The 144,179-nt window shown below is 36.3% G+C and overlaps 13 protein-coding genes and 1 long non-coding RNA gene across 16 annotated transcripts in view; 4 read left to right on the top strand and 10 right to left on the bottom strand.

Annotated features, from left to right (window-relative positions):
* LOC141901966 (sulfotransferase 1A1-like) overlaps positions 1–774 on the bottom strand; it is a 1,737-nt gene extending 963 nt beyond the window's left edge. Inside the window, 2 exon segments of the mRNA XM_074789576.1 lie at positions 1–289; positions 393–774. The exon segment at positions 1–289 is cut by the window's left edge and continues 8 nt beyond it. Coding sequence (XP_074645677.1) covers positions 1–289; positions 393–714 — 611 coding nt within the window. The 5' untranslated portion in view covers positions 715–774.
* A 4,016-nt stretch (positions 775–4,790) lies between these two features.
* Positions 4,791–5,909, bottom strand: LOC141902168 (sulfotransferase 1C4-like). The gene is made up of 3 exons (XM_074789808.1): positions 5,762–5,909; positions 5,366–5,659; positions 4,791–5,212 (listed from the first exon to the last, which is right to left on the bottom strand). The coding sequence occupies exons 1-3, from the start codon at positions 5,907–5,909 to the stop codon at positions 4,791–4,793; spliced, it is 864 nt and encodes a 287-aa protein (XP_074645909.1).
* Positions 5,910–6,875: 966 nt separating this feature from the next.
* On the top strand, positions 6,876–11,138 carry LOC141902167 (sulfotransferase 1A3-like). The gene is made up of 4 exons (XM_074789807.1): positions 6,876–7,028; positions 7,416–7,465; positions 8,114–8,150; positions 11,121–11,138. The coding sequence occupies exons 1-4, from the start codon at positions 6,876–6,878 to the stop codon at positions 11,136–11,138; spliced, it is 258 nt and encodes an 85-aa protein (XP_074645908.1).
* A 3,546-nt stretch (positions 11,139–14,684) lies between these two features.
* On the bottom strand, positions 14,685–17,504 carry LOC141901705 (sulfotransferase 1C4-like). Its single transcript, XM_074789126.1, has 3 exons — positions 17,233–17,504; positions 16,838–17,134; positions 14,685–15,460 (listed from the first exon to the last, which is right to left on the bottom strand). The coding sequence occupies exons 1-3, from the start codon at positions 17,420–17,422 to the stop codon at positions 15,039–15,041; spliced, it is 909 nt and encodes a 302-aa protein (XP_074645227.1). The 5' UTR covers positions 17,423–17,504; the 3' UTR covers positions 14,685–15,038.
* Positions 17,505–21,333: 3,829 nt separating this feature from the next.
* LOC141901625 (uncharacterized) lies at positions 21,334–31,114 on the bottom strand. Of its 2 annotated transcripts, none has more exons than XM_074788983.1 (12): positions 31,057–31,114; positions 30,438–30,615; positions 28,622–28,777; positions 28,316–28,452; positions 27,679–27,830; positions 26,692–26,877; positions 25,172–25,261; positions 24,937–25,026; positions 23,980–24,105; positions 22,617–22,742; positions 22,252–22,368; positions 21,334–22,157 (listed from the first exon to the last, which is right to left on the bottom strand). In XM_074788983.1, the coding sequence occupies exons 1-12, from the start codon at positions 31,064–31,066 to the stop codon at positions 22,044–22,046; spliced, it is 1,482 nt and encodes a 493-aa protein (XP_074645084.1). In that variant the 5' UTR covers positions 31,067–31,114; the 3' UTR covers positions 21,334–22,043. The 2 variants fall into 2 exon arrangements, with proteins under 2 accessions (XP_074645084.1, XP_074645085.1); XM_074788984.1 differs by having other exon boundaries at positions 23,980–24,102.
* Positions 31,115–33,883: 2,769 nt separating this feature from the next.
* On the bottom strand, positions 33,884–37,157 carry LOC141901468 (uncharacterized). Of its 2 annotated transcripts, none has more exons than XM_074788719.1 (2): positions 37,064–37,157; positions 33,884–36,976 (listed from the first exon to the last, which is right to left on the bottom strand). In XM_074788719.1, the coding sequence occupies exon 2, from the start codon at positions 36,929–36,931 to the stop codon at positions 36,344–36,346; it is 588 nt and encodes a 195-aa protein (XP_074644820.1). In that variant the 5' UTR covers positions 36,932–36,976; positions 37,064–37,157; the 3' UTR covers positions 33,884–36,343. The 2 variants fall into 2 exon arrangements, with proteins under 2 accessions (XP_074644820.1, XP_074644821.1); XM_074788720.1 differs by having other exon boundaries at positions 37,125–37,151.
* Positions 37,158–40,196: 3,039 nt separating this feature from the next.
* Positions 40,197–43,541, top strand: LOC141902478 (snake venom 5'-nucleotidase-like). Its single transcript, XM_074790221.1, has 9 exons — positions 40,197–40,560; positions 41,418–41,631; positions 41,724–41,912; positions 41,995–42,192; positions 42,298–42,429; positions 42,528–42,644; positions 42,737–42,892; positions 43,074–43,277; positions 43,370–43,541. The coding sequence occupies exons 1-9, from the start codon at positions 40,225–40,227 to the stop codon at positions 43,459–43,461; spliced, it is 1,638 nt and encodes a 545-aa protein (XP_074646322.1). The 5' UTR covers positions 40,197–40,224; the 3' UTR covers positions 43,462–43,541.
* A 1,061-nt stretch (positions 43,542–44,602) lies between these two features.
* Positions 44,603–45,813, bottom strand: LOC141902755 (uncharacterized). The gene is made up of 4 exons (XR_012618938.1): positions 45,685–45,813; positions 45,319–45,408; positions 45,115–45,228; positions 44,603–44,683 (listed from the first exon to the last, which is right to left on the bottom strand). It is a non-coding gene; the product is annotated as an uncharacterized LOC141902755 (long non-coding RNA).
* A 23,073-nt stretch (positions 45,814–68,886) lies between these two features.
* On the bottom strand, positions 68,887–73,904 carry LOC141902166 (kelch-like protein 10). The gene is made up of 4 exons (XM_074789806.1): positions 72,551–73,904; positions 71,434–71,625; positions 70,268–70,387; positions 68,887–69,086 (listed from the first exon to the last, which is right to left on the bottom strand). The coding sequence occupies exons 1-4, from the start codon at positions 73,902–73,904 to the stop codon at positions 68,887–68,889; spliced, it is 1,866 nt and encodes a 621-aa protein (XP_074645907.1).
* A 719-nt stretch (positions 73,905–74,623) lies between these two features.
* LOC141902638 (uncharacterized) lies at positions 74,624–77,014 on the top strand. Its single transcript, XM_074790460.1, has 2 exons — positions 74,624–74,743; positions 76,536–77,014. The coding sequence occupies exons 1-2, from the start codon at positions 74,737–74,739 to the stop codon at positions 76,889–76,891; spliced, it is 363 nt and encodes a 120-aa protein (XP_074646561.1). The 5' UTR covers positions 74,624–74,736; the 3' UTR covers positions 76,892–77,014.
* Positions 77,015–89,449: 12,435 nt separating this feature from the next.
* Positions 89,450–93,289, bottom strand: LOC141902165 (uncharacterized). The gene has a single exon (XM_074789805.1). The coding sequence runs from the start codon at positions 93,287–93,289 to the stop codon at positions 89,450–89,452; it is 3,840 nt and encodes a 1,279-aa protein (XP_074645906.1).
* Positions 93,290–97,609: 4,320 nt separating this feature from the next.
* On the top strand, positions 97,610–99,890 carry LOC141902164 (S-methylmethionine--homocysteine S-methyltransferase BHMT2-like). Its single transcript, XM_074789804.1, has 7 exons — positions 97,610–97,615; positions 98,556–98,747; positions 98,819–98,966; positions 99,089–99,277; positions 99,356–99,486; positions 99,588–99,685; positions 99,777–99,890. Exons 1-7 carry the CDS (start codon positions 97,610–97,612, stop codon positions 99,868–99,870), a joined length of 858 nt encoding a protein of 285 aa, XP_074645905.1. The 3' UTR covers positions 99,871–99,890.
* A 9,377-nt stretch (positions 99,891–109,267) lies between these two features.
* LOC141902163 (uncharacterized) lies at positions 109,268–110,660 on the bottom strand. The gene is made up of 5 exons (XM_074789802.1): positions 110,381–110,660; positions 110,027–110,158; positions 109,740–109,946; positions 109,469–109,639; positions 109,268–109,389 (listed from the first exon to the last, which is right to left on the bottom strand). Exons 1-5 carry the CDS (start codon positions 110,658–110,660, stop codon positions 109,316–109,318), a joined length of 864 nt encoding a protein of 287 aa, XP_074645903.1. The 3' UTR covers positions 109,268–109,315.
* Positions 110,661–130,457: 19,797 nt separating this feature from the next.
* On the bottom strand, positions 130,458–141,752 carry LOC141902162 (HMG box-containing protein 1-like). Its single transcript, XM_074789801.1, has 11 exons — positions 141,740–141,752; positions 140,004–140,218; positions 138,900–139,102; positions 136,813–137,155; positions 135,957–136,181; positions 134,744–134,886; positions 133,899–134,037; positions 133,312–133,369; positions 132,078–132,226; positions 131,843–131,966; positions 130,458–131,276 (listed from the first exon to the last, which is right to left on the bottom strand). Exons 2-11 carry the CDS (start codon positions 140,216–140,218, stop codon positions 131,268–131,270), a joined length of 1,608 nt encoding a protein of 535 aa, XP_074645902.1. The 5' UTR covers positions 141,740–141,752; the 3' UTR covers positions 130,458–131,267.
* Between the last annotated feature and the right edge of the window lie 2,427 nt (positions 141,753–144,179).

The following is a 144,179-nucleotide window of genomic DNA, read 5'->3' as shown; positions in this document are numbered from 1 at the left end:
TTACCAAGACTTTTATACGACTGATAAAAATGATAAAATGAGACCAAAGTATCTTTAGGATTTCTCAGGACGTAGATAACTTTGGCCTTTTTCTCTATTGCCTGTATCGGGAACATTTCAAATAGAAAGTGAGTTTGCATGAGGCGCGGACGAGACTGCAATTCCAATTGCGCGAAAGAATCCTCCGCATCCAAATGCAATACCCTCTCCCAGATCGGCTTTCGTCTAACTGGTTCTCGAGCTGCATCGTCACAAACCAAAAACAAAGTTTCGCTTACCAAAGTTGTCCCTGTAAAAACAGAAAATCAATTTTTCGATAACCAATCGTTAGTTCATCACATATTCTATAAAATATCAAGATATGAGATATTTGGTAGATGTTAAATCCATACCAGTTTTCGGATAAGACACAAGGAAAATGTCGTCTTCAAAAACTTCAATGTTTCTGAGTTTCGCAACGAGTTCAGGTGTCGTTTCTTGTCTACAATAGAATCCATTTCCATTCGCGTCAAACTGTCCAGGCGTCTGATATAGTGCCATAGGAGCCTGCTGTTCGGCAACACCAACTGCTTCGTCCATAGCTTCAAACTGTCCAGGAGTCTTCTGCTGGGCCACACCCACAGTCTCCCGGTCCATTGCTTCATACTGACAAGGAAATTGCCCCAGCCCCGTATAAGCCTGACGACGTATATCAGCCGTTTTCTGTCCATCCATTGCGCCCGAAGACAGTCAATAGCAGTACCTAAATCAATCCTCGCTTGTTGACTTGCTTTAAACCCTTTATCAAGTTACGTAGGTATGCCAATCTACAAGTAACACTTATCTGTTTTTTTCTTTTATCTTAATATATTTCGATAAGTAAAACTTTATCATTTAAGTCAACACGAGAGATAGTCAATTCAAACATTCATTAGATAACACCGGACACACATTCGAAAAAAGCAAATGCACTGCAAAGTCAACCTTACAATTAATTTTCTATAATCGTTTCCCTTCGTATATCCTTAGTATATAGTACTAACCTTTATCGCCAGTTAATAAAAGAAAATAATTTGATTTACAAATAACATAAACATTGATACACTAATTAAGATGGAAGAAACACTTTACAGTTCGTAAATCCGGAACAGCACACACAATATCATGCAGCTAGTCATCGTATCTTAATGTTTTCCATAACTATTAAAAATCTAGAAATGTTCGGGGGGCATAAGTGAGGCATACTTGTAACGTATATTAACACTTTTCGTGTTTGTTTATGTTTTTATTTGTTATTCCGTTTTGTTTGACGAAGATGAGGTAATCTAATCAGTGATAGTGGCACAGCCTGGAATTCTGGTTTTGTCCTGGAATTACCTGTCTAAGAAGACCAAAACACATACAGTAATGGATTGTTGATATTCTTTGCAAAACCAGAATAACTAAAAGTTCAGAGTTCAAACCAGACTCACCCAAACACGACCGACACAACCGTAATACCCCCACCCAAAAATTTGTTGACGCGCGGCTACAAATGACCATGTAGTTATGCACTTAAGCACAGCAATTATATTCACGTATACGACCAATCTTTCAACGCATACTAAACGCACCTATAAATATCGCTCAAGACATTGTCTACACAGGAATTACTAAAACAATAGAAAGAGATTTCTTCAAACGCACATTCACAAACTATCTTTTATTTCTCGCACAATCCATTTTGTACAAAAATCATTACAATCTAGAACAAGGCTCTGGCCGCATCAACACTATAATTTATTTCAAAAACTCGCTAATAGATCGCCTAAACCAAGAAATCATGCTTCAACAAAACCTTCATATTTGGAGTCTTGACAATATACTTATACATCCAGACACAAGCGGACTGAATTCAGTAAACAGATTCACAATCGACACCATTAGCGTAGTCTATTAATTAAACCCAACGCCAAACACCTACATACCCGACTTTGACACTTGAGGTATGTTCTGATTTAGATTGAACCGGGATGACGGTCTATCAGTACGCATAGAACTGTCTGACCACTTTTGTTTTATATCACCACATACGCATTAGTTTACTGTTTCTGATGTTTTGACTGTAAACTCAGTCTCATTGCCGCGATAGCTGGAAAGCTGCCTCCTCTCTTGGCTTCAGGATAGCAAGCTCAGCCTATATGCGCGCAATGATGACTGGAAAGTTGCCTCGACGTCGATCTCATTAAAAACTACCAAAAACATATTTGTGACTCTAAATAACACCCGATCAAGACTGTATATACGTTAGTGTACAAATATGTATTCAATATTCACATGCGTGTGCCGCTTTCTTACTGACTGTCTATCAATGCGCATAGTACTGTCCCTTCGATTGCGACGCACCCGCAAACCTAACCATGCACTGTATATTAGAAACACAAAACTGCTCTCCGTGTAAAAACTTTTACTTTTTAGGCAAACTCACCACCAGATGTGAAGTACCGATCGCGCACCCCTTGACGGAGAAACCCATCCTCATCGGAGATGCACCGTCGATGTCATAAACTACACTTCGGATACCCAAGGACCGGTCCCAAGGACCTTACTCTCATCTGGAAAATTTGCGTTTTGAAATGTGCTTCCTTTCTATCTAGTCAACACGCGGGAGAATCAACTAAGAGGACTTTCTACATCAACATCTACCAGAAAAAAAACTAAATTACCGGACTATTTACACGCAGAAAACGACCAAAAATATAAAAATGGACAAATGATCTTCAATCTTGTAATATAACTATTTCCAAAATTTCGATGTATTGAATAAGGCAGCAAAAAAATTCACCCCAATCAGTTGCTTGCCGGTTCAGGCTGGTTGGAAGATTGTTTGAATGAACCAGAACCGAATTTACCAATCATGTACTTCGATTTAAACAACAACAAAAAAATATTTAAACTCGACCGCCGATCACACAACTATATCTGTATTTCGATTTCCAATTTCAAAATCAAACCCCCTGTTTCGCTCCCGGCAGGTGTGGTGGGTCTGTAAGGGACACTCAATCAGAAAATCAAACGGAATTTACCAACCAAATAAATAACAGGGACAATCCCTATTTTAAGATCAAAAAACCTCCACCCAAAATCCCACACTCAGAAACCCTCCACCCAGACACCCTCATATGTGTCCAAAATACCTTCGATGCTGGACTTACGTGGTTTTGGCTCCGCCTTCTTGGACCAGGCAACCGATTCAATAATTTACTCCATTAATGGACCAGATTCTGGTACGAATTTTTCTACTCTCATCACAACACGCTCTTAAGGGCATATGTCACGTTATTTTAATCGTGTAGTTTAAATAAACAAAGACGTGTCACCACTGATTGCATATGGATGTAATGACTTACTAAAACAATCAACATTTTAAATGTCATGATATGTTAAATTTAACGTGATACAGAGAAAGGTTATTTCATACTGGTAAAAATGATCTTCAATTTGGTCATCATTACAGATGGGGTAGGTTCGATTCTAAAGGCCATCTGCCTGTTTCTACATATAGGCAATTATTCGAGCATTTATACCCAGGAAGAAAGACACTCTAAATATTTGGATGGATATATGAAAGCTGTGGGTACTGGAGTGTGTAATGGGTAGTGTAATGTGATCTGTGTGCATTTGTGGCCAGCACACAGATCACATTGTTCAATGGGGTTTGGTCCAGGACTCGCGAGATTTTCAACAACACGGAAGTAACGTGTAATAAATGATGACTTGAATTGCATGACTACCTACCACCCCTCATTGTTGTTGGAAAACTAAACGTTCGGCACTGACTAAAAATTAGTAATAACATTTTAGAAATGGCCAGAATTTTAACTTAGGTTCTATCTCATTTTTATTTTACAATTGTGATTGGTATAATTTTTTTTAAACGGCCGTTAAGGCTTCATGTTTCGTCTGCAATTCACTGCAAATAGTTACGCAACTACGCACATTTCAGTGTTATTGGCAGCTGTACACTCAATCGGCACCGTTCGTGACTAGCTTCACTGCGGAATTATCATTAATTAACATCGCCATATCACATCATCAACTTATATTGTGCCTTAAAACCTTAACAGCCGAAATAATTGAAATGCACACACGATTTCTATCATTGAAAATTGAGAGAGTGGCCATGTTTGTGTTTGCTGCTTCGCGTAAATCCCGCGCGGTGGCGCAACCGCGCGGAGTGGGGCCGATACGTCCAGTAAATGGTATTCCGATCCACTTCGGTAATTCGAAATTTTTTCATATACAATGTCGGGCCAAATAATCGTGTAGTCACGATAATACAAAAAAGGCCCTACTTGATCTCTGGTGAACGTTCTGCTTGCATCGAGTATACTGAACCTTTTAACGTTGTTCTGTTTATTCAAGAAATCATGATTCCTTCTCTACACCTTGACGAATCCACAACTCCCCAAAGCCTAATCCGATTCAATAGATTCCTCACACTAAAGGTCTAGTTAGATGCACATTCGTTTCTTTCAATATTTCTATAAATATATCTTGCAGTTTTTTTCTCATCCGCTCATCCGGTTTTGATTTGAACACTTTTAACGACAACCTAATCATCTGGATACGGTGTTGAATATTGAAGGGAAATATACCCAATTCTCCGTATATAAACAGCATCACTTGATTGATCATAAAACTAACAAATAAACTTCAGGTAAAAGTATGATACATACATCTTTATTCACTCTTCATTTGTGAATGAATTGAGATTTCATTTATGATTGTAATAATCTAAACTGTAGGTTTTTGGCCTACAAGCGTTTTAGTTATTCGAACTGAAAACTGAGGCCAGTTCCTGCCAAACGATCTGCGTGAATCTTATCAATGATTTCACATTGCTCGACCGTGAAGAATTTTTTCCAGCCTCCGATTTTGCCTTCACGGATAAATGGAAATATTCTATTATCCTGATATTGTGATTGACTGTAATTAGTCATCGGGTTGTCCCTCATACTTTCAAAACTCGTTTGCTCTATGATATTATCGATTTTATCGTCGGACAAAGTTTTACCGAGGAAGGCGCAGATTTTCAGGATGTTTGATTTCGGGTCGGTGACCATATCTTCATATTTCAGGAACAGGATGTTATCGCGATGTCGCTGATTCCACCAACTGAGGATGTGGTCGTAGAAATCTCCGTAGATTAGATTTTTGTTCAAGAAAAGTTGGAAGAAATCGTCCCACGAGCCTGAAATATCAACACAACATAAATATCGGTTTTGTAGTACGGCGTAGAGAATAAATACTGTGTATACCTGAGAACATTTCATTGAAATCGATTTTCTCCAACGTGATAGAATCACTATTAAGTTTCAAAAATACTCGCATACTTTCAATTTACCTTGGAAATTACCACGACTTTTACACGACTTATAATAATGATAATACGAGACCAAAGTATCCTTCGGGTTTCTCATGACGTAAATGGTTTTAGCATTTTTCTCTAGTGCTTGTATCGGGAACATTTCAAATAGGAAGTGAGTTTGCATCAGGCGCGGGCGAGACATACATTCTATCTTCGTGAAAGGTCCATCACCCAAGTACGGTACTCTTTCCCAGATCGGCTTTCGTCTGGCAACTTCACGATCCCCCTCATTGAAAATCAAAAACAAGGTCCATCCAGTATAAGTCGTCCCTTTAAACGGAAAATTATTTCCATGAAAAGTATTCGTTGTTTCGCCAAGATTATAGAAATATCATAATCAAAAGATCTATTTGGCAGAAGTTAAATCCCTACCAGTTTTAGGATAAGACACTACGAAACAGTCATCTTCAAATATGTCCATGTTTTTGACTTTAACAACAAGTTCAAATGTTGTTGTACATCTACAATAGAATCCATTTCCATTTGCGTCAAATTGTCCAGGCGCCTTGTACAGTGCCATACTTAGGTGCATCAGTAACACTGTAAGTTCGCCCAAAGTGCCAACGTTGTCATTCGATTGTACATTATACGTATATGGACCGGTTAGCATTTTAAGAAGTATTCAAGTCTTAGAATAATACGTTCGTCTATTTTCTAAATACAATATAAAATGTTTATTGTCCATGCCATAGAAATTGTAAACGAAACTTGTAAACGAAAGAAAATATCGTGCCCCATTTAAATGTTCATTTTCTCTGTGACCTCAGCGATACTATTGTAATAATCTGACACTACACATTTTACCTGAAGACTTCAACCCAATCAGTCGACTTCTGGTCAGTGTTCCATTTATCTGCATAATTTTGCTAACTAGCGAGGTTGGACACTGAAGATATTGCACCAACAAGGTGAGGTTTGGCCATGAAGATTTTGCACCGACTTTTGAGGTTGAGCAGTGAAGAATTGCAGGGCTGGGGCAATTTCTTGGTCGGTTTAAAGTTATGGATCGAGGGACAATGGGTATGGCCCAGCAGAAGACTCCTGGACAGTTTGAAGCTACGAACAGCGAAGCAGTCGGTGTTGCCTAACAGCAGGTTCCTTTAACAGACGCCTGGAAAGTTTGATGCGAATGGAAATGGATTCCATTGATGACAATTTAGCAAAAAACGACACCTGAACTGATTGCTTCACTCAGAAAGAAACATTGAGGTTTTTGAAGACGACATTTTCCTTGCATCTTATCCTAAAACTGGTATATATTTAACTTCTGCAAAATATCTGATGCAAAATATTTATTTCATAAGATATACGAAGAACTAACGATTCGTTCTTGGAAAATTAATTTTCTGTTTTACAGTGACAACCTGAGCAAGCGAAACATTTCTTTCAGACGATGAAGATCTATTAGATTTAGCTAGACGGAAGCCGACCTGGAAGAGGGTATTGCACTTGGATGCGGAGGATCCTTTCATCTCGTCCACGCCTCATGCAAACTCACTTTCCATTTGGAATGTTCCCGATACAAGCAAGAGAGAAAAAGACCAAAGTTATCTACGTCCTGAGAAATCCTAACGATACTTTGGTCTCGTTTTATCATTTTCATCAGTTGACGTATCAAAGTCTTGGTAAAATTTGCCAGGTAAGTCGAAGATATATGCGTCTAAAATATGGATGAGAATCGCTGTTAATGAATAACCTCAAATAAGCAATTTTTTTTCTTTGTGCAAGATATGTTCAAAATTGTGTTAATATTTCAGGTTCGTGGGATGATTTCTTCCAATATTTCTTGAACAGGAAATTAATTTATGGAGATTTCTAAACGCACGTTTGCAGTTGGTGGAAACAACGCCATCGCGATAACATTCTATTACTGAAATAGAAGATGTTGCAATGACTCAAAAGCATACAATCTTAAATTCTTCGCCTTCCACGGTAAAACTCTGTCCGGCGATAAAATCGATAATATACGAGTTTCAAAACTACGAAGGAAACCCCTATGATTAATCACTGCCAATCAAAATTTCAGGATAATACTATATTTCCTTTTATTCGTGAAGGCAACATCGGAGGCTGGAAAAATTGCTTGTAGGGTTGGACAATCCTGATATGAATGTTAGTATGCGCAGTTTTTCATCGTTGCTTTAGCCGTACAGAAACATTTTTAATATGGCCCGAATCAGCCACATAGATTTCGGCTGTTATGAGAAAACGCCTAACTTAGGCGTCATATGTGCGCTGTTCCATCTATAACTTTGCGCACGGTGTTAGTGTACATTTTGGTATCCGTATTTTCAATGTACTTATTGTCTATCGTTTGGTGAAAGGCCGCAATTTCGGACATGTTACGTCGAAAAATGCGAAGACCAACCGCACCACTCTAAGCGGAAGTCTGATATAAAAGTAAGAACCTGATGAATATTTTATGTCCTATTATGTACATACTTGATTTTACTGTATAAATGTATCCGTTGCAAACAATGTTTTCATGTTTATGCTGAATAATGTTTGAATTTGAATTTGACTTATTTCATGTATTAAAGTTAGTTTCACAGCCACTTACGCGTAGGTTCTCAATTTATCTCTTTTACAAAATACAAATACGAGCATACGTGTTCACCAACTAATATTTTGCAGAAACTAGAAATATATTGTCGAGTTATCAACGAGAAGCAATCTCGACACCGAAAACCTCTTTACGCCTTACGCGTCTTTTTATTCTTTAATAAACCATTTTACAGTTGCTAGCCGCCATTTTGTTAGGGTACATTTGTCCTGTATTGTTGGGTCATTAGTTTCTCCTTTTAAAAAAATTATTTGTGATGCGTGTTTTATCATATCTCATCTGTCCCTCGATAGATTTTGACAGTTTTTGCAACATTTAAACCGTGTGAATCTCTAGTTTTTATTTATGCAACGATCATTTCTCAAATTTGCAACAATGCGACATGAGAGCGATATAGAAATCGGTGATCAGTTTTTGCCGCGCGCATAAAAATCTGCAATATAGATATCGAAGACATGAGAGATTTTTGGGTTTTAAAGATTTTTCCGACCATTCAGCAGCAGAGACTGAGCGGCATTTTGATCACGCGCCCATTCGAAGTTACGCGCGGGAAGAGAATATATAGGCCTATATTGAGATGGAAGAAGAAAACAAATATAACACTCAAAATCGAGTATGATGACCATTTAAATCAGTAGTCCATTAATCAATTTACACTTTCTACTGAAATTAGATGGATGGAGAAGTGGTCAAAAAGCTGGACATATGGGGGGGATATTCAGCTTCTTTCTATGAATACTTTCTATAAAGTACACACAAGATTGATTAGATCGGGGAAAAAATATAAGAAAGCGTTTACTTGTTTTGGTGGTGAAATATCAAGTATCAAGTCTGAATGTCAGACAAAGGTGATAAAAAGTGAAAAGTGACATCTACCATCACCAAAAACGCAAGAAGTGTGTGGATTGCATTTACAACAAAATAGTGATATTTGGGGTTTTCTTGGGTGCATGTACGTAAGCCTCGGCCTGCAGTAAAAGCGGCTACCATTACAGGCATTACGAACTAGCGCCGTTAAAAGAGAACAGAATGGAGTATTAATGACGTAATATTTAAAACTGAAACTCTACCAACAATTAAAACCATACACGCGCTGCAGTTAAAGAGCCATAGAATAAAAACTAGGCAAGATATCTTAAAATTTTTAAGTTCACTTGAAACGGGGCGTTTATGCGCACAGTTCTTGAAATGTTTGGATTTTTTAGAAAGTTATTTCTGAAAATAATGAACTTCAAAGTTCAGTACCCTGGATTTTTATGCGCGCGGCAAAAACTGACCACCGATTTTTATATCGCTCTCATGTCGCATTGTTGCAAATTTGAAAAATGATCTTTGCATAAAACACGCATCACAAATAGTTTCTAAAAAGGAGAAAATAATGACCCAACAATACAGGGCAAAAGTACCCTAACAAAATGGCGGCTAGCAACTGTAAAATAGTTTGAATTGAAGCATCCTATGAACTTTTCATTCGTTTGTATTCGATTATCTATATCTCGCGTCGAGATTTGTTTTCTTGCGATCAAGCTTGTTTTTAGATTTGTCGTGATCGAAAAATTTCGGTGTGGTCCGAATCAGAAACCATAACTTCAATATAATATTCAGTTTAAATACATTCTATACATTATTCTTCTGTAGCTTACAATCATTAGTAACAATTTAACCATCAACAACAAGATTAGTACAATGTATTTTACATTTTAGGAATTCACAGAGATTTTACATACATCAGATGAGGGACACAGTGCAAGTCTAGGGCGGCTGTACTTATACGGCACTGTGCCCACGTGCATTATGGGCGAGGTGCAATATAGATAGATAGTCATATGTTGCTTCATGTAATGATACATATCAATGATAATTCAAATAATAGAAATAGTAATAGGAAATAATAGATTATAATCCTATGGACGATTCTAAATTTACGTAAAATGTACGCATGTGCATCATCATAGAATACATGCCATCACATTTTTTGTTGTTGTGAATTCATGAATTTTGTTGAGAGATGCGTATCGTGAAATATTCAACCATCAGTAAACATTGGAGGAAAAATGCTAATAACAAAATAGCTTCATCACATATGTAATGTACAGATTTGATGTTGCGAAATAAAAAATCCATTACTCAATTTCCGCATGAATCAAATTAAGATATCAGATAAAGTTTAAAATGAAATATAGCTGCAAATATTCGTCGCATGTTGTGGGAATGGTTCGATAAAATGTTCATACAGTTGATATGATTCAATGAAATAATTAGATGGGTAAAGTTTTTTAAGGTATGTGATAGGACTAAATTTTGTTGAATGAAACCTACGTCATGAAAGGAAAGCTACAAAAACTGATTGAATTTCAAATCACTGACAGTTTTAGCAAATAGAAGCTCGATAGAACAACCTACGGAGGTAGTGGCTGCTAGCATATGAGATGTTTGATAACAACACTACCAGTACAACTACTGCATCGCAACTCAACCTGTGTCAGGAGATTCAAACTCATCCTGTCCAATGGATTAACAAATTCTGTGTTCTAACATATTTATGCTGGTATCTACCGGCGTCCGTACTGGGTATAATGTTCAACGCATTCACGTTATTAGTTCTGAAACAATTCAAATCTGAAAATTATTTTCTCATCAAAATTCTCGCTTTAAACGATCTTTTATTTATGATCGCTGCATTCGTTCTTTATCCGCTGAGAACTGCGTACGTTTACGCCGTTTTGGGGGACATCGTGTTTCGTTGGAATGACTGGCATTTTGGTTGGATTTTTACCACGGTAGCCCTGCCGATTTTCTACATGTTTCAGATGACGCGTAACTGGTGCACTGTACTGCTCAGTCTAGAGCGGTTAATCGTTGTATTGTTTCCGATAAAATCTCGAAAATTTCCCAAGAAGTATATATCAGTATGGGCGATGGCGTTTATTTTACTTGTTAGTTTTTTGGGTCATCTCATTCAATTCCTACCCGAATATCATCTTCGATTTATGAATTGTCCTGTTCAATGGCCATATATTACGTTACGTGTTAAAGTTTATCGCTACCCCGAGTGGTTTGACCAAGCAAGATGGCGGTATAATATTTCCGAACTGTATCTATTCCTGTATCTCACTGTCATGATCCCAATCTGTTTCTTAGTTGTTATCAATGTTTTGCTTATTTCAGTTACATTTCACCGTCTAGTTATCCGACGTACAGAGCTCGGTGTGACCGAAGAATCGTCTAGAAGGGAAACAAGAGTTTTAAGGATGGTTTTATCAGTAGTTTTGTTGTTCATCGTTTGCGAAGGTTTTGGTTTTGTCGATCGTTTGATGAGTTTTGGTTATATCCCACATTTGAACGGGATGAGGCAAATGGCGTTGGGATTTTCTATAATTGATTCGTCAGTAAACTTTATCGTGTATTGCGCGACAAATGAAAAATTCAGAAAAGTAGCTATCGATATTCTAAACACCGCCTGCCACAAACAAACGGCTTTTGTAAACCCAGGAAATAATAAAGTACTATGATATAATCATGTTGAATATGGGAAAATGTGATTCCTTTCAGTTTCAGTAAGTTGAATGAAATAACTCACCACAAACCTCACAAAATGAGTTCACCTTTAACATGTATGCTATTTTACATCAAAGATGAAATGAATTCCTACGTGTTATCAATAAAAGTAATCGAGGTAAACGATGAAAAATCGTCACATGTTACGTGTTGAAGCTCTGATTAACAAAAACAAAGTAAACTTTATTAAAAGTCTATTGACTCCTTTTAGAAATAGAGCGCACATATGATATTGCCGTATATAGCATCGATTACGATTGACATACTTTATCTAGGAACAATATTAAGTTATCTCATTGTTTCATTACATTAAATGTATAGACAATTGTATTGAATTGACCGGCAACCTGTCTAACCTGTCTAGCCCCGATATTGATGACAACTTATAGAGCCCGATTCATGCAGTACCTCTTAAATAACGCATAGTACGTAGTTTTCAATGCTGATTGGATTCAACTTTGAATACGCTAAACTTTTAGTTAAACAGGTTCACCATGGAACAATCGACGAGTTTTGTAGAGATTTCGGCTTACAACTTATGAATGTTCGACGACAACATTACAACCATTGCAGTTGCGGCCTCACTACTTAACTGTAGGATGGATTCACAAATTCTGCGTATTGATGTATCTTCTTTTGGCATCCGTACTTTGTTTAGTATTCCACGCATTCACGATGTTAATGTCAAAACAATTTGAATAAAGCTAACACGTACGTAACTGATGCACTCTACTGATCAATTTAGAACGGTCATATTATGAGTCATATTGCGCTAATTACGCTGCGAAAAAAATTCCCGCGCTCGTACTGAGCTAAAACATGGAGCCAGCTCTGCAGTTTTGAATTTTCATTTGAGTAAGGATTAGTTCATTTTGAGGTTTTACATAAAATTAACCAATGGTAATCTTACGTCACCAAACCTCAAACCACATTTCGCTCTATCTTCTGCGATCAACCAGCATAACTACTGCCACTACAACCTAAACCACCACTTCCAATATTGAATGATGAATTATCACCACCACTACCACATTCACAACCAAATACCACCACACTACCACATCTAGCATCCCAACAACCACCACAACCAGTATCAACACTGTAACCATCACCACCTACGCCACCACCACCTACACCACCACAACTAGCATCCCCGCACCACCACAACAACCTAAACAAGCATAACCACTGCCACTACAACCTAAACCACCATTACTACCACCAAACCACTACAACCACCACAACCTACACCACCGCCACACTCAAAGGTTATCACTGTGGTGAGGGAAATCGAGAAACCGAAACGACCAAGAACCCTCCAGAGTTCAGAGTCATCTGGGCATCCCCATAATAACCTCCCAAACCTTGTCCGACATCAACATTGCTAGTTGTTGCAGTAATTTGGTTTTCCCATCGTATCTACGTATTCCCGAAAGTCAGTCAATTCATGAAAAATCATGATATCAATTCACAGTAAAGCCGCATACATCTATTTCAGCTAACGGTGTGGTTAAAGCGTTCGACTCCAGAAAGCCAGGTCATGGGTTCCCGAACCCAGTATCCTGCACATTACACTAAGTGCATCGCGTAAATTCAACTATGTCGACTGCAAGTTAGCTTTAACGTGGCGTAAAAACGAAAGGTTGTTACTAGGCGTTATAACGAATAGCTGGTTTTAATGTAGTGTTTAGACGAAAAGTGGATAATGCAAAACATTTAGTGGAGCGTGAATGCTAGGTGTTTCTTTTGATATGGCCCGAATCATCCATCATATTGAACGAAGTGAGTCATTTGCTACCCTCCTTCAATTTTTCTGTGTTTCTGAAATTTCTCTGACGTATTCACTTACGCATTTACTTTTTCTAATCCAATGATTTACATATTTCTAATGCCTAATTGCCCTCACTCAAAACGTGGAATGTGACAGGGTCCTTTGAGGCGCCCAACCCACTCCTATATTGTCTTAAATCAGCCTCCACGAAAACGCGCAAACAAATTTCAATAGGCAAAAATCTCACCGCGCAAAAACGAAACTAGGGGTCCAGGGACACCGTCCCCACTTGGGAAGTGGTTTCAAATGCTCCACAATCTAACAAATTTCAATATTCAATGCCCCATCCAATGACCTTGAAACTCACCACAATCATAGAACATGTCAGCAGCTACAATTTTGTTATTGGTTGTGGTAGGCATAACAAAGTATGACTAGTTACCAAAATGTTATGGAAATACTAAGTTATTCTACTATTGAACGCCCCGCTGACTATATGCGAAGCCCAATGACCCTGAAACTAACGATAATCATAGAACATATCATCGGCTACAACTTTGCAACTGATCACGGTAACCAACATAACAAGGTAATACTGAGTTATTCTATTATTCAACGTGCCCTAGTGACCATATAGAATAACTAATATCCTTGAAACCACCACAATCAAGGACCATGTCATGAGCTACAACTTTCCAATTGATTGTAGTAATAAAATATGCATAGGTACGAATATTATATAGAATTACTAAGTTATTGCATTGTTCAGCGCCCCCTAGTGGCCATATGCAAAAAAACAATGACCTTGAAACTCACCACGATCATAGACCATGTCATGAACTACAACTTTCCAATTGATTGTGGTAGCAAAATATGCAAAGGTACGAATACCATATAGAAATACTAAGTTATTGTATTGTTCAACGCCCCCTGGTGGCCATATTCAAAAACCAATGACCTTGAAACTCACCACGATCATAGACCATCTCATGTGCTACAATTTTTCAATCGATTGTGGTAACAAAATATGCTTAAATATCAGTATAATGTGGAAAAACTTTTTTCTTCCTACGAATGAGTACTGATGACACCATGATGGTCGCCATAAGGACGCCATGCGTCATAATTACCTGATCAAAAATACCTGTCTCAGCTATAAAAGGTCCCTTTCCAAAGAATACCCGTCATAAATTGCAATGAAAAATGGTAAACCAATAGGAAGCTACAAGACTTAGAATTCAGGCCAAAATTTACATTTTTGGGCACAAAAAAGCTCACAAGAGAGCTAGCTATCTTGAGTCCGATTGACCCACCTTTTCTCATGCTGATGGGCCCTTCGGGGGATACAAATATATACGAACGATCAAGGTAATTGATAAAGGCGTCTTCAACATTTCTCTCGAAATTGTGTAAAAAGTGCTGATTTTGGTGAACAAAAATGGCCGCCAGACGGCCATCTTGAATCTGACAGGGCCAGTTTTTTGGCTGAAGATGTATCTAGGGTAGATCCATGAACAAACCAAATATTAAGTCATTACCTTGAAGCGTCTTCAAAACTTCTCAAAATAACTGGATTCCGTTTACGGACGGACGGACGGACTAAAAGTGAACGCAATAGCCCGCTATAGGCTAAAAATCATATTCTAATCCTTATTTTCCATGCATTCTCGCCGAATAAGGTTCATTTGCGCAACGTCGTGGAGCATGATGAGAAGTATAGATGCAGCCTGACCGATAAGGGAAAACATTAGCAAACATTATTCGAACTGAAAACTGAGGCCAGTTCCGCCCAAACGATCTGCATGAATTTTTTCAATAATTTCACATTGCTCGACTGTAAAGAATTTTTTCCAGCCTCCAATTTTGCCTTCACGAATAAAAGGAAATATTTTATTGTCCTGATATTGTGATTGGTAATGATTAGTCATCGGGTTGTCCCTCATACTTTTAAAACTCGTCTGCTCTGTGATACTATCGATTTTATCGTCGGACAAACTTTTACCGAGGAAGGCACAGATTTTCAGGATGTTTGATTTCGGATCAGTGACCATATCTTCATATTTCAGGTACAGGATGTTATCGCGATATCGCTGGTTCCACCAACTGAGAACGTGGTCGTAGAAATCTCCATAAATTAATCTATTGTTCACGAAAAGTCGGAAGAAATCATCCCACGAACCTGAAACGAAAACGATCTTAGACCAAAAGTATCTCATATTGGAGAAATAAAGATATGCCCAATTCTCATACAGTAAACCTCGCGTAAGTCGGATCTTTCGAGACCAAGAAAAATCCTCTGGCTTCACATATAATGTCATCTAACATTTTTATATGAAATACAAATGGAAACATTGGGACCAGCAATTTTCATCACAAAAGCGATTACCCGACTTACGCCGATCCAACTTATGCGAGGTTTGCTGTAATCTAAAAGTTATTCTCTTTTGGGAAATATCGATGCCATCGGACGTTATTTTCACCTCACCCGGACTATTTCCGCAGCTTTTGCACGACTTATAATGGTGATGATACGAAACTAAAGCATGCTTAGGATATCTCATGGCGTGTATAATCTTAACATTTTTCTCTAATGCTTGTAACGGGAGCATTTCAAATACTGAAAGTGATTTGCATCGAAGCGCGAAAGTTCATGAAAACAATGAATGTTTAGTGAAATGGCGATGCGCAGTGGGAGACCCCTTTGACGCGTAATCTTAAACTCAAGCGGTTATATGGCAATTGGGAAATATAGCGTTGAGATACTTAGAAATTGACAAATCAATCAAAATCGTGATTTTTTGACACGCCGTCTTTGGTTTCACGCCGTCACTGCTGTCAATCGTTTCATCAAGCAACTTCTAGGGACTGTAGAGTTAATTGGTATTCAATCAAAACTTACATGTTTCAAAAAAGTGAGAAGATTATTACGACAATAGGGATTTCGAAAGACCGCCACAAATGGCTCCTAGAAACCGGAAATGTCTTTACAGAATCGATTTCCGTTAGTGTCAAACTGACCAGGAGTCTGTCAAAGGGGGTTTTCCTTGAGCATGCATCCACATGATCAAAATCTCCAGGAGCCTGAACTTGATAACTGAGTTCCGCGTATTGAGATTCAAGCATAAAAATCAAAGTCCATCTTAGTGACCATCGTGTCCATACCAGATCGCGTGACGAGTACTCGGTCTTACGCTGTCAAAACTAATTCATTTTCAATTTACCTTAAATTAGATTTTTAGGCTCCCGGATCTATAAGTTACCACAGGACCTCCCTTTTACATGAACAATGAATTCATTTTTCGGATATCGGTATTGTTTTCAGTTATAATGGATTTGTTTTAGGAAAAAAAACGTAGAAGACGTAGAGAACGTAGAGTTACCACGTACGTAGCGAACAACTCGGTATATATATATATATATATATATATATATATATATATATATATATATATATATATATATATATATATATATATATATATATATATATATATATATATATATATATATATATATATATATATATATACGTATCAGCGAAGTATTTCAACTTTACCTGGATAATTGCCGATACTTATGCTGGACTTATAGAAATGATACAACGAGACCAAAGCATCTTTAGGATTTCTCATGACGCAGATGATTTTAGCGTTTTTTTCTATTGCTTGTATCGGGAACATTTCAAATAGAAAGTGACTTTGCATGAGACGCGGACGTGAGAGACATTTCACGTTGTTGATATATTCTTCTCTATCTAAATGGGGCACCCTTTCTTCAATATCCTTTTGCCTGGCTAATTCTTGATCTCCATCGTTACAAATCAAGAACAAGGTTTCTCGAGTCAAAGTTGTCCCTGTAAAATTTTACAATAGTGTATTTCTTTATTGGTCAACGTTCTATTCAGCCCAATCCGTGATAACATACGAACGTTCCGTAACATAGTATACATACCAGTTCTAGGATAAGACACTACGAAACAGTCGTCTTCAAATATGTCCATGTTTCGGACTTTGATAACATGTTCAGGCGTCGTAAAATATCCACAGTAGAACCCCGGTCCATTAGCGTCGAACTGTCCAGGACACCGCCAATGTGCCGTGGGAGACTTCTGTCGTTGATCAGCCGCTGTCTGCCCGTCCATGGTGCCAAAGTAAAGTATCCAAGATACTCCGAAGCAGTTGGGCGCAGCACTTCGATGCTCGGCCTGCCAAACCCTTGCAACACTCAATGACGTGTTTTGCAATGAATTAACCATTGTATAATCCGAACACTCGATGATTTATGCGTAACTGCAGCTAAAGATTAGTACAGATTAGATTTTGTACAATTTCAAATTTCCAGCTGGTACGTATGAATCATCACTGAAAGCCAGCGACGATCGCGTCTCAACGACCAACCACCCAACGCCGTGTGCGTTGGGCTTAAGACATTCAATCTTTCTATTCATGCTCAAATAATGTAAAATGAGATCACAGAATGAATGCATGTAGTGTTAGCAACAATTTTCAAGGTCAAGCCGGTTAAATTCGGACCAATGATTAATGATCAAGTACTGTTAGTACTAAAGATCAATACCTACCTTATAAACATCACAGACTTTCCAATCAAGCGAAAGAAGTCATTGTTTGGGAACATGGGCCGGTACTAATGACATCGAATTCGGTTCAAAAATAGTTTCGTCTAATCAAAAAACTACGTAATCAAAATGTACAACAATATTCTTGTAACAGTTTCGGTCGCATTTGCGATATTTATACGTCCAAATACTGACATTTACATGCTTCCTCACAACTTAACTTATTTGTTAGCAACGTTTGGCAATTCGGATTTCCCTGATAATGATAAGTCGCAGGCTCCGCACATTATCATACGCTAGCTCATCGTTTTACCGATATTTGTGATAAGTTCACTGATCCGTTTCTCTAAATAACATTTCCATGAATATATACATTAACGTGTTTGATGACTATCGGTTCTTGTTCTACAGTTGTAAGTTAATTTGAAACTTGTCCAATAGACCATATTTCATCAGAGATATTCTGCCGTGTTCGAAAATATATCTAAGTGAGTTACATATTTTATATGTCACACACTATTAATAAACATTCATACATCTGAGTGAATTGTATAGAATTTATACTGTTGGAAATTACTTCCAGTTTCTGTTAACTGTGGACGATAATAATTGAGTGTCAAATGAAAAATAGCTTCTTGAATATCTTTATGAATCTATTTCAAATTCATTTTCCAATACTCACACATAAACAGTTCTTTATCCCAAGAATCATGAATTCATCTCAGATGCAAATCGCTCAAAGTTACCACAGTTACATGATCATCATGTCTGTAGTGCACAGGTCTGGTAGCTACCGTACGCTATCATTGCTAATTCTGCCACTATTGTTCCTGCTCGGCGGAGCCTTTGGAAATTCGGCTACTTTCCTGATAATGATAAGACGCAGATTCAGGAGTTTATCTTACGCGAACTATCTTATCGTTTTATCAGTCAGGGATTTCATTTTCTGTTTCAATCTAACTTTGATGCCTGTTTTACAGTTTGTTCTGTTGCACGTAGCAACTGGTCCAATATTTGTGATGAATTCACTGATCGGTTGTCAAATATACGAATTCATAATGCAACTCGCAGGCTTTATCAGTTCCTGGTTTATAGTAGCTATATCTATAGAACGTGCGGCAGTTGTTCTCTTCCCTTTCGCATCTCGTTTGATATGTACACCGAGATTTGCAAGATGTGCCATATTAATCATAACCGAATCATAGTGAATGTACTGATTCTTTATCTACTACCTACTTTGTCGGTGCATTTTTCCAACAACTTTATTGGATGTTATCATAGCTTAATTGACCGAATAATGCTATACATGACACTAGCCATCGCCCTCTGCCTTCTACCATTATCGTTTATTATTACCTCGAATTCAGTCATAATATTTCAGTTGTTGAGAGGATCAAAAATGGTTTCGTCTGATAAGAAAACTACAAAATCAAAACGTACAACAATAATGCTTGTAACAGTTTCACTAGCATTTGCAATATTTACACTTCCATCCACTGTTACGGTTTACCTGTCAATCTCTACGAAATGGAAATATTTCCTATTTGATATTTTCACACAGTTCCAACAGTGTAACTATGTTGTAAATTTTTACATATATCTTCTATTAGGACGAGAAATTCGTGAATATTTCTGTGCAAAAATCCGTTACAGAAACTCATCCAAATAACCATTGATTTCAATATTTGTACAGACAGTCAGAAAATTACATTGAGAAAATCTTAATAATCGGACAATTAAAATAATATTTCAACCAATCATTGGATTATTAGCTGTCAATCTTTTTACAGGTAGAGAATTGAATTTTCGTCTTTATTGCGATCAAGACTGCATAGATTTTCTGGAAAAGGGTCGGTAGTCCACCCGATAGATTATTTGAAAAGGGTTGGAAGTCCACCCGATGGATCATTTGAAAAGGGTCGGTAGTCCACCCCGATAGATTCCACTCTCTACAGTTCAGGCGTGAAGCACACATTATATACACAACTTTTTCTCCTTCTAGTAGTCATGCCAAACCCGCTAGATTATTTTATAAGGGTCGGTATTCCACCCACTAGATTGGTTTACAAGGGTTGGTAGTCCCCCGATAGATTATTTGAGAAGGCCGACGGATTTTTTAGATAAGGATCGGTTGTCCACCCGATAGATTATTTTGAAAAGGTCGGCAGTCCATCCGATAGACTATTTGGAAAGGGTCGGTAGTCCATCCGATAGATTTTCTGGAAAAGGGTCGGTAGTCCACCCGAAAGATTGATTGAAAAGGGTTGGTACTCCACCCCGATAGATTATTTTAAAAGGGTCGGTAGTCCACCCGGTAGATTATTATAAAAGCGTCGGTAGTCCACTCGATAAATTATTTGAATAGGGTCGGTAGTCCACCCGATAGATTATTGAATAGGGTAGTCCATCCGATAGATTATTTGAAAAGGGTCGGTAGTCCACCCGATAGAATCAACCCTGTACAGTTCAGGCGTGAAGCACACATAGTATACGCAACTTTTTCTCCTTCCATAGTCATGCCAAAACCCAACACGAAAACGTTCTACAGCCCAACCTCGCAAGGCAAGGGCCAAGCGCTCAAAAACGACGTCAGCGCCAGGTCTGGTAGTTCAATTGTCAGTAGGATAGAATAGGCTAGCATCTCGGTGAAGGCATTGCAAAAATGCTACCTGATGGTCCCTCATTTAATTTAACTGGCAAGTACTTCTTTCCGAGTCAAAAAGTCCTTCCTTTTGGGTCCAAAATTGCCGACAAAGTCCTCCAATAATACTTATTTTTGTCCTGGCCTTACCACTGGAAACCCTGTGGTATATTCCGCTATGTTGAAAAATGTCTCGGACCTAAAGCTTATGTACTGTGTGTTTAAGATAAACTATTTCGATAGCTGATATCTATATAATGAATATATTCCGTGACACTCATTACACTGGTAATACCAGCATTTACCAACCAGCCATCTCCCTTGGCGAAGAATTACCCCTAGTCTATATCCAAGAGGCAGTTCGGCCTGCTGCATTGCTAACTTGTCCCTAATTGTGGAACACACAATGACGTATACTGCATTGACCTCACATTAGAAAAATGATCATTGTATACGATATACTCAATAATTAATGTTTAACAGCAAGTGCATATCAGTTGTGCTTATCTCCTTCCACTTGATAATATTACATTTTGCTATATTTGCCTGTTTAGTAACCCTATTATTTCCATATGAAATAAATCAATTGTTCCCGAAATGTATATCTAATTTTTTTCAGATACGATATGATTCATTTTTCATAAATGATACTACAGGATTAATTAGTAAACAATATGCATCAAAGATGAAATAATAACACATCTTGAGATAAGAATTCGTGTAACATGTGGTTTGGCTGGATGTACTTCGAAACTATCAAACGATATAGTAAGTAGGCCTATAAAAGATAAAATCCCACAATACAAAAGGAAATGAGTCCAAGTTTTCTTCAGCAAATGTTTTATTTGACCATAAATTAATATTATGTTGGCTGTTCGGGCCATTGTTGAATATATGGTATATGGAATGGCATAGTAAGGCGAACAAACGCCAAAATTGAAAACTATTGGGAAAACAAGCCGAGATTTACCCAACAATACACACATTTGATGCGCAAAAATAGGATTTCATTCCATTTTAGCGTAACTCTTATCATATGTGATGCAAACGAGAGGGAACCAGTACGCCAAAGCTTTTTAGCGTTTAAGGCCCTTTTCGGACTCCTAAGTAGATCTAGAGTTAGTTTATAGATCTTGTCGATGATGTCTATCAATTGAGAAACTCCCCAGACCTGACACACACACACACACACTAAAGGTATACCGTAGTTTTAATATTTTCGAATTTACCCATTTACACACACACGCGCACAGGCGCACGCGCGCGCGCGCGCTCGCACGCACGCACGCACGCACACACACACAAATATTTATTAAAACGTTATCAATTGCCGGTTCGTTTCTAAACCATTCGAACTCGGTCTGAATGATATTCACATCGGTTAGACACTGTGGCCGAGTCAAGACTCGTGTAGTTTGACTTGTTTCGGGCGTTAGATGCTTCTGGTGGCGATCTACTCTTGTTCGTTTTTCTCACCGACTTTCCATGATACCGATAGAAAGTTTATTATTTACAATAGAAACGATTGAGACGTTTTAACTTAATTCAGATGGGTTTCGTCGCTGTGATGATAACCCAGCCTTGAATTCCATGTTCGCATCTTTCAATTTTCGCTCTCCAGCCATCGGAGATCAGTTGACACTCGGGCTCGCCAAATCTCTGAAATGTGAGAAGAACCAACGAGCCATGATTCGACGATTTCGAGTGGAAATGGAGTCATTGAATAGGTCATGAAAACATTGCATGCAAGTACCTGTTTTAACGTGCCCAATTTATTCTCAAACGCAGTCAGTTCTTGTCGCAGAACTCTGGTAAAATCATTAGTTTCATCTTCGATTTTCACATTTTCAAATCCGACGAATTTCATCCCCTGAAAAACACCTCATCATACTTAAAAACATAATTAATCAAAATATCTAACATATTACGTAGCGCGAAGCTGTTTTCGTTAAAACAAAACATCCATTTCTGGGGAAGATGGATTCCTCTTTGTTAAAAAAGAAGACATTATTGTGGAGACATGCCCGCAGGCCGTAGCCATATTTTTCTGGAAGGGCCTAACTTCATAAGAAATCTTTTGCAAATATTCCATTGAAAGGCTTTTTATACGCGCATTACCTTCTTGTATGATTCTACAGTATAGAGGTAGAAGCCTCTTTGTGCTAGGAATTTCGAAAATGATAATTCTTGCTTTCCACGAGTAATGTCAGTCATAACCAATCTTCCACCCGGTTTTAACCAATTCTACGGTGAAAATCAATAAGAAACATGTATATCATGATCAGTTTCCGAGATTATCAGTACCAAAATGTACGAAAAGCACCGATCTGGAAAAAGCATCGTAACCACCAGTCGACCGGTGCTATAGTTTTTGTACTCCAGATATTTCTAGAGTACAAGTGGCATGTAGTAAACTCCGAATTTAAACCGGAACCCTAAAACTGTAATTTGTATATATGTATGTATGCATGTGACAATAGTGTATTTTCTTTTCTGTGCTCGAAATTTTGTAAAAGAAATGGAGCAATAAAGATAATGATAAAAATTGAAAAAAAAATATGAATAGAATTATAGCCAAGTGACAATTATGATAATTTTTTGAAGCATCAATCAGTCAATATATCTTATTTACATCATAGATAGAATTGTTGCCAATGGAATTCTGCGCAACCTGTATTCGCGGTCAGTCGGCAACTAATAGGTTCGAAAAGTACCCCAAGATTAGAGGCGCATTTGTTTGAAATCGGTTTGCACAAATCAATTCGGTTTGTAGGAAAATCGTCTTCGTTCATTAATCGCTTTTCGTTCATAGAACGCTCTTTGTTTAGGCGTAAACCTAAACGGTTTGCGTGAACCGTTCAACGAGCGTTTTGCAACTTCGAACCGACTTTTCCATTACAAATGGCGCAAATGTCGCCCGGTAGCTGACTCAAATCCACTTTTCGTTCTGTCGCATTTGTTCTCAATACGGCACACCGATATACGATATAAACCGGCTTCTAGAAGCCGATTTCACTAGGGATCATATGTCTCAAACCCATTTCCTTGAGGATATATCGTCCATCTATTTCTATGGCACCATCAAATCAATTGAATTTAACATCGTTGTTATCAGCTTAGTTTTCACAAAAATAGGTACCAAATATATCAAGGATCTAATATAATCATTTTAGGCAAAAATTAATTTCGTAGCGTAGTTGAAATATAAACAAGTCAACCTCTATAGCTGCGGGGATGCAATTATCAATCAGAACAGCTACCGCGAAACGAGGTAAGACAGAATATCTACGACTTGAATAAAGTAAATTGGCGCGTCAAAAATTATGCTATCATTCTGACGGTAAAAATATACAATAGATATACGCATAAATCAAATATTAAGAAAATACATCATTATGCGTGTTGAAATATTACCAAATAATTGTCACGACTAAGGACGGACGAATAAAAGCAAACACAACAGCTCGAGTCTAACACTTACATAAGTCTTTTTTAGCATGCTGATCTTATCGGAGAAATTCATGAAATATTCCCTACTGTAAATTGCATCAAACGTTTCGGATTTCGCATCAAATGCTGTTTCGTTGCACAAAACAAATTCTATCTGCTGGAAATAAAGTACAATATTCCGTCAAATAATGGTGTATATCAATTGAACATGTGTACGTTCTGTGAGAAAGTGCTTCACCGAAAAAATAACGATTGCTGGTGAAAGGCACTCTATAAGTGAGTCGAAGAATACTGCAAAATATACATTTTCCAAAAAGACAGATTACTCGATATTTGTGAAAACGTGTTCACAGGCCTACCAGTACCAAAGTGACAGTATATACGTAACACCTAGTTACCAAGTCTAAGAGCCAAAGGATCATTGTAAGACAAAACGAGTCTCACCGGTGGAACCTTATTTACTTAACGCTTTACGGCGCAAGTTTCTAGGCAGATTCTCCAGTAACTAAAAATTTGCGAAACTCTCCGCATTCACTTCATCCCCGCAAATACACTAACGCTTTACGAAAATCAGCGTTTACTAAGGGACACCCCTAAACTATCGTTTGAATCCACACGAATAACACTCTTGTGGCTTTTTTAAGATAAAGTAATTTAATTTGATGAATATTTTCTAAGACTTGTTTCATAGACCAGTAACGTAGAAAATTAGACTTTCTTTTTCTAAAAAAAAACGCCTCACGAGAGATTATTTGCACAGATAACGAAAGAATAGACTTGTGAATATACGTAGTCACCGAACGATCTTCGTTTCACTAGTGACAGCAACAAGGCGTCGTTTGTGAAATGTTCGGTCTGCGCAAAATCCCTAGGCTGACGGCTGACATCTGAGTTGAGGACTTGGCCGGGTACATCATATTTGTCAGAATTTACCCGTGCCTGTTGTATTTGGTCCCTATATTTACTTATACGTATATCATACAAGTACCTTATTGTCGTGCCAGTTGTCGGCTTTCTTCCTCGCCAAACTGATTATATAAGACGAATTATGTAGACCAAGATATTCAATGCCATAATGCTAGAAAATATGTTGTATGCCACATGTCAATTCACGAAATGAATTGCATTTATTTCTAAATCTTCTTTCGTGTTTTTGATAGTTATAATTAGAAAGAAAATGTGATTCGTAATCAAAGTAAAGAGAACACTGTCCACATTTTTACCTGGCCCAGGTATTGCGCCGTTCCACCAGGACAACAACCAATGTCCAAAACTTTATCCCCCTGCTTTAAGTTCAAGCGACGAGTCAATTCCTGAAAATTCAAACTACAAATATAAACCACCTAGATAAGATAACGACACGACATCTGACATTATTGTGGTTGAACTTAGAACCATGGGTACTAAGAACCACCGTTTGGTTTCAGTTTGTGTTGATAAGTGTTTCGTATCACGCGCGTTTTAAAGTTTGCTTTGAGCTGATTTCAATTCGATAACTGGGTGCCGTGCGTCGGGCAGACGAACTCAATTTCAAGTTGTTTATTCTAGATATATTTTTCAATCAATTCCACGAACCCTTTTTACCTATATGCAAATTTGAGACTTTTATTCATGCCTTACATCGAATCACTGAGGGTTCCTGGGTGATATACAGTCAACCTCATTTAATCCGCCATCGGTTACTTCGTATAACTACCTAATTCGTATAAAAATTAGAAGTCCCGATTTTTTCCTGCGTCAATCTCTTTAATTTCAATCGGATAATTCGTACTCTGTAATTCTTAAATCGTAGCCGTATATTGTCCTTTTTCTTAAAAACAATTGAAAATGCGACGCCTAATTCGTTTTCCGTTGTTCCGCCTGCTGGCAGTGGTTGGCAAGCTTATCAATTACTCGTCAGTCGTATTGACACTGAGCGTGCCGCGACCACACGACGTATATTCCCACCAGATAAGTTTAAACAATGAATGGCTGTGGCACGAGGTGTTCGTTCCAATGCCAGTGAAAACGATTTTCAGCAGGTTTTATTCGTGGTTTATACGAATTGATAGATAAATCGTTAATTCTACGAATTATACATAATTCATAGAAAATACGAAAATTACGTATAATCCGTATAATGTCTAATTTGTTGAAAAAACCACGGTCCCGAGAGATGCGAATTAACCCCTTAGCAATCAGGACCGATTTCACTATGTAGTGTCAATTACTCCTCAAGGGAAATCCAAGTTTATCGCGATACCGAATAGCTCATTTTCTGTTGATTTCCATGCGTTAAAAGTTCGTGTTATCTTGTAGTAAATAGTCAATGCTTTCGTATGATATAAGATTTGATGAGGTGGGCCGCCAAAATTGGGTCCTTTTGGCCCCCCGAAATTCATCGAAACTTACTTGAATTTGAAGTTAGCGCTCAGATCTATCATGTTCTTTACTCCATGTACTCGAAAAATTGAAATCGGAGGATGTTGATTTCTGTAGGGGTATTTTGAGGACTTAGGTGTCAAGTTTTAAGCAAGGTTGACTATATATTCGATTGAACTATTGAGTTTTACACATACACAATGCGTTACTAAAACATATTGATTAGATTCCAGATCAAATTCCGGTTTAGATATCATACCAGTGAATGCATGGTTTTCCAAGACTTAGTCAGAACCATAGTTCAGTTCAGTTGTCACTTGACACAATTAGAATCTGAAGGCATTCCAAATTTATATCTAATAAATCGATAAGTCAACTTTACCCGAGTGACCTGTATGCCGCCAGAGCTGAGAAAACCCGCTCCGTATACGGTCTGATAGCGGGCGATAGCTTCTTCGGAATTCATGTGTTCGTCCAATTTTAAACGTACAAATAGATAGCCATCGAGTGTCGTGTCAAGCGACGTTTTCCTTAACAGCCACACGATTTGGTTTCTGTTGCTCTTCGCCTGAAATACACTTGAAAATCAGTTCCATCCAAAAGATATGACGTAATTCCTATTCCATATTTCAGGGCTATCGTACGCATTCGAATAATCTAATGCTGACCACAGAATACTTTACTCCTAGGCGAACTTCGGTTACCAGAATCATATCAGTCGACTTTTTGGGAACTAAGTGAAAAGGAATGTCAGGTAATCGGAACTATATTGTCCTGAAAGAGTTAACCACGTTCAAAAAAATCAAACTTTTCTCAATCCGCATTCCTGTAATTGTAAATATTATTATGTTATACGTTCTTTTCTATGAAAAAAAATGAACTTGAACATAACCGTTCCCAAAATGGCCGAATGTGAAATGCGTAACATCCTAATTATAGTGCGTTCGCTTATTAGTTATTAGTTATTCGCCTACACAATTCATATGTCATATGAAAACCGACGTTCGCCCTGTCTGCGCCAGGGTCATATAGGTAATGTGCGGAGATCATTCGCATCGTCCACACACGCGTCATATTGGACTTCGCATGGCAAATCAACTGTGACTGTACTTCATTCAACTGTCTCCTATTACATCTGGGCCCAGTTCCATAGTTCAGTGCTTAGACTTAAGACCAATTTAAGACATATCTTAGTTCTATAACCAATCTAACAGCTTAAAACCAGTCTTGGAATTTTAAAACCATTTTTGGACGTCTTAAGTCTCAACTAAGGAACCAGCCACTAGGTGCATTATAGCCATTAACATACCGCTATCTTATCTTTATTATCAATATCATCTTATTCAGTGTTAAGTTAGTTTTTTTATACCTCAATGTATGTTTTTACGGACGTACAATCGATTAGTTCAAAACAGTAGGATGTCTTCGTTTGAGGGTCAAATAGAGATGGTGCGAGCATCAATGAATTGTACTGAGTCGGAGACCTGTATCGTGTTGGGTTTTCCTTTCGAGCCTTCGTTCCTAAAAAAAAGATATTGAAACCTCCCAAGTAATAAAAAACCGGTAGGTAGTGTAATTTGATTAATACAGATAGTAAATCTGATATATATATTGTAGTTTGAAAGCTGACCTATATAGCATAGATAGTAAACATGAAAAATATCAAATTTTACCCGTCAAAACTAATACTTCATCAAAATAACCCATCAATAGTACCGCTCGTCAAAGCAAATTTGACGCATCAAATCTGATGAGGTCTATATTTTGATAGTATATTTGAATTAAATTTTGTCTCCTTGACGGTGAATATCTACGGTCGAATATTGAACGTGCCAAATAAGACGTTTTGGCAAATACGCTATGCTGTTGTATTTGCGGGAAAATTCGTGGATTAAGTTTGAGCGTTGAATAAGATAGTTTGAAGGTTAAACATATGAAGCTTTGACAGTTAATCTATCGTATGGATGTAGATAAAGATGAGATTACGTATAAGATTTGACGTTGACCTGATTGGTGGAAACATGATTCTCTGTAGAAGAAGTAGCCGTCGTCTTTCAACCAGGAAAGCATTTTCGGAACAAGACGGCAGATTTCTGAGTCGGATATATACATGAACAGCCAATTTGAGAATAGCACATCGATACTGTAGCAAAACAAGACAAAATAGTTAATTTCGATAAGAATAAATTATGGTTGAGAGGAAGGAAGTTATTGAGCCGGGTGAGAGATTAATGTTCTAAGATTTAAAGAATTCTATTTTGATTCTACAAATTGTGCATATGTTTTTTTAAAACACTACTTTTTCACCTTACCTTTTTTTAGGGATGTCCATTTGCATAACATCTGCGCACATAAATGAGACATTCTCCAGATGGCCGTTATTTCCTTTATTTGTTTCGATGAATTGTTCCATGAAATCCACGGCAATAACGGATTTCGCTGTTTTTGCAATTTCAGATGTAAAACGGCTGAAAAATTTTGATGTGGTTATATTGGATGGGTAAATATCTAAAAAAAAACCTATGCAAAATGTCCTAAGCACCAAGGACTTGTTTTGAAAGGTCCAGACAGAAATATATAATGAATTTCGAATCCGTTGGCAAACCTGCACGTGGAAATTCTCGCTTTATCAATTTCAATTTCAATTCATTCATCATAAATCCAAAATATAAGATTGTAAATGAAGAAAAACCGCAATAACAAAAGACAGACAAAAAACCAAAAGGATGCACAATAAAAGAAAAACAATAAAAGGAGAGAGAGAAGTAATACAATATATTAAATATACATACTTTAATATATACATACAATAAGTGATATTTACAAGCCCATAATATATAAATTTCGCGATATTTAAGATGATTGGTTAATTGGGATTAGCAAAGGCTGAAAGAAAAGTGTCTAGGTTTAGATGTACAATATCATATTTAATTCTTAAGTTATCCTGCAGTTTACAACAAAAAAGAAGATGGGATTCGTCGCCGACAGCGTTACAGTGAGGGCAAACTTTGCTTTATCACGAATTATGCCGGATACGTATATGTATCTATCCTACAACCAACCAACAATATTGTAATTTAGTAACAAGGGAATCTACGTTATGAGCGATTCGTACCCGATGGCATCGTGACTCTATTGACATCACTACAGGTTCGACACGTCCGACAAATTCCGGACCAGTTATGAAAATCATGGATCTCTCGAAAATTCCACAGTGTTTATAATGTGAAAATCAGTGGATTTTATGGATATAATTTCAAATATAACACATGGTTATATTTTTAGAGTGTTTGTTCAACAAGTTTAACAAGTGGACTGGAAGAAATGGCCCGAAAACTGTTGTAGGCATTTAGTGCTAATCCAGTTTTTTAGAATAGTCCCTACGTTAAAATACATGCGTATCGGAGCTGCACCGTCGATGTCATAACCTACACTTCGGATACCCCAGGAACATACTTGGAAAATTTGTGTTTCGAAATGCGCTTCCTTCTACATCAACATTACCCGAGAAAAAACCACAATAAACTATCGGACTGTTTACACGTAGAAAACGACCAAAAAATATAAAAATTGACAAAATGATCTTCAACCTTGTAATAAAGCTATTTCCAAAATCTCGATTTATCAAATTAGGCAGCCAAGAAAATTCAAGCCAATCAGTCGCTTGCCGGTTCAGACTGAATGGAAGATTGTTTGAATTAACCGGAACCGAATTTCCAATTATGTACTTCAATTTAAACCAAAAAAAAATTCTGCTAACTCGACCGCCGATCACACAACTATATATATCTGTACTTCGATTTCCGATTTCAAAATCAAACCCCCTGTTTCGCTCCCGTCAGGTGTGGTTGGTTTGTAAGGGACACTCAATCAAAAAATCAAACGAAATTTACCAGCCAAATGAATAACGGGGCCAATACCTATTTCAAGATAAAAAAATAGATGCGTATGCCTCTGATTTCTCAAAATTAAGAGACGGGCCCAGACCTCCCCCCCCCCCCCCAAACAAAGAGCCTCGCGCAAACGACGCTGACCTTTGCGGAAACCCAGCGTATGCCCTTTTCCTGAAGGATGCGTCACTGCTCTCCCCATATTGATAATGTAGCTTCATCGGTTTTGAATACGTACCCAATTCCGGCGCCAAGTTCCAGCACGACCTTATTGCCAACATCCGGTAACAAATTCATGATTTCTTTCCGTTCTGTATCGGCAAAATCGTCTGCATCGTTATCGAGCATCATTTCCTTAACGCTTGTTCCCTGAATGGCCTGCTCGCGCCAATACTTTGACATAGTCTGTCTTACCACTGAGAAAAAATTGATAGAATACCTCCAGATTAATTGTCGAAGTTTAAATGAGTACGCTGGTGTATACGTAGATAATACTTTGCCACATAGAAAACTTAAACCTTATTAGATATAGACCCAAAAAACAGGGTCGTGCCTAGCATCATTTAAATTGGGGGGGGGGGGGGTTAGCAGTGAAGCCTGAAGAAGAGCAGTTCTGGATATAATTTTTTTTGCAAAAATGCACTTTTTCAAAATTGCTGGGAGGGGGCAATTGCTAATTCCCCCCGCTAGGTCACTCAATACGAGGGGATTCGAAATTCGAAACCCCAGTCTAGGTTAGACTGTAGCCCTAGCTAACCATAATCATGCTTCTCACATCGGTTTTTACAGAAAAAAAGTATTTGTATAAACTCTTTTTCAAATGATTTTTATTTCCACTTATTTCTAAATTAGTTTACCTGTCGCCATTATATGTAGTCAGTAGAAAAGCCGAAGTTTAACTTGATTGTTCCTCTGCAAATCGATTTATGATATCAATAGCTAGATTCCAAACCTATTTAAACCATGGACTTCGGAAAACTACCATATCTCGTTCATGAGTCTGATCGAAGTCTAGAATTATCACTCTCTCATAAAAACCATTGACGTGTCAACAATAACGTGGTCTTATTAACGCCTTGGACACTGGACTAATTTTTTCTGATTCACGTCTAGAATTCTTATCAACGATCATAGTGCACTGTTTAGTATTACCTTCTTTCTAATAGTCATAATTTTCTTATCGTAAGGGCGTGAATCTTGCCATTTTGTATTGAGGAGAGTTTCATGTCAACGTTTATATAAAATTCATTTGATTTCTGCATGATCCAGCTAATGTATATCGATTCAAGGGTTTTTTTCATTACAAAGAAACTGGACACCCTATACGCTTATACTCATGTATACGTTGTATATATGATAAATTAGGCCCCGATTATCGGACTCCCTCGGATTTCCGCCAAATTTCCAAATTGTCCATTGTCTAATCAGGACCGGCCCGTTAAACCGGTACGTAAATGTTATCATCTATTGCTGCCTACTATCAATATACAAGGGGTAGTGTGTGATAGATATGCACTACGTCGTCCTTATTGGGAAGTTTCAAAATAACTATTAGAATTGCGTGATTGATAGCGACTTTCATAAATGTTCATGTCTGTTTAATGAACCATCCCTTTGGCATTTATCAAGTAAGGCATTCATCCGTATTTGTGGGTACCGGTACGTAATTTCTCAAGGTGTCAATCCATGGTCAATGGAATCTAAGTAAATTCTATATCTGTAAATTCAAACATCATCTACGTCTACGCAGGCCTATACCGCTAAGTCAAAGTGTGGTTAGAACGGCTTCTGATTTAGTCTATCGAATCAAATCGAAATTGTCGATTTTTGATTAACTTTCATCCAGATTTTTAACATATTTCACACGAAATTAAGCGAAATTAAGGCAAATCGTGTCCCTCGATAAACCAGAATGAGGGTCATTTGGGAGTTGCATATAACTTGGTACATGTCTGAGAGTCAGATCAATCAGAAATTTGCATGGTTTCGTGCTTTCATGTGAGTGGTTTACTCGCCATAATCACGGAGATGCAAAATTTTGTTTAGCATATACATATCTTAAATATTAGCACAAAAATACATGCAACGTGTCTGCAGTTTTTTGGTCAATGGACAATTGGTCAATTCTATCGTCTTCAATTCCTAATTTACACACACCACCACACATATACTTTGATTATCTAAACCTAACACCTCATTGGTTAGATGTATATATTTGATCATGTTAATATTCGCAATCTTGGAAGGAAAATCCCTGAAAAGAAAATCTTTACGATGATATAATACTGTAACTATTTGCATTGTGCGTACGCGCGACTGTGTATAAAATCAAATTGAGGAAAGCCTCCGTCCTTTGAAAACATTAATTTGGGAAGATGCAGGATGAATTCCACGCTGACTTCTACATCATATGCCATTACTTGGTATGTCAAAGGATTTATTTTGCCACCTCTAATCACAGTCGGGGTTGGTTTAAACGTGATGGTTGTAATTGTATTTGTCAAACTGAAAACTAAAAATCGCTGCATCTATTTACTGAAATGTCTCGCCGTTGCCGATAACGTATTTTTGATAACGAAATTTATCCAGGATCCTGTGCGCTATTATATCCATTACGCGACGTACGGTGATATGATCGAATGTTTCGTTCCAACTGCAGTTTACCCTCATATATACATATGGATGACTATGTTTAACAACGGATTTCAAATGTTCCGTAACTATTTAACCGTCATTATCCAATGCGAAAGATTAGTTACAATGGTTTTCATTTTTAAGGTTCAACGCAGTATCAATTTCATCGTTTTCTTTGCGTGTATATTGTCAGTGGCATTATGTTCCTACTACCCTATAACCATGCGAGTAAAATATCAACAACGATCAATTCTTGGACCTCATTACAGGGCCACATATTCTCGAGATGGTGCTTTTCGATTCATGAACCGTAACGTTGACCCGATCTTCCGAATTATTATACCGAATATACTAGTTTTCGTAGCGAATATCTCCCTCATTTTTGTTTTACGAGTTAAAGCCAAACAGCGGAAGGTTCTAAGAGTAACTAGCGAACCAAAATCACAAAAACAGGGCATGTCGAAAGCGACGAAAATGGTGCTTACGATGAGTATCATATTCACGATTTCGGAATTTCCAGGTCTACTCGGTAAAATGGGCAAACATTTTGCTTTTCAGGGTACACTAAATGCAATGTACCTTATAACATCGGTCATCAATTCTTGTGTGAATTCAATCATTTATCTGATTGTGAACCAACAATTCAGGAAAATGTTTTTCCAGTTGTTGAAAGGTTGACTACGATCATACGTTTAAGTCCATCGTAATTGCCGAATGTACGGGTCTCTCCCATTCAACTCTAAAGGGGCTATCATGCCATCGTATATCATTGCTGTGTATGTAAGCATGGACGTATAAACTAGATAATCTAGTTTATACGTCTATGATGTAAACAACATAGAATGAGGATTGATTTCAGCGCTTTATATGTTAAAGGGTGTATGGTCCAGGGCGCGGTGCAAACGTAGTCTAGGGGTTTAGATTTTGGACTGCGAAGATTGAATGCTACTTGGAAGATCCTTGCAACCAAGGAGATATTCTAATGATAACGTCCTCTCGCTGTACGCGATCTCAAATAATAGATATACTCGTTAAATATTGTTGATTTATTAGATAAATGAAGCAGTAAGTTTTACAGTCTAAACTAATATGCATGTAGATTATCTTAATACTGACTGATGTTTAGACTTTTATCAAAATGTATGCATTTTCTCGTCACAACTGATATAATCCCAGAGTAATCATTCCATTAATACATCCACAAATGATTATTGGAAGACGATAATAGAATAATTATGCACGATAAAGAATACGTTCATCATTATAAAATGGAAAGATTATTTCACATTGGAATGTCCTACAATTTCATCAGTTATCGGGTATGGACAGATTTGGGTAAACCATCCTCTCCGGCAGGGTTTCGAACCTGATTGCCACGGTAACGGTACGAAACTTCGAAACGTGCACACTAGACCGGGTGCGCAGCTCCATGCACAGCTTGGATGATGTCATTATTAGCCAATCAGCTATCCCGTTTTAATATAGCCAGTTTTGCCATTTATAGTTCTTCCGTGAGATTTACCTCAGCGGTTATACAACGAGCAATTTGATTGGAGCCGCAAGATTTCGTGCGGCAAAGCCTGCGCACCCGCTTTGGCGTGGCAGTTTCGTGTTATAAATGAATGTAGCGATGCCATCAGGTTCGAATCCCGCCGAGGAAGGATAGGTAATTACATGAATAACGAATCTGAACATACCTGTGGTTAAGGCGAAACTTGGGCGGTTAAGGCGAACCGTCAAAAGCCGTCACCAGAAAAGTTACCACCAAAAGGTCTACATTTGAAAAATCAAATCTTCAAAAATCGAATTAAATTTTGTACTTCCAGTCTCACATGGCTACGGTATGTTGGACTTGGCCGGCAATGAAGCAAGTGATGATTTAAATTCAGCAAAAAAGTCAAACACCTTCATTCTGATCGGGCCAATTTCCGGCAGACAAATCTTGGGTATGTAAAGGCCGGGAGCGTTCAAAAAGTACGTAACTCTGTTTAAAACTTTGGTACAAACATTGTAGGTGTAACAGCTGCACAAAAACTAACATCTTTCCACCAGGGGGTGTATTGGTTTATCTGTGAGTACGTAATGAAACAAATTCATCCTGTTTGTGTTATTCCAAAATTTTGTATCAATAACAAATATTTTGCTTATTCTTAATCGGGATCATTGTTTTACACCACACATACAGTATGTGTAAGCTCCAACAAATCCTAGTGATTATTCAGTATAGCTATTTTCAGTACGTACTTGCTGGATGAAGGGGTGTACGTACTGATGAGGGGGCCTAGAAATTTGGTACAAAGGTAGAACGAGGGGTAGGAGTTAGGAAATCTGGAGATTTTGAGGAAAATGTATGTATTTTTAATGCCCCCTATAAAACCAATCAAAAATAGTGGAACCGTGTTAATGCCAATCTTGTGGGCAAAAGTGAAATTGTCAAGGGTTTTATTATCCAAATCTTGATATAGATATCTTAGCCGAGGCATGCTGAAAATCATTGTAGTAAATGGGATTTGTCTAAAGCAGAATCGTGTTAAACAAAGTTCAACTGGACTGCAAATATGAAATATCAAAACATGTTAAGTAGAACTCGGTTAATTCGGATTCTTTAATCCAGATTTCACTTAATTCGGATGAAATATTTTGTCCACTAAACCTGTAAAGTTCACAATTTGGATTTTACTTATTTCGAAGAAATCTGGGTAGTCCTTTGTCATCCAAGTTAAGTTACTTCTATTGTACATTCTTGATTCCCTGCACTAGGCTGAGCTCTCCGGGGCTTTCAGACGCGGATCCAGACTATCGGAGACATGCAGCACGAGTGGTAGTCGCAGTTTTCAAATGCCCTTGAAAAATGTTTGTTTCGGGAAAAAAGTAAATAAAAGGGCACACAACTGTGAGTGTGGTGCGCCATAAGAAATAACTGCCTTTCTGTACTAGGCCTGAAGCAAAATGTGAATGAAAATAAATTGGCCAAAATCAAAAAAGCAGTCTGAGACATTTTTCTTTACTCAAAAGGGCACTATTCTAAAAGAGAGAATTATTGTTGCTCTATAAATCGAAAAAGGGCAAATTTCGCCAAAAATCTAAAAAAGGCACACACAAATTGAATGTGGCGTGATGCCAATAAATGGCACTCAAACTCAAACTCAAACTCACTCGCTGGGCATTAATACTGGCCCTTTTAAAAGTTGGTGCCCTTTTTTCACTGTGCCGTAGTCACTGAATGGCCCTGGATCCGCGCCTGGCTTTGCTTCAACTGGGCTTAAAATAACAATATAAACAGTAACTTATAATAATACTCCAATTGTTCTTAATGCCATTGATAAAACAGTAAAATTATGATTAGTCTTCACATCCTCAATTACAAGTACTTCAAAAATTCAGCACATTAATTACTGATGACAATTTTTTCATACCTAAGACGCAATATCTATTGTTCTTAGTCAAAAGTGTTAATTTCGAAAGAACCCCCAGATCTAACTAGGCATAAATACATTCTCTTCTTAATGTTCAGGACTTTTTATAGAAATAAAGTGTCGGTTGTTTGGAAAGTCCCAGGGCCAGAGCAATATTCGACAGAAATAAAACATAATGGAACAAATCCACGGCAGGTATCCCTCTGTATGTTCCTTGAGTTCCAATAGCTAAACCAGCGATGATATAACCAGCCGATCCTAGAATCCCATGCGAGTTAAAGTCGACAAAACAGGTGATAAGAATCGTCACTACCGCCAAAGAACTTATCACCTCAGATAACACTTCCAAAAGATGCGGGGCGAAAAGTGTTTGCAACGAAATCAACGCGATCGAAAAAGCGATAAAAACGTGTCCGATCCTAGTTTGGTTTATTTTCTGGCAGTACGCAGCCGATAGAAGACTCATTCCGAGAACGGTGGCCAACCATGAGAAAGTTCTGTGAGCGCGCGTTATATGGGGTCCAGGCGCTTCAAGTCCGAATTTCAGCGTGCCGAGACTGGCGGCGCACCCTATTATGAGAAAGGCAACTTGGGCAGTTGAACTCGCTCTGTTGACAGTATACATCGAATGAAACGAAGATAATGCTAAAAATAAATCCGATAATGCCGTGCTTAGGGCCATACTTTTACTTCCTTTCTCGATTCTCGGACGACAGAGAGCCAGAGGCTGCAAAAAAAGATTTCAAAAGCTATTGACATGTTCTGAAACGGTATTTTGATATATCGAGATAAGAAATAAAATGTTAATAATTACTTTATCTTAAAAGGGGACGATTCGGGAATGAATTAACATTTGTTTTGTGTTTTTCACTCACCACAAAGAAATAAACTTTAACTTCATTTGAATTTAATTGGATTGTGAAGAAAATTGTTTTGTCGTTGCTGTAATAAATAATACCTAACTCACTTGCCATGAAGTGGCAAGCCTCGGGCGTTTCCGTCGATTGTAAAAATTCCCGGTAAAAACCCCGCTATACAAAAATCCTCCAAGTAAGAATGTCCTGACATGTCTGCTTCATAATCCTGTTCTGTATCTATTTGTCCTATTCGTGTATCTTTGTTATTGTTTCTTAGCTCCTGGTTCCCTCCCTTAGTACATATAACCACTAAAATTTAGAATGACTGTAATTCATTATTGTATCATTTTAGTTTCTCTGATGATGGGGTTTAGAAGTACTAACCCCGTAGCTGTTGAAAGTAAAATTGATCAAGTTCCTTGTACGGCGACACCGACAGTCATTTGAGATGCAGTGCGTGGAATAAGGCGATATTAGAAAACCCACGGCATAGACTTATTTTTAGTTAAGCGCCATATTGAAAACATTATGTCCATAATGGCCAAACAGCACGAAGATAATACGAGTTGTGAGTTGAACTAAATATCTCTAATGTAACGACAACCAAAATGTTCAACATTATGCCAGATATCATGACAGCGAGGGATTATCGTGTTCCGGAGAGCCATTGGATGATTTAGTTAAGTTTCCATCCACAGGGATGGATGATGCTGCGGTGGACCGATCGACTCTACGCGAGAGAAATAGATTGTATCTGGTGTCGACCAAATCCTAATCATAGCGCCGCAACGATATCAGTATCTGTATCTGTGTACGTCACACGAAATATACGATAAAATGTCCTCCACATATTTTGTAATCTGAATTAAAATTTATATGCCATGAAATTTAAGCTATTTTACATCAATATTTCTGTCCGCTGGTGCACGATATATTCCGCAATTGATTTACCAATAACAGAGTTCAGAGTTTTCTGCACACATTACTTATACATGACCTCGATTATGGAAAAAAGGCAAAACGAAACGTACGAACTTTTTATGGTGGCTGATTCGTATGGTGACTGATTTGTGCCATACTAAAAAATGTTTCTATACGGCTAAAGCAACGATAAAAGGATTTTCATGTTGGCCCGTTTTTGATTTTCTCGCGCGAGAATTCAAAACTTTTGGTTTTCTCGCGCGATAAAACAAAATATTTTTGGTTTTCTCGCGCGAGAAAACAAAACATTTTGATTTTCTCAGGCGAGAATTCAAAAAGTTTGGTTTTCTCGCGCCAGAATTCAAAAAGTTTGGTTTTCTCTCGCGAGAATTCAAAAAGGTTGGTTTTTTGAACCACGTCATTCACATGCATCTTAAACGGTCGATATGAACATGATCCTCAGTGTAAATCTGTGCATTTTAAAGCACGAATACACTTCTAAAACTGGACATCCTCATCCCGAGCCTTGTCACTTTTCAATTTCAGCCACATATAAACAGACCAGTAAGAGTATCACCCTAAACGGAAGGGTAGGTTTTGAACACTAATTTAGCGGATGATTATCGATTTTGCCTTAAAGTTTGGCAAATCGGCAGATGCGGTGGGATCGCGGGCAATCTCGTCCATAAGGAACAAAGCCTATTGGCATGGGAAGGCCTATATTGCCTATGTCAATAGCTTATGATAAACTAGACACCCTAGCCCTCAGAATACCGTAGTCAGATATCAATATCTTCCTATTTGAAATTCTCGATTATTTCGAGTATGAACATGGAAGATCTGAGCGCTCACTTGAAATCCAAGTAAGTCTGGATGAATTTCACGCAGGGGGACAAAATTCTTGTGACTATCCTTGACTATCGACACCTAAATGACAGGAAGTTTAAATACATGAACATAAACCAGGAATGAGTTATTTTGTAGCCCCCCCCCCCCCCCTATCGACTTATCGTGTAATTCTGGATTTTCCGCTGATTTTTTTTAGAAGTATTGGACACATTGTGAAATTCGAGTGCTAATGGGTTAAAATGAACTCGGATCGATTGATCTTAGGCTTCGTGTAGCACGATATATACCAATATATTCATTGAATTTGAGAATACAAGATTTTCTCTAAATTTTCCTGTGGCAGCATCCTGGCGACGTTTTTGCAGCTCTCTGAAATATAATCATCTCATAGAAATTAATGTTCTTCTTTTTATAAAATTATAAACCACCACGTATTTTAAAGGTTGAAAGCAAATTTTATTTATAAAAATGGAATAAGTAAAAACAGGGGATGTATACAAGGGGAGAACAATTTTCGGTTCAACTCCAGAATAGGTCGTCTATATCGCCCTCACAATCACAGTATCTATATCACCCTCACAATCACAGCACTGAATTTTATGAAAGTCATAAAGGGAAACGGTCGACTATCAGGTTTCTGATTGCCGATTGTCGACCCGAGAAATGGTCGACTATCAGGTTTCCGATTACCGATTGCCGATTGTCGACTTCTGAAAATTACTTCACGTGCCTCCTTCTATCGATCTGCGCGTATTAATACTTTTCTAAGTGAAAATGTTGGACCCGAATATCTATTTTTACCTGTTATGCAGTTGAGCTCTATTTTCTATGGAAAAAAAATTCAAAAATGGTTTATATTCTATCTTTGTTTCCCGTTTTCAAGCATAAATGAGAGAATTGGCCAAAAAGAAAGAAAAAAATGACAAGCATACATAGAAAATTAATTTCTATCACAAAGATAATTACCCTTCTGGGGGCCGCGAAAAGGAACAATCGAAAAGCTTGAAAAAGAAACAGAAAAATTGTTAAAACTGTAAGTTCTCCATAAGTTTCCTACAATAAAATCTTGATGCCGTAAATGAACTAGATGATTTTCTAAAATGCGTATCGGTATAGATTCGTTGTTTATGCTGTCCTCTTTTTGGAGCGGGCACGGTTTCTTCTTTTGAAGACAGGTTCGCCGTTTTGAGACATTTTTCGCATCTGGTGAATCCAGGAATTACGGTTAATCGATTAAAAAACCATTCGGCGCGTCAGTTTATTACGTTCGGCTGGATGACGCGACGAACATGGGCCACACGAGCGCAGGATCGACGTTGCTGTCATTCGTGGAATCAACCCCGACATAATGGGTTCCAAGTTATACATCGTTGCGTGTATTTTACTTTTTGCCAATGATATCCACAATATCATGGTCGAATCTTTCAAGCTAACGCTTTTTCACACGAACGACGTACACTCTAGATTTCAGGAAGCAAACAAATATGGAGGTTCTTGCAACCCGGGAAAATCGTGTTTCGGTGGTGCTGCCCGCAGAATGACAAAACTCAAAGAACTAAGACGCAAATATCCCAATAATTTGTTTCTAGACGGTGGAGACCAGTACCAGGGAACGTTTTGGTTTTACGTGTACAAGGGTCGAGCAGCCGTTCATTTCATGAATCTTCTGCAGTATGATGCAATGGTAAGTGAGGGATTTGAATTCATTTCCATATTTTAAGTGACCTGAGAAATATCATATGTCATTGAAGATGCTTTTACGATCGAGCATCACGCTTAACTTGATACATAAACAAGTCTTTTATCAGAATTTCGTTTGGTTAGGGAGGCGAAGAGACATTTCCCTTCGCTTCTGATAATTTCTCCAGATTAAGTTTGATCTCGATCTCCGCTGTCATGTAGTCAGTCATGCAGATTTTGGTTTATGCAAATTCCACGTTCATTTTCAATTCGTCGATACATTCGTTTTATATTTCTGACATGACATTCTCTTTTATATTTATCTTCAACACTAAGTTATCTACATTGATAAAAGTCATGTGGTAGTAAGACAAAACGCGCAATAAATAGAAGTACAATGTATACACACTTATAGAAATGCTTACATATTTTTAAAAAATGTATTGAATCAAAAAGATGAAACGATAACAAAATAAAGCAATGATTTAGGTGTGTATTCATTACATATGTACATACATGTATGTATGCCTACGTATTGAAGGAGGAGAGAAATCTTGAAATCGCCCTCAGTCTCGTGCGCCATATTGTTACAAAACTTTTGAATGAATATTTTCATGCTCACAAACGAGATTCCCGCTGTACGAATAGTACCAAGCAGTCAGTAATCCCTACTAATCATCGATGAACCGGTGGAATGTAGTAAAAGTAAAAAATTACAAATAGATTTGAAAAAGAGAGAAATCATGCAAAGATACAGGATACAAAATCTACCCCCAAAACGGCGGCTTGCAACCGTAAAAGGTTTATTCAAACACGGATTGGTAACACCATCCATTTAAATAATTCGATAATTTTTTCAAGGCATTTGGTAATCACGAATTTGATAATGGTGTTGATGGGCTTTTACCACTTATAAAGAACGCTTCGTTTCCACTGCTCAATTGTAACATCGATGCATCGAATGAACCGAAATTGAAGGGGAAATTTAAGAAATCGACGATATTCGAAGTAGGAGGCGAAAGAATTGGTGTCATTGGTTATACTACACGCGCTACCCCGGATATCACAAATTCAGGTACAAGGACAATTCGTTTACTCGATCATCGTTTTAAGTGATCGAATGAAAGCCTCATCTCTGCAAACATCTATATTACTATTCTCATGTAGGAAAGACGTTGATATTTGGAAATGAAATCGAAGCCATCAAAGGAGAAGTAAGCAAACTGAAAAAAGAAGGTGTAAACAAGATAGTAGCTGTTGGTCATGCCGGGTTTGATTTCGATAAGAAAATTGCTGCGAATGTCAGTGGTGTTGACGTGATCATCGGTGGGCACACAAACACATTTCTATACACAGGTACTGCCATCATCTATATATGAAATTGTAGAAAGATCTTTCTTTCCCAGGAAGAGGCTTCTGTATCTTCGTGTTTCTTTAGGTCCTGTACCGTCAAATGACAAGGCAGTCGACACTTATCCATACGTGGTTCACCAAAGTGATGGAAATAAAGTCCTGATCGTTCAGGACTTTGCTTATGGAAAATATTTGGGCTGCTTACATGTTGAATTCGATAAGATGGGAAAGATAACAAATTGGACAGGAAATCCTTTCTTACTTGACTCGACAGTGCCTAAAGGTAAAGTAAAATCTAATGGCAAAGTGCTCATGAGTTTAACGTATGGCTATATCGACAAAGTTTCAGGAAGTCACCAAGCAAGTCGTTTTGTTGTATTCCTTGTAGACCCCGACGTTTTGAGAGAAATTCAAACTTGGGCAAAACCGATAATTAAATTGGGTAAGGAAGTTGTTGGTAAATCCCACGTGCTTTTGGACGGACAAAGATCTCAGTGCCGGATGGTCGAATGTAACATGGGTAAGTATTGAAAAATATCGTCTCGATTTCACAATTTATTGACCTCTCGGAATTTCGGTGCTATTTTGATGATCTATGACATTGATTCATGATTTTAGGCAATATGATAACGGACGCAATGGTTTATCGGAATCTTCGACCCTCTGACTCTCAGTGGACTATTGCTTCTATAGCTATGTGGAATTCAGGGAGCATCAGGGCTTCAATTCATCCAGGTAGAAAGAAATGTGATAGTGATATTTCAAATAGAAATTATATCATGATTAGGCGTTTCAAAAATACGTATGTACATTGTCATTATTTTCAGGGCCAATAGAAGTTGAAATGATTCGCATGTTGGTACCGTATGCTAATACCATAGACATGGTAGAGTTACAGGGCAAGTATTTACAAGAAGTTTTGGAACGTTCTGTATCGAAGTACAACTACGAAGAGCCTCACGGTAGTTTTTTGCAGTATTCGGGTAAGTTCCTTTGATCGACGACTATAAATTTGCAACATGAATTTTCGAGGTAATTTTGCGCGCGTCAAATCTGTGCATCGTACATTATCGCACTGCGTACCACCTCAATGAAAGCGCGTACGCTTGGCATTTTCTTTGAAGGATGTCTAAAAGTTGCACCTGTCTTAACTCATTTTCACAGGCATTTGGGTTACGTACAATTTGACGGCACCGATCGGTAAAAGGTTTGTGAAGGCGAAAGTAAGATGCTCAAAATGCCTAATACCTAAATTTGAACCGCTGGACCAGGACGAAATGTACTCAATACTGCTTCCTAGCTACATCAGGAAGGGAGGAGACGGTTACACGATGATTCATAAAAAGGCAAAGAAAATCCGTCTACTTGGTAAGAATACATTATCATTATATATTCTATAGATACGTAAGTATTTTCCGGTGATTTCTAAACGATTACCAGCTACAGTGATTTCGTTTTAGGCGATCTTGATTCAGATGTTCTTTTGAAATACATCAAAGACAGGAGTCCTATCTATACTGGTTTGGAGCAACGCATAACTATGATCAAATAGCTTTCGTATTCCGAAACCTTGACCGAAACATCGGTGAAATTCATATGAAACCAATTTCATTTTGAATTGATGAAATACATGTGTCAAGTGATCAGTTTGAATCTGAAATTGATTTTTGTATTTTGGCATGCTTTGTTCTCACTTTCTCTGAATTCATGCACAATGAAGTAGTTAATCCACTAATCATAACGTAATGTGAATTATGACGCTAGTTAGCTAGTTGTTTGTGGTAAGGCTAAAGAATTTATTCTTGACCATCTTCTGACCTTGTTTCTCGTTTCTGCTGTGCCGGCCGACCGCCTACCCTGTGAATTACTTTTTAAACTATGACCAAGCTAAAATAACAGGCCTGAGAGTTGTAGAAGTGAACCGATTGCACATTTCATTGCAGTTCACAAAGTACCCGGTCGCTTAGCAGAGTCAAGAGATATCATTTCATTTTACCCTAATAATCGCATATCATTGAACATACCCATATCAAAACTAAACCGACCGTATTACTGACGGTACATGAGGACGATGATCTTTATTATAGATACACCTGTCGTACGGCAGTCACATACATGAGTCGTGGAAATATATAGATCGTATTGACAGTTTAGGGTTCGAGTCAAAAGTTTCCAATTAGCAACCATTAAAACACAATGCAACGAATTTATGTCACTAATACATAACAAAACTGTTCAATCTGCAAAACACTTTTGATCTTTACGATAAAAATTTCAATCGAGATAATAGATGAACAATTACACGTACATGGAATAGTTATAGAAAATTTATTAAGATTGACGGTAAATGACTGCGTTTACAGGACGTGTTAATTAGGGACTGAAGTCTGTTCAGTGATCTCGATATCCTTCATCGCACCTGCAAATAGATTACATGCTTTTATCTCTTCTAGTTGATATTTTATGTTGAAGTTGATGTTTCCTAACAAATCTAATGATATTCGACAACATTTTCAATCATAATTTGATAATAAAATGGCACGGACTTCATACATAATTCATAAACACTAAACACATTTCAATCATAAAGCAAAAAGATGATACGCATTTTATGAACAGATGTTTCGTTAAAAAAAAAAACATAGATGAAATGCGCTTACTTGCTGTACTGTTCGTTCAGACATCTTTCCGTAGATTGTTCTCAGTATGTGGCACATTTAGGAGGATCAGTAATTAAACTTTCTGACATATCCAAGTTGTAAGTGTCAGCCCACCTTAGTACAAGAAATAAATATCTGCTTATTCAATACGATCAAATGCTACACGTGGCCTGCTGGAGATTGCCATGCATGATACGTATAACTTTGAGCATGTTCTTGTATGTTTTTGATTCGGCTGTTTGAAATATGTTTTAGGCCTACATTGCTTCTTTGCAATCGGGTTCCATTTCCCGTCATCCGCAATTATAATGTTCTGCGGGCAGCACCACCGAAACACGGTTTTTCCGGGACCTAAACACATCAAACAGCGCATAATAAATTTTGATGCCAATAAATTTTGATGGTTTTCATAAAAAAGTATGAATAATATTAAATTCCTATTTCAAGCAAAAATATGATCGATCAAACTGCGACTACATTATTCAAGCTTTATTACATTGTATGAAGTACAGTTTTATTAGTAATAATATAAAACTGCAAATCACCTGTACTAAAAACAGATTTTTTTGCGCAAACTGGTGGTTACATCATCGACAGCTGTTCTAGATATCTCTGTTATTCAACTAACATAATTTATCTTCTGATAAATGAGACCTCAACTGAAAATGAAGAGTAGAAATAAAAGAAGTTTGTTTTATCTAATGGAAATGAAAAAGGTAATATATATCGGTAGACAAACTTTTCTTTACCTTCAATATAGTGTATTTCCTCGCAGAATTTAATTCATATTTTTTTCTGGCAATCATCTGCTTTAAAAGTTGGGGAAATATCAACCCTACCTAGAAACGAAATGAGATATTGTACAGTAGCGGTTAGTGAAATCAAAACTTCTTGTAGTGCCTTTAAACATTCATAGGGTACCGCAATCTTTGTCACTTTATTGCCATCACTCGCCTGGGTCCACCGAACTCAGGTAGTGAAAACTACGAGGAGACTTATGTCTTTCCCAGGGAAAATGATAATTAGAAAGGTGTAACAATGTATTTCTGCAATCTATTAATTCAATGTTAAAAAGGATTATTTCGTGTTATGCTCTCCTCCAAACATTCGCTTACCTACTCCACGTAGCCCTAATCTATGTGGTCAGTGCAGAACCCCCCCCCTCTCCGCCAACCGTAAGTAATCCGCTTTCCGTGTCGACAATAATTCACGCCGTGAATTGAGTTTGCGATATAGATGTTTTAGACGGAGCCTAAAATAGGTAACGACTAGCGTTGAGTATTACGTACGACAAAGAAATTATACGACGGAGCAATCAATGGACAACGACTAACGTCACGTTGGCTGTGATTAAGAAGTTAACGACAGCGCGATGTCCGTGGGAGAATGGAAAAAATCATCGCACTAACCGAGTTTTGTATTACAATTTGAATATTTATCCCATCATTACCTTAACAGACACCCCAGCACAGAGACCCCTGTCACAATTGATAGTGAATGAATAAAACCAGTATCAATGACCAACCCCAGTATTCCTGCATAAAAAGATAAGGGTGACAACGAAACTTCAATCTGAAAATGACTTATCCACTTCAATCTACCGTAATTCCGGAGAGTCTCAACCACATGAAATAAGCTTCATTACAAACTAGAAGACTCTCTGCTTCCAATGAGCCTATAGCCATTACGAAACCAGCGTTTACTTGTGGGAGATAGCTAAAAATGGAGTTGTGTCGGTTCTGGAAAGCGCAAAAATGGCAATTTTTTCACTTCGAACAATGTTCTCTTTGCGAGATCCTCGATATAACCCCAACAAACCATACATTGTTAGAAACTAGACAGCCATACCTTTCTAGTTGTATCATTTATTCATATAATCCTGTCGGTTGCAGATTTAAGTAGCTCAAAATACGAAAATGAGGAAGGAAACAGCAAATTCAAAATTATTGAAAATTTATGTTAGTTAAGACATAATCTGATTGACGACTTGATTAAAAAGATTTAAAAAAACAAATAATTGTTGTTCGCCGAATCGGCACGTGTTAACCTGCTGTAGTATAAATACATGTACAACGGGACGAGTAGTACATGTACATAAAATGTTCAGTCTATTTTATTGGACGCACAATGAGGCGATTGTACATTAGCAGCGAAAGCGCGTACATCAAATAAACTAGTTAAGTCGTGAAAAGCGGATGTGTTCTTGAATTCTCTCAAAATTTTTGCTGCTGTTATCAGTTTCGGCTTGATATCATGAATTCCAGGTAAAAAAAACATCGGATCCAGGTGAAGAAGGTGGGATTGGCTCAGTTGCAGGGCGAGCAACCCGGTCAGCGTAGAACCAAAGGGAAATACCCAACGCGAATTTGGGTGCGACAACTGCAACTTCAAGTTCAAGACCGATCTAGAAACATTGGAAGGCTGGTGTCGAGACGAAAGCAAGGCATTTCTCGGATAAAGCAGCCACGTCAAAGGCCATTTTGCGGCTCGATGTGGTTCCGCCTTCGATTTTAGATATTTTTGAAGAAAGATTTTTTTCGAGAGAATGAGTGAAAAATCACGTTTCAACCATCTCAGACATTTGAAAATAGTTTTAATATAATTTATGTTTAGAATAATAATTATAAAACTATTTATATATCTTGCTCTCTTACATATAAGTAGTTTAGATTATATGATATTTTTAAATTATGATTTTATTTGGTTGCTATCAAAATGGCGGAATAGTTCGAACGTGTGTCGTGAATCGTCCGTTTCTATTTAAAAATCATATGATTTGCGAAGTTACATCTACTTCAAAGCTATCAGGATATCAAGAACTCTGCCATGATGAGTGAATTATCAAGAGAAAGGTCTGTAAAGTATGATTTAAGAGAGCAGAGTCGTGATGGAAAAAAACTTTCGCACCAGCAGGTTATCGAAGCTTTACGACAAAAATTGGATATAGATAAAATCGTATCTATTCAAATAACTACGAGAAACTGTATCATCACAACGATAGACGAGGAAAGTAAAACTTCTTTAAAACTTTCGGGATTAAATGTGGATGGTACTCGACTTGATCTTACAGATGCCGATACAAATTATATGAATGTCAAAGTGGTTGACGTCCCCATAGAAATGAGCGACACTGCTATTTCAAACTTTATCTCGAAATTTGGAGAATATGTTCAAGGGTCGTTAAAGAAAGGCACGATTAAAGACACCAATATTACAGGAACCAGATATCTGAAATAAAAAATATCGAAGCAGTCAAATCAACATATACAAAAATCAATGACATTTTATGTTTAGTATCAACTGATTTTAACCTTGAATTATTTATGACATACCTCAATTCCCTTTATCCTTCCTTGAAGTTCACCTTTGAGTGGGAAGTTGACGGGAAAATGCCCTTTCTGGATGTTCTCATACATAATTTCAATTCGAGATTAGGTTTCTCTGTTTTTCGTAAACCTACTAACTGTGCATCCTACCTACATTTCTTCTCGTTCATTCCAACTTACCTTAAAGTGGCCGTTGTTCAAGGTTTTTTCCTTCAGGCTTATAGGATTTGTGATAAAAACTTTTTAGATCATGAGATTTTACATATTCAATCCAGTTTCAAAAAACTTGCATACCCTGACAAGATGTTAGTGAAAGCCCTTCACAAAGCCAAAAAAGTATTTTTCTCTCCTGCCCAACCCCGTAATCCTATTGATTCGCCTAAACCAAAAAACAAAATTATAGTTCCTTTAGTCCCTTGCCGTGACAAATTCAAACCGGCTCTTCGTCATTTGAATACTGATTTAATTTTCAAGTATAATAACAAAATTTCTAATTTTTGCTCCAATAACAATCTGAACCCTAATGTCCATTGTGGAGTTTATAAAATCAACTGTTCTGATTGTAACCTTTTTTACATTGGGGAAACCGGTAGGAATATTAAGGATCGTATCAAAGAACATAAACGAGATGTATTTAATGGGGTTAAATTAGAAAGTGGGGTAGTCTCCCATTCTATGGTTACCGGACACAATTTTGATTTTTCTGGAGCCAATATTATCTTTCCCAACAGTAGTCGCACTAAACGACATATAGTTGAATCTGCTTTGATTACTACTCATTCCGATCGTTCTGTCAACCTCAATAATGGTTTCAGCCCCCATAATAAACTTCTTTCAAGTTATGTCAGTGCTCTAGTCCCCATAACGTAATGTGCAGCGATTCGTGTCCTATTTCATATTACATGTATTAATACTGTATTTGGCAAGTCATTTTAGACTGAAGAAGGGTGGTAGTAACCACCCGAAATATTTCTTATATGTTTAAATAAACATTTTATCATCTAATTCTTTTATTGTGGGATTTTACTCGTATCGTTTTATCACGGATATTGTGATCTACCATTGATTCATATACAAAAATCAATGGATATAATGCAAGGATATACTGTTCGGGCATATGCTGTCAGCATTGCCTAGGTGATGATCACAATTCATATGATTGTCCGTCAAAATCACCTAAGTGTTTCAAATGTGGCGCGTTAGATCATAAAGCCCGCAATTGTCCGATGAATGACACCGAGAATAACACCGAGAAAACGCCCGGCACTACCGTAAATAGTTCCCAGGAATCGTCCATTCTTTTGATAGGCGACTCAAATCTCCGAAATAGTGAATTTCCTACCGGCTTTGTTATCTGTCAGCCGGGTGCATCCAGCGATAACATCGCTTCGCTTCTCGATACCGCTGACAATACAGTGACCGCGTCATCAGTCAGTGATGTCATCCTTCATCTCGGCACGAATGATGCCACTCAAAACAAAAATGACCCTGATACAGTAAAAATGAACTCATTATTATTAGCCAAGACAGCTGAGCATTATCCAAAATCTCAGATACATCTATCCAGCATCATTCCGAGAAAAGGCGGCAGCAACAATGTAAAAGACTTCAACAACACTGTATCATAAATTAATTGTTACATGGGAAAGTTGTGTTTAAAGAATAACATGTCATTTATCGACAATGACACATTTCTTAAGTCGACCTATGGCAAAGTACTCGATCATTATTATTCAGTGACCGATAGAAGTGGCATCCATCTTAGTGAAACCGGAAAGTTAGCTCTGATAAAGAAATTCTGCGAAGCAGTTGAAGGAATCGGCGAAAGCGATGTCTGTACGACACCACAGACGGGTAACACTGGAAAGAAACGTAAAGACAGATCCCTTACTGAGGCGCCTCCCTCTGCTGAAAAGACCATCAAAAAGCCAAATGTCCAAGAATAAACATGAGCCTATTTATTATATACATTTCTTCTATATGCGACAAGTACAGAGTGATGATCTCTGTCACGAGTAATGTGACCGGATGCCTCAATACCAAAAAATACGGAAGCCGGATTTCAAAAACGAATATGAATTTATTACACTATGTACATCGGATTCATAATTCGTACAACGAAGAATAAGAATACTCGGCACTGGCTACCGACGAACGACGAACGACGATGAATTAGACACTCGGCACTGGCAGCCGACGACGAACAAGATATTCGGCACTGGCAGCTAACGAACAAAACACGCGGCACTGGCAGCCGACGATTACGATATCGGTTGAGTACCCACCATAACGGGTCGATACCGGACCGGCACTTGCAGCCGGAAACTAGTATACCATGGTACACTAAACACTATAAAATATAAGCTGGAAACAATTCCAGAAATTACCAAAAATGCAATAATGTAAATTTAATGCACTTCACTCAGATTAAATAAAAATCTCAAAATTAAGTCTTCAATCTATATGTATATATACATATATATACACACATATATGTGTATATATATATATATATATATATATATATATATATATATATATATATAGTTATATATGAGTTAACAGTCAAATGCCAATACTTTCTGAATCTTATATCTAGATTCTTGCACTAAAAATTAAACAATTATAGAATTAATAGAACTATTCAACTACAACTCCGTCTGAATATCTAATATTTAACTGTTCCATTATTATAGAATGTTAAATACGAGAAAAATACTAGAGGAAAACCCCTCAAACTATCAAGGATATAGTGTAAGAAAAATGTCGAACTTACCCCACGACGCGACCACGACCACGCTCGTCATTGCGTGAGCGTACACACGCAGGCTTATGGCGAAATGCGTTTAACAAATCGAACCAAGCAAATATATAATACCCATTATTGTAACGGATCAAAGAATATGAAAGATATCGGCAGAGTGAAGGATATAAATTACCCTACCGAGTTACACGAAACGCATTCGGTCGTGACAATCTCTGTCTATCATTATAGGATCTAATCCTTTTTTATATAAAATATCAATGTGTATCGGTAATATAAATGTAACAGACCGTATCAAGGTCATTCAGAATAATTCTGATTACTTACTAGATCACGACTTAATCGACTCTTATCCCTTGAATAATGATTGTCCTTATATAGATATGTATAACATAAGTAAGATCAAATTCGATGATTCTAAGTTCAATATTCTTCAACTTAATATACACAGTCTCTGTAGTAAGATAACAGATCTAAGAAATATTATTAGTATCCTTAATCAGCAGTCATGTAAATTACACTTAATTCTATTATGTGAAACGTTACTTAGTGACGACAATGTTTGTAAAGTTCAAATACCTGGTTATAGTCTAGTTGAAAAACACAGAGAAAATAGCCAGGGCGGTGGTGTAGCCATTTATGTACATAATGATTTGCATTTTTCTGAGCGGAACGATCTATGTATTTTTAAATCTGGTCAATTCGAGTCCTGTTTTATAGAGTTAGATGACAATATTGTAGTAGGTGAGATATACCGTGTACCAGGTACAAGTGAGATAAGTTTCATTTATGATTACAGTATCTGTGTAGAGAAAGTTAAGAATGAAAATAAGCGTGTCATGATTGGGACTGACCAAAATCTTGATTTTCTAAAAATTGATAATCATGCTAATACGGCTAGATTTTTAGATTTTAATCTAACTAATGGTCTATATCCGTCTATCATTCGCCCAACTCGTATAACCAAAAATACTGCTACTTTGATAGATAATATATATATGTTGATTCTAATATTAAAGGAAGTATTAACTCTTGTATTTTGCTATCCCACTTGTCAGATCACCTGCCTTGCCTCGTTTCAATTGATAAAACCGCGCATGTAAATGAAAATCCCCGTTTCTTTAAGCGAAGAAAAATTACAGATGTAAATATAAATTTTATCAACCGTGCTATTTTGGCGACCGATTGGTCACCGATAAATCAGCTAGATGTTAATGCTGCATACGTGTACTTTAATGATAATCTAACGCGTATTATTGATTATTATGCACCAGAAGAAATTGTTAAACTCAAACACCATAACATTCGCGAACCATGGATGACACAGACCCTTTTAAATTCTGCTCGAAAATGTAATTCCCTGTACAAGACAATAATAGGTTTAGATAAAAGTCACCCACGCTATAAATTGTATGTGGCTTATAGAAATACTTATAACACCGCTAAAAGGGCAGCAAAACAGCAATTTTATAGTAATAAATTACTAAAGTTCAAAAACAATAGCCGTAAACTCTGGGCTACCATGAAAGATGTGTTGGGAAAATCTCATAATAAAGACTGTGTCCCTGATATTTTTAATGTAGACGGCGTATTATGTAAAAACAAATCAACAATAAGTAATGCATTTTGTAAATATTTCAGTACTGTTGGAAGTGAATTGTCTAAAAAAACTGCCAAAACCAAATTTGAGTCACAAGGATTATATGCCTAAGATGAACAATTGTCATCTTTTTCTTTTTCCTACAAATGTAAATGAAGTGTGTAAATTGATCGTATCTTTAGAACCAAAACAGTCTGCTGGACATGACAAAATAAATAGTGTACTCCTAAAACGCATTGGGGCTGAAATAGCAGAACCCCTAACTAAGATTTTTAATAAATCACTTGTAAACGGAATTTTTCCTGATAATTTTAAACTACAGTATGTAACACCTCTCTATAAAAAAGATAACAAATCCTTGTTCACAAACTACCGACCCATATCATTATTACCATGTATATCCAAAGTACTTGAAAAGATCGTACACAAACGTTTGTATGGTTATCTACGGAAGAATTCTATACTATATAATAGCCAATATGGCTTTAGGACAGGTCATTCGACGACACATGCGAATATGGAACTTATTGGCAATATAATCACAGGCTTCGAAAATAACTCTTTTACACTTGCAGCATTTATTGACCTTAGTAAAGCCTTTCACTGTCTTAATATTAGTTACTTATTAAATAAATTATACGTGTATGGCATTAGAGGTCCAGCATTGTCTTGGTTTAAAAGCTATTTAGAAAATAGAGAAATGTGTGTAAATTTCAAAAATACCAATTCTTGTAAACTACCGGTCAATTATGGAATCCCTCAAGGATCTGTGCTAGGATCTCTACTTTTCTTGATTTATACTAATGATCTTTATCTCTGCCTTAAAAAGTGTAACTCTATTTTGTTTGCAGACGACACCACTGTATACATCACGGGAAAATGTATTCAAGAATTATTTACATCATTGAGTGACGATATGTCTATTTTATATGATTGGTTTCGTTCAAACAATTTGACGTTAAATTTATCTAAGACTAAATTAGTATTATTCAAACCCAATAGAAATATCTTAATCAAAAATGATCAATACACTCTTCGAGTAAACAATGAAACCATTAATCTATCGTCATCGGCATCGTCGCTAGGTCTTGAGATAGATGAACATTTAGATTTCAATTTACATGTTAATAAAATCTGTAAAAAAGTCTCTAGTAACTTATACCTTCTGAATTGTATTAAACACATTGTTCCTTCCCTTTGCCTTAAACAACTGTATGATAGTTACATTCATTTTCACCTCTCATTTTCTCTTATAGCCTGGGCTCCATTGATTTCTAAATCAAATCATAATAGAATAACAAAGTTACAGAAAAAGGGACTTAGAATTATAGGCAAAACAAAATACAACAGCCCATCAAATCCTTTATTCCAAGGCTTCAAAATTCTTAAATTTGATGACCTAATTAAATTTGAATCAATAAAATATGCATACCTTTTCATTAATAACCAACTTCCAACCAAAATAATCTGTCTATTCAGAAGAAATTCATCATATCATTGCTATAATACGCGACAGCGTAATTTTCCACGAATTTCCTATCACCGAAAAAATGTATTTCATAACTCATTTCTACGTTCAATACCTAGTCTTTGGCAAAACCCTCCCAACAGTTTACAAATTTCTAAATCTCTGCATGAACTTGAATATAAATTCTTAAGATACCACAATCTCTAACTATATGATTTAGCTAATTATTCGCCATTTATTACATTATTGATTTTTCTTTTGTATGAATGTGAGTGTGTATGTGATTGTGTGATTGTAACAGTGTGTTGAGGTGACCCTTTTTACAAGCATTTCGCTTCTGGGGCACCTTCATCGATATTATAACTTTTATAACATATTTATATATCTATCTAATTGTGTATAAAACTGAATGTTATATTATGTTATAATTTCAATGTAAATAAAGATTATTATTATTATTATTTCATAATATAATATTCATAGGGAAATTGAAGCCTCAGAAGTCATTTGGAACCTTTATTATTTTTTTAATTTATTCATATATTCATCATGTAATTCAGTAGGTAGAAAGCTAGATCACATTCTCTAACTTTTGAATCATGTAAATTAGCACAATCATCTGTGATAAATTATGTATTTGATCCTTTATAAATATCTAATGCTATTTTTATACAATTATCTAAATTTTCTTTTACTGTTTTAGGATCTAATATAATAAACTTTTTTATCTTAACTATATCCCTATTATATGTTTTATTCATTTCATAAGTAGGGCAAAATAATATTATGTTATCAAAATCATTCTTATAAATAGTTTCTAATAAATCTAATATAAAATGTGTTTTACCACAGTTGGTTACTCCAGTTACTAACACATATTACGTGGTTCAAATATAAATAATTCTTTATTCATTTATTCTTTTAATTTTACTAGATATAATCCATTCATTAAATTTATCATCATACCCTTTATATTTCACCAAAGAATATTTCTTACCACGCAACGATTTTGTTTGTAATACTTTTTTCTATTTTGTATTCTATATCATCTGGGTTTGGTACAAGTGATAATTCTTGTCCAAAAAATAACTTATATTTCTTCATCTTTCAAATCTTCTAATTTATATAAACAAATGGTTTAGTTGATATTATTTTTTTAATTCTAAATATTTCTTCAGTAAAATTTGTAGCATTACCTTTATTAGATGTTTTTCGATATTTAGATATTCTTACATGTTGTCCAATTTTAAGTTTAGGTGCTCCAAAACCATGTGTAACAAACGCACCATATAAGTTATATCAAACTATTTCTGAATTATCTTCTTTTCTAGCTTGTATAGGTTTCATACCAATACTTGAATGTTTAGAATTATTATAACCTTTCACTAAATCATCTAATACATCGATATATTGACATGTTTCATTAGCAGTAAAATATTTCCACGTTCTAGATTTCAATGTTGTATTAAATCTTTCTATGAAAGATGCTTTTTTATCTGAGTGTGTTGGAAAATACTCTACATCGTTATCAAGTAATATTTTTTTAAACGTTTCTTATAAAATTCTTTACCTTCATCAAATTGTATCTTATGTGGAATAGCCTCTTTGAATATTAATTTGAAAGGCATTAGTAACTTCTACACCAGTTTTATTTTTGATTGGCAAACTCCATGCGTATCTACTGAATATATCTATAACATTTAATATCCAGAAATATCCTTTAATGTATTCTTCTAAGTTTTTCATATCTATCAAATCTGCTTGCCATTGTTGATCAACATGTGAAACCATAACTTTTCTTATTAAATAATTGTTATCCATTTTCTTATGGATTTGATATGTTGGTTGATTTTGAAACCATAATTTTAATTCACTTTATATTATATTTTCCTTATCAAATTTTATTTTATCCCATAATTCTGAAACACTAGAATATGATACTTCACTCTCTGGGTTATATAATATATATTTCTTAAATATTGTTCTTTTTTCATCTTATTTTAATCCATTAATGATAATTTAGATTTATTTTCAATGATTTTATCATTTGATTTATTATCTGGTATAATAGGTTTATCATCATCATCATCATTATTATTAAATTTAAATTTACATATTACACCAGAGAATATAATTACTGTGATTAATCCAATTGTAATATACAAGTTATTATTTCTTCCAGTATTAGAAGAATTAGATGGATTATCATTCGAATTAATGTCAGATAATTTCTGTGATTCATTTATATCAATTAATTTCTTTTTCTTGGCTCTTTTTAACTTAGAAGATTTTTACCTAATTCCTTGGCCCATTTAATTTGTTTTTCAGATCTAGGCTTTTTCTTAATATCATCACTCATTTATTTTAGTTAATTTTTGTTCTGATTCAATATCTCTTCGACATTATCTGACTTTTTATCTTTGTATTCTATAGGTTTGATATTAGAAAATGTAATTACTCCGGTAGAAATTAATGTCATTATTCCACCCAATTGAAATGAAGCATATCCAACCTATTTTTGTAATTCGGTCATAACTAAGTAATCATTTTTTAAATCACTATATAATTTATTTTCATCATCAATTGGTATTATCTATGGTGGTTGATTCGGGCCATACTAATAGGTTTTTCTGTACGGCTAGAGCAACGATGAAAAAATTTTCACAGTGGCCCGTTTTTTTATTTTTCTCGCGCGAGAAAAATATTGTTTCATTTTACAATTAAAATCGGTTTTTATATCTTTCTTTTTTATAATTATATTGATGTTCATTATAACATTAACGATTTTTAGCTCGCCAACGTCAATTTTTTTATTACATTTTTCTGGATTATTTGCTTGATATTGTTTAATATATAGTTTACTTCGTAATCCATCTTTAGAATATTGATGATTATAATATTCTGTAAATGGCTTACTTAATTCACATTTTGAACATTTCTTATAGAAAATATTTATAGTTTGTGATTGTTTTGACTTCATTTTATTAAATATATTTTCTATTAAAATTGAATTAAAGTCGATTAACATCAGTTATAATCCTTTTAATAATCTCATTTTCATTTTCTTCATCCCTTTTAAATTTTAAGTATTCATCTAAATTGCAACCATAAGCGGCTATATGAATTCCGTCATCTAAAAAATATATCTTTTATCATCGAAAGGATTCAAACTAACCTTTTCTATCTCTTCTATAAACATTTCAAGATCTTCGGATCTTAAACATTTCATCTCATGTTTTCATTAAATATACAATTGATGTAATGTTTAAAATTAATGTTTTTTTCCAATAAGGCTTTTTGTAATACCTTTCAATTTTTTAGATTCATGAGTTTTGGTTTAATAACAATACATTTTAGATCGAATTCCAATGAACTCTATCATTTCTTCACCACCTAATTCATCCTTAAACTTCCCAGGAACATTTTTATTTTCGTTACTAAACAATTCACGATCTTTTGGATAGTTACTGAAATCAAATGATGTTTTAATGTATTTAAATTATCTGTTATGTTATTTGTCTTGATTTTTAGCATGTAACTGCCAGTATCGAAGTATAATATTTATTTATGTTTTTCTCCAAAATGAGGTTGTTATACGTTATAGTAAAATTCATACATTAATAATTTTGATATTTCTAAAACTGATGCTCCAACATAAATTGGTTTATTAAATTCCATACTTGTTCTCCTCATTTTAACAGCAGCTAAATTGTCATCAAATATTCTGTTACCAATAAATTTAGGATATGTTTGTAAATGTTTAATTCTTTAACCATTACTAACTAACTCAATATCATTTCTATTTCTAATATTTTCACAAGTTTTACCATAGAATGCATTATTCATTAACTTGAAAAAATCTTTCTCAAAATCACTTTTAGATTTAGTTCACTGATTGGTGTTAAAATCTATATATTTTTCTAACCATTTAGATTGACTAAATGAAATATATCTATGTACTTTTTTAGAATCATTCCTTGTTTCAACTAGAATTTTAAAATTATATAATGTACTACATAATTATATTTATCTTCTTGAGTTACCATTAACTTTTCTGTATGAATATGGTTTTCAGGTTTGATTCTTTTTTGATAATTTGATAATTCTTCATTTTGTCACAGTTTTATGTTCAGGACAGTATGCTAGATTTCTAGATTTAAATTAAATAAGTTCAGGATATTCCAAGTCTACAACAAAAAAGTAACCAGTATCTGAATCATCTGCAATATCTGGAATTCTTTCCTTCCAATCAAATTTATCAACATTTTTCGTGCTGTAAAATTTCAGTTATTTAAAATACTCCATAAGGCTGTGGTTCCATCATTGCCCAAACATATAGATTATTTGCATCTATATATAATAACTTATATCCAGGATTATCATTTACATTGAAATATCTATCACATACACCTGAAACACCTCTTTTAGATTTTTCAAATAATAATAATTTATCTATATTTGTAAATAAATCCATTTTTACTCCTGTAAATTTTAAACCACAATCGCAAGTTAAACCTGGACCAGAATAACGGTAGCATGGATCAATATTAAAATATTTTAGATTTACATCTCTAAACCTTTCGAATATATCAATTAATAATACATCTGATTTCACAAACTACCGACCCATATCATTATTACCATGTATATCCAAAGTACTTGAAAAGATCGTACACAAACGTTTGTATGGTTATCTACGGAAGAATTCTATACTATATAATAGCCAATATGGCTTTAGGACAGGTCATTCGACGACACATGCGAATATGGAACTTATTGGCAATATAATCACAGGCTTCGAAAATAACTCTTTTACACTTGCAGCATTTATTGACCTTAGTAAAGCCTTTCACTGTCTTAATATTAGTTACTTATTAAATAAATTATACGTGTATGGCATTAGAGGTCCAGCATTGTCTTGGTTTAAAAGCTATTTAGAAAATAGAGAAATGTGTGTAAATTTCAAAAATACCAATTCTTGTAAACTACCGGTCAATTATGGAATCCCTCAAGGATCTGTGCTAGGATCTCTACTTTTCTTGATTTATACTAATGATCTTTATCTCTGCCTTAAAAAGTGTAACTCTATTTTGTTTGCAGACGACACCACTGTATACATCACGGGAAAATGTATTCAAGAATTATTTACATCATTGAGTGACGATATGTCTATTTTATATGATTGGTTTCGTTCAAACAATTTGACGTTAAATTTATCTAAGACTAAATTAGTATTATTCAAACCCAATAGAAATATCTTAATCAAAAATGATCAATACACTCTTCGAGTAAACAATGAAACCATTAATCTATCGTCATCGGCATCGTCGCTAGGTCTTGAAATAGATGAACATTTAGATTTCAATTTACATGTTAATAAAATCTGTAAAAAAGTCTCTAGTAACTTATACCTTCTGAATTGTATTAAACACATTGTTCCTTCCCTTTGCCTTAAACAACTGTATGATAGTTACATTCATTTTCACCTCTCATTTTCTCTTATAGCCTGGGCTCCATTGATTTCTAAATCAAATCATAATAGAATAACAAAGTTACAGAAAAAGGGACTTAGAATTATAGGCAAAACAAAATACAACAGCCCATCAAATCCTTTATTCCAAGGCTTCAAAATTCTTAAATTTGATGACCTAATTAAATTTGAATCAATAAAATATGCATACCTTTTCATTAATAACCAACTTCCAACCAAAATAATCTGTCTATTCAGAAGAAATTCATCATATCATTGCTATAATACGCGACAGCGTAATTTTCCACGAATTTCCTATCACCGAAAAAATGTATTTCATAACTCATTTCTACGTTCAATACCTAGTCTTTGGCAAAACCCTCCCAACAGTTTACAAATTTCTAAATCTCTGCATGAACTTGAATATAAATTCTTAAGATACCACAATCTCTAACTATATGATTTAGCTAATTATTCGCCATTTATTACATTATTGATTTTTCTTTTGTATGAATGTGAGTGTGTATGTGATTGTGTGATTGTAACAGTGTGTTGAGGTGACCCTTTTTACAAGCATTTCGCTTCTGGGGCACCTTCATCGATATTATAACTTATAGAAAATATTTATAGTTTGTGATTGTTCTGACTTCATTTTATTAAATATATTTTCTATTAAAATTGAATTAAAGTCGATTAACATTAGTTATAATCCTTTTAATAATCTCATTTTCATTTTCTTCATCCCTTTTAAATTTTAAGTATTCATCTAAATTGCAACCATAAGCGGCTATATGAATTCCGTCATCTAAAAAATATCTTTTATCATCGAAAGGATTCAAACTAACCTTTTCTATCTCTTCTATAAACATTTCAAGATCTTCGGATCTTAAACATTTCATCTCATGTTTTCATTAAATATACAATTGATGTAATGTTTAAAATTAATGTTTTTTTCCAATAAGGCTTTTTGTAATACCTTTCAATTTTTTAGATTCATGAGTTTTGGTTTAATAACAATACATTTTAGATCGAATTCCAATGAACTCTATCATTTCTTCACCACCTAATTCATCCTTAAACTTCCCAGGAACATTTTTATTTTCGTTACTAAACAATTCACGATCTTTTGGATAGTTACTGAAATCAAATGATGTTTTAATGTATTTAAATTATCTGTTATGTTATTTGTCTTGATTTTTAGCATGTAACTGCCAGTATCGAAGTATAATATTTATTTATGTTTTTCTCCAAAATGAGGTTGTTATACGTTATAGTAAAATTCATACATTAATAATTTTGATATTTCTAAAACTGATGCTCCAACATAAATTGGTTTATTAAATTCCATACTTGTTCTCCTCATTTTAACAGCAGCTAAATTGTCATCAAATATTCTGTTACCAATAAATTTAGGATATGTTTGTAAATGTTTAATTCTTTAACCATTACTAACTAACTCAATATCATTTCTATTTCTAATATTTTCACAAGTTTTACCATAGAATGCATTATTCATTAACTTGAAAAAATCTTTCTCAAAATCAGTTTTAGATTTAGTTCTCTGATTGGTGTTAAAATCTATATATTTTTCTAACCATCTAGATTGACTAAATGAAATATATCTATGTACTTTTTTAGAATCATTCCTTGTTTCAACTAGAATTTTAAAATTATATAATGTACTACATAATTATATTTATCTTCTTGAGTTACCATTAACTTTTCTGTATGAATATGGTTTTCAGGTTTGATTCTTTTTTGATAATTTGATAATTCTTCATTTTGTCACAGTTTTATGTTCAGGACAGTATGCTAGATTTCTAGATTTAAATTAAATAAGTTCAGGATATTCCAAGTCTACAACAAAAAAGTAACCAGTATCTGAATCATCTGCAATATCTGGAATTCTTTCCTTCCAATCAAATTTATCAACATTTTTCGTGCTGTAAAATTTCAGTTATTTAAAATACTCCATAAGGCTGTGGTTCCATCATTGCCCAAACATATAGATTATTTGCATCTATATATAATAACTTATATCCAGGATTATCATTTACATTGAAATATCTATCACATACACCTGAAACACCTCTTTTAGATTTTTCAAATAATAATAATTTATCTATATTTGTAAATAAATCCATTTTTACTCCTGTAAATTTTAAACCACAATCGCAAGTTAAACCTGGACCAGAATAACGGTAGCATGGATCAATATTAAAATATTTTAGATTTACATCTCTAAACCTTTCGAATATATCAATTAATAATACATCTGATTTTGAATATAAATCTACTAATTGGCCATGACTCTTATTTTGAAATTATTCCAAATATTCAATGTTCTATTATAAACTTCATCTTTAACATATTCGGATCTTAATTCATCATAAAATTGTTCTTTTAATAATTCAGTTATGTTAAAATCATTATGCGATTTATCAAATGAATATGGAATTGCTCCTTTATATCTCATTAATTGAAAATCATCATTATTTGGATAATTTTGTTTTTATATTTTTAATTCATCATCAACTAATGATTTTGATAAATTATCTAATGAACTACTTAAAAATCTATATGAATCTATAAATCTTAGACATCCAAATTGGAAAGATATATAATTTTCAGATGGTTTAGCTAACATATTAAATTTATAAGTTGGTATTTTAGCAACATCTTTTGATCTATTTGAATTTAATCTTTCTATTTCATTATTGATTTCTTCTATTTTATGACAGCTGTTTGATAAATAAATTTGCATCATATCCTGATAAATCATGGTATATAACTGGAACAAAATTGATTTTCTTAGCTTGTAAGTTACAAGCCTCATGTGCTGCACCTCCAAATTTACCATTCAAATGGTCATGATCTCTTACTTTTGTATCTTTTAGATTAATTCGATTTTCACAATAATAACATTTATCTGCAAAATGAAATTCTTCTTTACCTTGTTCTGTCATTATAATTTCTATATTTTTATCTAATAATTCATTGATTTTATTTCATATTCAATTAATAAGTCACAAAAATGATTAATAACATTTTCATTTCTATAATGATAATATTCACTTTTAATTAGATCTGGATAATCAGATATTACATATAATCAAAAGGATGCAGCTGATTGATGAATCTTTTTAATAGTATTTGTTATCAGAGGATCTGAATAATCAATTACATCAGAATTAGAATTTAATTTCTTTCTTTTGTAATATATTTCCTTTCTATCGTGATCAGTTAATTATTTGTTTAATGATTCAAAATCTCCATATATTACAAATTTACTTTATTCTTGTAATCATATTTTTTGAATTCTAATATCTTATCTTTTTCATTTGGTAAAACTAATTCACAATAATCATGATTATCGCATAATTGTTTATGATTTAATAATGCACTTTCATTACTGAATTTAGTTATACATTTTGTACATAGATATATCTAATTATCAAAATCATTTTCTGATTTAGAAAATAAATCAATACGTTTAATCCACATATAATGATTTTCATAATATAATATATCTATAACATCATTTGAATCATAATCTTTTGATAAATACAATGGTTCTAATGTAAAATGTTTAATACTATTACCTTTTGTTTTTTATTTATTTTTAGATTATTATCTATTTCTATTTCTATTTTTGGAATATTTTTAATTCTAACTAGATAATTGTCTATCTTATAATTATTTTCAAATTGTTTATAATTCATTAATCTAAAACTGTGTGTATTTTCTTCTGTTGGATGTAAGGAACTAATTATTGACCATAAAAAACATTTATCATCAAAATTGTGTAAATTTATAACATCATTAGTTTTAAATGGTGGTTTAATATAACTTGATGCATTTATATTATCATCTTTATAATATGATAAATTATTTTCATCAATTGGTTTCGATTTAGTTGATTAATATTTTGTATTGTACACATGTAACGTCATAAATACTATTTCGCCAAAAATTAAACCAGATCCTTCAAAATATTTCTCTTCTATTTTACTTTTTATTTCATCATTACATTTATTTAATCTATCATTTATATGTTGTTTTGAAATAATATGTTGTGAATGAGAATTTATATTATATATTGGTTTATCTTCAGATTTTATAAATTTAACTTTAGCAGATATACTAATTTTAGTATATTATACGTCTGTAATTATTTTTATAATATTTTTCATATTTTCTTATGTTTTTTATTTTCTTCTTATGTTTTACCTTTATGAAATTTAAACCCGATAGCAGCTGGTCCAATATAACTTTTAAATGCTTCGGTTATTTCAATATATTTTTATCATGTAATGAATTGATATATTTTCTAACATCTTCCATGTATGGTCTTTTATTTCTTAATTTATTTTTTATTCTTTTGATTATGCTTTGTTTCTTATTAATATCTTTATCAAAATAATCTTCACCTAAAATACCATAATTAATATTTCTAATTTATTTATTCATTTATTTATTTATTTCAGAAATAAATTGCAACAATGAGTACAATGTTATTGTTAATACATAATGTTGTATTATAAAACTGGGGTTTCAGAAAAAGCAAGGCTTGTATAAACTGAAACCCTGAGTGAAATGTGAATTTTAGATGTTAAATGTTGTTCATAATATCTTGTGTTACTGAATGATTGATTACATGTATCACATTTATATATTTCTTTTTCATTCTTTAATTCATCTAATTTAGTTTATAATATATCATCTTTATATTCTAATTTCAGTTTATTCTCTAAGTGAGATTAGCATCATTATGTCTTGCTTTTATGAGATTTATCTATATTGATTTTACATGTTGGAAGTAGTACTTCTTATTTGCTTACATTTATTATATAAATATTTTATTAAGATTGTTTTTATATTATTCGAAATCTATATCATGACATCCTTTTTCATTCTTACTTTTGTATATGAAATAGAAATCACCAGAACATAATTCTTCAATATCTTCACTAGATAATCTATGAAATCTATCTGGTAAATATGTTCTGAATTAATGTTTATTTCCTTTTAATCCTTCATATTCTAAGTGGATAACTAATTTACTACCATATCTATAGGTAATTGTTTCAATATTTGTAATTAAATATTTCTTATGTAACGTCAATTCATTTAACTTATTAATTTATAAGCTACAGATTTGACATTTGTAGTATCTTTGATTCTATTTAAGAATTCACTGTGTATTTGTTTACTCTCCATTTTAATAACACATTTTTTATTAAAATCTAATTTCATTTATATATTATTCATGAATATAGTTTTCATTTATATATGAATATAATTAGAGTAATAGGGAAAGTCTTGTCTCATATCAGAGGTTGAGGGGGCGAGTGAGTAAAAAATAAAAATAAATTCGAGCATGCGAGAATTTATTTTATTTCTTATGAGCTCGACCTCTCGACCTTCGGTATGAAACAAGACTTTCCCTAATACTGACATCAGCCCACTTTATCGTAAATCTTCGTCTGAAGCCGAGCGCAAACGAGCGATGATTGACCGCCGGTCGCAGCAATTTGCAATCGGGTGCGACTTTCCAAAGCTGGGAAAACCATGACAGCGACTGAGCGACATATCGACTATATGGATACTTATTGCATTACCATGATTCCATAATGAAAGATTCTTTTTGGCGCGCAAAGATTAAACATTTTATGCCCCCATAACGCGTTGTCGGGGGTATAATGTATTCACTTCGTCGTCCGTCCGTCTGTCCGCAGTGATTTCCGTGCCCTAGCAGCTAAACCCTTTGACAGATTTTCTTCAAATTCAACAGTTGTGTTGTACTATATAAGGTTAGTATCTGATTATATATTGGGTCCTGTAGGTCCAAGGTCAAGGTCGGAGGAAGCCATTTTGTAAATTTCATTTCTGGGCTCTAACTCATAAACGGTTTAACATAACTAACTGAAATTATATGGATGGTTTATTCTAGGGACCGTGGGTAACTGTTTAGATTTTGGGTCCAAGGTCAAGGTCGCAGGAAGCCATTTTGTGAATTTCATTTGCGGGCTCTAACTCATAAACGGTCTAAGACAACGTACTGAAATTCTATAGATGGGTTACCCTAGAGGCCGTGAGTAAATGATTAAATTTTGGGTCATGTAGGTCAAAGGTCAAGGTCACCAGGGGGCTGTTTTGTATTTTCAATTTCTGGGCTGTTAATTCATAAACGGTATGATAAGATAACTTTGTGAAATTTCGTGGATAGGTTACCCTAGAGACCGTGAGTGACTGATTAGATTTCGAGTCCTGTATGTCAAATGTCAAGGTCACTAGAAGCCGTTTTGTATTTTTCATTTCCTCTATTCATTGGTAGGTCGACATACGCTCGGGCTGTTTTTAACAAGGCGTTTCACCTGATGTGGGGGCAGCAGTCGTTTTCAGCGACATTCTAGCTTTTTTCGTTTTCGTTTTCGCGTTCTAGCGCTCTCATATATGCATAACCAGGAATCTGACATTATGGCCCTTATTAGCCTGCGATTACCTATATTTGCATCGATTTAAAAATGTATGTTATATGAAATATTGTTTTGTAGTCGCGGAATGAATAATACGTATTAAAATCGCCGAAGGAGGCACAACAGGGGTCTCTGACAGCTGTGGCATCGTCGATGAGTCTGTCCATTGAACGGCGCAATGGAGAGATTAAGTGAAGAGATAAGTGCTCTGAATATAATTGCTGATTGCAAAAATTAACCTCATATACTAGTTTTTTCATCGTTTAGACACAAACGTCTCTGGGCAGTACTTTATAGGTCAACTAAAGTTTTCGGATACACGCTATCGCTGTTAGCTTTACAGGTATAAATAGTTTTCTGAAAAGACATATATATATATATATATATATATATATATATATATATATATATATATATATATATATATATATATATATATATATATATATATATATATATATATATATATATATATATATATATATATATATATATATATATATATATATATATATATATATATATATATATATATATATATATATATATATATTCTGAAAAGATATATATATATATTTATATATATATATATATATATATATATATACATATATATATATATATATATATATATATATATATATATATAGCATAGCAGTTAAAGGATGAATGTAACGAATGAGGTGCGATTGTGTAACGTGTGATGTCCGTCGGCACGTTTGCCTGATGTGTAATTTACTCAGTGCGCAGTACTGGTAGCAATAATGCCGTTGAACGCTACTATTGTAAAGAAATGTCTCCCTCACGATCGCGTAGTCTGGAATCTTGTGGCCGCAACTGTGATAGGTCCGATCGGATGGTTCGGTATCGTAACAAACTCGGTTACTATCGCCGTGTTATATCGACTGCATAAAATGAATAATTCTGCGACGTCGCATTTCCTCCTATTGTTACTAGCTGTTTTTGATATTGTCTGTTGCATCGCTATCATTATATACAATCATCTAGTTTGGGTTTTGAAAATCATTCGCTATGGAAAGACTGGACTGTATTTGGATGCGGGTTTGGGAGCCCCTGGGCTTTACATTGCCGGTAATAGCATTTCAAAATGGGGTTCGTACATTCGCAACGGGCTTACCTTATTGGTGACGTTCGATCGGACAATTAACATTTGTTTTCCGCTTAAAGCTAAGACATATTGGAAACTGAAACATTGCTATTCATTTTCAGCAACTTGGATTCTGATATTTTGCGGGGTATCTTCGTATCGCGCGCAAAACCGAATTGTTGCGTATGTGAAAAAGACATGTTCATACGGCTTGACTGTTCTTGGTACGAAATCCGTTTACGATCCTCACAAATATTCGTATTTGTTAGAAAGTATTTTTTCGACATATTTGCCATTCGCTCTCGTACCAATTCTTAATATGATTATGATAATCAAATTACAAATTCACGCTAAAAATAGGAAACAAATGACTGGTGCGGACACTAAACAAAATAAACAAGATGGAACGGCGCATAGAATGGTATTTGTCGCATCTACCATATTCATGGTTTCTGTTACCCCTGATATGTTATTCAACGTACTTAGACTATCTTATCCTTGGTCCGTTACTTGGATTATCCTGATTTTGAATGATATCTTCCAAGCCCTAAATTCATCTGTAAACGGTATATTCTATTACGTGTATAGCAAAACCTTTAAAGAGGAACTGAAATCGTTGTTACGCTCTCGAACGACATAGAAATGACATTTGGATTCTGTTCTCTATTTTTAGTTGTTAATTATTAACCTATTGGTTACATTTTATATATTCGTAATTGTTGTTTGACCATATGATATCGGATTTTATGAACCAATAATTTATCGAAAAGCGATATCACATTTTACTTTTCCCATGCAGCAAGAGCATATTTTGGATTTTCCGACCTCCGACAGAAAACCCTTTTGACTCTAAGAATTATTTTATTTTCACTCACACTCTTTTTGCTAACAGTAGAATACTGTTCTTACCTTACTATATTTTATGTAAACACTACTCGCGCTATATATATATATATATATATATATATATATATATATATATATATATATATATATATATATATATATAGCGAATAATGTTTAGTACGAACTTCCTCAGTTCACCGACCGAAAATAAACTTGGATTCAGTTATATAGTAGTCAAACTCCATGTTGGTCGTCAATCGGTGAATGACTAACATTTCACACGTGAGTTGATATACCGCATTCTGCTTTGCGGTGCATGACAAAGTGAAACGACTGTATGAGAATAAGTTTTGGTTTTATTGTTATTGGTTACCTGAAAAAGATATGTACGCCAGTTCATTGAATTTCGCATGATCAGGATTATATAGTTACACATCGTGAACTCGTGATCGTGAACTCCGTAATTTATTTTTAACTGCCGAACGACGTAGGGCTTATCACCCGACATGAAGATGGTGATCGATTAACTGAATGATAGCTGGGCGGAAGATGTTTGCTTCTAGAGGTAGACCTATAGTGATCTAACGAATTTGGGATCGTGCGGTGCTTTTTGGGTAACACTGTCGGCACCAATAGATTCCTGTTAGAAGTTTCTCAATCATCTATTTCGAAAAGACGCACTTGTGTCGATCAACATCTGGCACTAACGGCTTTGTCGTAGGTCTACGTAACTGCGCTGTCGAATGTCTTCAGGAAAGCAAATGTTCTAGATCGAATCTAGACTGGTATCCAAATACAAACCGAGTTTGGGCACAGATTGTGGAGACGACCTTGATTTTTTTGTTCGGATAGAGACCGACACCGCGCGGGATGAAATGAAATAAAACTCCACTTCATTTTGTTCTCGGGGATAAAAGGTAAGATTGGCTTTGTGTGTATATTTAAGCAAGTCCCGATCCCGAAATAGCGGTACTTTGTGTGGAGTTTATTTAAAGACGAGACTATATTTCATACAAGCTTTAGACCCGTTTCGTTCGATAAACTGCCCCATTCTAGATCTAATCTCTAGCATTATATCATTGCGAACTCAGTGCTGTGAAACCATAAAGACCAGGCTTAGACGAAAAAGGTAGATCGTGTTTAGTTTCTACAAAAAGTTCCCGTGTGTCTTCTCGCTAGATGATTGTATCCGAACGACGACTAGATATTGTAGGTGGGACCGGAATGTTCGTTACTTGTTTACGGCGGCCGCAATTCTATCGGGTTCGTTCGTCCTGGGAGCCCTCGTCAGTACCGCCCGAGACGTTGTTACCGTGGAACGTAAAATCGCGCACGTTCGCTAGGTTTTTGACGACGCAAGCGCTGAGGGCGCTTCGGTTGATGTTCATATCAGTAGCGTCGTACCATTCGTCGCTATCACCGTCGTAACATTCTACGTGAGGAATTGTCGTAGTACCTGAAATAAATTCCAGAAATTTATATAGAGGTTTATGCAAAGACGTTAAGCGCTTCTAGATTGCCTGTCAGGCGCAAATTACTTCTGATGCCAAACGTAGTGACGACACTATGACGCAATATGTCAACAATATGTGTGACGTATGTATATATAAGCATGATACTCAACAGCAAAATAAGTGATCTGTTCATCCGTTCATGCATGGATCCGAACCTTGTTTCTGAATCGAGAGTATTTTTTGACGCGGTGCCATGCTTCAAGTACTAATTGACGTTTCTGATGTCCGAAGCCAGGATCCAGTTCCACAGTTGCGAGTTAGAGTTAACCCCGAGTTAAAGTTTTTTAATTTCAAAGAGTTAACTCTGAGACAAATGTTAACACAGGACTGTGGAACTGGGTCCGGTTCCGTTGTGGCTAATTGACTTTGACTCAGAACGACTCTTTGATATATATCTTGGTTTTCTTTGCAAATATTGATTAGCTTTTATGTACTAGATATGAGGGAAATGGGATGAACGTTTTGATCGATTTCATTCATTCGTCAGCCAAACTTGGAATATGATCGATGGCCCGGTTTCACAAAGTTCAACCAAATAATCAATTCGAATTCGTCGTCATTTACTAGCTAAAATGGAACTCCATTTTCTAATGATTTTCAAATCATTTAGGACGTGAGGCGTTTTTACGAGCATCCGATTTTTGCGATCGATCGTAGGAACGCATTTACGAGCACCGATTTTTGCGATCGATTTCACGATCGGCGTTTTTACGAACACGATTTTCCGATCGATTTTTGAAATCGACCAACTCGCTCGGCGAGCGATTTGGCGATTTGATTTCCAAAATGGCGGCACCGGGTAGTTCAAAACCATACATTTTTTCCTCAGCGTCGCCATATTTATGTCATGTGATTAGCCAAATCCATCGTCATTTTTACGAACGTGCGATTCGATCGCACGATCGGAGCAAATCGTTCACGAAATCGATCGCAAAAATCGGATGCCCGTAAAAACGCCTTTGATCCTAATCGCAAAACTTGGACTCGAGGGCTTGTCGATATCAATATGAATAAAGAGTATTAAGGGACCTGGTTACCTTATACTCTTTGTCACCTATAAGTATTCCTCGAGATTCGAATATATACGTCAATATATGTGTCAACTATATATATGTCAACTAACCATTGAATCCGCCAATAGCGAATATCATTTTATCCATCACAGCTACTGCGAAATTACTGCGTGGTGTATACATATTCTTTACTGGTATCCATGACTTTTGAACTGGGTCGTACTTTTCTCCTGCAGGTAAAAGAAAAATTCATATACGTAGTTTTCCGGTGCGCGTTTTTTTCTTTTTCATTTTGTAAATGGGATATTTTGACTATTTCTAGGTATTGCAAGTGTAGTATTGGTGGAATTTTTCCGTAGAATATATCATTATTAGATGCTTAAGCTAAAACCGTGAGTAATGATGAAAATTAATCAAGTAATACTCCTTGAAACAGGGAATTTATTGAAACTATCATTCATCGTCCAGAGAAAAATATTTTCCCACGTGTCCACGAAACCAATCAACAAGGAAAGCATATATAAGGGGTGGTATGGTTCATCCTGCGGGAATTAGGTCCCGGGGTTTCTCACTGTCCCGCCAGATGGCACGCTTAACAATAGGACAACACCGTTACACCGTAGGAGATGAGCTTCACTTCATTTATGACTGCACTTTGCTAAGTGATCTGTGTGATAATTCTATCCATTTAAGTATATCCAGAAACTTTAAAATATTAAGGAATCCCCACAAATAGCTAAATTTATCCAGTTAGGTTTAAGTTTGTACAAATCCCTCCAGTAAATAGAGTATATACGTGTGATATATATTGCTGTACATAATTCAATCTCTGTACTTGCTTTGTCTGTAAATAGTTTTGCTGAAATTAGATTTTAAATTTTTTATTTTTAAATGTATATAATTCTGTTCATGTTTTGTAAATCTTTAGGCCCTATATTTCATATTTTGTATTCAATCTTGCCTCTACGTACCATTCTTATGGTTGGAGTGAAATAAATATCTTATCTTATCTTATCAACTCGATCGAATTGAATGAACGTTTTACCCTGCCACAAGAAATCACGCCTCTTGCTTATATCCGATTAATATATGGCGTTCACTAGCGCGGCGTTTTAATTCATCACTCGAAGAATTAATGAACAGATTGTGATTGAATCTGAGATGAAATCCCGGCATCGTTGTCCGAATTTTGCCACCTGGTGGATCGTCGCTTGACGAAACAAACGAAATCCTCAATTGCCACAGTCGACTGCGGAGACCTACAAGGAAAACGTACCGTCTGCTTGCCTTCGTATACCGTTAAAACCGCCTAAAGCGTAAACGAACCCGTCGTAGCCAACTACGCACACTCCGCTTCGTCTTTTTTCCATCGGCCTGATCGACGTCCATTGGTTAGTTCTGGGGTCGTATACTTCAGCCGAGTTCATGCATTCTTCGCCGTTAAAACCACCGGCAATGTATAGTTTCCCTTTGAAGCAGATGGAATTATTAAACCCAAAAAAATCATTTAAACTCTCATTGAGAGAAAGACTTTTCGAACAATTTTTGAAGATCCATATGGCACACACAGGGAAAGATGACTGATACATGTTAGAGTATAAAATTGGCGGGGGTAATAATATCGAAAAATGTAAAGCGCTCTGAGCAGCCTGGCTGGATTTAGCGCTATATAAGACACTTATTATTATTAAAAATGTACGAATGAACTTAAGTAAGCCTACTCGATCTGAATACGGTTTCATGAATAGGTTTAAGCTTAAAACGGTTATTTTTAGATTTTAGTCGTCATTGAAAACATGAAATAGCCAGTCACCTACTAGCAATCAAACCTTGTATCATGTATGAACCTGTTTTTTGTGCTCTGTGCAAATGAAAATTCTTGTGGAGCAATAAACTAATAAAGAAGTTTCCAGTTTCTACGCGCCATTTTTGTGGCGGTCCCTCGAGGCGTTGCGATAATTTGCGCTCATTTTTAAAACATAAGTTTTGATTGAATATCATATAGTTCTGCAGTCCCTTGCTTGATTAACTTAATTAATACAACATTTTAAAGGAAATGAAATGCAGATATGCAAAGTTCGAGTTTAACTTTTCTGGTGTGAATTGAACTTTTCCCTCTATTAGGCCTAAGGTTTTTAATCCGAATTGTTTTTTTCTATGATTGCCAATCGTATATCGCCAATCGGCAATGTTTCTATTTCGATTTCGACAATATCCAATTGGATTTGTGACCTTGCTTCGAAGAAAGTATTTGGGCCAAATTATTTTCATTCTCAGTTCATGAATTCTACTTTAAATCTACTTAATATCTCAGGGGGCTGGAGGTTCGACGCCAATTTGGATAAAACTGTTCCGTTGGCGTTGTTGAAATGCCTCTGCGGCCACGATCTTACCATCAAGAGAAGACGACCCGGCATCGCTTCTCGCAATATGCATCGGTGGAATCAACGTCCACTGGTTTTTCATTGGGTCATATCTTTCAGCCGTCTTCTGACGCCACCGGCCATCGTAACCGCCGCAAGCGTAAATATGACCGTCCATAGTGGCCGTGCTAACGTAACAACGTTGATAATACATCGGAGCCGCTTCTTTCCACGCTTTCATTACCGGATTGAAGCAGCGCACGCTGTTGAAATACGACGTACCGTCGAAACCTCCGACGATGTAAATGAGGCCGTGTAACGCCACGACTCCGTGATAGGCTCTGGGCGTGTTATCTTCGACGAACGCGTGCGTATACCACCGATCGGAACGCGTGTCGTAACTTTCGAAGAACGTAATTGGATTCCCGCCGCTCCATCCTCCGATAGCGAATAAAACTTCGTTGGGTACTCGAGGTTTAACCAACGGATTGTTCAGATTGACGTCTTTCCCGCTGGTTTTATCCAATTCGTACAAGAGATCCCAGGCGCTCGATAGCAAAGTTTCCAGTTCGGGATTGTTCAACACGTATTTTTGATTGACGATGTTCTCCAGGAAATAATCGGTGGGGATCAAGCCGAGACGCACGCAATACATCAACCGACCGATAAATTTGAGTCTGTCGTCGGGATCGTGGTCAATCCATCGAATTATAGTTTCGAAGACGAGCTCCTCGTTTTTTACGTTCAAATCGTCAGCCGACAAAATTCTTTCGATCTCTTGCACGTGCAGCGTCAGCACGTCGGGATTGACCAAACCGATTTCGTCAAAATTTACTTTGATATGTCGTAGAATTTCGCATTCCAATTCGATAAAGTTAAACTCTCTGGCAAAATCTAAATAGCGAAAGCAGTTTTGACTGGTGAGGTAGGACATGATAAATTCTTTGCAAAGTTTTACGATTCCGGGTACGCTGAATTTATCGCCGGCCACCATTATCGCTTCGACGTTTGACGGGTTTGTGTCAATGACACACGTGTAAGCATATTGAATGATTTGTTTCATAACGTCGGCATTAACTCCTGGTATTTGCACAGTTCTTTTCTCCGTCTCCTGCATCCCGTTTGTGAACATTGCCCTGAAGTAAGGACTGCAACTGGCTAAAATTGCCCTGTGCACAGGGAAAGTTTCATCCCCTACCTGAAGCGTCGCGTCGCACAGCTTCTCTGTTTCGCGTAGATCGTTCAATATGTTAAATCGTCCTTCTAATGAGTCATCGTCTGTGTAAAAAAACAAACTAGGAGTTCCGGATGCCGAGGACGCGCTGGACTGTTGAGATGATGTGACGATCACGTCATTTTTTACTAGATTTGGTAGTTTTTCCATTATCGATTTTACTGAGACGAAATTCTGCGAGCAGATATTGCCACCATTTTAAAACAAATGACTGTTGTCCATGTGACAACTTCGGGCCATCGATAACGGATTTTAAACTGTTGCAGAAACATAGATTTCCACAACGATAACCATAACAACGTAACCTCATGCCACGGTGGGCCTTTTGAATATTATATTTACATGACTTGCCAAATGTTAGATAGATCTTATCACACATTAATTTCAAGTATTCTTTTATTTGTCCTTATTCAAAGCGTTCGCAATAATAACTTCAATAATACTAAAAGCAAAAGTGTAGATTTGAAAATAATTTACCGGATGGTGGGCTACAAGAATATAAGCCCCTAATATTCGATACGAAATTGAACGTGCAGTTTTTCCTAAGTTGAATAATTAGCCACATCATGTGTCAACATTTTGCATTGATTACTACTCTCTTCATTAAGATACATGTATATCAGAAATGTACCTTATTATTTGCATCAACCCCCCAACAAATTTCTAAACTCTCCAAGTTGAAATGAATTAAGAAAATCGTTCGCAATCAGTGATAATTGTCGTCACACTATGAATTCCTTTTTAGTTTATAAGCGCGCAGGGTATAAAACTAGACCTCATTGAAAGCCGACGTGCCATTGACAGTCTGATTAATCGCATTTGATTGTAGTATTTCAACCGTGTTGACATTCAGTACAACACCCGGTAACCATGCACTGAATCGACATTCTATATTTTAGTGTATTCGCAAAGCGAAGCTCGGACAGATTACAAACAAATATTGGAGTAATTTCGGCACATAGCCACAAAATCAGAATCTGGAATGGAAGGTGAGGTTCATTTGCTTAGAGCGTAATGTTCGAACCGATCCCATTTCACTTCAATAGTTAACAACGATTTCGATCTGTTAGAAATTAAAAAGCGAACACGGCTTATGCGTTTAAGTATTTCTCAGTGTTTTGAACGAAAATTTAGTAGTTGGCGCATTGCAAATGCTATCTATCCGTGTTTAATAATCTTTCGTATATCCTGGATATTCTGTATTACAGAAGACTTGACTTCGCGTTTCAAACTAGTTTGATAATTTATAAGCATGGCTAGCAACCATTGTATCGGTAATGTATCCGATTATAACGTCAACTACCAACGCATGTTTTGAGCTAATACACGATTCAAATTTTGAGTCAATGCACAGTTTGAACTCGTTTAGTTTTCTGTATCTCAATCCATATAAGAGAAATCTTCAAAACCTCAGACGACAAGCTGATGAACAGAAATTAAGCTGATACATCTGTTAAAAGTAAAATGCAAAAAAAGAAATTTTGGCTTGCATTGCTAACAACAAACAATTCGTATTTCAACACATTCCTAAACTTGGTAGTGGTTTTTGTCATAGGGGTGTTGATTTTTTTCTAATCCGAGATAAAAACATGATCGTTTCAATTCAAACCGAATGTTTAATTCGTCCACCATATGGAAATTCACCTATAATCGTCCCTCCTTGGCGTATGCCTCTGGTTCTCGTCATTTCAGTTTTCATAGGTTTCTATCAATATGTTTTTGTTCGTCGGTCCATGTTCGGCTTCTCCGAGATCCTGCATCGATAACGATGTTTAAGATAGCTTTATCTTTAACCAATATTATTAATGAGAATATACAGAAGTTCCCTCATCTTAAAACGAGAACTTAAACATGAACATAGTTTGAACGTTAGATGAAACAATTTTTACCATTAGTTTAACAACCACGTGGATAATAGATTATATAATAAAAACCCAATAAAGAATTTCAAAACCAAGAATATATTTATTCAAATATTTAGAGTGACACTTTCGAATGACATTACGCATGTAGGACAAGCTGAATACGATCACTGGCCAGGCGGACTAGTTTTATTGGTCTACAGGACCCAGTTTTACAGTTGCGAGTTAAAATTTGACGCAGAGTTATAGCTCATTAAAAATGAACTCATTGTAACTGAGAGTTAACTCTAACTCATGACTGTGGAACTGGATCCTGGTTATTACGTTTCATCGTAAGAACTAGCAGTTTTTAAATTTTTCTAAAGGCACACTTGCAGCCACAGCCAGCATTATTCGCGAAAAATTACGTGTATGATCAACTGGAGTTATATGATTATGGTCGCTGATAAGGACCAAATGCATTAATTTTTACACGACCTCGATTATAGAAAAACGCAAAACGAAACCTATAAAGCAAAAACGAAAACTACGTTTTTGCTACCGCGGAAAAAAAACGAAATATTATAGAGCAATAACGAAAATATTTGTTTTTGCTCTATGATTTTTCGTTTTTGCGCCTTAACAAAAACAAACTTTCGTTTTTGCTACCTCACAAAAACGAACTTTTACGCGCAAAAACGAAATATTATAGCGCAAAAACGAAAATATTCGTTTTTACTCTATGATGTTTCGTTTTTTCTCCATGATATTCGTTTTTGCGCCCTAGCAAAAACTAACTTTCGTTATCCGTTAAAACACGACGTTTCGAACTCGCGCTAGAATTCATCGTCGATAATGTTTATCATTATCTATGTTAGTTTATTTGCGTAGTATTATGACTCATTTTTTTGTATTTACGATTCTGAATTCTATCTTCCAGAACCGAAACAAGAGAAGAAGAAAGAGGCAGCGGTTTTATCGTTGACCAGTTTAGCGAACATTTCTCGTGAACTCGGCAACGGTTTAGTAGTCGGGATGTACCTAAACATACCCACCACAACTCTGGTCAACTTCAAAATAACCAAAGATCAGGAAGACCAAACCGACAAGGAAATGGCCCAGAAGACCTTGTTCTACTGGAAGGAGATGCGCGGTCCGGCTAAAGATCGGGAGAAGGTTCACGATTTGGAAAAAGCTTTACGGGAAATGGGCAAAAACGAATGGGCCGAAGCGTTTATGGAAAGATATCGAAATCAGCAAGAAATAACTCTAGATTTCTTTAACAGTATCGGATGAAAGTGACTAACTCAAAAAAATACCAGATATTATTTCTTTGTTGTTTTATATTGAAAAATTATTCCATGTAAACTGTATACACAGATTTATTTAAGCTTACAACACACTCATTTGATGATTAAAATGCCAATTCTTTGTTTATCATTTGGTTGTTTTCTGTGTGATTTTGTTAATTGCGATAGTTAGAGAGCCTGTCTGGTTTGAATACACTATTGAGTAAGAAAGCTTTTGATAATCTCAATGAAGAGTGTATATGATGGCTTTCACAAATCGGGATTCTTGCATGTATGGGTCGGGGCTTTAAGGTGCACCCTAAACTCCCAAAATAAAGCTCCAATTACACATTTGAATACGAAGCTGAAACTAGCACACATCATTCCTTCAGGGCCACTGGTTTTACGGCCATCGCATAACGAGAAATGGGGTCAAATAGGGGTCAAATTGTGCCCAATTACAATTTTGAGTACGAGTTTGAAATTTGTGCCATTCTACTAGTTTTCATACGCTGATTTCAAATATATAATGTAAGAAATAATATTTTGGGCCACTTTCAAATAACAAGGGGTAAACCCGCTTGCCAAAAAGCTATTTGATTGATTAACTCATTAAGGTGCCAACCTGCCCGGTCCCATATTCATGATGAATTCACTGATCAGTTGCCAAATATATGAATTTACAATAGTACTTGCTGGCTGCAATAGTACGTGGTTGATAGTGGCTATATCTCTAGAACGTGCGGCAGTTGTGCTCTTTCCGTTCACATGTCGTTCGATATGTACACCAAAATTCGCTAGATTTGCTATATTAGTCATTACTGCAGTGAATGTACTCGTTCTATATATCAGCCCTGCTTTGTCACTACATTTTACCGATCGGTTTTTCGGATGTTACTGGGAATTATTTGACCAAATGACAGTTTTCGCCATAATTGTCATCCAATTTAACATTATACCATTAACTATAATCATTACATCAAATTCTGTTATAATAATTCAGTTATTCAGAGGTTCACAAATGGTTTCGTCCGATCAGAAGACTATAAAATCAAAGCGTACAACAAAAATGCTTGTAACAGTTTCACTCGCATTTGCAATTTTCATACTTCCATCCGCTAATTACTACATTTTTACCAGTCCCACCGGAACAGAAAGATTTTCTATACGACATATTTGCGTAGTTTCAAGTTTGTAACTATGTGGTAAATTTCTACATATATCTATTACTGGGACGAGAAATTCGTGCATATTTCTGTATGAAAATCCGCTGTAGGAATTCATTCAAGTAACCATTGATTTTAAGTTTGATTCACTGCACACATCTTTACCCGACATAAACAGAAGAAATGGTGAGTTCAAATCTAATAATAAATTAATGCATTGATATTTAGATAAAACTACCAACAGTTTCTTGAGCTGATATTTTTGTTGGATTTGCTAACACATGGGTGGAACAAGGAAAGATTGAGACCTTGTTCATAATACTCGAAACTGACGACTATTCACTTCAGATGCGATCATTTAAAGGTGGACTGGGCGTCTCCTTCCATAGAAATCTTTGCAAACACATGAATCTAGATATTTACCTGGTGGATGAAATGAAAAAATGATTAAAAAAGACCTATGATAAAGCAGAGTAAATGGAAAAATATCAAAATTTATAATAATAATAATAATAATTATTATTATTATTATTTATTTTCACAATAAATTACAACATACCATAAGGATATACAAAAATATACAAGTATGGGACATTTTAATATAATGCGGGGGAGATAAGATGAAGCCAGTGAGTGTCCGGCGCACTACTGTATCCTGACCAGTGATCCCCGCACATCCACAGCAGCGCATGGTACTGTCCACGGTGACGATTCCGCACATGGAACCGATCCGATTGACTCTATACGGGTGATGATGTAAACCACTGGGTACGCCATCTCCTGGTGGGGTCGGGGGTTGTCTAACACCTCTCTGTGAGAAAAGTCAACGCAATCCAACATGTCGTGAAATGGCGGAACAACGTATATATAGACATTTTCCAACCTGCTAAGATAAATGCTCAACTATGAGATATTTCACGATTTACAATAAATTCTTGTATAACGAATACTTTTATTAAATATAGTTAGATTTATATTTTACACAATAATAAACTTTCGCAAAATATGAGTAACTAATTGTGTTGGATTTCTGAAAATTGATTTTTCATTCGATACAAACAATGAATTGTGAGCTTTGATAAATTGGACGGGGCTTTAATTTGCGCCAGTTTATTGTTACAGTCAGTCCCCACCTTCAACAGTTCATCCTCGTGAATCATGAATTCTTCTCAGATACAAATTGGTCGAACTTATAGCAGTTACATTGTTCTGATGTCCGTGGTGAATAGGTATGGAATCTACCGTACTGTGTTACTGGTCATGTTGCCTATCGTGTTCTTGTTTGGAGCCTTTGGAAATTCAGCTACTTTCCTCATAATGCTTACTCATAGATTCCGCAGTTTATCCTACGCTAACTATCTGATAGTTTTGTCTCTCTGTGATTTCCTGGTCTGTATCAATTATACGCTGATGCCTGTTTTACAGTTTCTTCTCTTGCACGTTAAAGACGGTCCTATATTCATCATGGATTCACTGATCAGTTGCCAAATCTATGAATTTACAGTAATACTTGCCGGCTGCAATAGTTCGTCTTTAATTGTAGTTATATCTCTAGAACGTGCGGCGGTTGTGCTCTTCCCGTTCACATCTCGTTTGATATGTACACCGAGATTCGCTAGATATGCTGTATTGATAATCACTACAGTAAATGCACTGGTTCTATATCTTCTGCCCACTTTGTCGATACATTTCACCGATCAGTTTTCAGGATGTTACTGGGAATTATTTGACCAAATAACAGTTTTCACCGTAATTATCATCCAATCTAACATGCTACCTTTATCTTTGATCGTTACATCAAATGCTGTTATAATCGTTCAGTTATTCAGGAGTTCGAAAATAGTTTCGTCCGATCGGAAAACTACAAAATCAAAACGTACAACAATAATGCTTGTAACAGTTTCACTCGCATTTGCAATTTTCACACTTCCATCCGCTATTACTACATTTTTACCAGTCCCACTTGAACAGAGAGATTTTCTGTACGACATATTTGCGCAATTTCAAGTATGTAACTACGCGGTAAATTTCTACATATATCTTTTAATGGGACGAGAAATTCGTGAATATTTCTGTATGAAAATCTACTGTAGAAATTCAGTCAAACAACCATTGATTTTAGGTTCGATTTAATTCATTCATCTTCACCGGACATAGACAGAAGAAAATGGTGAATACAAATCAACAATTATTTGATGTATAGATAATTAGATCAAATTGTCAATAATTTGTTGAGCTGATTACAGGTATTTCAACTGCGCTTCACTGGCTGCCAATTTTGTTTCGTAACGAATATAAACTTCTACTCCTAGTTTTAAAGTGCCTGAACAATCTTTCCCCTGGATACCAGGGGCAGCAGTTGCTCAAAAGTTTGTTAAAACCACAGTCACAATGAACTTTTAATTGTCACTATGCCAACTATCTAGTGGTAAACTCTAACCAACTTTTTAGCAACTGCAGCCCCTGACACCGCTTTTGGCAGTTAATGATCCTACAAGGTCAAGTCACGATACAACACGTCTAGTCAAACCTGAAACACTAAATAAACAGAAGAAGAAAATGATGAATAAAAATGTTGTATTGAAAATTTGATCAAATTGTCAATAATTTGTTTTGCGGTTGGACGCACCACCAGGAGTGGATCTAGCTCGCATTTAGTTTCCATAATCTTCGAGACCTGCACTTTAGATACAAACATTTAAAGGTGATCTCGGGGTTTCCTTCATGGGAAACACTTTGTAAATTATGACACATGTAGAGAAGCGTGCTCTCGATTATGATTGAAAAACCAATTCAGATGATCGTAATGCAAAGATGAGTAAACTACATCCTAATTCAGCCTCGGGACCACTCACAATCAATCAGCTTGGGTCCGAACCCGGGACACCCCTGTATATCCTCTACTCATCATGACTACTAAGAATTAGTATCAGTCATTTTTGGGTTCGAACCCCAGATGGCCCTGTTTATCTTCAACTGGTGTCATCGATGCTGATCTCGATCATGTTGCTTATGTCAACTGATTTTGTGTAATACGACGACAAGCGGCCTCTGAATTCTTAATTAGCAACGGACTGTGGTGAGTTATATCTGTAACATCTTTTATACAGCAATTGTGTGTGAATTTCAATTTCTGGTAATGGGGGACTGCGTACGAGCGCTACCCCCTCAAATTCTTAATTAATATAACGGACTGGTTGATGGGGTTTAGTTTGTCTGTAACATGAAATGTCTACATAAGATAGAAATAAAAAAAATCTCGAGCTTATGAAGTCAGCATTACTGGTACTGACGAGGTCAGCTGACAATACACGATCTTTGCAGCTTAGTCCGGGAAACAGATTCGAATCTATACTTTAAAGCTGGACGGACGGTATTTACCGCGACACATTATAGGGAAATTAATTAATGCATGTATTGAAACGTCTTTTTACTGAAGCTTAATACCAGTTTTTCCCGTCATCAAGATACATGTTTCAAACAGATTGGTGGTCTGAGGGAGTCACAATATTCATTCTAAGCCCAGGCTACAATTCAGTTATAAAAGATGTGTTCGCCATCTAACAGTTAAGTACCGTACTATGCTTCGGTAGTTGTACTATAGTAATTTACTGACCTGCAGCATCAATCAGTACATGACGCAGTTCTCTCAACACTGATTTGTGCCTCAGTTGTTTAAAACATTGGTTAAGACATTCATCAAACGTAATCTTTGGATCAAAATTAATATGATTGGACTTAGCGATATGTTCTGACCGTGTTGCCGGTCCATACGCAGCGTCTCAGAATGGTTCTTGCAGGGGAACAGGCCCATTGCGCAGTTTTCAGAATGGTTCCATACCACAGATAGGTTACTGACAGATAGGGAGGCCAAAACGCAGCCTCTCGGAATGGCTCTGGGGGCTGCTGATGCATGCGTTCGTGGTACGTTTTATAAAGAGCTTTCAAATAGTGCATACGGTTTTTGGGGAACGGTAAACAAATAATGTAAAACTTTGTATGGGGAGGGGGTCAAAGCAAAATGTACGTACTATTCTGACAGGAGCTCTCTTAAGAAAAAAAAAATAATGTCATTATTAAAAAAATAATGTCAAACAGTAATACAAACTCCTAATATCATCGTCGAGCGACTCGGCAATTTTCAATTAATAGTCCCTCAATTTAAGCATAAAACATGTACCTTGACAATGGGAAAAACTGGTATCAGGCATCAGTATAAGGACGTTTCAAATAGTACATACGGTTTTTGGGGAGGGGTAACAAATAATGTAGTAACTTTGTACGGGGAGAGAGGTCAAAGAAAAATGTACGTACTTTTCTGACAGGCGCTCTCTTGAAAAATGTATGTATACACGAGGGATATAAAAAATAATGTCAAACAGTGATACAACAAACATACAGAATCCTAATATCATCGTCGAGCGACTACCTTGGTATTTTTCAATTAATGGCAGTCCCACAAGTTTAGCATGATATCATGCAATTCGTTGGTTGATTGGAGGGGCATTTCAAATGAACGTACGGGTGGTGTGCTCAATATTATTATTATTATTATTATTTTTATTTCCTTTTCTCTCGCTGAGATACGATGTTTCAGCGTTTTAATGTCTTCTGACGAGGGGTTCGACGTTAATTTTCCCCTTACTTTGTACATTTCCTTTAACCGTTTATTGTCAGTGTCTTGTTCTCTGTTGAGTTGGTTGGTCGTTAGCCCTTCAAAACTCGCGCTGCGGAGAAAGTCACTTTCACGGTCTGTTCCGTGAAGAGAAGTGTTCGATATTTGGTTGATTACAGACTGTAACTTATTCTTTAATTCGTTCAGTGGTCCGTTATCGCAATTGACGGTATTTTTATCCTGTATCAACTTTTTCCTCGGTGTTTGTGGCGCAGATTCGTCGGATGAAGAAAGCGAAGCCCTTTTACGTTTTTCGCAATCTTCCACTGTCGGTTTCGTTGAAGTTTGTTCGATCGTCGGGTACTGTAGTTCGTACTGTCGATTCTGTTGAATTTGAACACTTTATTTTTCAAACATAATTTGCAGCATAGTGTACAAAGCATAATACAAAATACAGTAAATTATACCTGGAGGGGCCTGTAGAAACTAAGAAATAGTTTGTATAAAACAGGTCCCTCAAAAGAGAAAAGAAAAAAAGAGAAATGCAATAAAGAAAATAATATGCTCACAGTCAACCCTTAACACACAAAATGCAATCAAAGTAAACTATGATAACAGCTTGATTAAGATATAATCATTTAATAAGCCAGTTATTTTCTGAAATATTCCAAAAACAATAATTTTAGTTCGAATAACTGTATGATAAAATCACAAAGTTGCTTTCTATAATTTCTTAGGAACAGTTTAGAATTTTCCATGTTTTTTAGATTTTCACTGATGTTATTCCAAAGTAAAGGGCCGGATTTTTACTGAAAATTTTCTTCTTAGACTATTGAAAGAAAGTGTTTGTAAATCTTGACGTCGCCGAGTATTGTGACTGTGGATTTGAAAATTTTGGCTCCAATAATTTTCGAATGATTTCGGTAATTCGGAGTGGACAGATCTGTAGATAAAAGTACCTAGCTGAAGTTTATTAATATCTTTGAGCTTGAGGATATTAAACGATTTGAATATAGGGTCAGTGTGCGCCAAATAATAGGAATTAGAAATTAGCCTGATAGCTCTTTTTTGCAATACAATTAATGGCTGAAGTTTATTTTCAAAATTTCGTCCCCAAATTAAGTTACAATCCTGGAGGTAAGGATCAATAAGCGACAAATAAAGGGTACGAAGAGAACTCACTGGCAGCTTATATCTTACTCTATTTATTGTACCAATGCTTCGAGAAACTGATTTTATTTGATCGTCCCAGGTTAGATTTCTGTCAATAAAAACTCCAAGAAAATTTGTGACATTGACTTGTTTGATCTCTATGTTGTTAATTGATATTCTCAAGTTATGTTTCAATAGTTTACCGAACACCATAAATGACGTCTTCTTTACATTTAATGACAGCTTGTTTGTTTGAAACCAGGTATACAATTTTGATAATTCAATGTTTACTGTACGTACTAATCTGTCTAAATTAATGTCACTATAAAAGGCATGTGTGTCATCGGCAAACAATATAAGTTTTAACACATTAGAAAATTTAATACAGTCGTTTACATATAATAAAAAAAGCAAGGGACCTAAAATTGAGCCTTGGGGTACTCCAGTTTTAACGGTACATAACGAGGATTTATAATTTTGAATTTGAACAAATTGTTTTCTATTCTTCAAATAGTTTTCAAACCAGTTGTTAGAGATGCCTCTTATTCCATAAAAACATAATTTTCTTAATAAGATTTCGTGATCAACGGTGTCAAAGGCTTTTGATAAATCTAAGAATACCCCAATAGTTGATTTTTTTTCTTCTAAATTTAGTGAAATTTCATCAGTTATCAATGTTAAGGCCATGGCAGTTGAATGGTTCTTTCGAAAGCCGAACTGGTTTGGTTGAATGATATGAAACTTGTTACAATATTCGGTTAATCGATTATACACTATCTTTTCGAGAATTTTAGAAAAGCAAGGCAGTACGCATATCGGTCTGTAATTATCAAAAGAGTCATTATTGCCAGCTTTATAGAGTGGACGTATTCGCGCTACCTTCAGTTCAGTCGACACTATACCGGAATTTAAGCTACAGTTAAATATGAGTTAGCGGGTATTTTACGGAATCAATTATTTTCTTAACTACTTTTACAGAGAAACCATCAGCACCAGCGCCTTTGCTGGGTGAGAAATCATTTACAATCTGACTGATTTCATCAGGGTGGGTCGGGAAAAAGAAAAAGTTTTCATTTACTGGATCTGTCAGATATTCACTGAAGTGGACACCTGTATCTGGTATTTGATTGGCTAGGTTGCTACCAATATTTACAAAGAAAGAATTAAATTCATTAGCGATATTTTCATAGCCGTTTACAACGATACCGTTCCTTTTGAAAGAGCAAGGTAATCTACTCCGATCATTGGAAGATTTTCCAATTAGACTGTTTAAGATATTCCATGATTTTTTCATATCGGATTTGGCTGCAAGTAATTTAGTCTCATAATACTTTTTCTCGGCATATTTGAGTGTACGAGACAAGGTACGTTTGGGTTAGTTAGGGGTTAGGGTTAGGGTTGGTCAAGTTTCCATCGATTGACTTTGGGAGGAATATTCCTCCCGCAGTCAATTTTCACAATAGCGGTCCTCTTAATTGGTGATGATCAATGAACGTGCGGCTCATATTTCTATTGTGTGCCTATCCGGTGTAACGCGCGACACGCTTACATAATCTTATCTGTAAATGTGAAGACCTCGGGGGCATTATGCTCTCTAAAGCCCGGCATTATCCCACATTCGGGACTGTGAATGGGTTGATTTTACGGCTGAGTCGACATGTTTCAACAATTTTTTACTGTTCATTTATGAATATTTGAAGACTTATGAACTAAAAATTACTTAAATTTTTGATACATTTTGAGAAAGTCACAAAACATTTGAGACTGCGTTACTGTCTATGTGTACACAAACAAGCGATTTGGCAAAATATTATTGACAAAGATGTAGAATGTCTTCCTGTGATTATGTAATGAGCTCTATTTGAACGTCGAAATGTTATATTGCATTGGATATCATTAGATGACGTATTGTAATAGTAATGGATGCATGATTATATCAGAAGCGGCAAGCATAAATAGAAATGATAAGTAAATCGGATTATTCGGTTAAATGGCGTATGTATACACGATACGGAAGTCTGACATAAAAGTCAGACCCTGACATGGGGATGCTGGTGGAATGACGAAGCTATCTAAAATCTGTGTAGGGCTGGCGTGAATTTTATCGGCGGCTACAAGCGGTCGATATAAAAAATGTGTAAACATATAATTTCAATATTCAAATGTTTTAGAAAACATTTTCGATATTAGGGCCGAGTATGCCGGTTTCATGAGAACGATCCCGATTAGCAATTTAGATCAGCAATTCTTAATATCATAGCTGTTGTATACGGCTCCGCGTCCTCTGCTGGCATGTGTTTCAGGTGACAATTCAATGCAATTCTTTATTGATCCTTATGTTAAACATTACAAATAAGATTCCCAAATTCAATAAATTTACATATTTTAAAATAATAAAATACATGCGTTATCCATACGGAATAACATAAACAAGCCTATTGCTATTTCAAATGACAATGTCTACTTCAACGCACGACTCCGGATCGAGTCGGCAGCCGACCCGGTCCAGCCCGATCGACCTGTATCACCTACCCAATCGCAAAATCTCATAATTCCCCAAATTTCTTAAAACTTCGATTTCAAATTTGCAATCCCGCATTAGCTTAAACTCCGAAAACATCTACCGTTTTTGGACATCATTTTGAACCATCGCTGTCTAAATATAATATCATATAAATATGTACAGTTGAAAAGGTAGTGAAATTCGTCCCCAATCCCATTATTACACAATTGACATGTTTTTTCGGCACGGTCTGTATTATTCCATCTACCAGTCACTTTTGGGAGCTTGATTTGCAGTTCAAAATTTAGTTAAGTTAATTGTGAGGTCATTTGGAAGATCATAGACTAGATAGTTTTCCAGGAGTAAATCAGTTTTGCAAATAGCATAATATGAACCCTTAGGGGAATCTCTCAAGCTCTCCACTTAAGTAAGTATTGGTCACTGAGGCGTTGTTTGGGTCACAAAAACGGGGGGCGTTGATTAACGAAGATCAGAAAAAAAACAAGAAAACATTCGATAAACGTATGTCAAGGCCATCAAGTTCTATAATGGCCCATGGTTGACCTCGCTGGTACGTACGTACGTAGAATGAAATTCAGCTGACACGAATTAGTCTATCAATTCTAAATGTGGCATATTCGCAAGCACGAAACTAGATATGGGCACTAAACAGAATATTCTGGAGATATTAAAAAAGCGTATAATCATTGGCGACGGTAGTTATGTAAATACACTTGAAAAAAGGGGATATGTGACTGCTGGAATTCATTCTCCCGAATGCGTTCTAGAACATCCCGATGCTGGTAGGTTTTCATACATGTTTTGTCATATTCTACTCACAGGGGGCTAACACTTACTATAAAATGACATGAAAGTTAGTCCGCCTACCCATCGTTTCAAGGGCCTATCCGCAAGATCTATAGTTTAGTGGGCATGGATTTTGAATACTAACTAACTAGCAGGGCGGATCCAGGAATTTTTAATAGCGGGGCCCAAAAATCGGAGACCTACATTGGTACATGAATACGAGCGTTGTAGACGCAAAGTCCTTAAGGGTTGTTTATGGGGCCCAAAGAAAGTTTTTAGAAATGGATCATTTTCTCAGCACTTAGTGATTCTTGAACAAAGTTACCGGCAATAATTTGCCACTGATGTGCAACTTTCTTCAGCCAGGTTATGAAAATGTTATCTTGGGGCGGGCCACTATCCGACACTTACTAAACATTCGTGCCTGAATGTATGCTTTGGAAATAACTTGAGCGTTATATCCGAGATCAAACGAAAAAGTTAAGTAAAGAAAAATAATGATTTCCTGATTTTCAGTAAGCGGTTTACACAAAGAATTTGCTCGAGCTGGAGCTGATGTAATTCAAGCATTCACCTTTCATGCGACGGATGAAAAACTTCAATCAAGTAGCACGTCCAAACAATACAACGTAATGGTCTATTCAACGATTCAATGTTTCAAAATCAAAATTGTATGATTGTTTTTAGCCTAGTCGTGACTTCGGTCCCGTGCGTTCACTTATCGTTCGTCCGTAGACGGAATCCAGTTAAGCTTTGGAATTTTCGAAGACGCCGTTTATATGCATGTATTTACCCTAGACACATTTGCTGACAAAATATTGGCCCGAAGCGATGCGAGGTGGCCGACTAGCAGCCTGTGGTTCGCTAAAATCAGTCTACAAACATTTTTGAAGTTACGAAAAACTTTGAAAAGCTTTGATAAATATTCTTGATGTTTCATAGGTATCCCCAACAGGACCCATTATCATGAAAAAATTGGGTCGATTGTTGTTGACGGTTTCATACCAGAGTACGAGAGTACGACACATCACTCATCACCACAAGTAATTTTTTTCCCCCTGATAAATGGGAGACAGTGAACACCAGACAGAAAATATTTATGTGAATAAAAATCAATATTATTGTCCGTATTGTAAAAAATACATCGATAAATCTAATAAATCTCATCATGAAAAATCTGCAAATCATAAAAAAAATGTTATAGATTTTGAAACTCCAGAAAATTCCAATGAAAGAAAAGAACGATTAAATTATATGAAAAAAAGACAAAATAAAATGTGAAGTTTGTAATGAATTTATAGTAAAAAGGAATTATAAAAGACATCTCGAATCACAAAAACACCAACAAAATCTAAATAAAAATATTTTAGGAACACAATATTTTGATGATAAACCTCAACAAGTAAAGAAACCAGCTTCAAAAACTAAATCTATTTCAAATAAACCTTATATGGAAAATCTTGGAAATTATATCAATTCACTAGAAATAAAAGATACAATTGAAATTTTAGAAACATTAGGTAGTAAAATTGGTCCTGCAGCTATTATATTTAGATTTTCTGAAGGTACAACTATAGAAGATTATAGCTGTGAAGATCAACCGATACGTAAGATTCATGTTCCGTGGCAAAAAATCATTAGGACATTTATTTTCAGACGTCACAAACACGGATGCACGATTAACTACAAACAAATAGAAAATTACCATAAATAAATTTGTATAATTATTGACATAAGAGAATATCTTTATATTAGCAATTTACCGTAATATTTGGCTGTCTAAACCTTCAATTTAAATCTTCACCCTTTACTCAAATACAGCAACACAACCTTACAGGTCTAAATCCATATAACAAGTGACCAAAAATCTCAATATCTGATATATCTATTGAACTAAACAAATTCTAAGGCTATAGAATTACCATGACCAGAAACCATGAAATAACAACCATAGAAATATATCAAATACAGTATACAGAATACAATAAAGCAGAATTTCAGGAATTATTCCTAACATACCCGCCCCCTAATTGAGAAACTCAATTAACATAATAACGATAATGTCCAAAAACAAAACCCTATTCTTGACTGTTAAGCACGATGAATCTAAAGTTTAATTTCATTTTCGACGAGAACGCACAGCTTATCAATAGGACGCTGAAAAATAGTACCCTTTGCCGTTCTTACTGAAGCCGAACGAACAAAACCTTTTCGATCATGATGGACTTCTGAAATACGCGATAGAGTCCACGAGTTACGGATGGATCCATCGACGATGAAGACAATATCTCCAACACATACGTTTCGTTTCGCAGTATTCCATTAACTGCGAATCTGCAGGAGATGCAAATACTCAGATGTCCACCGCTTCCAGAAAACATTCGCAATATGCTGAACTTGCCTCCAACGACGTCGAGTATATAAATCGGATTTGTCAAATAGTCCGGGAGGAAAAGTAGATCCTTTGTGTAACAGTAATAGGTGATTCGGGGTTAAAGGTTGTAGATCATTTGGATCATTTGATAACGTAGATATAGGTCGACTATTCAAAATCGACTCGACCTCACAGAACAATGTGGATAAATTATCATCATTTAGATTTGAACCTTGTTCTTTCATCAATGAAAACAAGATTTTACGGACGGAACGAATGAGGCGTTCCCATACACCTCCAAAGTGACTCGCACCTGGAGGATTAAAAATCCACTTGACATTGTTCTGCAATAAGAAATCATGGATTTGGTCCTTATTCCAACAATCAATATTCCTCTGTAGCTCTCGATTGGTTCCAACAAAATTGGTTCCATTATCAGATCGAATTAGACGTACATTTCCACGTCGTGCGATAAATCTGCGATAAGCGTTAATACAACCAGATGTGTCCAGAGTAGGCGAGACCTCCAAATGAACAGCCCTAGTTACCAGGCAGGTGAAGATAACACCATAACGCTTCTCAATACAACGACCCCGTTTTACCTCAAACGGGCCAAAGTAATCTGTTCCCGTATTAGTAAATGGCGGATTGTCAGGCAACAATCGCTCTTGAGGAAGATCTGCCATCTTCTGATTACAAACTTGACCACGGTACTTTTTACATAAAACACATTTCCTCGTTATATCCTTAACCAGTTGATTAGCCCTTAAAATCCAGTAACGCTCGCGCAATCGGGCTAACATTGAGCTTTTACCAAGATGCCCGACCGATGCATGAACACTCAACAATATCAATTTCGACACATGAGAACATCTAGGCAATACAACCGGATGTCGTTGATCATATTCAAGAAAATATGCTTTTCTCAGCCGACCACCAACACGGATTATATCGTCTTCTAAAACAGGATCTAGTTGATACAATTGACTACCTCTGGGAATCAACTTTCTATCATTTGAACGGAGAATCACTAATTCTTTCCTGAAATAATCTTCCTGTACGCATTTAATAATTGCCAGCTCGGCTCTTTGAAGATCATCAGTACTCAGCTTATTGGTATTCAATCGTTCAGCATTAGCGTTTTCACCAGAAAGACGTTTACTTACTCTCAACAGCAAACAATCTTTCAACCTTAAAAACCATGCAACGGCACGTTTGAGTCTATGCCAGCTTGAGTAGTAGTTAAATAGATGTTTTATAGGATCATCATCAGAAACCGAAAGTACAGCATTAGAAGTCTTCTTCAACTCAACATCATCATCACTCAGGGACCGTAAAACACCGTGTTGACATGGCCACTCAGATATTGGCTTCCAAAGGAACTCCGGGCCGTGTAACCATACTACTGAGTTTTGTTCTATACAATCCAGTGACAAACCCCTAGACGCATAATCTGCTGGGTTCAGATGACCATCTACAAACTTCCACTGCTGAATACTTGAACCATCTCTAATTAAATTCACTCTATTCGCTACGAAAGTGTGATAACGAGCAGTCTCATTAGCAATATATTTCAGTACTGCAGTGCTGTCGCTCCAAAAATATACATTTGAAACACTGTACTCCAATTCTTCCAACATCATCTTATTCATCTTAATCAGTAATGCAGCTGCAGCTAATTCCATCCTAGGAACTGTCATTTTCTTCAAAGGAGCTACTCTGCTTTTAGCAAATATAAAACAACAATGTACTTGACCATTTTCATCTTCAAGGCGCAAATATGATACAGTGCCGTACCCAACATCACTTGCGTCCGAAAAATGATGCAGCTGACAAGATTTCGAAGAACCATGAAACCATTGAGGTTTGAAGCATCGTGATATAGCCAACTCTTCAAGGCCAGGTAAACCTTCCTGCCATTTCTCCCAAACTTTTAGATATTTTTCAGGAATTTCTTCATCCCATGAAAGCTTCTCTCTACATAAGTCCTGTAGCAGAATTTTCACCGGCAGTACATATGGGGCAGCAATACCCAAAGGATCATAGACTGTGCTGACCGTTGACAAAATCCCTCTGCGTGTATTTGGTTGATGCTTAGAAGTTATCCTGAAGCCATAAGTGTCGTTCTCTATATTCCAGTGGACGCCCAATGCTCTTTCTGTTGGCGAACCAAAATCCAGACTCTTCAACTCCTTGCAAGATTTAGCAAGCTCTTCTTCTGGCAAACTTTCAATTACAGAACGATCATTACTTACAAACTTGGTGAGTCGAAAGCCCCCTTCTTTACACAGAGATATCAGTTTCATCACAAATTCTGGATTTTGACCATCTTGTACACGAGACTTCAAACAGTCATCAACATAGAAGTTTTTCAAGACTGTATTGGTAACTTCTACTTCATACTTGCTAACGTTGTCAGTGGCTGTCCGGCGTAAAGCCCAGTTAGAACAACTCGGGGATGAGATTGCCCCAAATAAGTGAACTAACATACGGAATGGTATGGCTTTCTTGTTCAAATCACCATCCGGCCACCATAAGAATCTCAAGCAGTCTTTATCATCCGGTGCAACCCTTACTCTATAAAACATAGATTCTATATCTGCCATTATTGCGGTTCTTTCTTGTCTGAAACGTATCAACACACCAACCAAAGTGTTAGTCAAATCTGGCCCTTGTAACAATTGAGAATTCAAAGACACTCCACCATAAAGTGCAGGACAATCGAAAACGACACGGACTTTTTCAGGTTTTTTGGGGTGATATACCCCGTGATGAGGTATATACCATATACGACCATTTTCCAAACGCAAATCTTCATTAGGAACCTGTTCCGCGTAGCCTTTAGCCAATATATTGTCCATAAAGACATTATAGTCATGTCGAAACTTGTCATTTTTCAACAGCTTATTTTTCAGATTTGACAGTCGTTTCTCAGCATGCCGAATATTATTGGGAAACCTCAAATTCTTGTCACGCCATGGCATTGGTAATTGGTACTGTCCATTCTCTATTTTTACATTGGACTCCATCATCGTCATAAATTTATGATCTTCAACTGACCATTGTTTTTTATCTTCAGCAATTCGCTCAGGAAAGTCAAAATCTATAGCTTCCTGAACCAATTGATCAAGAGAACTCACAGCACAGCTGATTTTGTCAACAGTGTCGGTAACTATATCATCGTCTTCATCACCAGATCTAATAACATTCCAGGCGACCCATCCTAGTCTAGTTCTGGAAGCATGTGGTGATCCAGCAGGGCCTGTCCGTAACTCGAACGGTGTGTATGCATCCGCAATATTATTGCCAATCAACAGACCAATTTCTGCATCTATCTTAGGCAATTTAACATCACTCATGTGCGACCATTTACGGATGTCATCTTCTGTTGGCACATGCAGTGGTGAAACTGGCATCTGCTCTGTAGTATAAACAGCAGGCATGAAAACTACGTCTTCAGTTTCCAAACCTCTGACTTCTAAACAATGAACAATCTGAGTATCAAGCATTGTAGACCTCGCCATAGTGTCGAGATTCAATCTCACTTTCTTGCCAATACCGCCGATCTGCTTCAACAACGACGAAGTACAAAAAGAAATACTACTTCCAGGATCTAGGAAGGCGAAAGTTATCACTTCTGGAATTCTTCCCTTCACTTTCACTCTAACTGGAAGTATAGCCATAGTACAGAATCCATCTGTCTTCTTTTCACCATCATTTATGGCGCCACAGGGAATTCCATCTTTTACATCTGATATCGTGTTCTGATTCTGATCTCTTCGTGTCATAATTGCTGGGTTTTCAGGAAGTGACCTAGAATCATCATGCAGTACACTTGGATGCAACCGTTTACATATATCACAGTTCATCTTCAATCTACAATTTCTCTTCTGATGTCCAGATCGGAGACAACCCCAACAGAGGCCTTTTCTTTAAGAAAAGATATTTTTTCTTCAAAGACCACATTAGACAGGTCTTTACAATCATTTAATACATGATCGCCAGCGCAGTATATACATGGTTTCTTCAATGCAAGATTAAATGAGTTTTGTTGATTCGTATGAGAAATGCTCCCCGTCTGTGCAGCAACAGTATTTCGGCTACCCTGTGATATTCGCAGAGACTTTTTGTCTTTCTTCTGATCTAACGCAGCAGCCATCATATCTTTACCAAAAATCGGGTCGTTCACCTTTTTTGACTCCTTCCGTACAAAACTCACTAAGGTATTCAGATTTATAGTATTACCAGCAGAGCGCGTTGTCTGTACTATAGTTCTCCATCTATCTTGAAGCGACCATGGTAATTTACCCACCAACTTCCTCAGATTGTCAGGGTACTCAAGAAGTTTCAATGCATCTATATCTTTCACAGCATTCTCTACTTCTAACAAGAAAATCGAGAATTCGTCCAAGCCTTTACTGTTGTCTGACTTAATCATAGGCCAGTTTATAGCTTTCTTTAACAAAGCATTTGCAATGATCGCCGAGTCACCGTATCGTTCTTCAAACTCTGTAAGAACAGCTTGATATCCTCGTGTTGAACCAATATAGCTAAGACCTGTTACAATTCTATTTGCCTCACCAATTGTGAATTGTTCGAGAAAGTTTAGCCGTTCATCGTCGTCGTCCGTATTCTCAGCAATTCTAGAATTGAACTGACGGATGAAACGCCGGTATTCAAGAGGATTTCCGTCAAATTTTTTTATTTCAACAAACGGCTTTTTGATATGCTTCACAATCGAATCTAGACCTCTTGGTTCCGCATTAACAACGCTTCCGACATCAGATGGCATGAACGTAGTAGCACGTGGATTCAAAGGTCTGTAAGAACCATCATTTTCAGCTATTTCATTTTTCAGAAATGTAGGAAATGGTTCAGGAATTAACGATTTATCATCAATCATTGACTTATTCGATTCCCTATCTAAAAGTGTTTCAATCACGTTACTCTTCGCTTCACTAACTTCCAGCTGCGTATTCAAATCTAAAAACTCTTCTTGTTGTTTCAGCCGCAATTTCTCAAGCTCAAGAGTCTGTTTTTTCTTCATACTATTCAGCAAGACATTAAGCTCTGCTTTTCTCTGTTCTTCTTTCAAACGAGCAGATATTATGGAGCTACCCTTACTCAAATCAGAGCGTACTGAACTAGCTTTTGATCTAACAGACTTCCTGGATTCAGCAGACCGTTTCGATCTTGCGAGTACCGACAAAGTATTTTCAGCCGCCATTTTGACTTGGTTGAAGTATGTATTCATCTCGTTACTTTCGACCGACAAATTCTCTTTTTCTTTAGAACTGAGTAGAAGACAGTACTCATCTGAAACTTGCAAGAAATTCTCGTACGTCTTGATCCAGTCTTTGTATGAATTCTGGACAACATCATAGTCACTGTGCTCAATAACTGACAGAAGAGTACTAGACAAGTTGTTCAGCTTCTTCAGGAGACTTTTTCTATCTTTCAGTTTATTCTCCTTCTGGTATTCGACACCTTTTTCGGTCAGCGACCTATTTCTTGTTTCTTTTGGCCTAACATCTTGTTGGCCAGTTGCTGCTGTAGCCATTATTACGTTAATAAAATGTGAAGATCAACCGATACGTAAGATTCATGTTCCGTGGCAAAAAATCATTAGGACATTTATTTTCAGACGTCACAAACACGGATGCACGATTAACTACAAACAAATAGAAAATTACCATAAATAAATTTGTATAATTATTGACATAAGAGAATATCTTTATATTAGCAATTTACCGTAATATTTGGCTGTCTAAACCTTCAATTTAAATCTTCACCCTTTACTCAAATACAGCAACACAACCTTACAGGTCTAAATCCATATAACAAGTGACCAAAAATCTCAATATCTGATATATCTATTGAACTATACAAATTCTAAGGCTATAGAATTACCATGACCAGAAACCATGAAATAACAACCATAGAAATATATCAAATACAGTATACAGAATACAATAAAGCAGAATTTCAGGAATTATTCCTAACAATAGCAAATATATTAAAATAATGGAAAAAATAATGGACCTTGTAACAGATGTAGAATATCCAAAAATTAGTATTTCTGGAAAAGTTTTATAAAATCAGAAGTAAAAATGGAGTATAATATTCAAACACATTCTGAAGAAATAATTTCAAAAACACAAATAAAAGAAAAGTTAGAAAAAATATTTAATGAATTTAAACGTCATATTGAAGAAAGATATTTTGAGGGTTCTGGTTTAACATTGAATGAAATTATATTTTTAGATATAAATATTTATAATACAAAAAGGAATAAAGCATCAAAAAGTAATAAAATATTTAAAAATGATTCAAACTTTACAACAGAAAAGGATATTAAAGCATCATCTTATATTGAATTACCATTTACAACAAAAGCAGTGATAAATGTTCAAAATGAAGATAATAAATGTTTTCTATGGTCAATTATTAGTTGTTTACACCCAACAGAAGATATTACGCATAGTTTTAGAATAACAGATTATCGGAAATATGAAACATTATATAAAATTGATCAATATCCAGTAACTATAAAGATGATACCTAAAATAGAAAAAGTTAATAATTTAAGAATAAATATATTCGAATTAATGCAATAACCAGAGACAACAGGTGAAAATATTAAAGATTGTACATTAGAAGCTTTATATTTAACATAATATTATGATGATGAAAATGTTATGGATTTATTATACTATAAAAAAAGATGAAAATGAACATTTCATGTGGTTAAAACAAATAGATTTATTCTTTAGAACAGAAAGTGATCACCATAATAAAATTTATCTATGTAGAAAATGTTTATCTAAATTTAGAACTGAAAATGCATAACTAAAACATAAAGAATTATGTGATAATAGACTTTTGCAAATCAATAATGCCAACAGAAAAAGATTATAAATTGAAATTTACTAATCATAAATTTAAAAATATAGCGCCACTTGTAATTTATGGGGATTTTGAATCGTTGAACAAAGAATTAACTGATCAAGATAGAAAAGAAATATATAACAAAAAGCAATTTTTAAAATCAATGGACAAATGAATTAATTAAATGAATTAAGGAAATGAATTAAATGAAGATACAATTCAAGTCCCACCAATCATAAATACAATTTAAAAAGTTCCTCGAAGAGATGCTGCTTATGGAATTTATATAAAATCAAATTATCCTGAATTATATGAAAGGCACTATATTTCTTTTAGAGGTGAAGATGTAGTAAATGAATTTTGTAATAAAATAATTGAATTAGAGAGTGATTTTGCACAATTATTAAATAAAAATTAAAAAAAATAATTATGACTAAAGAAGATGAAATTGATTTTAATTATGCAACTCATTGTTGTGGTTGATAAACATATAGAATTTCAAGATTATATAAAGTGTTTATATAACTCGATAGTAATGAAACATAAAATTAATTGTTTAAGATCAGAAGATCACGAGATGTACATTAATGAAGTTGGAAAAACTAGCTTAAATCCATTCGACGATAAAAGATATATTTTGGATGATGGAATAAAACCATTACCTTATGGCCATTAATTATTAATATTTTTATGAAATTGTTTCATTACGAATAAATCATCATCTTCTGAATCATCATCTTCCAATACTTCATCTGTACTAATGTATGTCTATATTGTGAAGATATCTCTGAAGATATTGTGAAAGATTATCTGAAGATAACCAATCGACACACATTTCTCAGTTAGACAATTTTAACCTCATTAGTGGCCATCGTAGTCTCATCAGTGCTCATGTACCATTTGATAAGTGGGTCCACTGGACCGTTAGAGGCTGGGGCAAGACCGCCAGGTTCACACAAAGGAATAGCAGTAAAGCACGCCAGTGTCAGTACGCGATAGCGCTGTAGCTACAGGTAGATGAACTGCTTGTACATTCTGTTGAAATTTCTGATGGGTATACATTGGCAAGGGCTCTCTCCCATCAGCCACATTTTTCGATCAATCGATCGGCCGTCTTAAGTCTTATCAAGCCTCGTGCAAAGATATGCAAAAGGCTTTTTTAGGAAAAATATCAACTGATGCTAACAAGTCTTGATATATGATCTTGTCAGTGATAGAAAATGAAGGTTAGAAGAATCTTCTCCAGTTGGTATAATACGTATGCTTTTATTCTCAGAGGTATATTTCGCTCTGGCTGTTCCCATTCCAGTCTCGTTTTTCTATGTTTCCCGATGTCCCATTTTATATTATTTTACTCTTTAGTAACGTGTGCAGGCCCTTACCACACATGGCTCAGAATTCACGGATTGTGACGTATGTATCTGTCACGACACTCCTCCCACCACATATGGAATGATAACGTACCTACACACGTCACAACAACCTAAAAATAACTTTTGCACTCGTCGGAGCTCGTGGCCGTGCTATATTCAGGTATTCCTACGTGGGCACATAGGTCACATCCAGATGCGTTTATTTACAAATCGTCTATTCATTGTTTATATCTGACGTATGCATCAACGCAGGATGCCAGGCAATAGTAACGCTAACCACGAACTCCAGCTTCTGTACAAATTATTATTTTCCTAATATCAGCATTGTCGCAGAACTCATCTTTTGATGGAATTCAGGCTAACCCAGTCTGTTGTTCTCCCATTTCCATTGATATCGGTACATATGCACATTCTAACCAAGTGTACATGTTGTTCACAGCGGGACATTGAATAGCGGAATAAGATGCTATTTCATATATATCATGATGTATAGCTACTTAGGCAAATTCTGTAACCACGATCGATATTGCAGAAATGTAGCTCATGACATTGCCATATGATTAAAGTGAGTTTCAAGGCATATGTTCCTTAGGAGGCGCTGATTATTGGAATTATATGGTATTTCCGTATGTATTGGTAGCTAGGTCTATGCATTTGTAACCACAATTGTAGCTCATATAAGCTCTACGATTGTGATTAGTTGAAAATTGTTGTTGTCAGATTGTTAAGCTTTTCACCACCACGTGGACCTGGTGTCCCTGAACCTCTATTTGATTGTTGTATGCGACTACAGGCAGCAGAGATAAACCATGCAGCGTGCGATCTTGCATTTGATGTTGCCACATCATACAATCTACTAGTTTGCGGAGGTTTGTCGCCTACATCGACCTACACAGCTGGAAAAGGAAAGGCAGCAGTCCAAGCAGAATTTGAAAAGCAATGCAAAGTATACAATAAGAAGGATGTCGATTTCTTTTTAGCGGAGGTATTTGCAATGAGAACGAATTGTTATAACCTCAATGAACCTTTTAGTTTTTAAATCTATTTCAAATTCAGTTTTTCGGTTCAATCGAAGAGATGGAATGGGCGATTGATGTCATGAAGAAATACAACAAACCTATAGCGTGTACGATGAGAATAGGTTTAGTTGGATGTATGAATGGAATCAGCGCAGGAGAATGTGCAGTCAGAATGGCTAAACGAGGTGTAAAATCGTGCCTTCACTCTAGAAAAATACCTCCCTGAATAACATGCGATGTTTTCAAACATGTTTCAATGTCATCCAGAGTTAGCAAAATGTAAAATGGTGTTTTTTCCGTCATCCAGGGGCTGATATTTTGGGTTTAAATTGCCAGTTTGATTATAACGCGCAACTGAAAACGATAAAATTGATGAAAGATGCACTGAATGAAGCTGGTTTATCTCCATTTTTGATGATGCAACCAATCGGATTCCTATCTCCTGAAACTGAGTATCTAGTTGAAGGATATTCTCAACTACCCGAGTACTTGTTAGGTGAGCTGAAATCACATATAGATTGACGATGTCCAAATAGGTATCATTATGATTAATTGGTTTTGTTTTCATTTCCAGCGATGGAGCCACGCATTCTTACTCGTTGGGAATGTAGAGATTATGCCCGTAAAGCTTATGAACTTGGAGTGAGATACATCGGAGGGTGTTGTGGATTCGAGAGTTATCATATTCGTGAAATGGCCGAAGAGGTTTATACACAAGATGTTGCATTGAATTTCGATATCCAAATCACATCCGTTCGCGCTTTAACTCACAATCTAATGAATATTTTGTTATGATATTTTTACAGTTGTCCGAGGAACGAGGATTCAGGCCTCCTGGAAAAGATCACAATTTACCATTCGCGGCTGGATATGCACAGAGTGTATATGAACATGACCGCAAGAAGTAAACTGATAGCCAGATAATCCAGACGTTTTTTTACCAGTATCCATATTTCGCGGAAGTATCTCTTTATACATTTTTTAATTCATTACAGACACGGTAGAAACTATTGGATGAATCTTATCCCGAATACCGGTCGTCCCAACAGCGCTGCTTACAACTCCGAAAGAGGACTTATTCATTTATAATAACAAACCCATTATGTCAATACATCAATACATATATGACCTGTGTCTTAAAGCGTTGAATATTTATTTGCTTCATGGATCATTCGTGTTAAGTCTCATCTATGAGGAAATTATACCAGTTTGTATAAATACTTGTACGCCTGCTCAATCAGATAAGGGTCCTTCGTCCAAGGGAACTCTTTCCACCACAGTGGCTGATTCGGGCCATAATATTTAATTCCTGACATGCCAATGAGAACACAAGAATTACATAACTGATGCCACGTAAAATTCCTCGGTCCAGTTCCACAGTTGTGAGTTAAGATTTGACTCTAACTCGTTGAAAATGAACTAACTTTAATCCAGAGTTAACTCTAACTCACAACTGTATAAAACATAAAGCATATCAATTCATTAATGCAACTATCTCAAACTGAATTGATCGATAACTACACTATAATTAAAGAAATATATATATATATATATATATATATATATATATATATATATATATATATATATATATATATATATATATATATATATATATATATTCTTTCACGTAAGACATCACGATGGCGCATTCGCAGCTTTTGCCCGAAGGACATTCACAAACGTTATCAGAACAAGCCCTAAAAATGAAATAGAAAATAAAAAAACTATCGATCTAGTTTTCATTTCATTATTCTCGTAACTCTCCTTACTTGGTACCCGCCAAATGAGTAGACTGATCAATAATCGGTGTGATTTTACCGACGAACCTCCTATTTCTCAACACCGGTGAAAATAGGAACTTTGCTATGGAATTAGATATTTATCTGAGAAATGGTTCGACGGGGACTTTCTTGTGACATTTTTTGAACGCCGGACTCTTTAAGACGCTTCACTTCTGATGAGCGCGTACTCGATGGTCTACAGTTTTACACGACGACTTTATTAAACGGTTTGTCTGCGCCAGTCAAAAGCTATCTGCGTACTCATCTAACTACGCATTGCTCAACTAAAACGCTCACGTAATGTCATATGACAATACAATGACCGCATCCATCCGGGTCGTGGAGTTGATCAGCGTCATGGGCATTCGCAATCCCTGCGGCAAGCGCAGTTTGTATGAGATGATAGAAAGACTGCAATCGTATCGATATTATGTTTATAATTTGTTCATAATTCCATTCCCTAATCTCTCACGTTACCTTTCCCTCAATATTTACTTCACTTGACAACGATCGTTGTGATCTGTGTGCTTGCCACAAAAGCAGACAGATCACACAACTACACAAATCCCTAGCTACCTACTGCTTTGTTACACTCTTTCAATTATCTAGTGTGTTTCTCCATGGATGTGATATCATTCCTAGCTCACTTAGACCAAATTGAATTTGCGCAAACATTTTCTAACCTGTTCTGATGTTTTACTGCTTAATATTTTACCATTTATAATGAATTCTGTTACGACGAATACTCATATTGAATCTAGTTACATTTATATTGTACAAAATAATTGACTTTCACAAAGTCCGAGTCTGTTGTGTCGAATTTCAGGAAATTGGTTTTCATTTGAAGTGAACAATAAATTGTGAGCCTCAAGGAATATGACATAGTTTACTTTGACAGTGGATTTTGATTCACAGTCTTGTATCGATAGCTTCAGTCCACAACTTCGACATGAATTCAACTCAGACGCGAATTAGTCGAACTTATCAAAGTTACATCGGTTCTTATGTCTGTGGCGGACAAGTCTGGAAGCTACCGTACTGTGACAAGGTGAATCATGAATTCAACTGAGATGCGAATTGGTCGACCATATAACGCTTACACCGTTCTAATGTCTGTGGTGAATATGTCTGGAATCTACCGTACTGTGATGCTGGTCATTCTGCCTATCTTGTTCATGTTTGGAGCTTTTGGAAATTCAGCTACTTTCCTGATAATGATAAGTCGCAGATTCCGCAGTTTATCTTACGCTAACTATCTTATCATTTTATCTCTCAATGATTTTATGTACTGTATCAATTATACCCTGATGCCTGTTTTACAGTTTGTTCTCGTGCACGTTAAAAGCGGACCTATATTCATCATGAGTTCAATGGTCAGTTGTCAAATCTATGGATTCGTAATGACACTTGCAGCTATCAATAGTTCGTGGTTGATAGTAGCAATATCTCTAGAACGTGCGGCGGTTGTGCTCTTCCCGTTCACATCTCGTTTGATATGTACACCGAGATTCGCTAGATTCACGATATCGATAATTATTGCAGTGAATTTACTGGTTCTATATATCACACCTATTTTGTCGATACACTTTCCTGATCCTCTGTTTGGATGTTATTTATACGTATTCGACCAAATAAGACTTTTCTCCATAATTGTTATCCACTCTAACCTATCACCACTAGTTTTAATCATTACATCAAATTCAGTTATAATCATTCAGTTATTCAGAGGTTCAAAAATATTTTCGTCTGCTCAGAAAACTACAAAATCGAAACGTACAACAATAATGCTTGTTACAGTTTCACTCGCATTTGCCATATTTACATTTCCAGCCACTATTACTGCAATGTTACCAATCTCACCGGAACAGAGAGCATTTCTGTTGGACATTGTCACACACTTCCATGTTTGTAACTATGTGATAAATTTCTACATATATCTTTTGCTGGGACGAGAAATTCGTGAATATTTCTGTATGAAAATCCGCTGTACACATTCAGTCAGATATAACCATTGATTTCAAACGTGTTTCACTTTATACAACTTTAACCCGTATTTACTGTGGACTGGTCACGGGACATTCGGTAATAAATTGCAATTTTATTGCTAATTTCTACAACTCCAAAAATTAGAACTTACACAATCTAATTCTTTTTTCAACACGATTTTTGGAATATTTGAATTTTGTTTTAGTTGTTTGTTTTTCTACAAAACAAAATCAAATTGCAATAGATAAAAGAATTTTAATTCAATTTTTCTTAAAGTTTGACGGTAGTTTGTTCTATACCAGGTAAACGAAAAGTGTATCGATCATGTGGATTCTAATCTGAACTGATTTAAAGAGGCAATGCATGGGTGTTACACGCAGGTACTTGGGTAAAAGGTCAGACCGAGAGGTGACTATGATAAGAGTTCCTAACCCAAATTCTGATAGCAAATTGACAATGCACAATGTATAAAAATGGTTTTTCAGGCATTTCAAAGATTACTCGTGATTCTATATTTTTCATTTGCACAATATTGAAAATAACATCATTCATGTTAGACATCAAAGCGTTTTATATGAAATGTGTTCCCGAATGTAGAAATATCATCAGTGTCATTGCTGAAATCAGATTCAGTGTTGTGGTCCTCTGTTGATTGATCTCGACTGAGTACTGAACGGTCCGGGTTCTAATGTTTTCTTCCAAGAAAGGTACTCCGTATTCTCTGTAAGGAACTGTTTTGAGTTCTTAAAAAAGAGGTTTTGGCCTTCTGTAAGAAGAGCGTTGAAATTATCTAGAGTAAGAACCTTCAAAACCTCAGATGACAAGTTGATTAACAGAGAGATACATCTGCACTGCGAGCAAACAATTCGTTTTTCGATGAATTTTGTTGATAGTGCAGAAACTTGGTACGGTAGTGAATATTGTCCTAGGGATGTTGATTTTTATTTCAGATCCGTGTTAAAAACATGATCGTTTCATTTCAAATTCGTCCACCGTATGGAATAGCGCTTATAATCATCAGTCCTTTGCGTATGCCTCTTGTTCTCGTCATTTTAGTTTCCGGCCGTCTCTGAATTCTATCGTCTCCATTATTCCCAAAAGTAGAAAAGGGTACATTTCTACAAGAAAAGGCAAATAATCTAGACCCCCCTCGTTTGTCATGGATTATGCCCTTTTTAATTTGAAGTCGACCTTGAGTCGATAGAAATGAAGCATCCCTGTTGGACGTGAGTTGAACGGTGCACTTAGAAATTGCCCATATCAAATGCGATGATGTTATAGTTTGAAATTAAACCGTAGGTTAGCGAAAAAGCACTTTTATCATTATTTTCAATAGACATTCAATGTAGCAATATTTCCGCTGTGATGTTTGAATGTGAATGGTAAATTGACCTGTTCCCGAGATAAGTCAGTGAAATCGAACATTTTTCTCCGTCCAGAGAATAATCATCATCTAGTTTTACTTACGAATTGTTTCTGGATTATCCGAAACAGATAAGATCCACTATTGCTCGGTTCAGAGGCTCTAGTCATGACCTGCGTGTGGAAACTGGGAGATGGCTGCGCCCCCTATACCCCATCATCAACGTATATGTGAATTTTGTAATCTTAATGAGATAGAGGACGAAGTCCATGTTATTTTACATTGCCCTCAGTACAGTAATGCACGTGCCATACACATCCCAAGAAATATTATTATTAGTCCAAACACATATAAAGTTGCCAAATTTATGAGAAACCCTCTCAATAGTATCAATTTATCAAAGTTATTGAAAAAAGTAAAAGATATTAAATCACTTCATTAATCTAGTTTATCAAATCAGATCATAATATGTAATCACTTTCACTGATTTTGCAGTTGTATGTATGTGTAAATGTCTTTACTAACTGTATCCGCTTATATTTATATTTGTATGTGTCATACGAGAATATTCTCTGACAATAAAGATATATTATCATTATAATATATAATGGGGCTAGACTGGTTGCCGGTCAATCAAATTCAACTATCGGTATTTTCAAGCTCAATATAACTTCATTGTATTGTGATCAATCAAAGGCAATTACAAGCGATATATGCATATTTGTATTCATCAAGGGGTCGTAAATTTTAGTAAAGTTAGTTTTCCTTTTAAGTCAGTTAACACAACTGCATAGATTAATTATTTCTTTAGTTACTGTTTAATCTAATAGATGGCGACAGCGTGACATCATAGTAGCGCGCGTAAAAGATTTGAAGATATGTTGTTTTGCGCTACTTGACGACCGCACCAAAAAAAATCTCACCGCGCAAAAACGGATTATTTTGTTTTTGCGCGTTTGTTTTTGCGCGGAAATATTTGTCTTTGCGCGCGCGCAAAAAAACAAACCTTCGTTTTTGCGCGTTAAAAGTTTGGTTTTGCACGGTAATATTTGTTTTTGCGCGGTCAGATTTGTTTTTGCACGTTTTCGTGGAGGACGAAAAAAAGAATTTTACATGTCCCGAATCAGCCACCATAGAAAACAGCATACCACTCTACTCTGAACATGATGACAAATTTTTGCAGTTTGATGACAAATTATTGTAAAATAACGATACAAAATGTTTTATTTCAAACATAGATGTAGATATAAAAACATATGATAATATTTACATTTAATCCTGAAAGAAATCGATGTGTTATTAACGAACAAATACAATCTGAAATCATTATAAAAGCACACAGTGTATAAAAATTGTAACATCACAAACATTCCAAACGTCGAATTTGCGTAACATTTGCGTGAAAACATGCACAAATTTACATTAATTACAACATTACAATGTTTTAGATAAGCGCATTGAAAACATTTCCACAAATATACGTAGAACTATTTCAAAATTATACAAAATGACTACAACAAATCCTGAAAGCAAAAACATCTGAAATAGAAAATTTAGGTAATAACAACAGAACAACAACAACGACAGTATCGACATAAATATAACATCAATAATCAAATATCATATACGTAAATTATTTTTCACTTAATACAAATTAACATTTCATTTATACTGAATATGAGTCCACATTTGAAGAACAGGTTGTTAGATCATTATGTGGTATGTAGGAGTTGAGGTCCGGAGGGGAAAAAAACCTGCGCGTATCAGCAAAAATGACGACTTGCAGAATTAGCACGGATTTAACAGTTTCAGTTTATTTCACATCAGAGTTTTATGGAAGTGTTAAGATATGTTTTTTATATTTTGTAGATATGGCTTGTCGAAAGCCATTATTACTCGATAGCCTCTATAGTCGATAGGCACTATAGTCGATAGACACTATAATCGAGATAACTAAAACGCTCACGTAACGTCATATGACAATACAATGACCGCATCCATCCGGGTCGTGGAGTTGATCAGCGTCATGGGCATTCGCAATCCATGCGGCAAACGCAGTTTGTATGAAATGATAGAAAGACTGCAATCCTCTCGTATCGATGCTATGTTTATAATTTGTTCATAATTCCATTCCCTAATTCCCTCAATATTTGCTTCACTTGACAATGATCGTTGTGATCTGTGTGCTTACCAAAATAGCGCACAGCTCACACTACCACCGATCAGATCCCTAGCAACCTGCTGCTTTGTTACACCCTTTCAATTATCTAGTGTGTTTCTCCATGGATGTGATATCATTCCTAGCTCACTTAGACCAAATTGAATTTGCGCAAACATTTTCTAACCTGTTCTGATGTTTTACTGTTTAATATTTTACCATTTATAATGAATTCTGGTACGACGAATACTCATATTGAATCTAGTTACATTTATGTTGTACAAAATAATTGACTTTCACAAAGTCCGAGTCTGTTGTGTCGAATTTCAGGAAATTGGTTTTCATTTGAAGTGAACAATAAATTGTGAGCCTCAAGGAATATGACATAGTTTACTTTGACAGTGGATTTTGATTCACAGTCTTGTATCGATAGCTTCAGTCCACAACTTCGACATGAATTCAACTCAGACGCGAATTAGTCGAACTTATCAAAGTTACATCGGTTCTTATGTCTGTGGCGGACAAGTCTGGAAGCTACCGTACTGTGACAAGGTGAATCATGAATTCAACTGAGATGCGAATTGGTCGACCATATAACGCTTACACCGTTCTAATGTCTGTGGTGAATATGTCTGGAATCTACCGTACTGTGATGCTGGTCATTCTGCCTATCTTGTTCATGTTTGGAGCTTTTGGAAATTCAGCTACTTTCCTGATAATGATAAGTCGCAGATTCCGCAGTTTATCTTACGCTAACTATCTTATCATTTTATCTCTCAATGATTTTATGTACTGTATCAATTATACCCTGATGCCTGTTTTACAGTTTGTTCTCGTGCACGTTAAAAGCGGACCTATATTCATCATGAGTTCAATGGTCAGTTGTCAAATCTATGGATTCGTAATGACACTTGCAGCTATCAATAGTTCGTGGTTGATAGTAGCAATATCTCTAGAACGTGCGGCGGTTGTGCTCTTCCCGTTCACATCTCGTTTGATATGTACACCGAGATTCGCTAGATTCACGATATCGATAATTATTGCAGTGAATTTACTGGTTCTATATATCACACCTATTTTGTCGATACACTTTCCTGATCCTCTGTTTGGATGTTATTTATACGTATTCGACCAAATAAGACTTTTCTCCATAATTGTTATCCACTCTAACCTATCACCACTAGTTTTAATCATTACATCAAATTCAGTTATAATCATTCAGTTATTCAGAGGTTCAAAAATATTTTCGTCTGCTCAGAAAACTACAAAATCGAAACGTACAACAATAATGCTTGTTACAGTTTCACTCGCATTTGCCATATTTACATTTCCAGCCACTATTACTGCAATGTTACCAATCTCACCGGAACAGAGAGCATTTCTGTTGGACATTGTCACACACTTCCATGTTTGTAACTATGTGATAAATTTCTACATATATCTTTTGCTGGGACGAGAAATTCGTGAATATTTCTGTATGAAAATCCGCTGTAAACATTCAGTCAGATATAACCATTGATTTCAAACGTGTTTCACTTTATACAACTTTAACCCGTATTTACTGTGGACTGGTCACGGGACATTCGGTAATAAATTGCAATTTTATTGCTAATTTCTACAACTCCAAAAATTAGAACTTACACAATCTAATTCTTTTTTCAACACGATTTTTGGAATATTTGAATTTTGTTTTAGTTGTTTGTTTTTCTACAAAACAAAATCAAATTGCAATAGATGAAAGAATTTTAATTCAATTTTTCTTAACAAAGTTTGAAGGTAGTTTGTTCTATACCAGGTAAACGAAAAGTGTATCGATCATGTGGATTCGAATCTGAACTGATTTAAAGAGGCAATGCATGGGTGTTACACGCAGGTACTTGGGTAAAAGGTCAGACCGAGAGGTGACTATGATAAGAGTTCCTAACCCAAATTCTGATAGCAAATTGACAATGCACAATGTATAAAAATGGTTTTTTCAGGCATTTCAAAAATTACTCGTGATTCTATATTACATTTGCACAATATTGAAAATAACATCATTCATGTTAGACATCAAAGCGTTTTATATGAAATGTGTTCCCGAATGTAGAAATATCATCAGTGTCATTGCTGAAATCAGATTCAGTGTTGTGGTCCTCTGTTGATTGATCTCGACTGAGTACTGAACGGTCCGGGTTCTAATGTTTTCTTCCAAGAAAGGTACTCCGTATTCTCTGTAAGGAACTGTTTTGAGTTCTTAAAAAAGAGGTTTTGGCCTTCTGTAAGAAGAGCGTTTAGGAAATTATCTAGAGTAAGAACCTTCAAAACCTCAGATGACAAGTTGATTAACAGAAAGTGAGATACATCTGTACTGCGAGCAAACAATTCGTTTTTCGATGAATTTTTTGGATAGTGCAGAAACTTGGTACGGCAGTGAATATTGTCCTAGGGGTGTTGATTTTTATTTCAGATCCGTGTTAAAAACATGATCGTTTCATTTCAAATTCGTCCACCGTATGGAATAGCGCTTATAATAATCAGTCCATTGCGTATGCCTCTTGTTCTCATCATTTTAGTTTCCGGCCGTCTCTGAATTCCGAAAGAAAAATGGGCACTTCTATCGTCTCCATTATTCCCAAAAGTAGAAAAGGGTACATTTCTACAAGAAAAGGCAAATAATCTAGACCCCCCTCGTTTGTCATGGATTATGCCCTTTTTAATTTGAAGTCGACCTTGAGTCGATAGAAATCAAGCATCCCTGTTGGACGTGAGTTGAACGGTGCACTTAGAAATTGCCCATATCAAATGCGATGATGTTGTAGTTTGAAATTAAACCGTAGGTTAGCGAAAAAGCACTTTTATCATTATTTTCAATAGACATTCAATGTAGCAATATTTCCGCTGTGATGTTTGAATGCGAATGGTAAATTGACCTGCCCCCGAGATAAGTCAGTGAAATCGAACATTTTTCTCCGTCCAAAAGAGAATAATCATTTCCGCTTCATACAGAAAACAAAAGATGTGCGAATGACCAGTTGCCCATCAGCATTTTTGCGACAGAAAATGAAGTCCTTCTCCCGGCGGGCGACATAGCACCAGCCGGTGGCGCAGCCCTAATTCAGTAAAAATGGCTAAGATAAATCGTTGCTATATTTATTAACAATTGATCTCATAGACAATTGATCTTTTCAAATTACGATTGTGGTGTGGGTGTACTGCAAAATTAAAACAATCTGATAATCGGATAGTTGCCAAGCATCGCATTTACCGACCAGCGTAACAAATAAATGCTCTCCGAAATCCCCGACGTAAATATTTTGCGAATCGCCTGATTTTTCCTAAAAAAGACATTGAGTATGTAATTGAATAGTGATTTAGAATGACAAATTTTACAACTAACGAACAGAAATCTCGTACCGTTGAAGTCGGAGAACCTCCCGACGCGTGTAGCTGTCATTGATTCGAGTTTAATTTCTTCCTCGTCCGGTTCTTTTTCTGAACCGGGTTTCGAGCGACATTGTTCATATAGAAGCATTGGTTTATTATCATCTTCGATTTCTCGTGGCCGATTAATTTCTTCTATTTCTTCTGTAAGAAGAGAAAGTCCTTCAGCACCTCAGAAAATGCCGAAACCATGACAAATTGAATTCATTTTATATGTCAACATCTGCAAATTTAGATTTCTCACCTTTCAAGTCGGTAAAACTCATTTCAAGAATTTTCGATTTGATTTCCCATGTCGATATTTCCACTGTTTTTGAACAATCTTCCATCTCAGGTTTATTGTGCCTTTCCCCAACTGGAATTTCATTGAAATTGCTTTCTTTTCGTTCACTTTCGTCCACCATTTCGCCACCTTTATATTCTCGTGTATCGATAGTCCAATCTAATTGGTCTGTAAATGTAAGCAAACGATCAATGTTCATGAGTTACTTTTTTCAAAATTCGATGAACTTCACAAAATCAATATCTTACCTTCAATAACTGCGATATTCTTTCTCGTGATGTTATGTTTTTGCCCATCCACTTGTGTCAGATTGGCGACCATTCCTATTTCGGCTACTGGATTTGCTGGTTTTCCTTTTAGCTCATAATTATTCGATTTGTCTAAAAATAGAAAGACCTGTAATGTTCAATGGTGTTCCTATAGTGTTCAAAATACTTGAAACCTACGTATCGCGATCAATTTACCATTGACTTCTTGTTGTCGATTAATTGTTTCTATTTCTTATGTAACAAAATAAAGCCGTCAGTATCCCTCAGTCCAGAAAGGGGCTGAAAGCCTGATAAATTGAATTTTGATTATGTCAATTGATTCAGATATCTCACCCTTCAAATCGGTGATGCTCTTGTCACAAATTATCGATTTCATTTGCCATGCCGGTACGTCCATTGCTTTTGAACAATCTTCCATCCCTGGTTTTTTGTCCCTATCCCCGACTGGTAGTTCGTTGATATTGCGTTCTTTTCGTCCACTTTCGTCCACAATCTCGTCGACTTTATATTCTCGTGTCTCGATAGCATCTTCTACTGTAATGTAATGAAACGATATTTTTTGTCGGTCATTTTTTTCAAATTCTATGAATATAACAAAATCAATGTTTTTCATACCTTCGAAAGCTACGACGTTGCTTTTCGTTATGCTTATTTTAGATTTGGGGACATCCATTTGTGTAGAATTGCTGACCACTGATGGTCTTCCTACCGTTTTATGGTTAAGCGGTTCGTCTGAAATAGAAAACAACTGGAACCTTATACAGTGTTCCCAAAATTCAAATTTCAAATATTTGAAGAAAAAAAACTATTTTATAACAACGAAAATTACCATGGAGCATCACGGATGCCTGGCCCCACTGGCAGAAGTAAATTCTCTTCGATCGTAGAAATCTATTTGCTCTTGGCTCCCATTTCATGCTTCCATTTTCGTCCACGACTCCAAGTTTGAACTCAGTTGCGAGTTGCTGATCGGTCAAGTAAGCCTCCCACCAGTTACTATACGGAATTCTTTGCATATACATTCCATCGCTCCAACCGATCGTTTCGCCGAATATTTTGACCATTTCACCCGGGGATGTTTCATAATGGGTTAATATTACAGCCGACTTGGGACGGAATGACAACCAGAATGATTTTGGAATGCCTAGGAAAGCAAGAATTTCGAGCGATTTACGCAGGTTATGATAATTGATTAACTTAGGTAAGAAGCTGATATGAAAACTGATAATCCATATTCATTACCTGGAAGTGTGCGTATGTTTTCAGCCGTGTACAATTCGCCATCGAGGCAGAATTCGTTTTCGGAATCTGAAAAATGAAGAAATATTTCGCTAAAACTTACGTCTATCGAATGAGGAATGAATTTGCATCACAGCTAATTAGTCTTTACCATGTTTTAGAGTCTCACCGTTCAATCTTAGTACCCGATCAATAAAATCGGACAATATTTCGTCGGAACTTTCCATTTCGATGAAAATAATTGAAAATCGTGCGTAAAAAGCGTCAGCGCAATGCGATTTTACGTGAAGTGAACTGATGCTTACATAGCAACGTAGAGACGGCTACCTAGTAACTCTTTCATGAAGTAACCAAGCATTCTCCAAAACTCAGATACGTACGGAAATTGCCGACAGCTGCCGAAAATGATCATTTCGTAGAATTCTCAGGCGCTCATCGTGTGGTTAGCCGGTGCGCCGCGGTCGCAGGTCACTCCACATACGAGAAAGCGGTAAAGCCACGTATACGGCACTGTATGACCAAACCTGAGGCATTCGTCCAACAACCAAGTAAGTTAACACTTATTATTGTATTGGCTTTAATCCCAGATTCGTAGTGGACTTGTGGCAACTCAAGAGAAAGTTCATTAATCAATTTTGGTTATAAGTGATTAATTAGGAAAATGTGAATGAGTCATTGATATCCTCAAGCATGATGTACCCCAGTTTCCTAAATACTGAGAAGCCATATTCCGTTTGCCGAATGTAACCAGTGAAATCCAAGAGAATTTGGAAGTTGTAATGATGTATTGGTGGTATAGGTCGCATAAACAGATAATTGGAAGAAACCATAAATTGGAAATTTTTCTATTTGATGAATAAACATATCAATTCTTGGTCATTAATATACATAGTTAAGGCCAAACAAAAAATGTATTCTGTTTCTGATAAGCGCGCGTCGATCTAGAACCCCCGCGTCAAAACTTTTTTCGGAAACAAAAATCGGCTAGCGCCAACTAGTCGCCGATGTCGTCAATCGCGGAAGTTTAGTCCATCTATCTATTCATTGCTATTGTCTGATTGTGAATAAAAACCAAAAGCATGTTGATATCGATGTCACTTTTGAAAGGGCCGGCTACTATACGTCCGTTCGGACTTGTTCCTGTCGACTTATCCATCACACTCGATAGTCAAATGTAGGAACATTTTAAAAAAACCGCATCACCGCATCATTTTTTGCAGAAGGGCCTAACCAGAGACAGAATATTTTTTTGCCTTAACCATGGCGCTGCGTTAAGTGACTTGTTTGACATGTATGATAAGTATTTTACCTTGCGCAGTATAAATAAGCCATCGTAAAAAGCCGAGCCTAGACCGATAGTGCAGACCAGTGACAAACGTAGAATCTCCCGAAAAAAACCCGATTTTTTATACTTGAATGAAATTTAACGAAGCAAATAATATACTTCGAAAAATAATGTCGAACCCCGGCCTCCCGCGTGGCAGGCGATAATTCTACCACTGAACCACCGATGCACTTGCTTGAATTAGGGGCCAATTTTTTCTCTCAAAAAAAAAACTTATTAATCGTAAATGAATTAATGTTGAGAAAAAATCTAATTTTCATTAACCGTACGTAATTCTAGATGGAAGTAATCTCTGTTTCGCCCGCGCCCCCATGCATATCAATTCACTTTCTATTTAAAATGTTCTGATACAAACGGTACCGAAAACCCCTAGAATATTTCATCCCTAGAATACGTCATGAGGAATCATAAAGATACCGGTATCTTCACAATAAAAAGTCTTTGTTATTTTTCAGGTAAGTCGAAAATATATTATACGTCGTAGGTATTCAAACCTCAGTGGAGACTACACCGGAGCTTTTTGGTGTTAACTAAAGTGTGTTCTAACGTTCTTACATCGTAATGATGTGTTTTCATTCTACTCTGAAGAACTCCTTTTAAGTTATGTGAGTATTTCAGGTTCATGGAATGATTTCTTCCACGACCACATTCTCAGTTGGCGTAACAACCGAAAGCATTAAACCAGTAATAGAAGATATGGTCACCAACCCGATATCAAACACTCTAAAAATCTGTGGAATCGATAATATCAGACGAGTTTTTACCTTCAAAAGGATGACCGGACGCGTTTGCGGTTGTATCAGCTGTTGAAGACGTTCGATGTTAACAATAATTTTAACCACGCGCGCAATAAAAACAGGGACATCAAACTAAGAAGCACTGAATTCTTTAATTCATGTGATTTAAAAAGGCGTCTGTGCTGGTTTTTCAAAAAGGCCAGGCCCTCTGGAATTGAATTGAATTCGACACAGTAATTCGCCTGTAATTTGCGATGAATCTTTTTGAAAATTAGCTTGAAGAATGGGTCTGGCGAGATGTCCACCCTTATTGTAAAAAATGTCATTGTTGATCAAATATGGCGGCCATTTTGAATTTCTTGTTTGCACGATGCAAAGCCTGCAATTCTTGATGGATTTCCACAAAACTTGGTGTGAGGATCAGGGTAGGTAAGCTGTCCATGCCTTTTGTATATGGAGGTCATCGGCTTTAAAATATGGCCGCCAGGTTAGCCATCTCGAATCTCGAAGGTGTAAGAATATTGGTAGGTGAAATGTCTACCCCTTATTGAAAGATTGAGTTCAAGTATGGCCACCAGGGTTGCCATCCATCTTGGATTTCTTTTCAGCACGATCCTACACCAATTCTTGATGCATTTTTTGCATTTTTTCGAATCTCTGCAGGGCAGCTAAAATGGGCTTGTCTTTTCATGTAAGGATTAACAGAAACTGAACATTATCGCCACATAGCCTAAACTATCTTAACTATTTTAAAACTTGTTACATCGTTACAATGTAAATCCTACACCAATTCTTGATTCATTTTTTTGCATTTTTTGAATCTCTGCAGGGCAGCTAAAATGGGCTTGTCTTTTCATGTAAGGATTAATAGAAACTGAACATTATCGCCACATAGCCTATACCATCTTAACTATTTTAAAACTTGTTACATCGTTACAATGTAAATCTTTCTGTAAAACTTTGAATACTGAATCATTCTTCTTCTACTGTGTCATGAAGGTACAAGGCCCGTAGGCCTCTTGTTTTATGTATGAGAGACAACTCAACCACCAATGTCCACCTAGAACCAGTGAAAATACCAGCACAATAGATTTCTTCCTTTTATTCATGAAGACAAAATCGGTAGCTGGAAAAACTTCTTTAAGGTAGAGTAATGTGAAAAAAATCGTTTGAAAAAATACTCATTAACGCAGAATTGAAAGTTTATTGATGCCTTGAAGAACAATAACACACATACACATATATGTATGCCTTATTAAACATTGAGTAATATAATATGATATAAAGTATCAGTAAAGTTATTTTGAATTTGAATATATTGACAATTGAATTATTGATCGGTAACCAGTCTAACCAGGCTAGCCCCAATAACGATGCTTAATCTAGCTCAAATATGAGTTAATCAAAGACATAACCCAAACGATATGTTAACAGAACAAATAGATAAAACACCTATAATCTGTACGCAAAATACATATTTTAGGTACGTTAACATGGACGGTATGTAATAGGCGGAGAAACCCCCTTCAAAAAAGGTTGGTTTTATCTGCAACTAACGGCAGAAAATGGCAACAAGTTTAGAAACCACGATCCATGAAAATGCACCTACAATACCAAAACAGGTAGAAGAAAAGACGTGGAAAAACTATTCACGTGACAGGAAGCCCAGAAGTTGTCCTTATGTTCGTAAATAGTCTTAAAGAAAGAATGTCCAGTTGACATCAAATTTTTCATTTCAATACTTAAATTCGGCTTACGTTTAGGGAAATAGCGTCATCACTAAGGCGGGCTTCATGAAAGAGAATCCGGACGATGTGAGAACGAACAACTCTGATACACAGAAAAAAATATTATTGGTTTTTTCATCATCAGAAAAAAGAATCTTAGATTTTAGAAAGAGTTGATAATTGACTAACAGACGTGTCTGTACTTGTTGCGTTCGGTCGTTTTGCTGAACGAAGAATTCCGTACAGTCGTAATATCTGTTTACTGCAACAGAAACTGAGAGTGATCAATAAACCTTGAGAACTATTAACAGCTACCACTAAATACAACAATACCGGTACTGATTTCAGAAATTGCGAAAACAGAAGCAGAATCCACGAAACACCGAATAGAACTGATAACTTTGCAACCGGTATGTAAAGACGGCTTCCGGTATTTGACGAAACGATTCTTTTTTTGTAGTTTTGTAGTTTTGCGCAGAGCGTGACAAATCAGAATCATAGCCGCGAAATTGAAAGCGCATATCAAAGCGACCGGGGCGAAAAATGCGACGATTTTGGAATTTCGATCTACAAGCCAACAAGCTGCTCGCACAGGGGCGACGTACACGCGCCACGGAAATTCCAAGATGCTGAAATCTAGCGCTAGAAACAATGCCACATACACAGCAGGGACTCCCCAAGCGTAGACGGAAAATTTCACCAGTTTAGACGCGTTTTTACCGGGACTATGAGGGGCCAGTCGCACAAATGTTTGGGTAGTATCGAAACTTATAGCGTTCATCCAGAAAAACGAAACCAGTTGAAAATAATGGGTGATGATAGCTACAACAGTGCAACCGTACCCGCTTTCTATGACTGATCGTTGAAAAGCTACAAAGGTATATAGTGTTGTATCGGCGGCCATTGAAGCCATAAGCTGCATTAAACACAAACCTGGTAGATTTCTCAGTACACCATATTTGCAATAGGTAACGAAAGTTATTGTCAAACCGACAAGAACCGACAAAATCCTCAAGAACGACTTCAGTGATATTGACACTACAATTTCAAACTGAACTGAATATAATCTTCGATCAAAGCAAAACAAACTCGATGACATCGAATAATTCGTCATCAAATTGCCAAAACTTTGGACATCACCACCCATAGACCACGCGGTATGGGACACAGTTTTCTCTACGCTCTGCTTTAAACACTCATCTACCTCACGATCGTTCAATTTCCACATAGGCCTATTGTTTAGAGGAGGTCTACAAAAAATTGCCATTATTTGCAAATTCACATAAACCATTTGATACGGCTTTTTGTCAGTCCGAACGCATTTAGACACTAGTCGTTCATATCTATGTCCGGTAGGACAAATAATTAAACTTCGCTCACCGAAATCTATCTGAACATTGCCTGTGTCTGGTGATAAATCAAACATGTAAGATAAGGTCCCGAATTGTGGTTTATCATCTCCTGGAGCGAGAGATTTTCTATAGCATTCTACGATTTTTGATTCAAGGAAATCTACATCAGTCAAATTCCCATTACAAATCAAGCAATGCATGTTACGATACTTTCGATTAGTTTGTTCTGAAGGTACTGGGGAAATGTATTTTTTGCACAGATTCCTGGAGAACGTATCGATTCTGATATCTGCAATACGGCTGTAATATTGCGACGATTTACGGGACGGACAGCTGGACACGGTTTTCGGTTCACATTTAACAAGAAGGTTCTTAGCAGAAGTAAACCAAAACAATTTACAGGAATTGTGCAGCAAATATTCAAGAAGTCTTTCACGAGTTCTCGGTGCGTTGATAACAGACAGGTTTTTCGGACATTCACTCTTAAATCGAATCGTTTTCGCTAGCTTAACGTCGAAACCGTGACACATCAAACAAAATATATTCTTGAATACGAATTGATCTTTGAAATTCAAAAATAATCTCTCGCGTATATCTATATCACCTTTATATTCGTCAGTTTTCTGACATCGTCGCACGACTTCACTCGTAACGTTAGAATTCGGTGGGCATCTCGAAACCGCCCAGTAGTATTCGTCTGCGAGCGCCTTTTTGTAAACAGAATTCGATGTACACGTGACGTAATCGTCTAAATTTGTTGCCTTGAACGCAGTAGCTGCAGGAGCACAGCAAGTTCCCATCAATTTACAAAGTTCGAAATCATTGGAACAGACGGTATCAACGTCATTACAAAAAGTGTAAGGTTCTATCAGTGACCTATTCTCTTCGTTTCGAATAAGATCTTCAATCCGGAGCCCTAAACGAATAGAACATACAGTATAAACCACATTCTATGTATACATTCAACAAAATTCACATGAAATCGATTTGAAAAAAAAACATTTTGAAAATACAAGCATTATAAATAATGAAGTTGAACTTTCGAAAGCGACAATAAATTCGAAACACATTCTGAACACTACCTTGTATATGACCGCACTCGAAACAAATGAATATCACTAGCATCCGAATCGAATCCATAATCCACAGATTCGCCAAACACATCAAATAGATCCGATGGTGGTTTGTGAGAAATATTTACGACGGGTCAATGACTGTTAATAACAGTTAATAACATGTCCATCAAATGGAAACAACTCGTAAAAGAACTTGCTAGACATATTTGAGAAGCTGAACAGTTCTAAGAAGATCCGTAATTTGAAATTTAGATAGTTGCTAGTGTGATGATTTTATATACATGTAATACAAATTTGCTTGTTTTGTGAATGCACAACAGTCGAACTCGAAGATTCGAGCGGCGGTTTAAATCTGTCGTTGTGTCGTTTCTTAATACGCACGTATCCTACTTTGTTGTCAGGATAGTTTTTGACGGACAAAGTTTTGCAACGAATGATTTAATTCACTGTGATCTCGAATTTTTGTTTTCCATCAGTCACCCCAGTTCGATATTTTTAAAACCATTTATTTTCAAATAGACTTCAAATAGCGGTTTTGTCATCGTGTGTCTGTCTGTCCGGATAGATTGTGTAAATGCATTAGCAAATATTCAAAAGTTGTAACGTTGTATCTGAGAGAGGCTTTCAGTAACAAAATCAACTATATCAAAAGATTCAAAAGACACTCTAGATTTATTCTATGACCATTCCAAAGGCCGCTCACTGTTTTTTGTTCATTGAAGTTCAGTTTTTAGTCGTTGAGTATTTACTCTCAGCACGCCGTACATTTTGATGGAGAGATTAAAACATAATGAATTTTGGCATTTTGTTCTCAACTCGACGCTTTTCATTAGCGGAATATTAATATTTGTTTTAACAATATATTGGTAGCTGATCCGGAGAAAAAAAACAACAAAGCGTATTACATTTTTCACTTCAACCTGGTCGTTTTTCGTTTCAACATGGTCTTTTTGTTTAATGATTGACTTTTTTTATTGTGCTGTTAATATGACGGCAGCTTCCCGACTTTCAGAACTCATTGTGAAAACGCGTCAACCAAAATATATATAGTAAACCTCGTCAAAATTGGACAATCTGGGACCGGCAAAATTGGTCCGAGGGAAGCAAAGTCCGTGTAAAGGAATGGAGAATACGTAAGAAAGTATCAAAAATGAGTTCCCTTTTGTCTCTTTTAGTCAAGTCTGAGGTGTTCAAAGCAAGGTTGACGGGGGTAACTTTATTCTACTACGATGACGATAAAGATAACGTTTTCGACAAAAAAACCGAAATCGAACCGAAGCAATCATAATAATTAGAAACAATTAGAAATTGATAAATGTAATTATGTGATATATCTGAATACACTTCTAAACTGCATAGCTAACACAAAGCCATAATGAACAGATATTATATAATATGATAATGTTTATTTCGTCAAAGTGTTTACACTTGTATGACAATAATAATAAACTGAACAAAATTACAAACACAGATGGCGTTACGTTTTCACAATGCAATATCTTAATTGATATAGATAAGTAATTATTTAAATCATTAATTATATGGGAGTGGAGTTGTGGCTATAAGAACCCCGAAATTATTGCTAAATATATATTGAAAGATAGCAAACTAAGCCTTACAACACGCTATGGATATTGTCACTTATAAAATATTCGACGAAGCCGCTCCCCACCGCTGTCCAGTGTGACAAACGCAACCCGTTAAATTTAGTCGTTACAAGTAACCTTTGCAGGACAATGCACTGCAGAAGACTCGCCTTGGGTGGGTTTGAAAGGGTCTTGTCGTGATGCCAAGCAGAAGAAGACATCGATGACGGTTGAGAGGGATTCCAAGGTCTGGATACCCCTATTTGACGGGTTCAGCCAAAAAACCTCGATTGACCTTTCCAATGAAAATCGTTTACAATCGTTGCAATAAATATTCGTTAATGACGGTACGGTAATTGTTAACAACAGTTTTTTTCCATCAAATAGAACCAACTTATGAAGCTATACATACGTATATGAAAGACTGATCTGTTTTAAAGAATTCTGAAATAAGAAATAGTCACTTGTTTAAGGATTGAGCGTGTATGCAATTTGGTTTGTCGTGTGAATACACAGCAGTCAAACACGAAGATTCGAACAACGGTCGAAATACATGTATGTTGTATCGTTTCCTAATCGCCGAATTATATCTATTTTCTACGTATCCGTTGTGAGGGTCGTTTTTACGAACAAAGTTGTGCAACGAATGGTCTCATTTACTGCGAGCTCGAGTATTTGTTTTCCATCAGTCGCCTGAGTTTGAAATTTGTAAAACCGTTTACTTTGCGAACGGCATTTCAAATAGCGGTTTTGTCATCGTCTATTTTTCTGAGTAGGTTTGTAAATTCATCAGTAAATATTTGGTATTTTCACTGTTTCATTTGAGAAAAACTTTCGGTTACAAAATCAATATTGTCAAAAGATACTTTGAATTCATTCTATGACAATTCCGAACGTCGTTCACTGTGTTTAAGTTTATTGAAGTTCAGTATTCAGTCGACAATATGCCATCGGTTTTGATGGAGATATTGAAAACATCGTGAATTGCAACGCTTCTTTCAGCTCGAAGCTTTTTCTAAGAGGACAATTAACATTTCGATTTGTGATATATGGGTGGCTGATTCAGGCCATTATAAAAAAACCACAAATATTGCACCCGGCTTCCACCAATCTCTTCTGCATAACCCTTTTCATTTTCATATGGTCTCTTTTCATTTTAGCGTTTGCTTTTTTCATTCGAACGTGGTCGTTTTTGTTTAACCGTGGTCTTTTTCGTTTATTGCCAAATTATATAGAAAACTTTGTTTTAACGTGGCGTTAATATGACAGCAGCTTTCCAACTTCCAGAATTCAATGTGAAAGCGCGTTAATCAAAATATTATACAGTAAACCTCGTCTAACTCTCTGGGACCGACAAAATTGGCCCGAGGCAAGCGAAGTCCGAAGTGTGGGTAAGAAGAACAATAATCTTTTTTGCCCGAGTTAGTCAAAAGTCTAGGTTGCTCATGTACGATAACGAACGATGCCGATAAAGATTAGATAACGTTTTCTAGAATGGTAAATAATAATCAGAAGCTAGAAATTGATAAATTTAATTAAGTGACAATCTCTTGATACTATAGTGACTGATTCGGGCCATACTAGAACATTTTTCTGTACAGCTAGAGCAACGATAAAAAAAATTCACATTGGCCGGCTGTTTTGGTTTTCTCGCATGAGCTCATTCAAAACGTTTGGTTTGAAAAACTTTTCTGACTGGCTAGAGGCTGGATAAAAAAGTTTTACATTGGCCCATTTTTTGGTTTTCTCGCGCGAGAAAACCAAACTTTTTGAATCATCGCGCTAGAAAACCAAAATGTTTTGTTTTCTTGCGCGAGAAAACAAAAAGTTTGAATTCTCGTGCAAGAAAACCAAAAAACGGGCCAGCGTGAAGATTTGTTTATCGTTGCTCTAACCGTATAGAAAAATACCCCTGCATTAATGAACGTTAAGAATCAGTTTGCCCCGGCTGATCAAATGGTTATCTGTGTGTTTACGAGGAATGAGAAACATGGTTTAGGACACAACGTTTCCGAGAACAAACATGGTTTTTTTTTCGTTTGTCGCGTGCGTTGCGCTTTACGAGAAACTGGTGTCGGCCCGAAAACAATTGTTCCAAGATCAAATATTTTTGACTCCCTGTGTCGTGTGTGTTTGGCTTTACATTTACTGAAATACTGAAGTGGAAAGTCGCCGTTCACTGCCGTGTCCAATATGACGCGTGTGGCGTCAGTCCAAAGCGTAGCCTTACTTCTATAACCGTTGCAGGAATTCGCTGTGTATTTTTCTAATTTCTAGGGTTGATGGGCGCAATTTTGCCACACTCGCAGAGAATTCCAAGTAGTGAATTACCATAGTTCATGGACGATGTGCTCGACATATGTTTACAACATCGTCCGATGGATTTTATTCATGATATGCTATAACCGTGCATCTAGAAAATCACTGATAACAATCAGTTTTTGAACATTTCTGATAGAATTTATCAATCGATTTGAGATGCTACTGATTTTAGTATCGAACGCCTTAAGCCCAACGCACATTACGCAGGGAAACACAAAAACAGATGACATCTTATGTTTCCGAGCGTTTCCCACCGTGTGCATTTACGAAAAACATTGTTTCAAAGCTCTGTTTCCCTTCAAACACGACAGTTTTTCTTAGTAAGTCGTAAGTCGTTACATTTTTTCCTCATAATAAGATGATCAGAGGCTGGTGTTTGATATCAAATCTAAAGCCCAACGCACACGGCAAAAATTTGTTTCGCCGAAACAGAAAACACGTTTTTCACAAAATGTATTGCCCGCAAACGATAAAACGTCCAACGCACACGGCATAACGAAAACGTGCAGAAAACATTTCTTGCACCATGGAATCCAAGGAGACAACAATAATTTTGCTCGTGAAAAACGTTTTTTGCTCGCGAAAAACGTTTTTCAGTTCGGTGTTGTGTTTTGCCTCCAACGCACACGGCACCGAAAAAAACGTTTTTTCACGAGGAAAAATCTGTACACTGTAAGTACACACACACGCGTGCAGCCTACGAGCAAGAGATGATTGCTCGTAGACTCAACTAACAACTCACAACGCCCACCGAAGAAGGCGCGAAAACCTGTGAACCATGTCGGAATAGCGAAACAGTTTCCGATATGAAACATGTATAATTCCGTGCGTCGTGTGCGTTGGGCCTTTAGGATAGATATAACAGGTCAACTGATACCTTGCATTTCGCTCCTCACTCCTTAGATATTTCGCTCCTCACTCCTTGGATTAACGAAATTTATCAATTCTCATTTCCGTTCGCCTTGTTCCTTCATTTCAATTTCGGGGTGCTTGCGACAGCGGCCTTGTGACTTTGCTCACACAGAAAGTTACTTTTATTCTATAATTTTGCTTGTTGAAAATTGTGAAAATTTCATTCTCTTCTCTCTGCTTTAATCTCTGTGTATGTTTTCTCTCCTTTAACTTGTCATATGCTTTCCGTGAAATAGATTTGAACTTTAACTACGTTTATAATTTACTGTTCAAACACGATTTATCGATAGATTAACAAACCCACGATCAGCGCCGATGCCCGCACGTCGACAAACAAATAAACTAAAAACGCACTAATGAATGTTTGTACCTTTATTGAAAAATCTTACGAAATCAGTCGATACAGTTTCAGATCACCTTTAATATCTGATGGTAAAAAATGCAAACCTGATGTTTTACTTTTAGTTTTCATTCATAAAACCCCACAACAAACGTTAACGTATCATTGGTCTAGCTAATACATACACATTTTGTTGATTACATTTTTCCAAAAAGAATATTCGATTACTCCAGTGAATCCTGAATCCTTTGCGGATCAATCAGGTTTATTCAATCGAAATAGAGCAAATTACCAATCAAATTGGTCAGTTTTAATCACATCGATCAATGAATTTGATTGATCTATCAAATCAATGAAATGCATCAATGGAATCGATGAGTTTGATTGATTTAATAAATCAATGAAATACATCAATGGAATCGATGAGTTTGATTGATTTATCAAATCAATGAAATACATCAATGGAATCGATGAGTTTGATTGATTTAACAAATCAATGAAATATATCAATGGAATCGATGAGTTTAATTGATTTATCAAATCAATGAAATACATCAATGGAATCAATGAGTTTGATTGATTTTGATAAATCAATGGAATACATCAATGGGTTTAATGAGTTTGATTTATCTATCAAATCAATGAAATGAAACAATAGGAGCAATGAGTTAATCGATTGATCAATGGGGTGCCGGCAAGCAAGGATTCCACCGGATTCGCTAGTGGTTACTTGGTTATTACGCTCAAATTTCTTCTACATTTCAATCAAATTCGAATCTGATTAGTTATCTGAATAGTAAATAAATTTTCACTTCAACCTATTTGACCAAATGAGAAAGCGAATCCTAAACCTATTCGGACTTTAGGACTTGGAGGCTTGAAAATCGTGTTCAAATATCTTTGAAAATTTACTGATTTGCTCTATGAATAATCTAGTGTTTTGTTGCGCCATCTAGTGAGTGCCGGTACCCAATTAGATCAATGAGTTTGATTGGTTAATCATATCAATCAATCAATTAGATCAATGGTGGTCAAATATCATAGATGAATTAAATAAATCAATCAGTTTGATTGGTTGATTAAATCAAACAATCGTAATGATAGATATTCACTATGATGAATGTGATCGATATTTTAGATATCCGAAAACTGTAAACAGGGATTCCCAGATCATCAGTTAAAACAATGATCGATCAATTTACATCTAATAAATAGGTAATTATATATTAATTCATTGATAATAATATTAATAATAATAATAGTTATAAATATCCATAAAGTTCCATAAAGAGCTAACACATGATTTAATCTAAATAATGTTCTCAAACATGAACCACGCAGGATGAAGAAAATGTTCACAATCGATACATTCAAATACTTAAACTACAATTAAAAACCAAAAAACAAACAAATTTCAAGAATTAAAATATTTAACTAGGGGTCCAGGGACACCATGCCCACTTGGGAAGTGGTTTCAAATGCTCAACAATCTAACAATTTCAATATTCAACGCCCCCTGGTGACCATTTACAAAAGCCAACGACCTTGAAACTCACCACAATCATAGAACATGTCAGCAGCTACGATTTTGTAATTGATTGTGATAACAAAATATGCCTTGTTACCAATTTAATATGGAAATACTAAGTCATTCTACTATTCAACGCCCCCTGGTGACCATATTCAAAACCCAATGACCTCGAAACTCACCACAATCATAGAACATGTCATGAACTACAACTTTGCAATTGATCATGGTAACAAAATATGCCTAGGTACCAATATAATAAGGAAATACTAAGTTATTCTACTATTCAACGCCCCTGGTGACCATATAGAAAAACTAATGTCCTTAAAACTCGCATAAATCATAGGTGATGTCATGAGCTACAACTTTCCAATTGATTGTGGTTACAAAATATGCATAGGTACGAATATAATAAAGAAATGCTAAGATATTGTATTATTCAACGCCCCCTGGTGGCCATATACGAATTCCAATTACCTTGAAACTCACCACAATCATAGAACACGTTATTAGCTACAACTTTCTTATTGATTGTGGTAGCAAAATACGCTTTCTCATCAATATAATGTGGAAAAACTTTTTCCCACTTACGAATGAGTACTGGTGACACAAAGATGGCCGCCAATTGCGTCATAATTGGCTGATGAAAAATACCTGTCTCAGGTATAAAACATCCCTTTCCATAGAATACCCATCACAAATTGCAATGAGAAATGGCAAACCAGTAGGAAGCTACAGGACTCAGAATTCGGGCCAAAATTAACATTTTTGGGCACTAAAAAGGTCATAGGACGGCCATCTTGAGTCCGACCGACCCAATTTTTGTTATGTTGATGGGCCCTGGGGGGATTCACATATATCCGAAAGACCAAGGTAATTGATCAAAGCGTCTTCAAAATTTCCCTCAAAAACTTCAAAAATGTGTAAAAAGTGCTGATTTTGGCGAACAACAATGGCTGCCAGCCGGCCATCTTGAATCTGACAGGGCTCAGGAATCTTTTTGGGCTGAAGATGTGTCTAGGGTAGATACATGTAAAAACCAAATATCAAGACATTACCTTGAAGCGTCTTCAAAACTTCCCAAAATAACTGGATTCCGTCTACGGACGGACGAACGGACGGACGAAAAGTGAACGCAATAGCCCGCTGGGTCTAAAGTCCCAAGTGGGCTAAAAATGACAAGATCTTGTCTTAAGCAACTGCGTTACATGATATTGCATCATTTTATTCAATACGTAATCAAATTTCAGTTTATCTGGACCAGGTTCCACAGTTCTGAGATAAGAATTCACTCAAGAGTTAAAACTTACTTTCTTTCTTACTTTAAACATTACTTACTTTCTCTATTTTGCGCACAATAAATAATAAAATTTTCATAATAAATTAATTCTATCTAATACATGTATATGAATCCTTGATTCTGCAGACTGTGGTACTGGGTCATCCTTACTTTGCGTATCACTAAGTTCTCATATAGGATCTATTTCTCATAAAATAAACAACGTAATTTTCATAATGATAATAATAATAATAATAATAATAATAATAATAATGTATACAAATAATGGCAATAACAAATTTTCTCAAAATTATTGTTGATATTGTCAGGTGTTGAATCTGAAGCGAGTACATGCATTCTCAAATAATAATTCAAGGATCGAAAAATGAACGAACATTCAGACAATACTCAACTATTTGACTTATTCATTGACAGACTAGATGATTTTTCACACTGATTAATGAGCTACTCAACTGCTGGCTCTTCTAATCGTTTGTACAAATTCAAGTTTTAACTTTCAGTTTATTATTCATTATGAACTATTATCATCTCCACCATGGTTTGATTGGTTGATATATAAGTAGATATATGGACTGGTGGCCGCTGAGCACCCAAGAAATCTTGAGCGGTGTAATAGACCAATGAAGAGTCTACGGCCAAAGTTTGTGTTGGCTTGAGCTTCAGTGGAAGGTAATCAACTCCTGGCAAGTGAAGATGAACTATTATCTGCCATGGTTCAAAAACCATGATTGTGACGGATGGGTTCCAGGTGAATCTGATGGATGAAGTGGACTGAGGACAGAAATAATGTAATTATTAACATCGAGAACATATTCTATATTGAGAGACCAAAAATGCTTTAACTTTCAACCAGGCAAACCCGTTGCGTGAGAGATATGCAATTGGGTTCGTTTAATTTTGCTCGAACTGAAAGGGGGTCTGGGGCCCTCCCTCTAAGAAAACTTTGTAAATTTGATCCTCAGATCAGATATGCCACCTCTGAGAAATTTCCATTGATATAACAAAGTTCTAATAAATGAACAAATTCAGTATACATGTATTACAAGATAAAAACCAAAACTTATCTGATCACCACGTTTGAGTGTGGCTATTCTATTTATACATGTAGTATGAAGTAGTAGTTGTAAGCATAACATTCTGCTTAATATTTCCATTTATATTGAAAATGACAAGAACTAATGGGCCTGCCATGGGCATAAAAATTGGCTTGCAAAAAGTCCCTTACTGTGAAAAGGACATAACGTAATGATTAAGAAGTGACAGGGAAACTACAAGCACTCACAGGGGATCAAACCCGGATCTCGTACATACAAAGCAAGCGCGCTAACCAATGGACCGATAAAAGAACTACACGTAGTCCAGTTGTGGTTATACAGCTTGACTTAGTCCAGTTGTGGTTTTAACACGAAAGAATAAGACTTATCTACTGGTCTTAGAGCCAAAACCAATAATATGGATCGGTATGTGCCTATATCGACATCACACCACATTCCTTGTTATCTTAGGTTAGGATTAAGTTCATTGGTCCCAATACATCGGACTTATGCAGCACTCATACATAAAACATACATATACATCGTTTATAATTATGTTTAACATTTTTCTGTAAGCATTAACAATTCATTTCATTCACATCCCGCACTACAAAATAACCAGCAAAACATTGATTGGTACATAACATATATATTCCAAATATAATTTCAGGACCCAGTTCGACAATTGCGAGTTAGTAACATAAGAGTTTATTGTGACTTAAAACCAATTATTCAACATTAGAATGAAATTCACAACTGCAGATCGTTGAGAACCGACGATATTAACTGTCAGTTTAAACACAAAAAGTAATTTGACCCTCCACAAGTGAGAAGATGCAGAACAAACACTTTTTCTTTTCAACCCTAGATCGACCTGCTAGACCAAACAACTGCAGAGGCGGCCCATCAATTCTTTGAGTGAAAACATTGCCAATGAACTCAATCTTACTCTTTTTAGAGTCTTATTCAACTGTCAAATAGGCAACTGGATCCTGAATTCTTAAATCAAAATAACTGCATAGAAATTGACGAAATTATCTTTCGGTAGTGAAACGAAAAAAATAGTGAAAAATCTCTCAACTAATATTAAATCAACAACGATTTTACCCGTCTTATCGATAACTTATCAATCAACAGTTATAAACTTATCAAAAGATAAGCAACAGATAAACCTATCAGTAGAATTCAACATTATACGCCTATGTAATCAGGGGGTCAGTTGGTCAAACGGTGGTCACATATAAACCATCAGAGCGCCGGTAAATAACGTGTTAACAACGCAATTTAACTGTCAGTTAAAAATAACATAACCAACTTATGAGCAGCTGGCCCCCGATTTATTTCAAGGGTGACTATGCAATATTCTTATACAAACAATGAAGTTGGTGCAAGGCCTGCTTCTTGAAAAAATATCTAGTAATTCACAAAATTACTACATCACATTTTCAATCGAAGATCAATGAGCTTTTGTTTGAACGCGGGGCCATTTGGTTGGTTAGACCAGAAGGGATTTCATGCTGGATCACTGAAAATCTTTCACTGAAAAACGTCCATACTGTAGCTATGCAATGATAGACAGTGCAGCCATCTATATGGTAAAGTTCAATCTAGCTGGTAGTCAGCGATTCATCTTGTTCTGCTACCCAATGATCACGACAGTGTCGCCATCTATTTCATAGAATCCAATCCAGTGGGTGGTAGACAATCCATTTGTGCCACAAAAGTAACTCAAACCATGAAAATATATTACACACATATAATAGATACATTAGGTAGTGACCAGTATTGTGGTCAGGGGTAGATAGGTGTCTAATATTGCGACCGCTTTAGCAAGAGGAAAGGTGTGGTCTTAGTCTATACATGATTACGACCTAGGCAATAAGACATGCATTACGGTTTATATTACCGCTCTTCAAAATATACAGACAATAAATGTTGTAAAATAGTTATAAAATATATCATTTGTAAACGCAATTTTCAATAATCCATACTCATGTTAAAATATGAGCAATCAATTCATCAATTCTCAATTGATCCAAGTAAATTCAATGAATAAATCAAATGCATTTAATTGAAAGCTATGATTATAAATGTTATTGCTGCCATTTCGATACAGAATGTCTGATGTAGATAATACAGAGCTTCCTCTTTTTATGCTGTACACCTCTTTTACAGGCTGAATCTATTTAGCCAAGTACATGATAAGCGACTGATCAGACTGATCGTCCTGCAACAGGGATTCAAACCTAATAGCATCGCCCTGGTATAAACCTCTGCCCGAAAAGACCTGGACCCGATTTCATAGTTCTTAGTTAAAATTTGTCCGTAGAGCTAAAACATCGAAGATGACCAAACTTTAACTCTAAAGAGTCAAATAGAAACCTACAATTGCGGAACTGGGTCCTGGTCAGTGGCTTTTTGCACTGTATGAGCAGATTAAATTCAATAATTATAAGAAGCGATAACACAGGCATGCCAAATCAAAAATGGGCTCAGTGTTTGGCCCAGTCTAAATTTGGCCAGACCAGGCTCAAGCCACGTTCTAGCGCGGGTCAATGTATAGCATATGAATTGCAATTGGTTTTGTAAGTGACTCACTTCACTTTGTTAAAGCATTCTTTTAGTATCGAGTGAGTGGTTTGTGTGTGAACACGATCTCTCATTAGGCACAGGCTAAATTCAATTCGGGTCAGATCCGAGCCAATTTGGCTGGGTCGATATCATATCATTGCACTATTGTAAAAATCAATGTTGAAATGAAACACAATATCTGATAGGCTAATAACGATATCTTATGCTGATATGAATAGCTGAGCACCCGGTTGCCTAGGGTAGGGTTCAACAAGTCTGAATCCCTGCACGACGACCCCAGATCGTATAAGTGCCCCCAAAAAGTACAATGTCATAATCTATATACTGGTATATAGTTTCAAAAATAAATCTATCAAAACAGATCATATACTGGTACAACAGCAGCAATTCTTTTAGAACTGCCCCCTGGTAGAGATTTGAGACATTAATGTTGGAATGCCGATATACATAAAAAGAAAATGGCTTCATTTTCGAGGTGTCGATAAAATATGTACCCAAAAATCCACGATTAATACATAAACATTATACAATTAGACTAAAAAAGATGGTTCTAACCCATTAGTTGCGTACATATTCTATGAGCATCCTCCAGTGGCTACGTATTTCATGAATAAACATGTTTTTAGAAAACAAGTAAAATTAAGGCACTCGCTGACGATGGTTTATATTTTCGTTTTGGTTGGATTTTTTCTTAGAAATCAAGAAGCAATACATGACGTATACAATTGTAGAATAAAGTTATATAATTATATTGTTAATAATAATAATAATCATAATAATAATATATTTACAAATTTAATAAAAAAGTGTTGACTTAATCAGACTTAGTGAAGTCATTAAATCTATAAGAGCACATCTCTTAGCACGGACACTTGAATATCGTTAGTTGACCCTATGCGTGAAAATTGTTGATAATAATATTCGTCCATTGAAATCTGGCCGTATGATGGGAGCCTTTTTGGATCTTTAGGGGTCGGAACGAACATTGGTATCTACTATGTCGCCATCTTTCAGTCTGGCAAATGTTAGTAAGCTTTGACAGTACAGCAGCATTCAAAAGGTTCTTAAGATAAAATCCACGACCACCACATTTCCTTTCATTGTCTTTCTACCAATTTTGATCATTCAAATTTCACACATGTTCGGGATTTCAATTGAAAGTCAATGAATGTTTAGGACAACGACCCCAAGGCATATCTAATTTGTATATCTAATTGAAATTAACACAACGAAATGCACTACAAACGCCATTAGACAATAGGCATTTTATCAACTTTCTATAAAAGTTATCACTTCACAAACAAGTAATGGATGTAGGCGAAAGATGGTTTCAGACTGTGGATTCATTGATGTCAAGACGACAAGTGACAAGGGGAAAGGTCCATGGTCAATAATTTGCATACGTACAATTAACACTTCAGGGTCAAAATCCGATCATCAAGAGTGCCTGTGCATTTGATACAACATTTATAAAAGCAAGTTCATAGCTGCCTTCGTTTCTACATTGATTAATTCATCATTACAAAACATATGAATCATTAGATCATTAACGAACACTTCTATTATTAATTTTCTGGATTGGCAGTGGTGATAAGCTGGCATTTCGCAATATATTCGAACAATACAATACATCCATCTCTTTTACTTTTGTACAGTAAATTTACACTCTCAAAACTGGTCAACATTTCCACCGTTACTCGAATTATCAAACGTGAATAACATTTTGAGGTTCAAAGCCTCTTCAATATACTAATTCGAAGATATTTTTTCCAAGTTTGTAAAATAATTTGTCAAAGTATATTTGAAAAAAATTGTGCATAAAAGAATGCGGCAGTTCAATTCTAATGCACTTTCACTGACCCCGATCAATTGTCTGAAGAATTCCACTGACCACTATCAACCCTGTTCAATAAATACCTATCTATAAAACTGGATCTACCAATTTCATATTCTATTCTATAGCTACACGTTTAACACTTCTCACACACTTTAACACATGGAACACTTCAAAATATGATAAAATTTCTAATCCGAGCAGAAAAACAACAATCTTCGACTCTTTTTAAACACAAAACACAGTACGTAATTTATACATACAACCTATAGGTGTCACAATATGCAAAGTTGGTTTCACTGGTTCTGTAAAGAAATAAAATTTCATTTCGATAGAATTGTGTAAATAAGTGGGGGTAGCAGTCTCATGATGTTATTGGGTTCAAATCCCGGGAGGAAGTATGCTATCATGTTCAAATATCTATGAGGGACGAATGTGGCACTATCACGATGTCATCATGATCAATTCTTTTTGATGGAGGAATGAGGCTCATGATGCCATCAGGTTCAAAGCCCTAGGGTGAATGTGATAGTCTTGTGATGTCATCAGGTTGCAATCCCTCTGAGGGAAGAATGAATTTGGCAGTCTCATAATGCCATGAGGCTCATATCCTTTCGGAGGAATGTGGCCGAGTCTCATGTTGTTGTCAGTTTGGAATCCATGCAAGGGAGGAATGTGGCAAAAAGATTCAAATCCATTCAAGGGAGTAATGTGGCAGATACCATCGGGTTCAAATTTCTGTATGGGAGAATACTGGATATCTGAACTACTACATAACTCTGGACACGGCAGAATTCTTCCCGACTTTCCGTTATCACAACAGAGATAGTTTTTTTAGTTTCAACCCGTGTATTCATGAAAATCTACTTACATGAGCAGCTATCAAATTGTCATGTTTTTTCTGTTCGGCCAACGCTGCCGCTTCCATATTATAGAACTCCCGATCGCTGGCACTCATTTTTTTCCAAGCCTCGCCCAATAACACGGAAATAGTTCTAGAAAATATGATAACAAATTTTCAAAATAACAGCCTTATATATACCAATATCTTTGGATTGTAAGAAACACGATAATTTATATATCGAGCAATTCGCACGCACGCGTACCTGTTGTCTTTTCCGGGATGTTGATGGGTGTAGGCCATTCGAGATTTCCGCGCAAAGATCATAAATGCATTCATTGGTCGTTTCGGTTTCGTCGGTGTTGTTGAAGGCACTGATTTTACTGGAGACGCCAGCTCCTGGTCACGTTTTTGCTACAAAAAGAAAATCGAATCGAATCATCACTCGCACGCATGAAAGCATTGACTCATATCGGATGCCATCCTCACATTATTGCTTGATGAGTAAGTAGCGTGTCATTACAAAACCACTCTCTAATTTAAGACTAGATAATACTGATGAATGGCGGCACTGGATTTTATTCACTTATATTATTTGAATAAGAGTGAATCCAAAATAATTTTTCAATCTATATCCCTGCCTCAATCTCGCAACAAAACTTGCAAAAAGCGAAAGATTTTCGAATTCTGTAATTCAATGCCCAACAAACCACAAACAAATGACAACGTTGCATAAAACCTAAGCAAGTTTCAGGATGCTAAGGTAATTGAATCAGATTTTATCCTGTCATTTGTTTAGTTTTTGGTGAGACAATCGTAATATTCGGTCCCTAAAAAATCGTCAAAATTATCTATGAGATACTGGCACCAACATTGAAGAGGCGCAGTGGTCGAGTGGGTAAAGCCGCCGATCACTGGTCTCGTCAATCCAGGGTTTATGGGTTCAAACCCTGATGGCAACAGAGTTTCGTTGGTCGAAGGTTCTTCTCTGGTCTCTCCCCCATTGGGAAAAAGAAACATCGAACCCGCTTATAATGCCCTGCGTGGCGCTTAGTGGGTTGAGGGTGTTAAAAAAAAAACCAACATTGAGGCTATCGCGGATTCTGCGTTAGATCCATCAGATTTGCCAAGCAAAGCCTACTGGATATTCAATAATGTAATTGCTAATTTCTCACAATTCAAGTTTTCAAGGACTTTGGAGCATTTTGCTCAAATTCAAGGATACTCAAGGACCTTGAAAAACATTTTTGGTTGAGGTGTTTTCAAGGAATCAAGGAGTCGTACGGACCCTGACATGGAATGGATTCAGGAGGCCTAAGATTGCAACTCAAAGTTGATTGAAAATAACATAAAACTGACATGTTAATGGTGGCATCTGGTGGTATGCCAATATTGGTTAAACATTGCCTTGCCAAATTTTCAAACATACCGGTAACTAACCACTTATCAACTAGGCCCAGTAGTTTAGAAAGATTTTCACACAACACACAACAACTCACCTTAGCCATGCAACTCAGAGTCAAAACTGCAGATGAATCCTGAGGTGACAGATCATAACTAAAAAACAGCGAACAAACAATTCATTTAACCACAAGTAAGTCATTCATCAGGTCTTAAATCCAAAGGTTGGTTTGAGAATACAGGGTCATACAGAAGTTATCGACATAGGCCGACGTCTTCGGTTAACCATTTCAGTACCCTAAATTGCTGGATGTAATTTGAAAATTTTTGAAAAATTCCATCCCAGCTTTTTTAACAGGCATACAGCTAGGGTTAAACCTAATAATCCGCATCAGTTGAAACTGGATCCACAATTAAGTTAAACCCTTACAACTGTGGAACAGGATTATTAGTCATTTCAAACACAAAACTGTGGAACCGAGTTTATGGAGTCAAATCAACTCCTAACAGTGTAACTTGATCCAGATTCTAAACCTGTTTATCAGTTTAATTCGGATTCAGGAAATTATCATCAGTCAAAACTATCAATATATATAAAACGTGACTCAGATTTCTTAAAAACTGAATCGATTCCATTAGATCTAACCGATCTGGATTAAGCGGCTACGACTGAATTTATATTCACCTTTTTAACGTTTGGAAAACATCGAGAGTGAAAGTCGCCTCGGGATGAGACGGCGGCAAACATATATCATTCTTCTCCAATTCATTACACGGTATCCCATAATTCTCAGCAGTGGCAGATGGCTGGAACGACGCCCATCCTAAAAACACAAAATACTCGATCATAACTAACATCCAAAAACCAACCAAGGATGATGTCCAGGACTTCGGTAATATAATGGCTCCTAAACTAACAAGTTAACGCTTTGAATGCCTGGAGTGATCTGAACTTCGTCGGAAGGCTTTAGGCTTGAATGCTGTCTTGGATAGACACGATTGAAATTTTAGTACAATCCTAGTCGACTGTTTCACGACTTGTAGATTTGAATTCAAAACCCAAATAACTGAATCAATCATCAGCAGATAGTCAAATGAAACCCTCAACACTTGGTACAGATTTATTTGGTCCAGGGTCCAATTGAACGCACACATTTGTGGAAATGGATCCGCAGTCTAAAGTTTTAACTATTTATTAAACCCACATAAGTGGAACTGGATCCAGGCGCAAATTAAACCCGCAACTGTGAAACTGGAACTGGAGTCAAATTAAACCCACAAAACTATAGAAATGGATCCAGAGTCAAATTAAACGTACACAACTTTGTTACTAGAACTAGTCAAATTGAACCGTCAACTGTGGAAATGGATCAAGGGGCAAACTAAGGTCACAACTGTGGAACTGGATCCAGGGTCATATTGGACCCTCAACTGTGAAACAGGGTCTGGGTCTACTGATATAACGTGTTCTTCCAACAGTTATCATAAGTACGATGAATAATTCAGTTGTCTGGGTAAATTCTTCCTCACCTTTGTCTTTGATGAAAAATGGATGATCTTGTCGACATTCGACGATCAGTTCAGAAGCCGTGGGAATATCGGTCGTGAATCGAAGTCGCAAAAACATCTGACAATCTTCGATGCGTAAAATACGCAAACCGTTCGGCGCATACCTTAACACAAAAATACAACAAATTCACATGAATAAATTACATTTCTAGCCAATTACAAAGGCAGGTCCCTTGGAACAATGTTATGCACTGGTATTAACTATAACCCAAAGTTCAACTAAATTCAATTTCAATATAATTTAATTGACGGGTCAAGAGAAAATGCTGTGCATTAAAACGTTCATGAAATAAGGCATAGTTCTTAATTTTCATAAAACTTATCGGAAAAATGAAAAAGGCTCGAGGACCCTGGTTCAGAGTCGTGACTTAAATTAGACACTTAGGTTGCAAAATTAGTTTATTGCTAACTATTCAACCCTGGAGTCAAATTTTAATTGACAACCGTAGAAATTCTAATTGATAACTGTAAAACCAGATATGTATCTCTTATAAACACCACATTCTACCGGGAACGAAACCGGCTTGATTTAGAAATCAGAAATCAAAACACAGGTTTTAGATGAATGTAACACAAATTTCAATATTCAGACAGCCCCATGATTACTTTTTGAAATGGACGTTCAGTCAACTAATATGTCAAGTCAGATAAATCGGAGTAACAAGTTGGATCCTGTTTATTACATCTAACAGTATTATTAAACAAGATTTACCAACCAAATAAATATCAGGGACAATCCCTATTTTAAGATCAAACAGTATTATTGTTGCAATCAAGAGTACGACATTAACATCAGGGTCTAAGAGGAGTGTTACTTCAGAATGATTTTTCTGTATAAACTTATTATCGATATATACCAGCAACCTATCTTAACGAACGTAAAATTCCATGTACTATTCATTGGCTAAAAGGCAGCATGAACTGCTGCATATTGGTGACATATAAGATCATGAATTTCGGGTAATTCATTGAAATCCTGGGAAAATGCACTCAAGAAACAATTGACCTGCTTCAAGGGGTCAAGACTTTAGTAAGGATCTGTAGATTATCTCCCAGTCCAAGTTTTTCCCAATTTCCCTACCAGGTGTAAATTATTTCCCAGTCCAAAACATCTGACTGACAATGGTTTACTGTACTCTGTAGATTGCTGCTAAATCATTTGAATTTCTCTTACCTCGTAAGTTGTGCTGGATTTTGCGAAGCGCTGTTCGACATCGATTCCTTGAAACCGACGTCTTCGGCTAACTGCCAATCCATATTTGAACCGCTCGTGAATCGGACGCGACTTCCTTTCATGAAACACTGCCAGACGGCGGTCGGCCAGCGGTGAGACCAGCCTCCGTTTTTAGGCGAGGTCGGGCACGGCGATGATGAGGTGACGTAGTCATCGCTTTCGTCTCTGTTAACGAAATCAAATACAAATACAACAATCGCAAATACAGCGAGGAGTCTTAGAGGTACGGGACATCTGAACCCAGTTGCGCAGTCATTTGTTGTTTGTATACATGGCCCAAGATTATCAAAAAGTTTATCAAATGACATAAGGTCATCTCTCACAGCATTCTCCCCATTCAAAATCAATTTGAAAACATGGCTGTGTCACGATACTAGTCTAACAACGCGGAAGTGCTTTGAGCAAAGCACTTTCCCTATCTATTAAGGAAACCAATGGATCATCGCCTGTCGCACAAGCTATGCCAGCGATAGGGAACCTCTAGCGCTCCTGCAGTAGTCAAGAATTCCAATTACGGCAAGCAGCAAGGATCTGCCAGGTTCGCGAGTAGGTTCTTGGTCTTTTGATTAGAATTTCTTCTACATTTCAGTGAAAATTGAATGAACATTTCTCTTAAATGAATTATAAGTGAAAACTTTACCAATTACTGAGTAGAAAAGTGAATTTGATGGGTCCTGTGTATGGATTCAGGAGTCTAAAAATTCTGATCAAAGTTGATTGACAGAGAAAAATCTTGCGACATAAGACCAAATGCACGTCGGAACTGGTAGAAGGGACACACCAAACGGACACTTACTTGAGATTGCGAGTCGGATTATTGCGTATCAGAGGACTCTGCGGACCGGTAGCGATGATAGCCAATTCCGTCAACGCATCCAACGGAGAAGAAGAATGATTCCCTAATGGCGGTGAAGATGATAATGACGATGATGGATTCGTAGAATCTGGAGATATGGCGACAATCTCTTTCGGTTTTGTTGTCAGTTCTTTTACGGCGACTGATGACGACGATGGTATCGAATCGATGGCTCGTGCAGATACTTGGAAGCCCGTTTTCTGTTGTTGAATGCATAGTCGAGGACGGAAAAGACCGGGTAACTGGTGTTGCATACGTATTACTGGACAATTGTAATCTTCTTCTACAAAATTATTGAAAATCCCATTCGAAATTAATGGGAAAACAAGCCATAGGCAACAACTCAGGCTCAGACTCAAACTCCAAAATTACCATGCATTAGTTCCCATTGCATTTTGGATCAATGTTGTATCTAAGGCCATTAGTTAAATTCTGTCAAGACAACTTTTTCAATTTCGACCCTTTTCCTGAGTTATGAGGTCATATTCAAGGTCATATCGCCGAAAAACAGTGTTTTGTGCCTAGTTCTGCTGCTAGGTGGCACAATTAGACCCCCATACTAACATTTTACCCAAGGTTTGTCAAAATCAACACACTATTAATAAAGCTTAGTAGCTGAAAGGTGCACGTTCAGACAGACAGACAGGGTCTCACGGAAGCCCGAGAACCAATAAGTTGCCTCTGAAGTGGTTTAGCAATTTAGAGTAGGCTTCTTTTATATTAGCTTCTGAGTCAGTAACCTGTTATGTCATTTAATTTTGCATCGGATATTTTCACAACCCACAATCATAAGGATGGACAAATTATAAGACAAGTAGCCTATCGGCTGATAGAGCTCTGCTGTTTATGTTACACAGCACTCTCAAGAGTTCAAATCCTGAAAATGGCTGTATAACTTTTTAGCCCTTCGCCCATAGTATCTACATACCAAGCTTTGTCAATATCAGATAATGATTGTAGGACAAGTAGCAATTGAAAGATTTTACAAGCGTGACCTGTACAACGCCCACTAGATATCAGATTGGGAAAATGGCTCAGCAACATTTAGCCCATGGCCAAAAATATTGACATACCAAATTTTGTCAAGATTAGATAATAATTGTAGCATTTAGCGACAAGTAGCGATTTAAAGATTTTACAAGCCTGTACAGCGCCCCCTAAAGGTCAAATTGGGAAAACGGCTCTATAACTTTTTAGTATCTACATAGTATGTTTCGTCAACATCGGACAATAATTGTAGGACAAGTAGCGATTTAAAGATTTTACAAGTGCCACCCGTCCAGCGCCCCCTAGAGATCAAATTGGGAAGACGGCTCTTTACTTTTTAGTCCTTGGCCGATATTAGCTTCACACCAAGTTTCATCAACATCGAACAATAATTGTAGGATGAGTAGTGATTAAAAGATTTTCCAGACGCCACCTGTACAGCACCCGCTAGAGATCACATTGGGAAAACGGCTCTATAACTTTTTAGTATCTACATAGTATGTTTCGTCAACATCGGACAATAATTGTAGGACAAGTAGCGATTTAAAGATTTTACAAGTGCCACCCGTCCAGCGCCCCCTAGAGATCAAATTGGGAAGACGGCTCTATAACTTTTTAGTCCTTGGCCCATATTAGCTTCATACCAAGTTTGGTCAAGATTAGAAAAGAACTGTAGCACTAGTAGCAAATTGAAACAAAAGTTGACGGGCGGACGGTAGGACAGACGACGCATAAAATCACCCTAACCCATCAGCTCCGCTGACCTTCGGTCACAGCGGAGCTAAAAAGTTTACCACCAAGGATTAAGCAACTAAAATTACTAATTGATAAACTATAGGCCGAGAACTTTGTACCTAGTTGATTGTGGTTACAAAATAAATGTAGGTACGAAAATGTATGGAAACGCCATGTTATTCGTGCTATTCAAACCAACGATCTTCAAACTCCCCACAATCATTAGAACACGTTATGAGCTACAAAACTGCAATTGACTGTGTTCACATAATAACCGCTAAGGTGCTTATCTTTTTCATTCTTACCTGGCAAACTATCGGGACCTTCGAAACACTCGAGCGACGGGTTCAAACAACGTATAGCGCTCGACGTCGGAGATATAGACGGTTTCCACGGCGATAAACTGTTGTCCGTTGATTCGTCGATGAAAATCGGTGAGGATGACCTATCGTCATGGTGGAATATCTGGCATTTCGTGCGTTCGGTGTGGTATTTCAAACCATTAGCGCTGTTATGAAAAAATACAAACTACTTTTAGAAACTGTTAGCAAATATGCTCACTCAGCAGGGATTCGAACTTGATGGCATCGTGAGACTCAGCACTGACAGAAAACCCCGTCATTTGCCATGAAAACCCCGCCAAGTGCACAGGCACTTGTGCAGGTTTGCCACATATGAAAATGTGCGACACGTAGGCTATTGCTCATTGTATATTGGCCGAGGCAAATTTCACGCATTGAAAAATGCCTGCTTCTGATTCTTCTAGGTTAATCAAACTTTCACTTAATCCACCCTGAAGTTTAAATCCACCCTGAATTTTATGTTTGAAGTGGATATTTTGCTGACGTGGCATTTGTTTGTAAATACTATCAAATTTTACTGACATCTGATTGAGATATAGCTAGAATGAATAACATTCAAGTTATTCTATTAGGTTTAAGGGAGGGATTAGAATCTGTTTTAGGGCTAGGGATAGAATGAGAGTTATAGGATCATAGTGCTTTAGACCTACGAGCAATTATCTCAAGTTGAGATAATTGCTCGTAGTATAGACTATGTAGGCCTAGTTAAAACAGTTTAAAAACAGTGGAATCCAACGAGTTTGGTGGTCCTGTGGGAAAGATGCTGCACGAGCGATATTCTGGCCCAGGATTGGAACGCGACTCTTTCTGATCTATTTTCACAAACTCTGTTCTCTGCCCTCTCCTAGAATTTTCTAATGCGCAGTGTGAAATAAACCAATCGGAACGAGTATCAGCAAAATAGCATTAACAATCATAATGCAGCGTCGGCAAAATCATCACCTGTCTATTATGTAACCCTAACGCTAACCTCGGTACCCAGTTTACAAAACGAAACACATACATACAAGGCGCTAGGCCTACTCTAAAACGACCGTTTGAAATTACCTTTTGAACCGTTTATTACAGCGTAGACACATGTACGGTCGATCCTGATAATGAGATTTCAGGTGATACCTCAAACCGGGCGAACTCGTCAACACTTTATTGCAACCTTCTTCGGGACACTGTAAACGTTTTGTCGGACTCGACTGTTCGGCTTGAGCCCTCAAATATTCCTGCATGCGTTCGGTTTTTACTTGATGGCGCTTCGGCGACTGCATCTAGGAAATTCAATGAAACAAAACGTAGTATCACAAACATTTGACGAAGAACAAAGAAGGCAGTTTGTGACTCTATCTATCCAGTTATGAAAGCCTCACATAGGCCTAAGCTGCGATCACACGGAGACAATACGGCACGGATCAGGCTCGAGCCAAATTTGGCCCGTTTCTTATTTTAGAGAGCGCTTTACATGCAAACCACTCATGCGATACTGGTAGTAAGCAATGCTCAAACGAAGTGAAGAGAATCATTTTCAGAACAAGTTGCAATCATCTGTCCCATGCTAAAATTTGGCTCAGGCCTGGTCCAACGTTTTTGGTTGAGCCAAATAAGGCATATTCGTTTGCCCATTTGGCACCCATGTGAACAGTTTTTAGCACATGCCAAAGATGCTTGTGATCACGGCTATAGAATACCATACTGGTAGCCTACTAGCTCACTTAGATTTAAACTTTGTGGCTTCAGGTGGCTGTCACATTCCTCCCTCAAAGGGGCTTCATGAGGTGCTGCCACATTATCCCCGGCAGGGGTTTAGAATCTGACCTCGTCATGAGAATCCCTCACAGGAATGATTTGAACCTATTCTTCCCTCATAGGGTCCTGATAATGAGGACCTGATACCAAAATTGTACAATCAAATAAGCCTAGGCTATAATTACACATTCGATGTCAATCTTATTTCTTAACGCTCTATCCAATTCAAAGACTTGTCGGCTGATTTTTGTATTTAATGCAGTTGAGCCAGGAATAGGTCTCATATAGGCTAGACCAATTTTTTTGCGGGTGGATCTCGAGGGGACTTCCTCAAATTTGTGATGTCCATTTTAATGAAGATAGGCCTACATCAAGGCCTTAAGGTCTATCACTTTAGTTGTTGAAAAATATCTTCAAGGGTTACCTCAAAGCAAAGCAAACACTTTTTCATGTACTAAACTTAGAGATCAGACACCGTCCCATTCTCTGGTTCACCCAGTCCTGTGGTTGTCTCCACAGTGATCTACGTTGCTCTTCTACCATTCTAGTTTACCCAGACACTAAAGGTTCTTGGTGAACATTCTGGTAGAAGTAGGTGCTTCAGTTCACTGGAATAACAATGCCAATGGCACCCTAAAATTTATAGACCTTTCTGAGATTTCTTGTTGTGTCCCAAAACTTTGCTGAGGAGAGACCATGGACTAGGCCTAATTACCCCACAACCAAACATGTTTAAAGACTACAAATATCTATGCTAGGCCTAGGCCTAGTACGTATGAAAGAATGGAAATTACGTGTAATAACATGACAGCGAGCGCGTACTATTCTCTATTCATACGCTAAATCGATTGTATGTGACGTGTCGATCGAATTGTCACTTCATCATGTAATCAATGAAAAATTCCCTATTAAGCCGAATATCGGCTCCAAATTTCACGTTCTATCACCCGACATTTAGTCGCATCTACAAGCGAAATTTCGCCGATATCCACGCACGGATGCGTTTAAAAAGCCGGCTTAATGTCGCCGTAGAGACACCCACTTACCACTTGGATCGACGCCATTTTATCCAGGATAGTAAACAACCAATTAACTCGGACCAATTAACGCGCTGATTGGTCAAATCCCGAATTCAGCTCTAGCTATTCGCTGTTCATTTCTGTAAGCTACCTCCCTAGTAAAAAACTAGCAATCGGTTCGGAAAAAATATGCTTCGTGGAAAATGCCTCTTCTGTGGAACTATGTTTTAGGCCTATCTACTAAAAAATCTAAAAATAACTGAAATAAAATCATCGCGGCCGACTCCTTCAGTCAGAAATTACTTTGATTTCTTTTTTAAGACGATAAACTACTAGTAGATAATTGAAAAAATTCCTTTGCTACGTCGTCAAGGTTGAATCACATTAGACCATACTAGGAAATGACCAAGTTTGTTTATGTAATCAATCGTCAATGCAAACCGGTATTTACATCATTTTGGCTTGAATTCCTAGTTCTAAGTATCCTAGTTGAAAAGATATAATTTCCTTTCGGGGAGGAAGCCGCGTCAAGGAATGCTCCAATTGTAGACTGCGCGCTTGATTTTGACAGCTTCAAGGAGGTAATAGACGCTATCCGGGCTAAGGGGTTTTTGAAAAATGACACATGCCTGATCATTTTGTTGACAATAAATGATTATTGATATGATATTACAATACTCTAGATAAAAAATTGTAGTTTTTTCAATTTAAAAAACTCGTGCGTGCGGATGATTCATGGATTCACCGGAAAATACCGGTTTTAAAAAGTTAGGTTTTTGTGGATCCATATCATTCGTCGCATTTTTCTTTTCTATCAGGGCCAAAAGTGAATCCGTTTCGCTCGTCAAAACGATGACGAATCGAAGGTGGGAAAGTATTTAAATTATATATTAACTTCGAGAAGAAAATGAATCAAACAAAAACCGAGACAGGATCGCAGAGCGTTTGGGCGTGCAGGCGGATCTTTATCTTCGAGATTTAAAAAAACAATGTTTTTCTCCACACATGATGGAGGATACTAGAGAAGATTAAACTGTTGGAAGCGGAACTTGAAGAAAAGTCAGACAAAGTAAAAGTTGCGCAGATCGGGAAAACTTTATTGAATGCAAGGAACGTTACAGAACTGGGAAGAAATGAGATGCCTACAACCAAGATTCCTTTTGCGAGTAAGTTATTTTCAAATGACGGACCACTCCAGTTTGTTAAATTCTAACATACCGCTTGATTGAATGATTGAATAAAATCAATAAATTCGCACAATCAAAATAAATTTTAATGCTAATTCGGTGATCATATTGTTGAAGGGATTATGTACCGCAGGGTTTTTACAAGGTACCCAATTAAAACTGTAAAATCTATAAGTTTTCATATATCAACATGTGAGAAGATTGATATTGATTTTGTCGTGAAGTTCACCTTGGAGCTTTTTACCTACAAAACCAACGTATATTTTTGAGAGGTGGATCCTGACAGACTATTGCCACTGGGCAAATCGGTTTAGTTTTCTAGAGCCCTTTAAAAGGAACCATTTTCACATTAATCATCATAAACGAAAGCCGAATGAACAAAATCAAAATTCATTTTACTAGCAGACAGCAGTAGTTTTGCTTGCATAATATGATAAACATAACCTTATTGGCGGGAGTGATGATAAATTATCAGTTCATGCAATTTTGAAATGTTACCACCATAACTCAAATAATTCGTCGCTAAACTGAAATTGGGTGATATTTAACGCGGAAATATTTATAGAATGTGTGCCTTTGTTTCCCCGAAGCCCGTACCTTATCGATTTTTTGACAATAGCTTTTCGACACAACATTTTACGGAAGTCTCATGAAACACGCTAGATCCTCATGGCGGTCTACATCCTCGCTTGCCAGGGGTCCGAGTATCACTCCCGAACTCGCTTCCACCAGCCCCCTGGCCTCACGAAGCGTGATTTCATTACTGCGCTGTTGCACATGACGTCATATATCGATTTGCATAAAATACTTCCTTGTTCGGTAAAACGTTCGCTGATTGGTCAATTTAACGGGAAAACCAAAAGAAGTCTACTGACGGTTTGTTACAAGCGCTGTGATTGGTACGTCGACCGGATTCTGGTCGGCTAGTAACGACTCCAACGACTCGTGAGGTCAAGGGGTTCGGGGAACAGCTTTAGCGTAGTGGGTTCGAATCCCTTGACGGGTGAAGATGGGCGGTCTAAGTAAAGGGCAAGTGTCGGCAACAGCCGAAGTCTTCTTGAACCTGCAGCTGTCAAGATGATGGATCTGGTAATTACCATGTTTTGACCATATGTACTTTTTTAGTGTATTTCATGAGAAAAATAATTAGTTATCCTGTAATTTTGAAATAGACCATTTTCCGCTGCATTCTCTTGTCTACGGACCTGGTCCTCAAATGTGGCATCGCAGCCCACAGGATATGCTCTCTGTTACATCAATACGGTATTGGATCAATGATA

The sequence above is a fragment of the Tubulanus polymorphus genome, chromosome 3 (assembly GCF_964204645.1).
Source record: "Tubulanus polymorphus chromosome 3, tnTubPoly1.2, whole genome shotgun sequence".
In the NCBI taxonomy this organism is placed as follows: domain Eukaryota; kingdom Metazoa; phylum Nemertea; class Palaeonemertea; order Tubulaniformes; family Tubulanidae; genus Tubulanus; species Tubulanus polymorphus.
Note: the sequence above shows the minus strand (reverse complement) of the source record. Positions and strands in the feature narration are given on the sequence as shown.

Bases quoted from the DNA above. Each gene is read 5' to 3' on its own strand.
- LOC141902168 (XM_074789808.1), bottom strand. From the start codon at position 5,909: ATGGCACTGTACAAGGCGCCTGGACAATTTGACGCAAATGGAAATGGA. The intron at 5,660-5,761 runs GTAGGGATTTAA...TTCCGTTTAAAG, and splicing joins AGTGTCTTATCCTAAAACTG to GGACGACTTATACTGGATGG. The intron at 5,213-5,365 runs GTAAATTGAAAG...TTGATATTTCAG, and splicing joins AAGTCGTGGTAATTTCCAAG to GCTCGTGGGACGATTTCTTC.
- LOC141902167 (XM_074789807.1), top strand. From the start codon at position 6,876: ATGCAAACTCACTTTCCATTTGGAATGTTCCCGATACAAGCAAGAGAG. The intron at 7,029-7,415 runs GTAAGTCGAAGA...TCAAAATTTCAG, and splicing joins GTCTTGGTAAAATTTGCCAG to GATAATACTATATTTCCTTT. The intron at 7,466-8,113 runs AAATTGCTTGTA...TTATTCTTTAAT, and splicing joins GGCAACATCGGAGGCTGGAA to AAACCATTTTACAGTTGCTA.
- LOC141901705 (XM_074789126.1), bottom strand. From the start codon at position 17,422: ATGGACGGGCAGACAGCGGCTGATCAACGACAGAAGTCTCCCACGGCA. The intron at 17,135-17,232 runs GTATGTATACTA...AAAATTTTACAG, and splicing joins AGTGTCTTATCCTAGAACTG to GGACAACTTTGACTCGAGAA. The intron at 15,461-16,837 runs GTAAAGTTGAAA...TTTTCGTTTCAG, and splicing joins AAGTATCGGCAATTATCCAG to GTTCGTGGGATGATTTCTTC.
- LOC141901625 (XM_074788983.1), bottom strand. The intron at 25,027-25,171 runs GTAAAAATGTGG...CATATTTTCTAG, and splicing joins CGGCGCAATACCTGGGCCAG to CATTATGGCATTGAATATCT. The intron at 22,158-22,251 runs GTACTTGCATGC...CTCACATTTCAG, and splicing joins AATTGGGCACGTTAAAACAG to AGATTTGGCGAGCCCGAGTG.
- LOC141901468 (XM_074788719.1), bottom strand. From the start codon at position 36,931: ATGGCCCTAAGCACGGCATTATCGGATTTATTTTTAGCATTATCTTCG.
- LOC141902478 (XM_074790221.1), top strand. From the start codon at position 40,225: ATGGGTTCCAAGTTATACATCGTTGCGTGTATTTTACTTTTTGCCAAT. The intron at 41,632-41,723 runs GTACAAGGACAA...ATTCTCATGTAG, and splicing joins CCCGGATATCACAAATTCAG to GAAAGACGTTGATATTTGGA. The intron at 42,645-42,736 runs GTAGAAAGAAAT...CATTATTTTCAG, and splicing joins CAGGGCTTCAATTCATCCAG to GGCCAATAGAAGTTGAAATG.
- LOC141902166 (XM_074789806.1), bottom strand. From the start codon at position 73,904: ATGGAAAAACTACCAAATCTAGTAAAAAATGACGTGATCGTCACATCA. The intron at 70,388-71,433 runs GTACGTTTTCCT...TTTTACCTGCAG, and splicing joins TATACGAAGGCAAGCAGACG to GAGAAAAGTACGACCCAGTT. The intron at 69,087-70,267 runs GTTAGTTGACAT...AATTTATTTCAG, and splicing joins CGCTATTGGCGGATTCAATG to GTACTACGACAATTCCTCAC.
- LOC141902165 (XM_074789805.1), bottom strand. From the start codon at position 93,289: ATGACACGAAGAGATCAGAATCAGAACACGATATCAGATGTAAAAGAT.
- LOC141902164 (XM_074789804.1), top strand. The intron at 98,748-98,818 runs GTATTTGCAATG...TTTCAAATTCAG, and splicing joins TCGATTTCTTTTTAGCGGAG to TTTTTCGGTTCAATCGAAGA. The intron at 99,278-99,355 runs GTGAGCTGAAAT...TTTCATTTCCAG, and splicing joins ACTACCCGAGTACTTGTTAG to CGATGGAGCCACGCATTCTT.
- LOC141902163 (XM_074789802.1), bottom strand. From the start codon at position 110,660: ATGAAAAACATTGATTTTGTTATATTCATAGAATTTGAAAAAAATGAC. The intron at 109,947-110,026 runs GTAAGATATTGA...TTACATTTACAG, and splicing joins GAATATCGCAGTTATTGAAG to ACCAATTAGATTGGACTATC. The intron at 109,390-109,468 runs GTACGAGATTTC...TGTCTTTTTTAG, and splicing joins GAGGTTCTCCGACTTCAACG to GAAAAATCAGGCGATTCGCA.
- LOC141902162 (XM_074789801.1), bottom strand. From the start codon at position 140,218: ATGCAGTCGCCGAAGCGCCATCAAGTAAAAACCGAACGCATGCAGGAA. The intron at 137,156-138,899 runs GTAAGAATGAAA...ATAATTTTGTAG, and splicing joins AGGTCCCGATAGTTTGCCAG to AAGAAGATTACAATTGTCCA. The intron at 134,038-134,743 runs GTGAGGAAGAAT...TTGTGTTTTTAG, and splicing joins ATTTTTCATCAAAGACAAAG to GATGGGCGTCGTTCCAGCCA.